The 144,179-nt window shown below is 35.4% G+C and overlaps 2 protein-coding genes across 2 annotated transcripts; one reads left to right on the top strand and one right to left on the bottom strand.

The window, feature by feature from the left end:
- Positions 1-8,456: 8,456 nt before the first annotated feature.
- On the bottom strand, positions 8,457-117,386 carry CEP85L (centrosomal protein 85 like). The gene is made up of 13 exons (XM_069488392.1): positions 117,183-117,386; positions 103,600-103,758; positions 89,153-89,940; positions 54,289-54,410; positions 49,835-49,952; positions 36,460-36,639; positions 32,125-32,277; positions 29,640-29,794; positions 26,273-26,390; positions 25,753-25,803; positions 14,533-14,640; positions 12,609-12,840; positions 8,457-8,620 (listed from the first exon to the last, which is right to left on the bottom strand). Exons 1-13 carry the CDS (start codon positions 117,253-117,255, stop codon positions 8,457-8,459), a joined length of 2,421 nt encoding a protein of 806 aa, XP_069344493.1. The 5' UTR covers positions 117,256-117,386.
- On the top strand, positions 72,755-82,976 carry PLN (phospholamban). The gene is made up of 2 exons (XM_069488628.1): positions 72,755-72,819; positions 82,719-82,976. The coding sequence occupies exon 2, from the start codon at positions 82,816-82,818 to the stop codon at positions 82,972-82,974; it is 159 nt and encodes a 52-aa protein (XP_069344729.1). The 5' UTR covers positions 72,755-72,819; positions 82,719-82,815; the 3' UTR covers positions 82,975-82,976.
- Positions 117,387-144,179: the final 26,793 nt, after the last annotated feature.

The raw sequence follows: 144,179 nt of genomic DNA on the forward strand, positions 1-144,179 counted from the left end.
TAGCGTCATCAACAATAACAAACTGTTATCATGAGCTTCTACATGAGGAATATACAACATCACCTACATGACATTTTTGTTAAAAGTGTTTAACTTAAATCAAATAATGATGAATCAGACAAATCCAGATTGTGGCATATCCTATAAGGCACTGACAAATGTCAATGATATAAAAATTCAGAAATTCTCTGTAAAAACTTAATCATTTTTTTTGAGATGTTAAATCAGTGGTCTCATGTCTTTTCTTGAGTGAAGTAAATATCTGAATCATCAATGATACAGCTTACATAGTTAGTGGCTTTCAGGCTCTAATCAAAAATTTTTAACTCAAATATGCGATATTTGTTTTATAATAGTTTGGGCCTCAGTTACATGGAGCAAGGGAGATGGAAATGAAGTACCCAAGACAAATGTGAAAGAATCAGAGAAGGCAGAATTTTCAAGATTTGACAACTAATTTGTTCAGGGCATGGTGTCAAAGTTAGAATGACAACTCCCCCAAAGATGTCCATGTTCCGATCCCTGGAACCTGTAAATACATTAATTTACATGGCAAAGAGGAATTAAGAGTGCAGATGGAATTATAGGGAAAATATTCTGCATTATCTGGTGGGCCCAATGTAATGCAATTGTAGCTATTAATACACTTTCCCATTTTTCCCTATGTATGGTGACTTTGGGGACACCCTGTATATAGAGGAATAAATGGGATAATGTATGCAAAGTCTGCTTACTAGGCATGTATTCAAATATTGGTTAATAAAGAATTAATAATAATGATGATATAGAAGATATACTTCCTGTGCATTGTGGTTTAGTCACCATGGGCCATTAAACGACTTTAACCACTTGTTTCATGACTAAATGATCAATATAAGAATGAAAAATGTAAACTACCTTGTTTCCTTGTTTATAAGGGTTGCCAGCTGTATGTTCTATTTAAAATATAAAATAGGCCGGGCGCGGTGGTTCACGCCTGTAATCCTAGCACTCTGGGAGGCCGAGGCGGGTGGATCGCTCAAGGTCAGGAGTTCGAGACCAGCCTGAGCAAGAGCGAGATCCCATCTCTACTAAAAATAGAAAGAAATTATATGGACAACTAAAAATATATATAGAAAAAATTAGCCGGGCATGGTGGCGCAGGCCTGTAGTCCCAGCTACTCGGGAGGCTGAGGCAGTAGGATCGCTTAAGCCCAGGAGTTTGAGGTTGCTGTGAGCTAGGCTGACGCCATGGCACTCACTCTAGCCAGGGCAACAAAGTGACACTCTGTCTCAAAAAAAAAAAAAGAAAGAAAAAAAGAAAAAAATATATATAAAATATATATGCATTCTCAACTTAAAGTTAGATGCAACTGCATTCATTTCTTAAATTACTATTTTTTTTCTCAGTTAAGTCAGATCTTAGATTTGACGTTATAAAACCTATGCAACATGAGAATGCTATGCACCAGGAAATAACTGTGTCCAATCCTGTGGTCCGGACCCACAGAAGGGCAGAAAGAGTATAGCTGTGGTAGAGATTAACAGGAGATCCAAGAGATGGAAGATAATTCAACTTGCTTAAGTAGGATCTATGATGACTATATACCTTTCCATTTTACGGGGCATATTCTCCTAGGGCTATGCTTTTAAAGATCACATTTTCTCCTTAAAAATAGAACTCTTCCATCTTAGAGTTAAGGGCAGATACTTGCACATCTCTGGAAGTTAGCATATCCTAAGTGTTCATTAAACACAAAGTTTAGAAAGAGGAAGTGCTTGCTCTAAAAAAGCTAAAAGTCTGGTGGGAGACTGGCAGCCAATGAATTAACAATGTTATACATATGTACAAACAAAAAAACATAGTAAGTTTCTTTGTTTCAGGAAGGATGAGACCAAGTGCTTCACATGAATTGTGGAGATCATGGAACAGGGGTAGCCAATGTGACAAAGTACAATATTCCAGAAGGAAGTTCAAACAAAAGTGAAGTGTCTCTGGTAGATCGGAGGCCTTTTCCCCAACTCTAACTCTCTAAAATATATAGGATATACGTAACTCTCAATCAATTAGAAGCCAAGGTTGTTTTCAAGTCTGGGTGGAGAAAGCCGACTGACCCCTGGGCTGTTTCCAGTCTGCTTATTATGGATGGATAAAGCTGCTGTGAACCATGCATTGACAAGTTTCTCTACCGGCATATTTTTAAATTTATCTCAAGTAAGTATCTAAGAGTGAAATGTCCTGGTCACAAGGTAGGTATATGTTTAGTTTAAAACTTTAAAACTTAGGAGGGAATCAATAGAGATGAAGAGAGACTATGTTTAAGTAAAAATAGGTTGGCCAAAATGGAAAGATTTTTCTTTTTGTGATCATAACCAACTTTCTGTTCAGGATAGCAGTTTTATTTAAACATTTTATTTTTAATAAATAGATTTTCATAAAAAGAAATCTTTTATCATAATTTCATTCCTCAAACTGGAATCGCCTCTAAATCAAGGAGATTGCCTTAACTGACACGATGTTAGAGTGCTATTCATTTGCAGACTGTCTGCTCTACTGGATCCACACGCTGCCATTTTGGGGCATTACTAACAATGTATTCACACCTCTTTTTAACTGAGTCTTCTGCTTTCTGACACAGAATGTCAGATTCTGTTTGGTTGGTGAAAGCTGTGATCAAAAGAAGCTCAAAGTTATTAGCAAAATCACTAGGATGTGCCCTTTCAAAAGCTTTGTATTAACCCTCCCAACAAAACACTTTTTTTTTTTTTACTAGAAAAAGTAGCCAGGTGCGGTGGTGCACACCTGTAGTCTCAGGTACTCGGAAAGCTGAGGAAGGAGGATTGCTTGAGCCCAGGAGTTTGAGGTTGCAGTGAGCTACAATGATGCCACTGTACTCTGGCCGGGAGGACAGAGTGAAACTCAGTCTCAAAACAAACCAAAATTTAAAAAAAAAAAACAAAAAAAAACCCCCATTTTTTTCACCAAATCAAAAATGATCCTATATTTCATCTTAAAGAGAAACTTCTTTACCAATCACCTTAGAAATATTCTAAGATTTTATCCATTCTGTTCTTATGTCTAACACATCTGCTTGCAACCTAAGTAGCCTGTGATACAGGATTTCAAAAGTGATTCTTTTCCTGTTAACTGAATTAGATGCCTCATTAAAGACTCTGACAGAACAATGCCAAGTTAGCAGAACTGGAAACAGATACTACCAATCAAAATATTAACCAACTTCCTGCAGAGATTGGGGCTATAGCCCATATATGCTAGGACAAGGACTTAGGATGCCATCCGCAGGGCATCTCTGGGACTAGACTGGCAAATTATCAAAGCTGAGATGTCAAGACCCTTTGCATAGCAACCTTTTAACAAGGCTTTACCTGTACATGTTTCAGTAAGTTTTCAACCTTTGATCAGAAGGGGTAAAATAAAAAAGATTTGACTTACCAGCACAACCTTTCAGCAATGTAGAAAACTGAAGTCAGATTTTGTCTGCTGGAAAACCAGAAAGAAGACTCCTGATTTAAACAGAGATTTTAGAAATTCAGAAGAGTGACACAATGCTATCAGGTGACATGGACATAGGCATGACTTTGAATTTATAGCACCTGGCATCAGAAAATCTCACTGTCCTTCATGGAAGACCCTGAGAAAAAGCTTTTTAGTAACTGAAATTGTAAGACAGACTTAGAAGGCAGAAGTCTCCATGTTTTCAGTCAAGCATTCTCCAATGTATTTATAGAAAGCTTTTACCTAAAAGTTAAGTCAGCATATTCTTGTCATTGAGAATTCAGAATACAGAATATAAAATTTCCAATACATTCTTAATGTTACATTAGGCACTTGGAAGACATAAATCTTTTTATAAAAAATTTATTTCTCTGTAAATAAAAATTCCAACATCAACAAATAATAGTCCAGTGGAAAAATACTAGCCATTAACATTGAAAACTTTTTTCTTAATTTAATAAATAGAACTTTGGCATTCAAAATTCTAGCTGTAAACCCTATTAAAAAACAAAAACAAAAACAACCCCTTTACAAAAAAAGAGGCAAAATGATAGATCAGAAGGCATAAGCCAACCAGTGGCTTCACATTCTTTTTACAATAACTGTATTTCAATTAAGTCATGAACACTATATTTACACATGAGGTATTCTGGGTGGTTCAAAAACTGAACCTAGTTTATAAAACCACCAGTCACAATGACTGATTATACACTCTGCTGTGCTTTTAATGTAACCACCTAGCACCTTACTACTTCTTGTCATCACACCAATGTGATGTTGAATTTTGTGTTTGTGTATTTAAATAACTATTTATACATATATATGTACACAGATATACTCACAAATGAATACATTCTAAAGGAGTTTCCCACTCACTATACAGGGAAGGCTGGATTCCAAAGACATATATCTGATACCTCCTCTCATATTTTACCGCCTAAAAATGAAAACCAACTCCTTTAAAAAAAATCCTTAATCAAGTCTATTTACAGAAGAACAAGGTGCAATAATCATCAACGTTCTTATAGCTCATGTAAAACAGAAATGAATGCTTACTGCAGGCAAAAAGGCACAGAAGGTTCTCTCTATGCAGCTGCAATAGTGTTGTTAATGACTTATTGATTTGAAACTACATTCTTATTATATTTAATATTTCTTTTAAATAAGAAAAAAAATCCAAAATCTTTCCCCTTCATGATTAAATGTATGATATAATCATATGGAAATATACCACTCATGGCATTTTTGGGCAAAGTTGGAAATTTTACTCTTTATACCAAATAGGAAATCGTTTTTCTTGTTTTGTGAACACTTAAAAGAATTGTCAAAAATGGAAACAAAATGAATTAACTTTGGCTCTGAGAGCCACAGCTACTGGCAGTTTCAAATTATATAGTCTAAGTGGGCATGGTTATGAAAATTGCTTATTACTGTAATTACATATCTACAATGATAGAAATCTACATAAAAGAATGCCAATAATCAAAACTAAAGGTGTGTCTGAGCTGAACTATGTTACATAAAAATATAGTCTAGGTTCTCAGCTACTATGTTACTCAATGAACTATTACTGATATTTAAAGAACATTTTCCCAATAAAGTAACTCCTTTAAAAAATATCCTCTAAGAGATTCATATTAATACATCTTGCACTATGACAGAATTAATTTGTAAGCTCATTAATGTCAGAAATGTACACTACTCATCTTAACAACACATTCCAGCCCTTGAGATTGTCTCTATAATCAGCTATTGAAAGAAGTCTAATTCAGTTTAATAAATTGTCACCATGAAAATAAATTTCACTAAAATATAATACTGTTAACATTAAATATTGAATCCTAGTTCAAATATAAAAAAGGGGCCAACCTTATTTTAAAATAAATTCAGGAATACCTTACCTAGTCAATACTTATTTTTTTTTTAATTAGAGGCCATTGAAAATTTAGTAACAGTTTAACTAAAGTCATCCTATTTTTCTGACATCAAATGAAAAGATAGCTATTGTGTCTTTGATTCAGTGAATTTTATCTGCACAGGTACTTTCGATTTTTCATTGAGACAACTGTTACTTTACCCCTGCTGTAATGTGACTTGAGGCAGAATAAGCTCACCTTTAAAACCCAAAGACAAATAATTAATATTAATACTGCATGAGATGCTTCCTGAAAGGACATTTAATTCACAAAATCACAATTAAAAAGAGGTTTCATTACCTAACGAAATTTTCAAATAGATGTTCTTTAAAATTTAGGTTAATTTTCATTTCAGGCATATTTGCTACCGTAACTTCCATGAACATCCTAGTTCACTATAGCGTTGATATTTGCCCATCTTACTCGGTAAAATTTCTTTTCAATATGATACCAATATTATTACTATTCTAATCCAATAGAGTGCTTTGGAAGGGGAATTTTCTGAAAAATAAAAATCAAAACTTAAATACTGACAAATTAGAATATTACTAGTTTCACTTCTCTCCAAAATTCCTTCCAAGGCTATCTACTAGAGGCCCCATTATAAACTCCAGACTCCAACAGATTCAATTTTGTAATTCAAGGTTATACTTAAACTATCACATCTTAGTTCCATTTTTTTATGGGAAATACACAATTTGCAAACTGAAATGCATCAGTAGTAATTTCCTACTAAGTTAAAATTTTTTTACCTCAAGATATGTAAACTAAGTTTAATTCTGTAAGTTTCAGAATACCAACTAAAACAAATAAAAAATTACTTTATCCCAACTAAACCAGAAAACAAAAATTAATCTATAGTAGATTAAAACAAATGACCATAAAACAACAATCATAAAACCGAAAACATATACTAAAAACCTAGGATATATTTAATAGCCTACTGATCCAAATTGGTGACTGCCAGTTAGTTCTATTATTTTAGGGTACCTCCATTTCCAAAATCATGGGGGAGTGTTGGGATTCTATTCAAAGAGAATGTAAAAATGTTGTTTGCTATACTTGTGGCTGATCTACTTTGATGTTATTATCTATTAATATTTTACTATAAAGGATCATTTCACAGATACTAATTTTTTGCGAGGCAGAATTCTTTGCATCAGATTTTTGGTACAAATTTATTATACTCTGATTGTCTTCAAACCACCAATATTAAAAAAGAAATGACCCATTAGAAAGCCAAGTTCTTACCAGTGACTAAGACCCTCCTTAGGTTAGGGACCTTGGGATGCCGAATCACTATGATGCACTGATTTCTTAGTGCCCAGACGCTAAGAAGTAAGAAGAGCAATGTGAGGACTCAGGCAATGCATGGAAGGAAATTTGATGTCTTTACAATGTATTATAACTAATTGCTGAAATATAACTATAAAACAATTTATTGAGAGCTGTATATAAGCCAAAATTCTGAACTGAGAAAAGAAGGCCTTGTCTCACTTGTTTTCACTGTTTCACTTGTTTTCTTAAAAATATTTAAGAAAAATATTTTCTAGGAGCAGCCTTTATACCACTATATAAGCCTAGCAAGAAAACGGGCATGTGATCTGCTCTGACCTAATCAGTATCGTCCTGCTTGATCCACACCCTTTGTCCTTCCACCTCTTATTAATATTTAGTCTTGCTCTAAATGAAGACTTGGTTGCATCAAGAAATCAAACCAATTGAAAAAGGACAAGGTTTTGCCACAATTAAGTAATTCAAAAGAATGTAATGAATATTCTGAAGGCAAGAAAATATATAGTTCTTCCAAAATACCAACTAAATATGGACAATACTCATTGGAAGTTTAAAGGATTGTATGCCTACTTAAAAAACAGTTTCATTTCATAGTAATACCCTGTACTCCAGATGAATAACTAACCTGGCCAAGTTCATATTCTATGAAAAACTCTGTTCTTAATGTATTTATCCGATAAAAGGAATTAAAATATCTATGTTTAAATTTTGTTTTATGCTACTGTTAGTTCAGATATAAAGAATATGTGTTGGCTTTCTCTTAAAGTAGTTTCAACTTTAAAACAGATACAAAACTGTTAAAATGTAAATGTTCAGATTTAGATAAATAAGCTATTATTCCAGAGTCACTTCATTAATCTTTCTTTTACAATAATGATCTGAAGCCTTAGAAGATCTGCATTAATTACGTATGGCTTTGTTTACATTGATACACATAAAATATAAATTAAAAATTGTAAATAGTAAGGGACATTTTAAAATTAGTTCAAATTATGTTAAACTTCCTTGTAACACATAAATTACAACGCTATTGAAAAAGATCATCACATCAAAATTTCAGCCCTCTGAGGAAATCCACAATCACTCTGGAAAAACAGCTGACCTATCTACAGTACTAAAATCAACCCAAGCCCACAACCTCATCATCTCAGCACAGTGACTGTCCAAAATACAGATGGTTTTGCCCGCTGCACTACTTTAGAACACTTGCCTGCTGTTGGAACTCTTGCTCTGCCAGCCTTTGAATATCCCAAAGTACAACATAAGCTTCAATATGAAAGAAATATGAGAATAAACAGTGTGTGCCTTTCTCAGAAACTTTGCTTTGACCCTAGAAACTCATATAATTTAGTGAATAAAGCACACATACACACAAAACACACGTACATGCACACACAAACACACAAAACTATAGGATTAATAGAAAGTCTATCCCTTTATCTGAAAGGTATTCTTCACAGCTTGGTCCTATAATCAGTAGTTTGAAAATACAGACCTTTTTTTTTTTTTCTTGTAGACTTAATCATATTTTTCAAAGTTAATTTGATTCTTTTTATCCTGATAAGCCTTTTTAAAACCTTGTCATATCCACTTTTCCCCTTAATAAAACAAATCCACAGAAAAAACAACCTATGTGCAAGTCATATGTCACTTGCAACTTTCCATTATGGCTCCTAAAGAGAAGTATGAGAACCGTAATGCAGCAGCACTTAACAATGGGTCATTATTGCTGTGGGACCAACACTTGATCACTGGGTAACGCAGTTGTCGCCCATGTCCTGAGCATAGCGGTCTGATATCGTAGTCCTTAATTCATCAATGTCCCTCCGTAACTGGCACACATCTGATAATTTTTTACTGAGTGTTTCTGGGCTGTGGTCATTCTCAGTCTCTTCAGCTGAACAGTTCATTGCTGTGTAAACAAAGCAAAGAGAGAACGTCTCACATTTTTTTGAACAAAGACATTTTAGGATTTTCATCTTAATCATCATAGAAATATAATGCTACACTCTGAATACCAGCGAGGCTCAGGTTTAACCTATGTCTCATTCAATATTAAATAGATCTTATCTATTTGTTCCTTTTAAAATTTGGCTACTTAAAATGCATTAAATCCATACAGTGATACACATAAATTCAACATTTTTAATGGATGACAATATTCCAAAAGTAAAAAAGAACATACTCTAATGTCTCTCTATAAGCTCAACTAGAGCACTCAGTTTTTCCCATTTGACAAAATCTGAAAATCATTTGTGTAGTGAGAAGTGGTATCGTAAATTTTTATGATTACAAAATGGGTTTATTGGCATAAAAATATTAATTTTCAAAATATACTATAAGTATGTGTATATATATGTATGGGGAGAGAGAGAGGGAGAGAGGGGGAGGGAGAGACAGGAGGGATGAAGGGAGAGGGATGGAGGGAGGGAAGAAAGGGAGATAGTTGGGGAGAGAAGAAGGGAGAGAGAAGGAGAAAGGGGCAGGGAGACAGAGAGAGAAGGGAGAGAGAGAGAGGGAGAAAGGAGAAAGGGAAGGGGTAGAGGGGGAGAGGGGTAGAATATTAGAGTTGGAACCCTATAATCCTAAACAATTGAACCATGGGGCAATTGATGGCTAATTGCCCAGTGGCTGAATAACTGAGAGTCCTGATTCAGCTAGGTTTTAGTTATTTATTTCAGTTCCTCTCTTTATAAGCAAGCATATCTCAACATAAAAGCAGTCAGAGCCAGTGACTGTGAAATAAACATTTCCTTGTATCTTCACTGGCCCTGATGGTTTATTGGAGGCATAAGAGTCAGATAATGTTATTTTAACAAATAGTAATTGAACATCTGCCACATTCCAGGGACTATGCTAGATGTTGAGGTCAGCAGAGTCATACACAGTGTCTCATTCTCAACGCTTTATACACAATTTCATGAACAAATGAACACAGTGACATATTGCAGGTAGTCTACCAAAACACACAAGCTGCAGTGGCACAAAAGGAAGAGAACAAACAACTAGGCTTAACAGGAGAGGCAACAGTACTTATTCACTGGGTGGGCAAAGCAAGCAGAATGAACAAAGGTGTAGAGACAGAAAACAAAATAGCCTGACGGAGTTTGAGAAACCTCATGTAAATCAGTAACTAGCTCTAAAATGGTAAAGAATAAATATGAAAAGGGAGAGTGCCAAGAAATAAGGCTGCAGAGGTGGGTAAGAGCTACCTATCTCTATCACAGAGGAGTGTAAGTATTAGGATATCAGATTCATGGTTTGGACAGACAGATCACTCTGACAACAGTGTAAAATGGACTAGGGGGAGGACGTGAGCCAGACAGTGGACAGAGAGACAAGTGCAGGTAAAGGGCTATGGAAACTTGAAGGCAACAGTGCAAAGGAGATATAATGGAAGGAATAAAAGTTAGGCATAATAGGGGATGATAGAACGGATAGAGCTCAATCACCATCAGTTTGGGTAAGGCTCAGGGATTGGTCATGAGTCCCAAATGAAGGACAAAAGAGGATGAAGGGTAAAATCTGGGTTAGGGTGACAGGTGAATGATGGTGCTATTCACTGAGAGGAGAAGCAGGTTTAGGGAAGGAAGAAAAGTGGGTTCGGTTTTGGACATGTTGAGTCTAATGCCTATGAAACAGCCAGTTCTAATATACAGGGGGATATAATCAGGAGCCCAGAAAAAACATTCTAGGCAGGGTAAGAGGTAAATATCTATATGGGTGAAAGGTATAGCAATAACAGAAAACAACAGAATGTGGGTAAGATTACTCAATAAAGAGAAACAAACAAAAACCGACAACAAAATTTTCCTGGGATACCAATAACAAGTGGCAGAGGAGTCCACAGAAGACTGAGACTGACCAGTCACAAAGGCAGAAGCGGAACCCGGAGAATGATGTCATGGAAACCAAGTAGCAGAGAGTTTTCAGAAGGGGTGTGGAGTGAACAGATGGAGTCTTGACACAAGGATTCAAAAGAATTCGTTGGTTTTCGACAAATTGGCTGGCTGGTCAAATTTTCATGATGCCAAATATAAGGTAAGGATTCTGGGGTTGAATTTTAAAGACCAGAAAGACTATACATTGGGAGGTAAAGGTGGCACAATTCTTGATCTTCCTTTTATTTATATTAGGATAGCTCTATTACCCTATAACTGAAATAGTTAACAAATTCTACCTGGATAGTGAAATATAGAATATTACAAAACAATTAAAGGGGTGAGCAGCTCTAAAATGGTAGAGAAAATGAGTTCCTTTGTGTATGAGCTTTTGTTTCTTGCTGCCAACATATCAGATTTTTTTTTTTTTAAAAGATTAGATCTTACTCTGTTGCCCAGGCTGGAGTGAAGTGGCAGGATCATAGCTCACTGCAGCCTTGAACTTCTGGGCCCAAGTGAGCCTCCTGTGTAGCTGGACTACAAACGTTCGCCACCACACCCAGCTGATTTTCTTTTCATGTTATTAGAAATGATGTATCATTATGTTGCCCAGGATGGTCTCAAACTCCTGGCCTCAAACATCCTCCCACCTCAGCCTCCTGAGTAGCTGAGATTGTAGGGGTAAGCCACGGTGCCCAGTAAGAGATCATTTCTAAATCATCACATCTTCACCTGGCAAACTTCTCTTCTTCCTTCTCTAAGACCCACACCAAACACCGGCTACTCCATGGCACCTTCACAGCCCTTCCCATGTAGATTTAGTTGGTACTTTTCCCCGTGTGCTCCCACTGTCCCTTGTCCACATCTTAGTTATAGCACCTATCACAGTTCTCTAATTATCTGGTTAATGTGTGGCAAGATACCAGCACCTAACTTTGTGCTTGGACCACAGAAGGCATCTGGTAAATGTTTACTGACTGAGTGAATATATGTAAACATTAAGTGTTTTTTATATACCCACACTCATATATACACATACACACATCTACAAGGTGAAAGGGAAAATTCTGCTGGTAATATTGAGCACAGAGAACATGTTTCACTTAACTAGTGATATACTTGGATCAAGAGCATTATTTGATTTGCCAAAATAATTATTATGCTGCAAAATGGTGGAATCTTTTTGATGAAACTGGAAACAAAACCAGTCCCTTTTCTAGTTGTATATTAACCATATTGTTAGGCAGCTAGTTAATATAAATGTTGGTTCATAAACCTATTATGTGGTCCTACTCTATTCTTATCTCCTTACTGAAGTCCATTTCTTCTCTGTTAAAAAGAGACCAATATGTCGATATTATCTAACTTGGAACCACATGCACAGACGAGTGTTCCTGCAAAAGTAGCACAGAGGGAAGGGACACTAGGATATTACTTTGGTAGCTCTCAAAATTATGTGTTCAGGGAGATAGAACTGAGGCAGAGAGTGGGTGTCATGCTGAAAAGCACAACGCCAGCAGGTATGAATGACAAGGGGAACAGATCTGTAGATCGTGAAAACTGGTTCATGCGATAGCACTGGCACTGACATTAAGCAACTGCCAAAGAACATACACTGCACTGGAAAGCAAGTGAGTATTTTCTTGCAAATATTTTACCAGTGGACATATGGCTGGGTCATTAATCTATACAACTACTACATGAATTATTACTTTTCTAAGAGTAATTGAGAAGTCAAACCTAAGTACCACTCCAGCCACTCATTTACAGATTTAGCCTAGGAAACATCTGTAGGCATTCTGCCAAGTGGTAGTCCAATCACCCCTGACCCTGCTCCCTTCTATAAGTATAATGAGGTCAGTCCTAGCAATGAGGTAGTAACAGTTGTATGTAAACCCACAGATTGATTCAGAGATTTATAAATCTAAGGAAAGGAGATAAAAATAAACATATGTTCCTCCTTCATGAATACAGGTTTCTAACTGTCAAGCCACAAAGGACAAGTCATCAGCCACTTACATCTGATTCCCAGTAATAATGAAAGATTAGGCTCCTTGCCCTGAGCACGCTGATTAAGAATACTACACAATGCTTTCAAGTCAAACAAACAATAGGACATTTCCTTGAACAGCTGATCAATCACAGTCAAATCAAATAGAGGCCATTTGGAAAGAAGTGTCTGCTGCCTAGATGGGTCTGCTTCCTGGCCCTGATCCATTACAGGGCACGTCTCTTCTGTTTGTCTTTGGTTCTAAAATGGATAGAGAAAACAAAAGTCAGGTTGTTAGAACAGAGGAAAGGTACCTGAAAACCATACAGGTTAACATTTGCCCACAAGTCTATAAACACAACAGTGGGGTCATATGCACATTAACCAAAGTCAACTGCATACACATAGTGGGGGGAAAACACATACAAAAATAATTTAAATAGTGGAAATGGTTCCTCTGTGCCATCTGACACCCTGGGGTAAACCCAAGAGAGGAAACATAAAACAAATCCAGTGTAAGACACAAAAAAATCCCACAAGTATAAAATCAAATAAGGAAAAAATCCCCAACAACTCTGAATTGTTAAATTGACTTGGAAAAGCTCACCCTCAAAATTGTCAGCTTCTCATCCTGAAAATTTCTAATTAAAGATAAGTTGAATTAACTTTCAAATTGGATCTGTATTTCAGAACAACCAAATAGCCTGGGATGATGAGGAAAAGATCATTTATAGATGAATGCCAGATAATAAATATGAAAGGAATGATGTAATTTGTGAAATCACCATTTTTCAATCATCTAACAATTCAGGCAATGATCATCGATGGGGGCTAAAACCATCAAAGGGAAAAAGTGCTGGCAAACTGCATGTAGCCTCCTAAATATCACCCCACAGATTACCCATGATTTGCAGGGGTTGTAACTTCACAAGGGAAAAGAACCAGGCAGTCACCACCCTAACCCAGTGAATTCCGTACTTGTATGTCACTTATAGTGGAATAATCAAATGTTGTATATTCTGATGATGTGAATAACACCTATAAAGTATTCACGCCAAAAAAAGGTCTGGCCTGAATCTAATGATGTCTTTAGCTCTAACTTGTAGCTTATAAGAAATACAGGGAGTAAAGAACAAGATAAATGACACTTTGAGAAAGTAATCAAATCTAGGTGTGACAATCAATAAGTTATGAGACAACAGACCCAGTTTCAAGTCACTACCATGTGGGAAGAAAGTCTCTCATAAGACCTTGTTTATAAGAAGGTCACACAACAATGAAATATAACTTATAGCCTTAATTGAATGCTGGTTTCAATAATCCCTATATAAAATACTTGATGAAGCAGGGAAATTTGAATATAGACTAGATATTATTGAATGTCAAGAAATTATTTTTATTGGGTATCATAATGGTGTTATGATTATAAAGGAAAATGTCCTTAATTTTTGGAGATACATTCTTAAGTGTTTATGGGCAAAATGTCATGATGGCAGTTAAAAGAAACCCCTAAGATATTTATTTATTCATTTATTTTGTTTAACATGTACTTAAACACAAGTCAAGTGCTTCATCTCATACTTAAATGAAAAAGCGTGATCTGTTTTAATAAGGAAGTACCAACATTGCACTGACTTTAAGGATTTTCACGGGTAACTTTATTTATATTCAATTTGTCTTATTTGCTGACTTTGGAATCTAATCTCTATACTGGATAACATTTGACTGTGCTGTAGTTAAGTCTGTGGAATTATATTCTAAGACATAAGAAAAATAAAGTTTGGTCTTTTATTATAATTTTGGTAAGAAATCTAATGGATTTAATTAAGTGGCACATCAAAATCAAGTCTTCAATTTAAAAATGTTCAATTAATATGTATAAATTAGCATTTGCTTAAACTTAAATAGGTAGTGAATCATCCTTTCAAAGTAATTCAGATTTTTTCTACTCACTTCAAGCAATGCTTTTGTTAATCTCTGCAGGTTTCTTTCTTTCTTTTCCAGCTCTTCCATCATCTTTTGAGTGTTCGATTTCTCTTTAGAAAGTTTCCCTTGCATAGACTAGAATAAAAAAAAGAAATGGAAAGTAAGCATATTGCATGTAAAGGAAAATGTCAATCTCACATAAGTAACCAGGAATGTTGGCTCTGAATAGTTTAGATATTCTTTTCTCCCCAGCCCCTTGGAAGATGAAGCCTTCACCTTTAAGTCAACCTGTCTTAGTTGTAGAGTGGCTGACTCCAAAAAAGGAAAAAATAGCATCTTTACCTAGAAAGTTTTTAATCTGGATAAAATATGTCAAGTATTAATATAAAGCTGCTGTGTAATGCTGTATTACACATAGTTCCTATTTTATTAATTTTTTATATTTTGGGAGTGTGTTAAATTTATACCTTTGCTTTTACATTTTTTTTATGGTTATTAAGATACAAGATGAGATCATAATAACAACTCTATTTTCCATGATTTGAAACATAGCTAAACTTCCTTCTTTCAGTGAATAGTATTCCAAGCAGTGAATATGATGCTGAACTCAGGGCAAAGGTCTATTATGGGACTCTGACAAACTAATCTCCTTCCTACTCCATTATAAAATTACAGATTATCTAGACATGATACTATTGTAAGAAAATCCTGATTACACCAAAGTATAGAGGACATTTTAAGAGTACTTGGGTCATTTCAGATGATTAGTCTGCTTTTCAGCTACACACCAAAGAGAAACATGCCACAAACCCATAAACTAAAAGCTATTAATGAATTCTAGGTGTTTCTATCAACGTTTTTCCTTTTGTTAGACCACAAAAATCAATAAACATATGACCAGAGGTACATCACTTTTTTTCAGGTCTGTATTTAGTTTCAACTCTGAAAATATTTCAGTATGCTTGACCACCTAAATAGCACACAATCTACCACAAAAGTTTTTTTCCTCACATTATCTCTGGATGGAATAAGAGATACCATGGCTTGAGATAAGTCACTATAAATATAAAGCCATTTTTTCAGTAACAGATATTCAAACTTGTTGCTTTTAAATTTCATTTGCCTGCTAAACTCTGAAAAAATATTACATTTAATAACTCAAAAGTTGGAGACAAATGAATCAAACTCTATAACAACCACATTTCCTTTCAGGGAAAACGTGTTTTAAAGTCTACAAAAATGAATCTCACAGCACAAAGTCAATTTGGGGCTCTCTAAATATGTATATTTTTAACACAGATTCCTTTGTAACTTCATTAGATTGAATCAAAACCTTATTTATGCAATAAATGGATATTTATTTACCTCGCTGAAGATCTATGCTTTCTGGCCTGACAAGATTATTTGTCTGGAATTCAGGGTTCAACCTAAATTTTCTTAAGATCTGTGACTGTTAGAATTACAGAAAAAAGGTATCACAGATAAATTACTCTAAAACTCATATTTTAACAATGAAAACTGAACCCAAGAGGGGTGTTTTCATAATTAATATAATATATAACAGAATAATTACAATAATATACTATATATAATACAATATAATTGATATAATTCTTTAAAAGATTACAGTGTTTTATATTTTTACCAATTCAGAGTCATGTTGGATGTAACTAATAATTAGCTAATAAATCTAATGTGTTCCTATATAAGACTCAATTTACATGAGTGAAGAAACAGGCAACCTTCACCATCAGAATAAATCGAAAATGTTTGGCAATAGTGCCTTTTATCACAAGAAGGAAATCAAATTTGGGAAATAACATCAAGCTTAACCTGTCATATGTTGGTTAAGTTCAAGGGCAGTTATCAAGAAGCCCTTTAATACAGATAAGAGCTCACAGATATGTTTATCCTAAAAGGACCAACTGCTATATAATTTCTAGGATAATACTAAGTATAAATGGTTTAGCTTCCTGATAGTAACATTTCACCTAAAACATTAATTACGTCTCTATCCTAAATTGTATGAAGAAGTGTAGCTTTAAGGGTTAAGGGAAAAAAGGAGAGAAAGGAAAGTTTCTACTAAGCTTAGAATGGTCTTACCAGATACAAATGAAAATAAAACAAAACCTAATTATTAAGCTAGGTCTCCAAAATGAAGCATAGTTCAGGCAGTACAACGATGCTATTTCTCATTTTTAAATCACTCTGACCTTTAACAGAAGATGGTTTTGTTAAGTAGTTCCTTTTTGGCATTTTACCTAAAATTCATATGAGCTTCAGAAATATGTATTAGCATTTATAAATGCAAATGTATAATGTACTTATTTTGGCATATGAATCCGTAACACCAAGTTATTAGTTATTTTCTGCATGTATAAGATAGAAAAATTGATAGAAGTTCCAGTTTTTAATTTGTTCTATTAAGAATGAATAGTATATGTTATTTCACAAGGTATTTTTTGCAAAGTATTTTTTGAAATCTCTAAGATCTTAAAAACATAATTGCTCAAACTGATAGTAGTACTCTACTATGCATAAGTGAAATGACCCATATTCTTTTTTAAAATAAGTGTTTGGCTTTGTGAAATTCACAATGACAATCTGTTTATGATTCGCTAAACATGTCAAGGATTACTAAAATTAAAAATTTGAATTAATTTTCAAATGCCTCTCTCTTAATTTACCAGTTTAATAATAATATAGTTTTTAGTTCTGCTAAGTTACTAACCTACAGATAACTTATCATGACCATTTTTGAAGTGGAAAAGTGGTTTTAAGTACATTTGTTATTTTGACATAAGCATCCAGAAATACTTAATACACAAATAGCTCAAATGAAGGACAGCCAGATGTGCCTTAGCTAACAGACTCTATATAATACACTAATGCAATTTAACACGAAATATTTTGAAAGAAAAGTTATGTTAGCAGTTTTACTGCATATATACATATACACAAATACACACACGTGCCATAAAGGAGTTTCACAAATACATTTCTTCCTGCAATTATTCATTCAGCGAAAGTCATTGCCAAACACTGTTCTATGCATTGGGTGATACAACAGTGAACAAAACAGTCAAAACCCTTGACCCTTGTGGAACTTTGACTAGGAGGAAAAAGACCAAAGGAAATAAACAAAATAAATATATAAGTAGCACAGTATTTCATATTAGAATTTGACTAGTACTATGGAGAACAAATAGAGCATGGTAAGGGTCAGGGGTTTGAAATCTCAAGTGGGGGAGAGCAAGGGCTCAAGAAGAAGGAGGCAAAGGCTTGAAGGAAGTGAGAGATTGTGTCCCACAGATAATATAGAGAAAGAGATTCAGTCAGTGCAAACGTTCTGGGACAGATGGTTCCTTCTGTGTTTGGGAAAATGCAAGAGAGCCAGGGTGGCTAAGAGTAGTAGAGATGGAATCAAAGAGTGGGCAGTGGGAGGAATCAACTGTATGGGGTCTCACAAGCCAGTGTAAGAACTTCGACTTTACTCTGGAATAGATGAGGAACTATTGAAGAGTATTAAGCAGAGACATGATATAATCTGATTTTTGCTCAATAGGATCACTTAAACTGATGAGAATATATCATGGGCAGTCAAGGGTGGATGCAGGAAAACATAATCCAGAGGAGAAAGGAAGATAGCTCAGACCAGGGTGGCAATGGAGGAGCTGGGTAGAAGGGGCCAGATTCTAGATATGCTTTGAAGGTAACAGAAATTTGCTGACAAATGTGAGGTCAGTGCAGAGTCAAGGATTGAGTCTTAGATTTCTGGACTAAGCAAATGTTAGGGCATATTTGCCTTAATGGGAAGTCTGGAAGGTATAGCAGCAGGGTTTGTTTATTTTTTGATGGTGGTGGGGATAAGAAATTCAGTTTGGGACAGGTTATGTCTGATAAGTGAAGTGGTGATATTGAATAGGCCAGCAGTCCCGAACCTTTTTGGCACCAGGGACTGGTTTCATGGAAGACAGTTTTTCCCTGGACTGAGGTAGGGTTTGAGGCCAGGGAGGGGATAGGTTTTGGGATCATTCAAGCACATTACATTGATTCTGCAGTCAAACCTCTCTGCTAATGATAATCTGTATTTGCAGCCACTTGCCAGCACTAGCATCACCACCTCAGCTCCACCTCAGATCATCAGGCATTACATTCTCATGAAGAGTGTGCAACCTAGATCCCTTGTATGTGCAGTTTGCAGTAGGGTTTGCACTCCTATGAGAATCTAATGCGGCTGCTGATCTGACAGGAGGTGGGGCTCAGTCGGTGATGTGAGCAATGGGAAGTGGCAGTAAATACAAATGAAGCTTCATTCTCTTGCCTGCTGCTCACCTCCTGCTGTGTGGCCTGGTTCCTAAGAGGCCATAGACCAGTACTGGTCCGCAGCTGGGCGATTGGGGACCACAGGAATAGGCAACTGGATACACAAGTTAGGAGCTCAGGGGAGAATTCTGAGCTGAAGACAAAAATTACGAAGTGGTGAGCACACACATTATATTTAAAGCCATGAGACTGGGTAAGATCACCAAGAGAAAAAGTATAAAGAATTCTAGGAAGAAAACCAAATTCTCTTTTGTGAAATATGATACAATATTATTGAAAATAATTTATATGTCTTCAAAATAAACTTCATCATTAACATCACAAATGAAACTAAACTTATTCATAAATTAGAAACTGGAAAAGTTTCTATCTAATAAGGTATTATTGTCCAATTTATATATACTAAGCTACTAACCTGTCTATATCTTTATTATAATAAGATTTATACTACAAGTCTTCAGTTTATTGTGCCTAGTTAAATAAATCAAATGAAATAACAAAACCTAAAAAGTTCTTGTGAGATTTATTTTTGTTGAAATTTCATTAATACTATACACATTTCAATTATCTAGAAACAAGGTACAAAATCATTTTAAATTTATTACTAAGAACAGCTGCATGGTCTCATACTAATTGTTATGATTCTATTAATATAGCACACTATTTTTGCAACAGCTTATGTAACTATACATGAAAGGAAAGATAATGCTAGTATCAAAAGAAATAGCAATTAATAAAGAGCATGCATACTTAACAATGTAAGATAACGCCATCTATTACAGAAAGCATTAAAAGGGGAATGCATTTTTGAATGAAATTTAATATTTTCTCTCAATGTATTTTAAAAACTACTTAAGAGAAAGTATAGAGTAATGGTAACAGCATAAGATTCTGGAGTCAGATAAAACTAGGTTCTGAGTCCAGAGCTTATGTGCTGGGCAACCATGGGTAAGTTATGCTTGCATAGCCCCAAATTCATCAGAATGAATTTCCAAGCTTATAAGGTATTGTGAAAATTCAATGTGTATCTATACAATAGGGTGTCTGCCTATTCACAAATCCCACGAGTCACAGTAGTCATGTTTGTGCTGAGATTCTGTACTGTTGGGCCACAGCTCACTGGATCAAGATGAGTGAACACTTTACCAAGCCTCAGGAATTGGGATGTAAAGTCTAAAAGTTAGTCTCCACGGGTGGCTGGAAATAAACTATGTAACTTATAGTTCTATAAGTTCTGTGGGGCAGCCATATTTGGCCATGTGTCCTAAAAAAGAAAGGAAGCCAGGCTGCAGAGAAAGAAAAGAATGAAACACGCTGCAATGAGAGAAGCAACAAAGTCCTTTCCTTCCTGAAGCCCAGCTTTCATTCTTACCTATGGCTTCCACAGATAGCACTGCATTTCTATAACATGTAGATTCTATTTTTGCTTAAGCTAAATTCAATTGGTTCTGTTGCTTACAACCAAAAAGCCTAAAATAACTTTTACCTGGTACAAAATATTTATGTAAAAAACACTAATTCCTTATTACTAATTCCTAGAATATAGATCAGAAGCTAGAAGAAAAGGAACCCAGGCAGGTTGCTTTGTCTCTATATTGTGATAATTTTTTTTTAATGTCAGCATATTATGGGGGTACAAAAGTTTAGGTTACATATATTGCCCTTGCCCACCCCTCCTAGTCAGAGCTTCAAGCATGTCCATCCCCCAGACGGTGCACATCACACTCATTGTGTATGTATACACCCATCCCCTCTCCCCCACATCTGCCTGACACCCAATTAATGTTATTCCTAAATGTGCTCTTAGGTGATGATCCGTGAAACCAATTTGATGGTGAGTACATTGTGATAATTTTTTAGTAACAGTTTTATTGAGATATAATTCATATAACATATAATTCACTCATTTAAAGTGTACAATTCAATAGTTTTAAATATAACCACAGATATGTAGAACCAAGACCACAGTCAATTTTATCACCTCAAATAGAAGACTCATTCCTTTTATGTGTTACTCCTTTAAGTCCTCATCTGCTCCCCCAGCCAAAATAAGCACTAATTTAACTTCTAGTCTCTATAGATTGCTCTTCTGGACATTTCATATAAATGTATATGTGGTCTTTGTGACTCTTTCTATGATCACACACAACTGTTAAGCTCCACTAATTGCCAGCTGATCATTCTGTTGTTTTCAAAAATACCCTGTAGAATAAATTGTTTCACAGATTGATCTATTGTTTCTCCTCCAGTTCATATTTGAGATTTGTTCTGACTCCTGGAATGCTCTTCTCATTGACCTCACTGTTTCTCTCTGGGAGAGTAGTCAGCCTACAGTATAGCCTACCTATAGCATCAGTGGATCTAACAGTATCCTGCCAACTGCCTTTTACCGCAACCCCCAGTGTTTTTGAGAGTTCCCTTAGGCTTGAACTTCTCCACACTGTTGGAAATGAAGTCAATTCCTTATAAAGAGATATTTGGAGCTTACTGTTTTATGGACTACTTTTCCTCAGACAAAATCTCTGGGGGTGGAGACCATGACAAGCTTCTGAGTGACACCCCTACTCTAGGAGCTGAGCACTCAGTGGAGGGAGTGGGGCAGCAGCTCTACATCTCCTTGGCTTGCCTCTCCCAGTGTGGAACACCTGTCCCACAAGCTGGGGCAGGGCATGCAGGGCCCCAGTATTCTCAGTGGTGCTGCACTCACGGTAGAGCCTTCATCCTATGACAGGATCTAGGTGGAAGAGGGGAGCCCCCACCTCTTAGCTGTACTTGCATGAAACCTAACCTCAGCTACATGTTGCTAAAGGCAGTATGATAAATGTTGATGTCTTGTCTCTTCTGGGAAGACAGCTCTCTAACTGGGAGCTGGTGGGAAAGGGAGCCCTGTGTTATTGGCTGCATTAGCTATATTAGTTTCATGAATATAAAGAAAGACAACATTTCTAAAAGATCAATGAATAAACAAGGTATTCATGCCAATTAACAAAATCATCTTAAGTGAAAAAAATAGTAGATAATTCCGTATTTTTATAGCACTCAACTCAGTTTCAAAAATTAGCATATACTTTTACATGAAGTACTACTTTTTCTATATTCAACAACAACACTATAAGTAGTTGAAGGCTGATTTCTCCACAACTTCCAAATCTGTGAATCAGTAAAAACTTGCCAATAAAACGAACACAGTATTTTTACTATGAAACAATGCCTTATTCTTATCTTCTATAAATTGGAAGTAAAAGGTACATAGTATGGGATTTTATTTTTCCCTTTTGGGATTAAATTTAAACTGTAAGAATATCTTGCTTGTTTCCAAGGCAATGTAGTACTCCAAATCAGCCAAATGAACTTCAAACAAATTTGGTCTTCTTGATAGTTTACAGGGACATAAAGAAGCAGTGAGATAGGAAATTCTAGTGATACTAGGTTATCTTTGTCTACCAAATACTTTAATATGGAACAACATCCCAGCACTGTGGAGGAACAAAGAATACCCAACTACAATGGCAGTGAAATTTTATAAATTTAATATTATGGTGATAGTCAAAATGCACAATTTATGTTAAAAATAATTGGGAGGCTCTCTGCTATCCTGAATTATATATAGTGCTTTGTGTTATTTTGGCTATGTTAAGGAATTTAAAGAAATTAAACAGAGCTACAGCATATGGGAAAGAAAACATACTCTACATAGGTATAAAGTTGGCCATCCTTTATGTAAGCACAAGAGGAAAAACTAGGCTGCTTTAAAGAATTAGTACTTGAAATGAAATGCTCTACTAGGCTTATCAACTTGATAATATGCACATTAATTATGCCCATTAACTGCAGTGCAAAGCAATAAGAATACTTTTTCAACCCAAAGTATTCTTAAGGATTTCCAATGCAAGGGAAATAATTAGTGTTCTTTTTTCAGAATAGGCAAAATTTTCAGGTTTTTACAGGGAACACAACTTTTACAAAAAGGACATCACAGTCCACCAAATGCAAACAAAAAGAAAACCTAGCTTCTTCAACTTTAAGGGGCCAAAAAAGGACCTGAGTTTAAAGAAGAGTTAAGGAAAGAATTTTCTCAGTATGTGAATCATATTTGTCTCCATCTGTACTTTGCCATTCAAATAACATCTTGATAAATATAGCTAAATTGGCCAGCTATCAACATATATTGTCTGTCTCTGTGATCTATACCTACAGATCTCTGTGTCTCTAGATCTATAGACCTAGATGGTCAGAATGGGTAAAAGAGATGCAAAGATCAAAAAAGAAAAAAAAAATGATAGCCATGCTTCAAAAGATAAGACAACAGAATTAACAAGTATACTGTCTGGGCCCAAATATTTGAAAATAAATGCATCCCATTAATTTTATTTCAATTCTCTTAAGTTGTTTGAGAGATAAAAGAATCACATTTGCTCAAGCATTTTAGGATCAAGGAACAGATGGCATAATTACATATTCTTCTACATATTCATTTATATATGGTCATGACATATTTACATGTGACTAAAGACTTGGTTAATGTGTAGGAGTAAATTGTATTAATATGCAAACACAAATGGGAAAAATGTGCATTTCAATTAATACAAATATATATTGAACACCTATAATGTGAGAGATAGTATGTGATAAAATCTTATCAACAAAGTTTCAATGCCAAAGTTCATGTGATGATTGTCCTTAATTTAGATTAAAATAAATTTTATTAGATTTATTTCTTGGAAAATGTTACCAAGTGGAATAGAAATTCCTTTCATTATGGTCTATGAGAGGAAGTCAGATAACAGTGGCTGAGGGAATCTAACAATCTTGGGATTTTAATGGCTGATGGAACAACTGAAGTTATGTTTGTAGGAATACACAATAGAGATTATAAACTCTGTGAATCAATCCATCAGGCTCCTACATTTGTTAAATCAGATTGGTGTTTACTTAAATTGATAAATCACTTAATACAGTAAAAATACAATCAAAGCAGACTATTCATAATTCTGACACACAAACCATTTACGATAATTTTTACTTCTTTTTTAAGAAGTAATATTAGAATTAGTAAGTATAGAACTAAAAATTTTTCAGCAAAATTTGTCCAATGGCTCCATCACACTTAGAATAAAATACAAAGACATATGCCCCTTCGTGATCTGGTCCCAGGCTACTTTCCACCATCACTTCTCCCCTCTCTGCCTCACAATCCCTGCACTCTGGGTTAACAGACTTCTTGCTGGTCTTAGAGTACAGCAGGCGCATTCAGGGCATTTGATGCTCCCTTTGCCTGGAATGCTCTTCCCCTACATACTTTCATTCAAATCTCTGTTCATATATTATCTCCTCAGGAAAAATGTCATGACCACTCTATCAAATGCAGCACTCTCTGTCACCACCCTCTATCCTACTTAATTTTTTAACAGTATTTTTTATTAATTATAGCAATTTTTTCTTCACAGCACCTGGCATCATATTGGTTTTCCATTTTCTCCAACTCACCCCACCAGAATGGCCAGGGGCTTGTTTTGTTCACTGATGAATCCCCAGTGCCAAGAACTGTGCCTGGCATATAGGCAGGGGATCAGTAATTATCTGACAAATAAATAAAAGAATGAAAATCCATTTAATTCCCAAATTTGGGGTTGTGTTTTATGAGTCAGGCACTCTGTAAAGATCTAGATCTGCAGATGAGATATCATAGCCTCTACTCTCAAGAAACTCAGAAGGTAAAGATATGAATATAAAAATAAAGTGTTATAGTTTGATAATACAGAAAGAGTAATATACACAGTTATTAGGAGGTGGAGTAAAGTTAATAGGGGTGAGGGTCAATTCTCCCTAAAAGGTAGAGAAGATATTTCCAGGTTTTATAGAAAAGTTTCTGCAGAATCCTGAAAGCTGAGTCAATACTTGTCAAATGAGCATTCAGAAGAATATAGGTACTTTTTGGTAAACTACAAGCTCTGAAATTTACTGAGGCACCATATGTGTATGCACATGTACAGTATGTATGTACTTGCATAAGCATGGTATGTATGTCTTGAGGGTAGGGAGGTGGAAAGGGAGTATAAAAGCAAATTATGGGAATGCCATGCTTAAAATTTAGGAATTTTTCCCACAGATAATAGGGAGGCACAGGATTACTTCTACACTTGAGAAGCATCACCTAAACAGCATTATACGGGGTGTCCCAAAAGTCTCCATACAAAGGAAAAATTTTGTAATGAATATTTTTTAAATAAAGGTACATTTAGCTACAATTTCCCATTTTCCCTATGTATGGTGACTTTGGGGACACCCTGTAGAACTGAGACAATGGGGGGTGGGGTGGAAGCATCATTAGAAGATAAAGAAAACCAGTTAGGAGAAAACAGAGTGATAATAGGGATCTTAATGTTAGGCAGTTATCAATCAGGATACAAGGGAGGGGACAGAGATATGCTTGCAGGATATCAATATTTAAGGGGTAGGGCAGAAAAATAGAACTCATTATAAAACTGAAGAGAATCTGATAGAGGGAAGGGATCTTATGATGAACAGAGTGGAGCTGTGGATATGTTTCCAGATGAGAACTGTATAAAGACCAAATAATATGTGGATTAAAAACAGTCCACCTTCTCTTATTATTATATCACTCATGACCTTAACCAAATGTGTTCTCAGTAGTGGAGACAGGCTACCCCCAATAAAAAAGAGAGGGAGAGACAAGGAATAGAGAACAATCTTCACAAGTTTTTGAAGAATTAATTTACCAAATAGCATTTTCTTTATAAAAAAAATTAGAAGATTTAATATTAAAGAATTTGCAACTTTACCTCAAGTGCTATTATTATCTTTTGATACAAATATATATCTTAATATTTTTAGGTGATGTAACCATTAAGAGTAAATCTGCATATAGCTAACTTAAAATAAGTGCAAAATATTCCTTACCTGAATTTCTAAAATCATTCTGTCAATCTCATCCTGTTGACTGTCTATTATCTAAAACACAGGAAATAAATTAGTCTGAATAATTTTTTTCCATTGCTTTTTAAAAGTACCAATATTCTAAGAAAACAAAGCACAGAGAATGATGAATTTATTTTTGAAAAGGGTCTTTTACTTTTAAGAAAGTATTCATACAAAGGAGCCTTATGATTTACATCACACACATATAAAACTGTTCTTGGTAAAACTTTTCTCTACGCAATTTATAATAACTTTGAGATAGACTTTGAGTAATTTAAGGAGGAACAAGATATCCTTTTATTTTGGCTTTTATCTAAATTTAAATTATTTAAATTTGTTTAAATTGCTATTTTCTTTCCAAATAAAAACATTCAAATTAAAATTCCATAAGCTATTAAATAATAAAAATATAAATCACATAAATTAACTATAAATTATATATCTACACACACATATCCACACAGTATAGATTTCCTGTTTATTATCAGGGGTAACTACTGACCTTATTAGCAGTCTCATTTTGTTCTCTGAGATTATCATTTTCATTCTGAAGCTGTTTTGCATCTAACATGGGAAGGCGGATTCCATCTTCAAGACATCTTTCTACTTTTTGTTGCAAACTTTTCAAAAGACACAATCAAATGAAGAAAATAAGCTCTATTTGCTGATTTTGATAGATCACTTCAACATAAATGATGTCCATTTTTAGGGTCTGTAATATTTTTAATCAAGCAATAATCAAAAGCAACAGAGTAGTATATGAATATGTGTCTATATTTTATACAAGAAGGGTCCATAATTATGTAGATGCTGATCATCTTTTCAGAAATGGCAAATTTGAGACCAGAGTCCAGAGTTCCTTAGCATGTGGCATACTTAGGCCCCAATGAAGCTGTGCAATCTAACTCCTGTTCTTTCTCTTTCCCCTGAAAGAAGAGAGTTCCTTGATTAAGATAATTGTGGTAGGGAGCCTTAAAATATGGATACACGTCTTTTGTCCATTTTCTACACTCAGGAAAAATTTACTTACAAGGATAGTTGTTGCGTAAATAAGCATAATTACATTTCTCTTTCATTAATAAGAGCAACAATCCACTCTATTTATAACTTTACCCAATAGTTTCTCATGCTATCCATGGAACAGAGTTGCATTTTACAAGAGGAAACAACAAAAGGAAGCTCCTCTTTTAGATTAAAATAAAGAATAATGGGGCTTTGAGAAAGGAAGTATAGTAATGTTTGGGTTAAAAGGAAACATATTTTTAATGTAATGACCAAACCAAAACCAAAACAATAGCAGCAAGAAACCTAGGAATAGTTTTACGTTAGCTTGTAATCATACTCAAGAGTTGCAAAGTACTAAAAGAAACTTCTCATAATTTGGGTTTTGGTATTTTCATTATTTTTCTCCTTTCAAGTATTATGGCTAAACTGTGCCTTCTCTCTCTTCCAAAAAAAAGAAGAAATGCCAAATCTAGACCATGGACAGAGAACTGACAATCCTAGATGATACAATGAGGGCCTCAGATGTGCTTATTAATAATGGCACCAGAGACATTTTTATGTATTACCAATGTATTGTATTGCTACTTGTCATAAGTATTTACTTTTTCAGTTTAAAGGGAAAGACAAATTATTTTGATTTCAGTTTAAGTTTTATTAATCAATTCAGTGTCAAGATACTACTTCCATGCATTTATAACACTTCAAGACAAATAAAATAAATTAAAAATATTAAAGTCTTTCAAATAAAAAAAAATGAGCCAGCTATGAAGAGGGGAAAATGTACTCTGTCACGTCAAAATATCAAACAGTTATTTTCATGTATACATTTTCAGGTTATGTAGTATGCTCACTTCAAAAAGTAGTAACTCTCTTGAACAGCAGAGGTTACCTACTATTGCATTATTAAGGATCCCACCCACATATTTAACTTTAATTCTCACTTCTAGTGGAAAGCCTTTCTTATTATATTTATAAATTATAAAAGTTAAATATTCATAAAGCAGGAAGCTTAGAAATATTATATAAAACAGATAAACGTAATGATACAATTCATAGTCACATATACATCTGACGTTCTTTTGGAAATTAAGGAATATTATTTTATAAAGCTGAGGAGACTGAGATATCATCCCTATCCTATCCCCAAAATCAAATGACACCACAGCTATACAAGTATTGAAGAATTACAGAACTCCTTTGGTTCTTTATATCTATTTGAAAGAGAAATTCTCTGGAATGATACCATCTCAGAGACCATCAAGATGAAGTTTAAAAATGGAAAATGTTTTCTAAAATACACTATACTAAATCATTCAAAATCAAGAATAATAAGTGTTCTCCAAAAACCTAATAAAAGAGAAAGTCTTTAAAAAATTTATAGTCCTATAAATATGTAAAAGCACATAATGGAACAAAACAACATTCAAATTATTCTCAGGTGTTGCCAATACTGTTCTTAAAATAACACAGCTTAATTTATGATCATAATGCTCTATAAGACAGAACAGATACATTATCTATTTTCATTTTATCAATAAAGATGAAGAAAAAGTTGTATGGCTGAATTAGTGGAGATCGGGAGACTCTTTTGAGACTAGAGAATAGGGTATGAGATGTAGAGTTATAAAAAGGGAAATTCAAGAGCAACAAAGCGAAAATAGGAGAAAAAGACAGAATCAAAAGTATATGATATATTTTTTTGGAGCTGAGATCAGGAACACTGAAGATTCAATTGTCCCACACATCAGAGATTTTCTGCATTGAAATCCAAGGGAAAAAAGTAGACCAGGCATACTTAAGACGTTGAAAGCAGTGGTAAAGCAATATTAATATGGAATTAACATGCAATCAGATGAATTTTGATTTAAAAGCTGAGAATACACAGAGTTGCACAATAGACATAAGCATGAAGTATGTATTTCTTATATTTAGTTTTTTGTTGTTTGTTGTCTTATTCTTCAGGATAGTTTTATCTATTTATAGTTGATAATATTAAGGTTTGTTTTACAAAAGAGAAAATCCACGTTGATGCATATAAAATAATTTTCTAGGTTTTTTAGGAATCCATTTCCATGGTTAAATACGGAAACTGAATATAAAAAATGATATTCACTGTAATTTTAACTGTATTAATTTAAAACAGAGTAATCCCATGAGGCAAGATACGTGAGTAAATCTAGAAGGTATATAGCAAATCTGCCATACCTGTTACTCTACTCGCAGTAAGGTGAATGGGAGCCAATTACTTCACTTGGACATACCCTATTAAGGAGTGCAGTTTGAGTATTTTGCTAGCCCTTTTTTTGTTACTTAGAACTTTTACTTATTTTTTTGACAAGCCATTGGATAAAGGGTTTGTATTAATATTTTCAGTCTCCATCTATATGTGTGTTTTTTTTATGTTCTCATCTAGAATCTTTGGCAAGACGTTGGTATGTTGCCTTGAAATGTTAAATTACAACTGAGATGAGACAAATTGTTTCAATGAAATTATAGCTCTGGTTCTTAATACAGATTGAGCAATCTAATCTGAAAATCCAAACCTGAAATGCTCCAAAATCTGAAACTTTTTAGCATGGATGTGATGCTCAAAATAAATGACCACTGGAGCATTTTGGACTGTCTGATTAGGGATGCCCAGTAGGTAAGTATTCTGCAAATATTCTGAAATCCAAAGAAATATGAAATCCAAAACACTTCTGGTCACAAGCATTCTGAATAAAGGATACTCAACTTATAGTACATCTTTAAGAAAAGGGAATAATAAAGTAATAACTATAAATTAACGTATTTTAAGTGAAATGCTTTATGAAAGACATGAATAACTTTAAAATAACATAAAAGGATTCTGAAAGTTTTCTTACCTCTGAACGGTAGTTACTAACTCCTTTTCTTTCTTTTTCTGGCATATTAACTGCGCCTCTTTATCTTGATACTGTTTTTTTATCTCTTCAAGCTGTTTTTCTGTAGCTATCAAAGTCTCTTGCAAATTCTTATTTTTTTCTTCTAGAACCTGCAACTAAGAAGAAATTTTTTACAGTTCATAACACATGGGATGTTAAAATATGTTTCTATCAGAAATTGTTACTGTGTTTTCAAGGATTAATAGACATAGCTGAATACTGCACTATCTTCATTTTAGCTAGAGTACTTAACATCATCTCCTTTGTGTGGAAGGCAGTTGGGAGAATAGGACTATGAAAAAGAGACTGGAGTTAGACATTTCTAGAAGACCGAGAAAGGTTTATCTTGTTTTTTTATTTCTTTAAATTTCATTTTTAATTTTGGTGCGCGTGTGTGTATACATAACATAAAATTTACCATCGTAACCATTTCAAGTGTACAGTTTAGTAATGTTAAGTACTTCCACGTTGTCGTGCAACTACTCTCCGGAACTCTTCATCTTGCCTAATTGAAACTCCACGCCCATTAAACAACTCCCCACCCATCCCTCTCTCCATCCCATGGCAACCACCCTTCTATTTTCTGTCTCTATGATTTGACTACCAGTACCTCATATAAATGGAATCACAGTAATTTGTCTTTTTCAGACAGGCTTATTTTGCTTAGCAAAATGTCCTCCAGCTTAATCCATATTATAGCATGTGTTAGAACTTCTTTCCTTTTTAAGCCTAAATAATATTCCATTGTATGTATATACCATGTTTTGTTTATCCATTCATACATCCATGAACAATTTGGACTCCTTTCCCCTTTTGGCTATTGTTAATAATGCTGTTATAAACATGGGTATACAAACATCTGTTCAAGATCCTTAATTAGCCATCCTTATGGGTGTAAGGTGGTATGATCTCATGTTTTTTAATCTATATTGCTCTCTGTTCCTGTTCATGCAACCTCCTGTGGTCCTTAAGTTCCTTCTTGACTAACCTCTCTTGGTTTTACAACTTTAATATAATTAATTTACAACTTTAAATTAATATAAACAGAGAATGCTATACATGTCTTAAATTATGCAGAATAATGACACTCCATGGATTAGACTAATGATTCTCAACTTGGGGTGATTTTGCCCTCAGGGGACATTTTTGGTTTGGGACAGAGGGGAAGGAACACCACTGTTGGCATCTAGTAGGCAGAGGTCAGAAATGCTAACACAGAAATGTGCATCCTTCAATGCATACAGCAAATCCCTATAACAAAAAATTATCTTTCCCCAAATGTCAATAGTGTCAAGGCTAAGAACCACTGAATTAGGAAGACTTTGGGAAGAGACTGAAGAATAGATTTAATGTATTTATAAATAAAGGTTTCAAGAAAGTAGGCCTCACCAGAGTTAGTAGAAAGACTTTGGATGAGGTATTATAAAGAAAGGAAAATAGTCAGAAGAGAAGTCAGAGCAGTGAACAGGAGGTCACATATCAAGGTATAAGAAAGAATTTATGGAAAGAAAGGTTAAGAAGAATGAAGAAAATAAATATCTAGAAAGACAGTCAACAAAAGGTCTTGTTGAGCTTTGGTAAATCCCAGAGAATACTGGGAAAAGTCAGACCTGGGGTGCATGCATGTGTGTGTATGAGGCAGGGGTTGTCAGACTGGTTTAGAAACTATCTTTTATAGTAGAATGTGAAGCTAAAGAGTTACCACACAGGATCATTAGGAGGGCAATTACATATTAATCGACAATAAGAAAGATCTATTTATTTATTCATGCTTAGATAAAGTTTCTGACTAAAGTTAAATCCTACAAACATCAAGTAAACACATAGATTTAATTTACAACAAGCCAAATTTCTTTTTTTTTTAAATTTCAACATATTATGGGGGTACAAAAGTTTAGGTTACATATATTGTCCTTGTCCCCCTCAAATCAGAGCTTCAAGCGTGCCCATCCCCTAGACGGTGCGCATTGCATTCATTATGTATGTATACACCCATCCCCTCCCCTCCCCACATCTGCCCGACACCCGATTAATGTTATTCCTAAATGTGCTCTTAGGTGATGATCAGTGAAACCAATTTGATGGTGAGTACATGTGGTGCTTCTTTTTCCATTCTTGGGATACTTCACTTAGTAGAGTGGGTTCTAGCTCTATCCAGCAAAATACAAGAGGCGCTATATCACCACTATTTCTTATAGCTGAGTAGTACTCCATGGTATACATATACCACATTTTATTAATCCACTCATGTATTGATGGGCACTTGGGTTGTTTCCACATCTTTGCAATTGTGAATTATGCTGCTATAAACATTCAAGTGCAGATGTCTTTTTTATAAAATGTCTTTTGTACTTTTGGGTAGATGCCCCATAACAAGCCAAATTTCTAAAGAGTCAACTTAAAATCACATGTTTTCACTTAAAGATGAGCTTTTATTTCATGTTACCTGTAGACTCTGACTCTGTACATCATCTAGAGTTGGAAGATCAGCCAGATACTTTTCCAAGGTCTCAATTCTTCTCTGCTTTTCTTTGTTTTGTTCAGATTCCTTCTGGCATTTCTTTTTCAGGCTACTGATGTATCTATCTCTGGTTTTAAGCTAAAGAAGGCAATTATGAATCTTCAGTAGTTTTGACTCATTAAACAAAATAAGAAAACCAACATTCCAATCTTAGGCATCATTGAATTCACCAACAGTTCTAGATTACAGTGAAGACCACCAGCAACTCAATTAAGACTTATCTTATTTCATTCTAAGATTCACATCTTTTTCAAATTTTCATTATCACTGAAATCAAGAGTTTTGGAACTATTTGTTTACTTTTACAACTGATGGCATACTATAAGTTGCAGTCAGCCAGGAGGCAGTAATGATGTAGTTTTTCTTGCCTGTACATATGCAAATTTGGTCAAGGCTGTTCATATCTTTGTCATTTAAATATTGTTCTGTACATGTTGAACCTATGTGTTAAGTTTAAATTATGTTTAAAATGCTTCAAAAATGTTACATTATAATTTGGTACTGAAAAAGTTATTGGGTACCAAGAAAGGCACAGAAATAAAGCTTCAGGGTATAATTTTGAAATCAGTGAAGCAAGTATTCATCTCTGAAGAAATGACTCCAATAACTTATTTTTTGTACAGCTATATCCAAATGCTTTATGTGAACTAAGAAAGTAAGATACCTACAAGTAACTACAACTATTTTTTTAATAACAGACTTGCAAAGGAATTGCTTGCAACTATATCCAGGAGAATGCACCAAATATTTAGGGACAGATAAAGGACTAGTGAGACCAACTTATACCTCAAGCAAGACTACTGTTAAGGCACTGGGTCATAATTGAATTTGCAGCATATTTTCTTTCTAAAAACCATAAAATAAAGATGGCTTACCATTGATGTCATTTTAGGATTGATGAAATATGCTAATTGAACACCTACTATAGAACATAAATGCTACAGGATTCTAGTAGATCCCAATTTATACAGGCTGAACATCAGACTTTTATGCACTAATTTTTTTCACCTTACCACCTGAAATATACCATATTTAACTTTCACATCTCATACACTTAAGATCAATTAAAAACAAAATGTGTACAAAAATAGTTGTCTAAAAAGTAAACTCCACACTCACATTTACTTTAAATTCCCACCCTTCCAAATGTTTAATGCTCTTAAAATATTTTACAGCCTTTTCCCATGTTCACCTGGGAAATAACTAATGGTAATTAATATTATAATAGATAACTTCTTCAAATTTTATTAAAGCTAACACTTGTCCACAGTCTAGTTTCTTGCATACCTCATCTAATTTCTTTCAGTTCAAATGTATAATAACTTTTATTAAAACAACTTCATTTGGAAAAATTATCACATCTCATTTCAGGTATTCATTTCATCAATGACATTAGGATCTATTTATTACCTTGAGTAAGGAGTAATACTGATAAGACAAATAAATCCTATTATTTATTGGGGCTTTCTTAGGATTAAAGGTGAGTGTGCTAGTGTTACAGTTTAACCTGTGATCAAAACGAAGAAATGAAAAAACACAATGTTGGCACTGGTGGTGACCATATAACACAATTCCATTTTAAAATCTGAGGCCCAGAGATCTTTAGTTTCTTAATGACAGGTCAGACAGTCAGAGTTGGAATTTAAATCTAGATGGTCAGACTGAAAGTCAGTGTTCCTTCACTTCGTCCATACAACTCGTTGGCAGGTTCTCATAAATTCTCCAGCAACCGGCTATGCTTGGATTCCCAATCAACCAAGCCTGCTCTTGCCTTAGCAAATGACCCTATAAGTTACAAGAGTAAACAGGATTAACTAGCCTATTTTTACTAAATACTCTCTAATTTACACTCAATTGTTTAAATATGGCACAATGGTGCCTCAAAAAGCAGCAACTGGAATAGACTGGCCATGCTGTCTGCATGCAAAGATATCCTAGCTTTCCTCTTTTTCTTTTGGTTGGTCAACTGTCTTCTTTGATGTCACATATTAAGCTTGCTGCCCTTGATCACCAATTCCTGTCAACATTCTCTTACTGGACACCAACTCAGTTATTTGTTGATCACATATAATTATTGCGGTCCTGGGTTTTTTCAGCTCTGCTCACCATGAGAAGTTCTTTGTGTTTCTCTTTTTTTGGTAACTGCCAAGTTTTGTGTTGTTTCAGACTGACAGAGATTACTAACGTCTAAACTACATGAATTTCCTTCAGGTAAATGAGGCATCACTGATAAATCTTCTCTATTTTGTATGTAAATGATTAATTTTTGCCTTTCAAAGAAGTATGATGTAATATTGATACCAATCCTAGAAGGTAATAGGAGGGCCATGTTTCAGAACAGATTTACAAACAGTTATTTTTCTTCATTTTAAATACAATGATTAGAACAAAATAAGTTAGTGAGAAAATGTTTCCCTCTAAATTTTTTTATAAGTCATTATTATTAGAACCAAAGCATAAGCTGTAGAGTTAAATTACCTTGAACTTTACCTTTTTTTTACTTGTCCCATATTTTTTCTTATTTTTTTAAAAGGGGGGGTTCAGTATATACTCACAGGGTCTTTGTGAAGATTAGAATTAAATGAGAAAATGCACTTAATGTACATTAACATGTCTGGCTCCTAAAAGAAAGAGGTCATCAAAGGGTAACTTCCACTATTATTGTTACCACATTAAATGTTTTTCTGTCACAGAATCAGTCATAATTACGATTTTGGAGAGTAAATGCAGAAGGAAACAATGCAATCCAGTCTCATGTGGGCCCAAAGTGCTATATAGTTAATAGTTGATCTGTTATCAATGAGCCTACTTTCTAGTCTATGCACTTCCTTCAGGAACACAAGCCATCTCATGTGATCTGACACAAACTCTATCCTTTACATTCATCCCCTCTCCTCAAGTTTCCCTGGTATATATCTTTCTATTCTTAATTGCTTCACTCACAGAGAAGCTATTCCTCTTCTTTTCCAAAAATAACTCTGCCACACTGGTATCTGTTATCAACCTTTCCCTATGTCTGTTAGGGAAAGACATGCATGCTCCACCATGCACCCACTCTGACATCTTTTATCTTTCTCTCTCTCTCTATGCATGCTCCACCATTCACCCGTTCTGACATCTTTGCTCTCTCTCTCTGCAACTGCTGTTTCCTTAGCCCTTTATTTGTGGCTATCTCATTGTTTTCCCCTCCTTTACAAAAATTACTCAAAAGAATTTATATATTTATTCAATATGTCAGGCACCATGGATGATGCTGCATATGCCACAGTGACACATTCAGATATTCCTCCCACATGTGTCTGACCAATGAGTACATAATCTCCTTGCTCCCTCAGATTCTGGTACTGTATGAAGACCCCAAAATAAAGAAAAGAAATAAGAAATAAATATTTAAGTTCTTTCAAGTTAACCAAGATAAAAGATATCAGGTGGCTGAGATAGATCATGTAAAATTTTTGCCAGTTTTAGAAAATAAAAATTTCAACTCATGTGCATATACGTACACACACAAAGATGTCAAGTTCTCTATTTATAGTGCCAAACCTGCCTGAAGAAATCATGGTGACCTGATCCAAGACCACTTGAATGGAAGGCTCACTTAATAGAATAATAAGCTGGGTATATCAAAAGAGAAGTCTAAAACCAATTCTGCCACTAAGTAGCAGCTCACAGATCTGTGTCTCTTCAATAAATTAGGGCTAGCACAGGTTTTACTTGTTCTTTAAAGACACTATAATGGAATGAGATGAAATATGTGAAAATACTTTTAATAAAAGCAGAAAGATCAAATAAATTTTGTATATATATGTGTACGTGTATATATATGTGATGTACATATATATATGTGTATTCGGCTTTTAGCTACTTATTTTGAATCAGGGGCTTTAGCTTAATAACTTGAAGTCACATCACTATGAAAGGTAGACCAGCTTCATTTAATTTACTAACACTTTATGTCAAACATGACAGAAAAATGTAATGATAGACTCCATTCCATTTTCTCCACGATAAAAAGGAGAACAGTTATTGGTATAGGCAACTATTAGTTAGAAAGACATAATATATAGGAGTATTTTTATCCCTCAAAGAAATCCTTGGATTTTTGCAGATAGCACAGGGTTTCTCAAAAGTTACTAAAAAATTAATCACTTCCATATAGTTGTGTAAGCTGGTATGACACCTGGCACAGGGTAAATGACAGACAAACAATATGTTGAAGAAATATTCTTGACCTAATACAACTTTATTAAAAATACCTACCTTTTCCTCCAATTTCTTCTTCTCTTCACTAAATTGGCCTATTCTTTGTCTGAGAAACCCATTGAGCTGTAAAACTTCTTTCTCAGTAGATGCAAGTTTTTGCTCAAGTTCCTCTTGCTGGGAATGGGACACTGATTCCTCTGAAAATGGAGACTGGAGTGAAGTGTTCTCATACTGTGGCTATTGGAAAAGGAAAACAAAGCAAGTAAGACTTTAAAAGATTACTTGTCTTGAACAAATGGAAAGAAATTGGAAATGAGACATAGTACAAAGGGTACTAGAGGCTTTCGCAACAGACAGACCTTGACTTAAATCCCAGGTCTTTTGTTTCCTAATTAAGTACTATGATTAAAGCAAATTACTTACCATGTCCACTCCTTGTTTTTCTAATCAATAAAACAGAAATAATAAAGCCTACTTTGTAGGATATTTTAAAGAATAAGGTATTTAGGTTCTTAGCACATAGCAGAAGCTTAATGAAAGGCAGTTATTATTTGGTTTTAAAGTATACCTAGAAATGTAAATAGTACATCATATGCCTTCATTATATAGAAGTAAAAGTTCTATGGAAATAAATAAAAACTAAAGAAAAATTCCTTCACAGGCAATCATTTCCAGCTAATATTAAATTCAATAAGCATTAGTAGAATGTTTCCCTAACTAGAAAGTAAGGTCCACAAAATTATGGATTTTTGTGCATCTTAAGGTGCTCGATATTCCTATTGCCAAGAGCAATGTCTGGCACAAAATAAGTGCTCAAAAAATAATTGCTGAATGAATAAATGTATTATTGCTTCTATGAGAAAGGCTTTGATGAAAATTCTTTTGAAGGGAAAGATCTTCTCCCTCCCATTTGCCTTGCAGGATTAAAACCTAGAAGGGAGGACAGGAAATACAAATACTCCCTCAAACAAATCAGAATGTGATAGTGCTATAAGCAATATAAACAAAGCATTGTGGGGAAAAAAAAGGAAAGATATTATTTTTCTATTTATTCAACAGATTATTTACTACATGCATGTGGTAGGCATTGTGCCAGGTCCTAAGGATTCTACATTTAATAAAACAAGATCCCACCTTGGACCTTGGAAGTACCACAGACACAAAAAAGACCCCCCTCCAAAAAAAAAAAGAAAGAAAAATAAAAGAAAGAAGAACTAAGTGCTAAGCTAGCTGTAGTGTGTAGTAGCTATGGGAAAGTGTTACAGAAGTGAACTTGAACTAAGCCTTGAATAACTGATACTTTCCCAAAAGGTGGGAATGCAATTTAATAATTACATAAATAGCATTTATCACATGCAGGGTATTTCAAAGATGGCAGACTCAGGCCCTGCCCTTTATGAACTCAAATTTTAATCACAGGCATAAGGGAACCCTTTAGATAATTATAACATAGGACACAATATTGTATGGTAGCCAAATAAAAACCATGTGAAGTACAAAGTATTGGGAGAGGGGAGGATAAATGAAGACATTGAGCGAATGAGGAAAAAGGCTTTACTGGGGAGGTGGCTTTTGAGACAGATTATGAAAAACGGGATTCTGACAAGAATGGAGAAAGGAAGAAAAGCAGTCTAGAAAGAGCATTAAATAAACATAAAAGACAATATATGCAGAAAGTATTCATTTCTGTTTATGCAGAGAGTATCATGGTATGTTTATAAGCTACTAAAGGGGAAATTTAAAAACCCAAGTCGGGACCTTACTGTAGAATCCCAACGTTCAGAGTTCAACCTTAATTTGTAGGCAATGGGAAGACAGTGATGGTTTTAGAGGAAAAGAGTAACATGACTTAAGAGGAGTGTGAACTCTAATTTGTAAATCTCTGTACTCCCTGGCATTTAGCCTACTGCCTAGACTCTCAGTAAGTTTTGATGAAAGGGAAGAGAAGAGAGGTAAAGGGACAAGAGAGTGCAAGAATAAAAGTGACAAAACTGGAGGCAGTAGACAAGATAAACTAGAGGACACTGAGAATGGATATGGATGTACCAATTGAAGAAATTATTCTAACCAATTTAGTTGAAAAGACATAAGGAGCTGAAATAAAGCACTGAGAACAGAACAAAGAAACTCTGGAAGCAGAGAGAATTTAGAGAAAATTGAAAAAAATGTGAATGTACAATAAATGTTAAAGATAACCATAGTTTGAGATTTTGAGCCTAAGTAATATGAAAGATTATATTTTGAGCAGAGGTTAACTAGATTATATGGAAGAAGAGGTTTAAGCAGATATACTTACTTTTAATTAGAGCCTATTGATATTGTGATTCCAGTTGAACATGCATGTAGAGATGAACAACGTGCAGTTAGAGAGGTAGATCTAGAACTCAGGACAATGGCTAGGCTAGGAAACTGTAAAAAGTTAATACAGACTTCCAGTTTCCAGTCCAGCCTGTAAGGAGATTAGAAGTGGCCAATCTATTCTAAAAAGAATAAAAAGCTGAACAAACTAAAATATCAACATCTCTTATAGAACCTGTCAGAGCAGTGAAGGCACAGGGCAAACTGCTGCCTCCAAAATTGGAGAAAGAGACAGGTGGATCCAGAGAATCATCTACAAGCAGAAGACTCCATGTAAACCAACGAGGTAGGAAAACCTTAACTGTAATTGATGTATTGCTAGGGTATCAGAGTGGACAAATATCAAAGTTAAAAATTCCATGGGGACCCAGTCAAAGGGGGACCCCCACACTTTGAGTTTTACCTTTAGGAGTTCTACAAAATCCTTGTAATAACAATCAGAGAAAAATCCCCTCCAGTTTCTGGTAGGAGAACAGGAAAAGAAATCATTTAAAAATATTCCAGAGCATTTTGTTGTTCTTAAAAATGACTACTTAAGGAGAAACTATTTTACCAGAGTCAAAACTGCTGGGATTTTATCAGAGCTAAACCTAGCTGGGGAAAGGAAATACCCAACTCTAGCCAACTCTAGCCTTCCACATAGAGGAGGGAAATACACAAATCAAGCTCCCTCTAGCTTTCCATGTGGAGTAAGGGAAATACCAACTCTAGCCTCTTCCAGCCATCCTGTCCGACCTAAAGGTGATGAACAAAAAAATCTGAGAAAACTGTGAAGTTCACAATCCAGGGTTGCTCACCAAAAGATGGAGAACTAATCATAGGATTATAGAATATTTGCCCCTCCCCGACACTTTACTACTACATTACTAAAGGCCTATTTACCACACTTACTAAATCCAGGACCATCACGTCCACTTTCAACAAAATATTAGAAGACACTTTATAAAAAAGCAAAACACAGTTTGAAGAGAATGAACAAGCCTAAGGTATAGAGTCAGATATTGCAAAAATGTCAGAATTATCAAACCAGGAATTTATTTTAATTTCAGAATATTACAGGGGTACAAATGTTTTGGTTACATGGGTTGCTTTTGTATTGCTTGAGTCAAAGTTATAAGTATTCCCATCACCCAGATAGTGTACCTTGTACCTGATAGGTATTATTTCACCCAACCCCTCCTCCGCCCTCCCACCTGCATGATTTCTGTTGAGTTTTACTTCCATCTGTGTGCATGAGTGCTGATCAGTTAGTTCCAATTTAATAGTGAGTACATGTGGTATTTGCTTTTCCATTCTTGCAGTACTTCACTTATGAGGATGGTCTCCAGTTCCATCCAGATTGTTGCAAAAGGTATTAATTCATTTTTTATGGCTGAATAGTACTCCATGGCATACATATACCACATTTTATTAATCTACTCATGAATTTATGGGCACTTGGGTTGATTCCACATCTTTGTGATTATGAACTGTGCTGCAACAAATATTCAAGTGCAATTGTCTTTTTGATAAAATGACTTTTTTTCCTCTGGGTAAATACCCAGTAGTGCGATTGCTGGATCAAATGGTAGGCCTACTTTTAGGTCTTTGAGGAATCTCCATACTATTTTCCATAGAGGTTGCACTAGTTTGCAATCCCACCAACAGTGTGTAAGTGTTCCTTTCTCTCCACATCCATGCCAGTATCTATTGTTTTGGGACTTTTTGATAAAAGCCATTCTCACTGGCATTAGGTGATAGTTTATTGTGGTTTTGATTTGCATTTCTCTGATGATTAGTGATGTTGAGCATTTCTTCACATGTTTATTGGCCATTAGTATATCTTCTTTTGAAAAGCTTCTGTTCATGTTTTTGCCCACTTTTTCATGAGATTGTTTGATTTTTTCTTGCTGATTTGCTTGAGTTCTTTGTAGATTCTGGTAATAATTACCCCTTTATTGGATGTATAGCATGTGAATATTTTCTCCCATTCTGTAGGTTATTTGCTCTGTTGATTGTTTCCTTGGCTGTGTAGAAGCTTTTTACTTTAATTAAGTCCCATTTATTTATTTTTGTTGTTGCTGTGACTGCCCTTGGGGTCTTCTTGATAAATTCTTTACCTAGGCAAACCAGGAATTTTTTAAAACTGTAACTAATATGATAAAGGCTTTAATAGTAAATATAGACAACATGGTAAGAACAGACAGATAACGTAAGTACAGAGATAGAAATTTTAGGAAAGAATAAAAAAGAAGTGCAAAAGATCAAAAACACTAACAGAAATGAAGAATGCCTTTGATGGGCTCATTAGTAGACTGACCCCAGCTGAGGAAAGAATCTCTGAGTTTGAGGATGTGACAACAGAAACTTCCAAAACTGAAAAATAAAGAGAAAAAAGACTTAAAAAAAAATAACAGAACATCCAAGAACTGTGGACCAACTACAAAAAGTATAACTGTGAGTATTGGTAATACCATTAGGAGAAAAAGAGAGAAAGAAAAATAAGCTCTATTTGAAGCAATGATGACTGAGAATTTCCCCAAATTAATGTCAGACACCATACCACAGATCAGGAAGGTCAGAAAACACCAAACAAGACAAATGCCAAAAAAACCATACCCAGGCATATCATATATAAATATCAGAAAATCAAAGATAAAGAAAAAAATCCTGAAAGAAACCAGAGGGGGAAAAACTTACTTATAGAGGAACAAAGATCAGAATTATATCCAACTTCTCCTCAGAAACCATACAAACAAGATGAGAGTGGAGTGAAATATTTTCTCTGTTGAGAAAATAAAACCACAAATCTGTATCCTGCAAAATTATCCTTTAAAAGTGAAGGAGAAATAAAGGCAAACAGAAATTGAAGGATTTTGTTGTTAGTAGATCTACCTTGCAAGAAATGTTAAAAGAAGTTCTTCAGAGAGAAGGGAAATGATATAGGTCAGAAACTCAGGTCTACATAAAGAAAGGAAGAGCATCAGAGAAGGAATAAGTGAAGATAAAATTAAAACCTTTATTTTTCTTATTCTTAATTTATCTAAGTAAGTTTGTTGGAAATAGCAGCAACAATGTATGCGTGCGTGTGTGTGTGTGTGTGTGCGTGTGTGTGTACACAGATGCTTACGTATGCTTATTGTATAAGTAAAATGAATGACAATGATACAATGGATGAGAAGGAAGATGGAAGATTTAGGAGCATTTTGTTATGATAAGGTACTTGCACTACCTGTGAAGTGGTATAAGGTTATTTGACAGTAGACTTGATAAGTTGTAATGTATATGCAAATTCTAGGCTAATCACTAAATAAAGTAAAAAGAGAAATATAAATGCTATGATAAAAAGAGGCTCATGCCTGTAATCCCAGCACTTTGGGAGGCCAAGGCAAGAGGATCACTTGAGGCCAGGAGTTTAAGACCAACCTGGGCAACATAGCGAGGCTCTGTCTCTACTAAAAATAAAAATAAACATAAAAATAAAAATATATCAGGTAGGCATGGCGGTGCACACCTGCAGTCCTATCTGCTCAGGAGGCTGAGATAGGACAATTGCTTGAGGACAGGAGTTTCAGGCTGTAGTGAGACTATGATCATGCCACTGTCATCCAGCCCGGGTGACAGAGCAAGACATTATCACTACAAAACAAACAAACAAAATAAAAAGAGAAAAATGGATTCACATAAAATGTTCAATTAAAATTACAAAAGACAGAAAAAGTATGGAAGACAAAGGAAAAAGAACAAATAAAAAACATTAACAACTATAGTAGATATTAATCCAACTATATCCATAATCACTGAACATCAATAGTCTAAATGCACCAATTAAAAGATAAAGATTGTGAGAGGGGATCAAAAACAAAACCCAACTATACATTCTCTACAAGAAATATAGATTAAATATAAAGACACATATGGATACAAAGTAAAAGAATAAAGAAGATATAAGATATTAGCACTACTCAGAAGAAAGTGGAAGTAGCTATATATTAATTTCAGAGAAAGCAGACTTCAGAGCAAGGAAAGTTGTCAGGGATAAAGAGGGACATTACATAATGACAAAGGGGTCAATATTCTAAGAAGGTGTATTTTTAACAATACTTAGGGTGTATTATTTAACAACAAAGCATCAAAATATATGAGACAAAAACTGACAGAACAAGGGGAAATAGATAAATCCAATATAATAGTTGGAGATTTTAACAGTCCTCTGTCAAAAATGGGCAGATCCAGCAGGCAGAAAGTCAGTAAGGACATAGTTGATCTCAACAGCTTCATCAATCAATTAGATTTAATTGACATCTATAGACTACTCATCCAAAAGCAGTATTACACATTCTCTTCAAGCTCACTTGGAACATTCACCAAGGCAGAGAACATTCTGGGTCACAAAACACACCTTAAAAAATTTAAAAGATAAGAAATCATCTAATGTCTGCTTTCAGACCATAATGGAAGTAAACTAGAAATCAAAAACAGGAAGATAGCCAAAAAATCCCCTAAATACTTAGAGATTAAACAACATACTGCTAAATAATACATGGGTTAACGAGGACATCTCAAGAGAAATTCAAGAATATTGTCTACTAAAGGAACAGGAAAATGTAATTTATCAAAATTTGTGGTATCCAGTGAAGGAAGTGTTAGAAATTTATGGCATTCAATGCATATATTGGCATGAAAGATCTAAAATCAATCATCTAAGCCTCCACCCTAGGAAACTAGAAAAAGTAGAGAAAACTAGAAAAATTAGACATAATTGAATTTAAAGCAAGCAGAACAAAAGAAATAATAAAAATTAGACTAGAAATTCATGAAATTGAAAAAAATGAACAGAAAAAAAATCAACAAAACCAAAAGATGTTTCTTTGAAACAATCAATAAAACCAATAAGCCTCTAACCAGGCTAAGAAAAAAGAGAGAAGATACAAATTATTAATATCAGAAATGAAAGAGAGAACACCACTAGATACCATGGACATTAAAAGGATAATAAAGGAATATTATGAACTCTTCTATGCCCACAAAATTTGATAACATCAACAAAATGGAATAATTCCTTGAAAAACACAATCTGCCAAAACTCACATAAAGAAGAGACAATATGAATAGGCTTATGTCTGTTAAAGAAATTAAATCAATAATTAATAACCTTCCAAAACAGAAAGCACCAGGCTCAAATGGGTTCACTGGTGAATTCAAACATTTAAGGAAGAAATTATATCCATTCTTTACAATCTCATCTAGAACACAGAAGCAGAGATAATACTTTCTTACTCATTCTATGAGGACAGCATTACCTTAAAACCAAAATGAGACAAAAACACTACAAGCAAACTATAGACCATTATTTCTAATAAACATAGATGCAAAAATCCTCAACAAAATATCAGCAAATCAAATCCCATAATGTATAAATAGAACTAATCATCACAACCAAGTGGACTATATCCCAGGTATACAAGCCTGGTTCAACATTTGAAAATCAATGTACACCATCACATCAACAAGCTAAAGGAAAAAAATATCACATGATCGTGTCAACATATGCAGAAAATGCATTTGTGAAAATCCAACACCTATTCATGATTAAAAACTCAGAGCAAACTGGGAATAGAAGGTAGTTTCCTCAACTTGATAAAGAACATCTATAAAAAATCTATAGCTAATATCATATTTAATGCTAAGCAAGTCAAAGCTTTCCCACTAAGATCAGGAAGAAGGCAAGGATGTTTCTCTTACTAATAATGCTTTTCAACATTGTCGTGGAATGCTGGTGTCATTTTAATTAGAGCAGGTCTGGTGAGTATTGGGATGATAGAGGTAGAACGCTATGATACAGGGACTGCCATGCAGGTGGGTGGAAGCAACATAACCTGCTATGAAGTGAAAGTCACTAAAGTAGGAAGGACACCTCTCAAGGAAAAGCGCCCATGTGGAGGTATTCTTTTACAATTTTCTTATGATGAAGCTTGAAAGGGCTTCTGCTGCCAATGTCGTAGGTGACTCTAAACATTTTTCCTTGCTGGCCAAAGATTCTAATTTTATTCACACTATTCTTCTAACATGCTTTGCCTTTACCAAAAAAAATAAATAAATAAAAAGCAAAGCACATATGAACCAATGAGACTTGAAAACTATAGTGACATCATTCTTCTATTTACTAATTGTGTATGAACAAATTTGCATCACAGAAATGTGTTTTGAAGCAAAACAAGTTGCAGTTGAAGCTCTGTGAAATTAAGCACACAGAAAGAGAAAAGTCTAAGGCCACAATGTTTTTAATTTCTACATTTAATAACATCTTTTCAGTCTTTATCTGCTTTCTCTGAGTTTCATACACGTATTCCCTCTCTGTGGAAGAATCCTTTTTTCCCTTCATTTCTATTACAACGCTCCCCATGCTCCTTCACAAGTTGTGCTCTTCTACCACCTTCTAAGATACTGCTGTTCCCCATCTTTAATTCTGGATCTCATTTTCCTCTCATTGCACGAACATTCCCTAGAACATCTGGGCATGCCCAAGGCTTCAACAACCACAGAGTTAACACCTAATTGTCTTATCCCAGGCACCTAGACCTGCATCATTCTTCATCTCAACCACAAATTTACAATTGATAAGTTTAATTCATTATTTTTCTCCTCTAAATCTATTCCTAATGTAGCCTCTCTCACGGTCACTAACACTATAAATCAATCAATTGTCTCCATCAATAGCTGAATGAAACCAGGCAATCATTCTCCTACTCATCACATTAAATAAGTCACTAAATCTGGCCCATTTGCCATGCTTGATTGCACAGGTGTCTAAGGGTCACTTTTTCTCACCCTGACCACCACTGTTTTAAAATTAAAGGTTTAAATAAAGGTGTTAATTTAACTTTTGGACTATTGAGATAGCTTCCTGACTGGTTTTCCTGCCTCAGTCTACCTTAAATCCAGTGTCTATTATACCATTGGAGTAAACAAACTAGCATACTTTGGAAAGTGACAGGGGGTGCTATTAATAATTATTTTAGTATAACAGGCACAAACTGGGGCAATCCTAAGCAAACCTGGAACAGATGGATACCTCTGATGGCCCCTGCTTACCTCTTCACCCACATCTCTTACAACTACCCCACTCTCATGTTATGCTTCATCTATACAGAATAATTTGTAGTTTTCCAAATGCATTAGTTCCCTTCATTCCTTTGGGTCTCTTTGCATGCTGCACATTATGCCTCAAGCGCTATTCCTACCCCTTTCACCTGACTAAATTAATTTAGTTTCTCAGGTTCTCAGATTAGATATCCCTTGCTATAGGAAGCCTGATCTGACCTTTGAGACTAATTTATATGTTTGTAGAAGGGGTTCCCAAAACACTTCATATATAACATTTCGGGCACCTCTAACATTCTGCAATTATCTGCTGTTTGTCTGTGTTCACCATTAGACTACACATTCTTTGAGGGCAAAACCAACTTTATTCACATTTATATTACTAGAGCCTAAATGACCTAATCCATAGTGAAGAAAAATAATTTTTAAGGAAATGGATAAACTTGTTTTTGATATAGTCTCCCTCTGTGGACTTTGAGATCCATCACAAAAGCAGAAACTGTTCTTCACTTATGCAGCCCCAGTATTTAATACATTAGATGTTTAATGTTTTATTGAACAGGCTCATTTGTAAAGGTGGGACTCATTTATTAAATGTTCATTAGAACCAAAGGAGTTGGTGGCAGAAAAAATAGATGAAGGAAAAATAGGGGAAAAAATGATATAAATGAGGATAAAAGGATAAAATGGAAAGAAAAAAAAAACAAATGATGCATCAGTAAAGCTTAGAAAGTTTCATATTACTCAATATTACTTGGTTGGTCTTTCCAAAGCACACGTATATACAGAAAGAAGAAACCTCTTTCTTCTTTACTTAACAAAATGAAAAAGTGTCCTTCACATTTTGTTTTTTCCATGGAGACCTATTAACCACAGATGGAAATTTTGGTGTACTATAAATATAAACCACTCTTTGGTTCTACCAATTCTACCACTAAAACTATTTAGGAAATTTTGGGTTTTAGGATAAAGACATGGTTCTCACTCTCTACCTATAAGACTAAGTGACATTTACCTCTTAGGTCAAATAATTGTAAGGATAGTACAAGTTTTTAACAGGCAAATGGAAGTACTTTCTCAAGAATATGCCTTTCATGTATAAATTCATAGAAGAATGTTATTTTTATTTTACTAATTGACTTTACTCTAGAATATAAAGAATATTAAAAGCCTAATTTTCTTTGTCTAATGTGCTATAGAATTAGGAAGAACAAACTATGGACCAGAAAAATATGCATAAACAAAATGCTGGGCACAAAAAATAAAGTTGTTCATGGATCCAAGGTAAAAATTTTGTTGCTAAAGAAATATTTCACCTTATCTGTTGTTTTTTCTAATCCTTGACATTTTATTAGTTCTCTCTATATATCTACCTACTGATAAAAGTTTATCTTATATATCTATCATACCCATATAGTATTTAGGATTTTCCTTGTTATTTCCTTTTATGAATATCCCTTAACTTTTAAAATCAAATTTCTCAATAACACTTCTGCGCATAATTCAAAATCCTTCTAAATATTTTTTACAACCCTTTTTCCATATCCTTCCAGATCTTTTTATCTGTCCTTGCAGACTGACTTGGAGAGCCCTCTACTGGCCTGATGCTGTGTCAAAAAAAATTTGCTTCATCATTCAGATACCTATTTTTACATACTTTCAGTAATACAATAATAAGTGCATAATTAAAGTAAAACTTTTATTCCAAATGACAAAATTATAAAGATAGAATGAATGGTTCTACTAAAAGACTTATCAAAGCAAATTATTCTATTTACATAGCATAGAAAAACCAATTTTAAATAAATGTACACTATTAATCTCAGTACAGCACCATAAAGCCTTGCTATCATGTGACAGAAGTCATAGATGAGATCACATTATAATGTATTTTTATATACTAGTAACTAAAGAATGAAAAACAAACTGGAATCTCTGTGTTAAATGCCTATGCCTCATATAAATCTGATAGTTATTTGGTATTCAATATTTCATGATTTTAACATACTAAATGCCTTCAGTATTTATAAACATGTTTGAAGATACAATGAAGAGGGAAAAGTCCACTTAAAATGATGTTTTTTAAATCTAAGAATAAAGACCTTAATGAAGAAGACAAAAAAAAATTTTTACAAAAAGAAAGTTATCGGGCCTCAATTAGATCCCAATAAAAATGCCAACATTTTTTTTTTCTTTTGGAAATAAGCCAATTATAAAGTTTATATAAGAAAACATACAAACAAGTTTTTTGAGACAGAGTCTCGCTCTGTCGCCCAGGCTAGAGTGCCATGGTGTCGGCCTAGCTCACTGCAACCTCAAACACCTGGGCTTAAGCAATCCGCCTGCTTCAGCCTCTTGAGTAGCTGTAACTACAGGCATGGCACACATGGCTAATTTTTTCTATTTTTAGTAGAGATGGGGTATCACTCTTGTTCAGGGCTCAGGCTGCTCTTGAACTCCTGAGCTCAAGAGATCCTCCTCGCTTCTGTCTCCCAGAATGCTAGGATTACAGACGTGAGCTACTGCACCAGGCCTAAGAAAAACTCTTAAAAAGAAGAGTAACAACTGGGGAAAGTAGTGCTTCCAGTCACATAAATTTTGTTATAAAGCCTCACAAACTCTGTGTTCCCATTAGACTGTACTCTCCTTATAGGCAAAACTAACCTTATTCATACTTTTTTTCCTAGGGCCTAGACACTACCTTACCCCTTCTAAAACAAATAAAATAGACAAGAAACAGATAAACATGTTTCCCTAAATGGTCTCTACACCTGTAAGTTTTGAGATCAATAAGCGCAGGAACTATTCTTCACTTTTATGACATCAGAATTTAGCACAGTTGATGTTTAATCATTGTTTTGTTAAAGGGGCTCATTTGTAAAGGTGAGACTCATTTATAAAATACTCATTAAAATTAGACTTCATGGTAGAAAAAATTACATACAGGAGAAAGGAATAACAATATAAATAGAAATTATGATAAATTTGGAAAAAGTACATTCAAATCAAATTACAGGTAAAAAGTTGATTTCTTTTATATATAAATGGCTCCTAAAACAATAAGCAAAAACCTAAAATCTAACACAAAAAATAAGCAAAAGGATATGAAAAAACAATCACAGAAAAAGAAATGTGAATTGGTCCTAAATATATAAAAAGATGCTCAACATTGCTCCTAAGAGAAATATATATAAAACTGTATGGCAATACCTACCCCCTTGCCTTTTATATAAACCTAGTAGAAAGGCAAAAATCCCTAAGTTTGAGAACATATTCTGTTAGCATGGTTGACAGCTAGGGAGTGAAAGAGGGAGGAGTCTTACATAGTGTTCTCCCGGATGGCAATTTGACAATATCAATAAAAATCGCAAAGTCATACAACCTAGAAATTTCACTTCTCAGAATTTAACCTACAAAAATATTTGCACATGAGCAAAATAATATTTATAAAAGGCTATTCTTCACAGCATTATTATTCCTCAAACTGGAAACAACCCAAATTTTGACGAGTATGGGATAAAGTGAATAAATTATGCTAACACCATAAAATGGAAAATCATGTAGCTGTAAAAGCAAAGGAAAAGGGTGCTATCTATGTAAAGATATGAAAATAATCATTGTAGTTTATATAATTTTATGTATTAATAATATAAAGGAAAAAGGCAAGGTGCTAGGTAAGTATATATTCTGATACTTTTTGTAAATGTAGAAGGATAAAATACATTTATATCTGCTTGTGATATGCCTCAACTCTGAAGGATACACTAGAAACCGATTACATAGTTCTTTTGTTTGTGTGTGTGTGTGTGTGTGTATGTGTGGAGCAGGTGTGAACTGGACAGATGGAAGACAGTATCTTTGACCACACATAAATATGAACCATGTGAATACACTATTGATTCAAAAATTGACTTAAAATGTACTTAAAACAAGTATATTTTTAACACAAGCTTTACTACTAAAACAACTGCAAAATCCTCTGTAGCCTTACCTGCAAATTAGCCACATAAGAATCCTCACAATTTACATAATGTCCTAACATGGCATGTTGTGCCCGTAATTCATTATCTCTTATCCTCTCATGTAGGTGGGTAATTTGTTGCTTCTGCCTGAAAAACATAAATTGAGGTCACATTATGAAGAATATACTTTTCTAAAAGGTAGTTAAAATCAGAACGTTTAGTATTCTAACAATTTTACATAAGAGTTTAAAAGTATTATCAATTTTAAAAATCATAATAGGGAATTATTTTAAACTACAGTACCTTATGTGGAATTAAAGTAAAAGTTTATTTATACTGTAAAGTACTCCCAGCATTCTGTAGAATGCAATCTGTTGTAGAATAATTCTCTTAGATTCTAACTAAGTCATGCTTTGCTTTCTTTCTTCTTGTTACTTAACCTAATAAATGTTTCGTTCTCAGTCTGGAATGCCATTACCCTAAAAATCATTATTTAAATTCATACAAATTCTGTTCAATACTCATACGTTTTGAGAATCTCATTGTCAGGGGTGAAAGTAGTTTTATAAAGACCATCTAGCCCAATTGCCGTTCTATGCCTGCATCTTATTTAAAACATCCCAGGTTACACGGTTTACACATAAATATCACCAGTGATGAAGAACTCACTCAGTGACAGATCTCCATCTTTGTATAGCTCTGACATTTCATTTAGTAATATAACCTCATGTTAGAACCAGACACACTGAAGTTCAAATCTGTCTTCAGCAGCTCATGGCCTACTTTAACCACGTTATTTAACTTGTGTGAATACGTATCCTTAAAAATTTTAAAACTATTAAGTGTCAGGCATGATGCTGAGAGCTTTGTATGCAGTATCTCTCATCTTCAAAAACTTAATAACAAGTTTCATAATGAACTTATGAGGGAGACAGAGCTTTCAAGAAATCATATAATGTGAGTAAACAAATAGCTTTATGTTTTCCAATACTACTTACAAAGTAACTTTTGGAACTAGCTAGAGTATATGTTTCAGACTGCATCAAAGACCTTTTTCTGCTTGGAGTCATTTTTATTTTTTAAGAAATGTGCCAACCTCTAAGAAAATCCACATAGAAAACATTAAATAGGAAATAGGTAAGTTAGGAGAGATTAGTCATATAACACTTTTCAAATAATTTAAAGGTTTACCCAAAAAAAAAAAAAATTTCCTTTGTCAAACAAGATGGAGTAGCAGGGACTGGTTTTGCCCTCCTGCCTGAAAAACGTTTTTTTTAAAAAAGACAAAATACAGGAAACAAAGATTCTCAAGACACTGGACACCAGGCAATTACGAACAGTGATCTCTGAGAGATGGGTAACTAATGAAGTAAGCCCCATAACTGCCCCAGTTTACTGCTCAGAGAGTTGTCAAGCCCTAGAACAGAGTGGGTGGTCTCCCTGAGACAGAAGAACAATAAAATGGCACAAGGCTAGGAACCTGGAGAAACCAATGCAGCTATAGTTCACAGTGCTGAGTGACCCTTGAGAATTCAGATGAATATTAATTCATAAATGCATGAGGAAACCACTGAAGGTACGTGTGGAGGGAGAGAGCCAAACAAAAAGATCAGAGGGAATAGTGCTTGAAGCTCACACAGGGCCTGGAATACCGCCTATTGCCAACTGCCAGAGTGAGAAACTTCATGATTCACAGCACATCATCAACTCATCTCATGATATGATATATACATGATAGCATATACATCATCTCAAGGCTTTATCATTTCTTTGTGTTGGTAACATTCAAATTTCTCTCTTCTAGCTATTTTAAAAAAAATACCATAAATTATTGCTTACTATAGTTACCCTACAGTGTTACATAACACTAGAACTTATTCCTATCTAGCTGTAATTTTGTATCCATTATCCAACTTCTCTCTATTCTCTACTCTCCACAACCCATCCCAAACTCTATTAACCACTCTTCTCTTTATTTCTATGAGATCAATTTTCAAAAAACTTCATTCTTGTTTAACTGGTGAAACTCCTTTACCCAGGCAGATAAGTAGATTAAAATGCAGAAGGTTAAGCACTTTACTCAGGAAACACCTAAATGGCTATGGTGGCAGATAAAAAGAATGAGAAACTAGGTTTCCCGTTTTCCTGAATTGTTCCTGAAATTAATCTGTAATATATGCTTTTTCTCGTGAGATGGGGAAAATTTAGAGAGACAGTTTAGAGAGCAGTCATTTTTCCCAAACACATGCTTTTCTTTGATCTAATTATCTAGTCGTCTACTACAAAAGCTACATGCAGTTTCTCATGCAATTATTGTGGATAACTTGATATTTGCAGAAATAATATCCAACATGTAATTTTTGTTAAGTGACTTGAAAGGTATCATCAACACACAAGATCCCAAAGTAGGAAGCTTAGCTTCCTCACTCTCAGTTCCATTCAATTGGACACCAAATCTTGTCAATTCTATCTCTGAAATAGCCTCTGCATGTGTCATCAACATTTTAAAGGCCATTAGTCTAATCTACTTCCTCAAAAAACAGAAATGTTATATATTTGGTTCTAATTTTAAGTAATATATATGTTATAGAGATTTTTATATATAAATATTTTTTACTTTTAAATACTGGTTATGCTGCTTTTGAAACAAAAGCTGCTAGTTTCTCTTCTGTTTTATACAATATCAAATACATTGATTACCAAAAAAATTTACAATAAATTTGTAAAGAAACCAAAGATTATTTAAGATACTGGGTGTGGTAGATTTTTTACCAAAATACCTCAATTATTTCCCTCCCTGTATTATTAATGCCCCATTTACAAAGTGACTTTGCTGCTCCTGGTGTCTAAAGGCAAGGTCTACTGGCCTTGTGACCAACAGAATGTAACAAAAGTGACATTGGGCCAGTTCTGAACCTAAGGCCTCAAGAGACCTTGTTTGCTTCATTCACTCTTAGAATCCCACTCAGTCACCACATGAACAAACCCAGACTAGCCTGCTGCAGAATGACAGACCACATGGAGTAAAGACAAGCCATATAGCTGTGGCCATCATTTTAGGCCACCAGCCCCCAGCCAACATGCCACTACCAGAGATGAACAAATGATCCTAGCTGAAGAATTGGCCAACTGAGCAACTTGAATTACTTTAAATTCTTCCTTAGTCTCCTTCTACAACATACACAATTAAAAAATATATATTTCATTAGAATATGTCAATAATTTTCTACATTTCCTATTGGTTTACACCCAGTGGAATGGTATTCAAAAAATAATAAAAGCTAATTGATTCTGTCTGAGGGAGAGCAGATCCATATTAATAAAATTCTGCAATGGTCTGTTTAAAAAAACTATTAATTTCAAGTATATATAATGAATTAAATTAGAAGTGTTAAAAATACATATACAGCTGGGCATGTACCTATTTGTATATAAGATTTACTTGTATTAGAAACAGCTTATATTTTTAAGTAGCTTTTTTCTAAAATCAATTCAAATTATTTTCTACAATCCTCATTCATTTATCAACAAGAGAAGTATCAAGTTCTAAGTACATACTGCATGCCAGACTCTCTTCAAAATGTTGGGGACATAGTGGAGAACAAGAAAGTACGTATGTCTATGGTCTAGTTCATATTCCAGTAGATCTTCCTTTAATACTGCTAAGTTTCCAAGAAAAACCTTTTGAAATTTCAACTATTAAATTCATTTAACATTTGAATTAGAATTTTAAAGATAAAATGCCTACTATTTTATCCCATGCAAGCACACAAAAATAAGCAATGGTTAGCATTAAGAAGAAACGCGCCTGAGAACTATTTTCCAATTACCATGATATACAACATGTTTAATTATCCCAAAAGCATACATAAATGATGTAGAACCAATCTACATCAAAGATAATATGATTAAGTAACATTAAGGTTTACTGCTCTGAATAATCAGGGAACTGTATTAAGTTCAAATGCATTTCTTTTTCAAAGCTTAGGTGTGCAAACATTCAAAAACTTTGGAATGTCCTATAAAACTCCCATAATTCTTAACTATATAAGTCATTATCTTCATAGTTTGTGGCATCACACCTAACATACTTAAAGGAGATTACTATTATACTTTATAGTACTTTTCCAATTTGATAGTTCCCAAGCGTAAAACACGAAGACACTATCTTGTAGCTGTGATAGTTCATTAGCACTGCAGACAACCTGCTATGTATACAAAACAGAGAGGAGATTTCAAATAATGAAATATTAATAATTCACTAAGTGAATGAGGAAGGTCACAGAAATAAGACATACAAGCCCTCAGTTAAGACAGTAGTTCTTGGAAAGATTGGGAGTGGGGAGGGGAAAACATGCACCATCAATGTATTTGTAAGGTTCTAGTTCTTAAAACTCTAAGTAGTGGATACAGAAGTAATTGTTTCATTAATCTACATTTCTGTGTGCCTGAAATATTTAGTAATTTAAAAAAACAGACTCACCGATCAATTACAATTTCTTTCTGTCTTAGAAGTCCTTCTTTTATTTTCAACATTGATTCCCACTTACTGAAATCCTGATAGCCAGAAGGTGAATAACTTTGACGAGATGATCCGGTCAAAACCTGCACAAACATGTTTACACTATTAGTATGCTAAAGGTATCCAAAGGAATATTTATATACCATCTAATATATTCCCAATGATTTTCTTTAAAGAATACAGAAATTGCTTCAACTTTTCAAAGACTATCTGAAATCACACTTATAACCTGAAGAATTTCAAGGAAGTTCCAAAGTAAATGTACAAGTCTAATGAAGAATTGATGACAACAGGACATTTAACCTGGCTAATTATAATATTATATATAAGATCTTATTTTCATTATCTTGTGGTGTAGAAGCTTTCTGGAAATAAGAGCTTAATCACTGCCTAAGGAAGCAGTATAATAAAGGAATGTACCACAGCCTAACTAAACAAACATTACCAGGATGGTTTCCACAAGGAAATAAAAGCAATATCTGTAGTAATTCAGACTTCAAATTGTCATGCATCATATCATCATTTAACTACATTAAAATTTCAAGATGACAAATGTTTTCAGCAAGTAGTAAATATATCCATAGAAAATATGACTAACCATTAAGCAGGTAATTTGTATGATTACTGTTCTCCAGTATAAATTATACCATTTAGAAAAAATCTGCTTAGACTTTAAGAAAACTTTCAGATACTTAAAATGAATCAACAAGAATAAAAACCAATGTGGCAAATATCCTCAAATTTCTACCATTGAAATAACAACAAACATTTTTTTTAACATTGGCATCATGGGTTCAATTGTGTCCCCTCAAAAAGATAAGTTGAAGTCCTAACTCCTACTACCTCAGAAAGTGATCTTATTTGGAAATAGGGTCTTTGCAGATGTAGTCAAGTTAAGATGAGGTCCTTAGGGTGATCCCTAATCCAATAGGGATTGGTGTCCTTATTAGAAAGGGAAAAATTTGAACATGCACACAAGGAAGACCATGTGAAGAGACACAGAGGTAATCCCACATGAATATGAAAGCAGAGACTGGAGTGATACATCTACAAGCCAGTAAAACACCAGAAGCTAGGAGAGAGGTATGGGACAGATTCTGCTACATAGCCCTCAGAAGGAACCAACTCTGCTGACACCTTAATTTCCAACTTTTAGCTTCCACAACTGTGAGACAATAAATTTCTGTTTTTAGGCTATCCCATTTGTGGTACGGTACTTTGTTAAGGTGGCTCTAGGAACCTGATTTCAAATAGAAACATAAATTCCTTGGCAGGCTAGAAGATGCTGTATAAACACCACAAAGCAAAATTAGGAGAATTCAAATGTGCAGTACTATTTTTATCCTTTATTTTCAAAAGATGCTACTAACAAGGACTACTTCTGAGTAAACTACTAATTGTGTGACATCAAGCAGTCCTAGATTAACTCTTTAAACAACCTCTATAGAAAACAGTGTGGAGATTTCCCAAAGGACTAAAAATAGAACTACCATTTGATCCAGCAGGAAGAAATCATTATATCAAAAAGATATCTGCACTGGTATGTTTATCACAGCACTATCCACAATAGCAATGATATGGAATCAACCTAAATTTCCAAGTGTCCGTCAAGTGATGACTGGATAAAGAAAATGTTCTGTGTATGTATATACATATATGTATACATACACATGCACACACCATGGACTACTACTCAGTCGTAAAAAAGAATAAAATTGTGTCCTTTGCAGCAACATGGATAGAACTGAGGCCATTATCTTAAGAGAAATGACTCAGAAACAGAAAGTCAAATACCACATGTTCACACTCGTAAGTGGGAGCTAAATAATGTATAGACATGGACATAGAAAGTGGAATAATAGACATTGGAGACTCATGAGGGCAGAAAGGAGCTATGGAATGAGAAATTACCTAATGGGTACTATGTACATTAATAAAGTGAGGGTTACACAAAAAGCTCAGACTTCACCATGATGCAATATGTCCATGTATCAAAACTGTACTTGTACATCCTAAATCTATAAAAATAATTTTAAAATAACATTATCAAAAAAAAAAAAAAAAAAACACCAAAATACTGGCTGGTTGTGGTGGCCCACACCTGTAATCCTAGCACTTTGGGAGGCTGAGGCAGAAAGATCACTTAAGGTCAGGCATTTAAGACCAGCCTGAGCAACACAGTGAGAACTTATCTCTACAAAAAAATACAAAAATTAGCCAGGCATGGTGGCATGTGCCTGTAGTCCCAGCTACTCAGGAGTCTGAGGCAGGAGCATGGCTTGAGCCTAGGAGTTTGAGGTTACAGTGAGCTCTGATCATGCCACTGCACTCCAACCTGAGCAACAGAGACCCTGCAGCAAATAAACAAACAAAATAAATTAAGATGATAGTCAAGTAATATTAGGACTAGATGTTTCATAAGGAAGATAGGGTGAGTAGACTAAGGATAGAAATCAGTTGATATTAATAACAGGGTACATATCTTCTCAGATAAAGAGGTATTTTGAGTATAAATGACACATGGTGTCATAGAGCAGGTTAGTCAGAGATCCTGCCTCTGAATTTCTTTCTTTCCCTTGCCTAATATACAACAAAGGCTAATAATCAGCCAGCATGAGCAGTACAGATGTTAGTCATTACAATACTGAAGTACTTTCACTGTGGTTGGTCAACTAACCGCTATTCAAACCCTCTTAACTGTCCTTTCCACAGCCCAGGCCACTCCTCACACTGCTCCATGATCCAACAAATAAAATGTTACTCCCCAGGGGGTGTGGGAGGTAGGGAGAGATGGCTGACTAAAGACATTGGTTGCTAGATTGTCCCAAATAGAAGAAAAAGTTTCAGGTGAGAAAGCATAGCTCAGGTGAAATGCTGAAGGAACGATGACAGAATCTACCCTTACCAGAGATCCCATGGGAAGAAGATGTGGAGCAGAATGATAAGGAACAAAATTTTGGCACAGACTGACTCCTGAAGGATTTGGAATCAAGCAGAAATGGTAGGTCAGAGTGTTTGCTTCTCCTCTTCTCAATCCTGTAGCAGTCTGCCAGATCCCAATGTGCTGGAGAGTCCTTCTACTGTGACGAACCTAGGCACTGCTATCATCGGCAAACTGAGAGCTTCCTGGGAGCAGATCACTGGCCTGTGGCATAGGATCATTCCCCTTGACACAGACCTGAGCTGAGACAGCAGATGCCATACTGCCTGCACACATGCCAGGTGTCTCTACCGGACTTACAAAAACAGGTACCTATCCTACTGAAACTGGCACATAACATCAAGAAGGAGGGAATCCTCCCTAACTAACTCTATGAAGCCAGTATCACCCTGATACCAAAGCCAGCAAAGGATGCAACAAAAAGAGAAAACTACAGACCAATGTACCTCATGAACACAGATGCAAAAGTCCTCAACAAAATCCTAGCAAACTGAATCCAATAGTACATCAAAAAAATAATTCACCATGATCAAGTGGGTTTCATCCCAGGGATGCAAGGATGACTCAACATACACAAATCAATAAGTGTGATTCACCACATAAACAAAACTAAAAACAAAAACCATATGATCATCTCAGTAGATGCAGAAAAAGCATTTGATAAAATCCAGCACTGCTTTAGGATAAAAACTCTTAGCAAACTAGGCATAAAAGGGACATAGCTCAAAATAATAAAACCATATATGACAAACCCACAGCCAACATCATACTGAATGAGGTAAAGTTGAAAACATTCCCCCTAAGAATTGGAACAAAACAAGGGTACCCATTTTCACCACTTCTAATCAACATAGTACTGGAACCCCTAGCCAGAGCAATTGAACAAAAGCAAGAAATAAAGAGTATCCAAATTAGGAATGAGGAAGTCAAACTATCCTTGTTTGCCAATGATATGATCTTATATCTAGAAAATACTAACGACTCCTCCAAAAGACTCCTAGAATTGATAAATAGATTCAGTAAAGTTTCAGGTCAAAAAATTAATGTGCAAAAATCAGTTGCATTTCCATATAGCATGAACAGTGAAGCTGAGAATCAAGAACTCAATATTATTTACAATAGATGCAAAAAAATAAAATAAAATACCTAGGAATATACTTAAGCAAGGAGGTGAAAGATCTCTACAACGAGAATTACAAAACACTGACGAAAGAAATCATGGATGACATAAAGGAATGGAAAAATATCCAATGCTAATGGATTGGAAGAATATTGTTATAATGTCCTTACTGCCCAAAATGATTTACAGATTCAATACAATTTCCATCCAGATACCAATGTCATTTTACACAGAATTAGAAAAAAAGTCCTAAATTTCATATGGAATAAAAAAAGACCTTGAATTACCAAAGCAATCCTAAGGAGAAAGAACAAATCTGAAGCATCACATTACTTGACTTTATACTAGAAGGCCACAGTAACCAAAATATTAATAGCACAGCACTAGTACAGAAGTAGATACATGGATAAATGGAACAAAATAGACAACCCAGAAATAAAACATCAACAACCAACTGATCTTCAACAAACCAGACAAAAACATACACTGGGAAAGGACCCACTATTCAATAAACGGTGCTGGGAAAATTGGAGAGCCACATGCAGAAGAATGAAACTGGATCCCTATCTCTCACCATATATAAAAATAAACTCAAGATGGATTAAAGACTTAAATGTAAACCCTGATGCCATAAAAATTCTAGAAGAAAATGTAGGAAAAACTCTTCTGGACATTGGCCTAGGCAAAGAATTTATGACCAAGACCCCAAAAGCAAATACAACAAAAACAAAACAAACAGATGTGACTTAATTGAACTAAAAAGTTTCTACACAGTAAAAGAAATAATCAACAGAGCAAATAGGCAACCTACAGAATGGGAGAAAATACTCACAAACTGTACAGCTGACAAAGGACTAATATCCAGAATCTACAAGGAATACAAATAAATTAGCAACAAAAAAAACAACCCCATTAAAAGGTGGCAAAAGACATGAAGATTTTTCAGAAGATGAGACACAAATGACAAACATATGAAAAAATGTTCAACATCACTAATCATCAGGTAAATGTAAATTAAAACCACAATGAGATACCACATTACCCCTGTCAGAATGGCCATTTTAAAATGTCAATAAACAATAGATGTCAGCATGGATGGTGTGAAAAGAAAATACATATTCACTGCTGGTGGGAATGTAAATTAGTATAACCTCTACGGAACATAGCATGGAGATTCCTCAAGGAACTAAAAGTTGACCTACCATTCGATCCAGCAATCCCACTACTGGGTATCCACCCAAAGAAAAAGAAATTATTATATCAGAAAGACATATGATCTCCTATGTTAATCACAGCACAATTAACAATTGCAAAGATACGCCCATCAACTGATGAATGGATAAAGAAAATGTGTTGTGTGTATATATAATACACACACACACACACACACACACACACCATGGAACACTATTCAGCCATAAAAAGAATGAAATAATGGCTTTCACAGCAATTTGGATGGAACTGGAAGCCATTATACTAAGTGAAGTATCTCAAGAAAGGAAAAACAAAAACCACATGTACTCACTTATATGTGGGAGCTGAATGATGGGTATACATGGTCACACAAATTGGTATAAGGGACTTTGGAGACTCTGAAGGGGGTATGGTGGGAGAAGGGTGAGGGATCAAAAACTACCTATCAGGTACAATGTATACTATTTGGGTGATGGGTACACTGAAAGCCCTGACTTCACCACTACATAATCCATGTAACACAAAACCACTTGTAACTCCCCTAAATCTACTGAAATAACAATAATAATAATAATAATAAAACAGGTTAGTTAAATTGATGATCTGAAATTCCACCTGAGGCATTAACTTCAGTTATTTATTGAAGTTACTACTAGTTTTGAAACAGTATTTGCTTTAAATCTCAAATAATGTAAAATCTCACAGGTAGGAAGAGTCCCTCAGCAGCCATTCAAGCTCCAGTGAGCTTTCTGAGATAGAAAGATCAAGTAGAGCAGGGATTGAAAAGTCCAGTTCACTGTCTGTTTTTTCATGGCATGCAAACTAAAAATGGATTTAATATTTTTAAACAGTTGAAAACAATCAAAAGAAAAACATTTTGTGACACATAAAGTTTTATTGGAATACCTCCACACTTATTCTTTTACATATTGCCTGACTGCTTTCACAACAAAGTTGAATAGCTGCAAGACACTATACATGTCTGTAGGTACAGATATACATTTCTTAAGAGACTATGTACTTAAAACTAGTTATTCAAAGAACACTTTAAAGTTGTATTGCAATATATATCAATAAATCTAAAAATTTAGATGAAATGAACAACTTTCTAAGAAAATATCAATTACCAAAATTAACTCTTGAGACAGACTATCTGAATAATCATTGGAAAACTGGGGGGAAAAAAGGTGTACTTCTAAAATGAGGTATTGATTTTACAGGTAGTTTTTTCCTAAATCTAAAGAAAAAATAAAGCAGTAAAACGAGAAAAATTTTGAGATAGCTAATGAAGTAGGGCTTGAATAATGAAGCATGTTATAAATTGACCATATTTAAAATAATGCATCTTAATCCAGATACAGAAATTCAAATTAAAATACCACCATTTTTTGGTATTACTGAAATTAAATAACACACTTCTAAATAATACATCAGTTGAACTGAAAGAAAATGAAAATATCATAATTTGTGGGATGCAGCTAACGCAGTACTGAGAGGAAAAATTAAAGTCCTAAGTAATTAAATTAGAAAAAGCAAATGGTCTCAATCTAAGCTCCCATCTTTAGAAGCTAGAACATACACCCAAAGCAACACCACTGTTGTCATAACACAACTATACAGTAGTTTCCCCTTATCCGCAGTTTCACTTTCCACGGTTTCAGTTACATGGTCTATCGTGGCCAAAAAATATTAAATGGAAAATTCCAAAATAAACAATTCATAAATTTTAAATTGCATGCCATTCTGTGCAGCATGATGAGTCCTGCACCATCCTGCTCTGTCACATCCCAGACATAAATCATCCCTTTGTCTAGCATATCCACACTGCGTAAGCTACTGGCCCATTATCCATTTAGTAGCCACCTTGAATATCAGATCAACTGTCTTGGTGTCTCAGTGTTCATGTTCCAGTAACCTTTATTTTACTCAATAATGGCCCAAAATGCAAGAGTAGCAATGCTTACATATTGTCATAATTGTTCTATTTTATTATTAATTATTGCTAATTTCTGGCTGTGCTTACTTTATAAATTAAGCTTTATCATAGGTATATATGTATAGGAACAAACAGTATATAGAGAGTTTGGTACTATCCCCAGTTTCAGGCATCCACTGGGGATCTTGGAACATATCTCCCACAGATAATAGGCAACTACTATATACATTTTTCAAAAACTCTATCACATTTTATGTAAATTTAATCTTTCATATTTTTAAAGGTTAAATTCCACTATATGTAAATCATACCTCAAAGATCCTATTGAAAATGAGTGTGTATTGTTTGTAAATAGTATCAATAACATTGATTTTTCTAAAAGTAATTCCAGGTAAATATTTACACATATCCCATTCAACACTGTAGATGACAGAATGCACTGTCCTGGCTATAAGTTCTTATCTCTTCATCACTTTGGTACTAACCCACATCTGCAAGTAGTCATGAGATAAGAGAAAATGCCGGATAAAGTAAATACCCTACACCAAGAGTACAAGAACAGAGTTGATAACAACCTACAAGCCGGCTCTTAAGAGCTGTCAATACTCTAGCAGAACAAAGAAACCTTATATTACAGCAGAGGACAATCTTGCTTCCTAATATGGAAAAGACAAAAGTATTTTCTATTCAAATAACTGCTCTGCTATATCCCATTAGTAGCACATTTTATCCCAAGTAGTTAGAAAACAATTAAGAATTTCTATTCAATAAAATTATAATGAGCCACGAGATGCATACCATTGTGTGGCAGTTATATATTGGCGGTAAAAAACACATTTTGACCTTATCTTAGAAAACCTAGATATTTGTTTCAATAGAAAAATATGTATCAAAGTTCACATATTGATAAAAGATAAAATTACTTTTGTTGCTATTTTACTTAGAATTTCAAGTAGTCATGTTTCTACTTGACTGTATCCAATATAAGTAATCAAGGAGAACATGATAATTTAAGCTTATGAATATATAATTTATATTTATAGCTTATGAATAATAAAACTTTAACTAGATATGAACATGAAATGTAAAAGGTAATTATAAAGGCTTGTAGCTGTGTGAATTAATCTGAAGTAAGAAACAGAAAGTATGTCATCAAAGTAACATTTCAAAATCTGTCAAGGTGAAACAAAGACTTTCACAAGTAAAAACTGTTCATATATATTTGGTCAGGAAGGGAATACCTCCTTTAGATGTTTTATCTAAAAATGTACAACACACACTGTTGTCTGGTGGTTAGAGAAGAAAATAGTAGTTTAGTAGCCAAGGAAGAATAACTCTTCTGCATATAAAACATAACCATATAAAGGTATAGACCCAGAAGACACACATAGGTACCTCTTAATGGGAATGGCAAATTCCACACTCAAAACTGAATATGGATAGTGGGCATCTACAACAATCCCAAATACATACTACTTAGATGAGACCCAGATGCTATGAAAAGTTGCCAAAATATGTCAGTTAATGCCAAACATGCTTCTAATAAAAGTTTACTATAGTGCAGCTGAAAATAGCTCAAAATTCTTTGGCTTGGACAAATACTGTTAAATTTAGATAATCCAGTGCTACCACACTTAACTGGAATACAACCTCTGCAGTTCTTCAAGTTTGTTATCTCTCCTTCATTTGCCTTTGTCCCTGAGCTCATTCATCACTCACAACATGTCAAATAACACAGCAAATCTTCCTCTGTTTCCTGGAATAGTCTATCTGAAAAGATACTCTACAAGTGCTTTTAGGTAAAAGAATCAAGATACTGCATCCAAACGTAAAAAATTCACAAAGCTCAACAGTGAAGATGAAAATAAACTACAAATAACACAGAATTTAAAAAGCTTTTATTAACCAAGAGAAGGAAAAAATATGGATTACATTATTACTAAAAGAACTGTGCATTTAATATAAGATCTATATTTTAACTAAGCCCACGTAATTCTTTTAGAGTACATTACTACATATTAATTTTCTCCAACCAAAAAACCTAACAAAAAAAACACATAAAATTCTATCAGTAACCCCTGCTTCCTCAGAGTGATCCATTATAAATTAAACTCTGCATCTTGACCCTTGAAATTTAAATTATATTAATAGAAGTAACTGTGTTTTGTAATAATCTCATTATTGCTTCAATTTGTTTTTATTACTAACTTTATAATGTTCTCCTTGCCATCCTAATATGCTTTACTGAAATAACAATTCAGTATATTGAGTGACTTCAAGGGTAAAAAACCCTAGGAAAAAAATGATAAAAAGAAACTGATAGGAATATATGTCTGTATTTTACATCTTAAAAATACACATGCATGAAGATAAAGAGAACACTAAAAGTATTTCTGATTTCCACCATCCTAAACAACTAAATTACTATTCTTTTCTTTTAGAAGAAAGAACATCTTTCTTCTCAAAAAACAACATGGTTCATGTCTATGTTAGCATTATCATGTTTAAAAAAAATGTACATATGAGCCATGCATGAAATGTAATCTCATTACAGTCATAACATAAAAGTGAAGGGCAGAAATGGTATATCCAATATTGAGAAGTAAATCACTTTCTTTAAGCAAGTCAATTAGAAGGTTAAGTAAAACAAATGAAGCTCAAGTCTTCAAATTAAACTTAATCATGAATTTTACTTATAAAACAAACAGATTGTAGCTTTTTCCAAACCTTGTATTGCTATAATTTACTTTTTTAAACTTAAGATACACATATTAACAGTAAGACCAGGCATGGTGGCTCACACCTATAATCCTAGTACTTTGGGAGGCCAAGGCGAGAGGAGTTTGAGAACAGCCTCAGCAACAAAGTTAGGCCTCTACAAAAATTATTTTAAATTAAATACACACACACACACACACACACACAGAGTAAAATTTAATGAATCAATCCTTTGTAATTAACAAATTAGATAGCTACTACTAGCAACCAAACTGGAAAAAAATTAAGGGTATAACTGACAATTCACAAAATATATAACTATGAAATGGAAATAAAGAGAAGCTTACCAAAATGAAGTATTTAATAAAATGTGGCTCTATTTTGGATCCTGCTCAAGATTATGAATAACAAATGTACCAGACTATAAAACAAGCTTCTGCTAAAACAGAGCTACAGCACAAATGCTAACATATTTCATTTATTTTTAAAATCAGATTACCAAAATATGTTTTATCAAGTATTTTACCATATTTTACTATCAAGAGATAAAATGAAAATATATAATAATGGTTACATACTGCATAACAATGTTTTGGTCAACAATGGATGGCACATACAACTGTGGTCCCACAGGATTATATTATAATACCATATTTTTGTGCCTTTGCTATGTTTAAATATATTTGGATACACAAATGCAATTGCATTACAACTGCCTATTCAGTACACTAGCATGTTGTATAGGTTTGTAACCTAGAAGCAAATACTACATAGCCTAGGTGTGTAGTAGGGTATACCATCTAGGTTTGCATAAGTATGTTCTATGATGTTCATACAATGACAAAATTGCCTAAAAAGACATTTCTCAGAACATATCCCCATTGATAAGTGATACATGACTGCAAATAAGTTCTGGGACAAAAGTACTACCTACATTATTTAAAAATTTATCTAAGAATTTTTCTAAAAGGATATAAAAGAAATTATTAATATTAATGGTGGTTATCTTGAGGGGATAGAGGGAGTAGGTGTTTACTTGCTATCAGTTGGGGTTATCTGACTTTGCTTACATCTACATTCTCCTTTTTTCTTTTCTATCAGTGCAGTTATGCATAGGTCATCAAAGTTTTCTTCTATTATATGTTAAAAATACCACTTAAAAAATGTCTAAAGAGTCAAAAATGGAAAATCTTCTCAGGGTGAAATTGTTGAGTGAAGTTTAGAGAGCTCCCTACATATGTTTAGGACATAAAACAGGAGCAAGTTGATTGCTGACACTAATTTTTTTTTTTAATTCCACAGTCTAGTTCATCGCCTGGCCCAGGGCACACAATCAGCAAAAAGAAGATGAATAGCTAGAATCCCCTAGGTATGTTTCTCAGCCTTCAAAAAAAAAATCCAAAAATATTTCCAACAGCACAGATGGGCATTGTAATTAGCATACTGTAATAGTAATTATGGCAGTGGTTTCTTTCCCAGCTTAGTCTGTATCATGATAAATTGGGTCTTATTATTCTATACCCCTTGATACTCAGCACAGCACCTGACAACGTTTATTAAATACCAACTGACTTGAAAATTTGGAGATTTCTACAGAAGGTTATACTCCCACAAATTGTCAGTACTTAAAATCTCTATTACCATTTTCATAGCAATGACACAAGTAACAGCAGAAAATATCTACACTTTAAAAATTATAGTTCAAAGAACAGTACACAAACTTAGGTTTGAATAAAAATCAGGCTTTCAGGCCCTTAAGGTCTGGCCTCATTTTTGTCAGATCCAAGGAAACTGACTAGTCTGCAGGTGAGCTATGATCATGCCACTGCATGCTAGCCAGGGCAACAGAGCAAGACTCTGTCTCAAAAAAAAAAAAAAAAAAAAAAAAAAAAGGAAGGGAAAGGGAAAGGGGAAAGGGGAAGATCAGTCTCTATTCATGAAGTTTATGGCAAAGAAAATAAATCCACATTTAAAAATACATAAAGTCCCCCTCCAACTTCTGATTTATCTGATTTTTCTGAGTTATAAGAGATCCTCATTACCTATATAATTAAAAACTAAGAACAAATAAAACATAGCTCCCTACCTATTTCTGAATAATGAAAGAGTTCCAGAAGAACAAGAAAGTGGAAAAGATTTCAGATAGAAGAAATAAAACATAATGGCAGAGTTGTCAAACTGTTACAGTTGGAATAGATGACAATGGCCAGATCAGGAAAGAGCTTTCATGTAATGTTGTAAAAGTATGAGTTTTAATCTTGAAGGAGAATGAAAAGTTCTCAGCATATGAGTGACAATAAAATTTGCACTTGAGAAAGCCAACTTGGATTGCAAGGTGAGACTGAGTAGGAAAGCATCACAGCAAAAGATAGAAAAACTAGTTAATACATACACTTCTATAAAAGTTCAGACCTGATGAGTCTATGAGAACAAAGATTTATATTTGGTAACCTGCATTTGATTTCTTAGTGTACAGGAAATCTGGCAGAAGACTGATAAAGGATGAGCCTCAAATTTCCATTTTGTATCAAAGTAAATAATAGTGCCACAACAAAGGCTGGGAATGCAAGGGGCTCAAGGGCTGAGGTGTCAAGCCCAAGGATAATGAATTTAATATATGCAGGGTAACACTACAATTACTACACAACAATCACTGAACTTCAGTTCAATGGAACCATCTTAACGGAACAGGATCATAGTCTATAGAAATTAAAGCAAGTATCTAGAGGCCTGAAGGATGGTTTTTGTTGCTGTTAAGTTTATTGTGTGGTGTTTCCTTTTCTTATTTTAGCATTTGTTCTATCAGCTTCCTTTGTATAAAATATGTAGTTTTCTTAGAAGTCACACTGCTTCTTACTATATGTGTTCATTTGACTTTCAATTCTGAATTTCCTTGTTCTGGTGTTATCTTGTACTCGTTCTGAACTTCCAAATGTTAAATATTTCATTTCCATATTACTTATATACCAATAGACAACAAATTCCTTGAAGCCACATGGCATGCTATAGCATTTCTATCACTTAGAATGTGTTTCATAAAATTTCCAAAAATTGTGCAAATCCACATGAGCCCTTTTCTTTAGCTGTCTGGTCTCTCGATGTCAATATTCTTCCCCATCTCTAATTGGGCTATTTAATAAGGAAAGAGATTCTATCCAGAATTCAGACATTTATGAAAAAATATTTGAGCCTTAAGGTAACTGGAAAATCAGCTCTAAAAGTGAACCTGTCTCCCTGCAAAAGAACTTAAGGTTTACAGGTTACTTTAGTATTGATGAATAACTCCTATTTTCTCTTCCTGATTGCCCTAGAGGGGGAATTCCCAACCTCTCAGTCTCAGATCACTATTCTCATTCTCATTTTTGCTTAGATGTTTATTCAACTAATCAATCGTTCCTTAGGTAGCTTTAAAATTTAAGGCAGTAATTCTCAAACCCTCAACTACTTTCAAGACTTAGGTAAAATGAATGTTTCTCCTGGGTGTCTAGAAGGGCTAACCTTTAAAAAAAAAAAAAAAAAAAAAACCCTCCCTATCTTTGAAATATTATATCACAAAAATTAATTCAAGGCCAGGTGCAATGACTCACACCTGTAACCCTAGCACTCTGGGAGGCCAAGGTGGGAGGATTGCTGGAGCTCAGAGGATCAAGACCAGCCTGAGTAAGAGCAAGACTCCACCTCTACTATAATAAAATAGAAAATTTAGCCAAGTGTGGTGCCACATGTTTGTAGTCCCACCTACTCGGGAGGCTGAGGCAGGAGGATTGCTTGAGCCCAGGAGTTTCAGGTTGCAGTGAGCTATGATGATGCCACTGCACTCTACCCAGGACAACAGAGAGAGACTCTGTCTCAAAAAAAAAAAGAAAAATTCAAAGCTTACATTTTACTATATATCTGTCTAAATATTAAAATACTTTAATTTAGTCACCACTTAAATTAACTTTTTGTCAAAAAAAAGTTTCCAGAAAATCTTTGCCCCTGACATACCACTAAAAACTGGAGTTTAAATACTCTATGGAAAAGATTACATACCTCATGATATCCTTTACATAAAGTTAATAAAAAATACTTTTGAGGAACACATTTTAAAATGCCACAAAATTATAAAAAGAAAAACAAAGAAACAAATCCCAAATTCAGTCAAAACTGAAGAAATATTAAATTTCATTTAGAACTTAGTAAAAATAAAGATGTAATTGCTTTCCTACCCAAGTTCAAAGACCCTTGAACTTTACCCACGGATGGCAGGTTAAGAATCCATCTTCTGGCCGGGCGCGGTGGCTCACGCCTGTAATCCTAGCACTCTGGGAGGCCGAGGTGGGTGGATCGTTTGAGCTCAGGAGTTCGAGACCAGCCTGAGCAAGAGCGAGACCCCATCTCTACTAAAAATAGAAAGAAATTATATGGACAGCTAAAAAAAATATATAGAGAAAAAATTAGCCGGGCATGGTGGTGCATGCCTGTAGTCCCAGCTACTCAGGAGGCTGAGACAGGAGGATCGCTTGAGCTCAGGAGTTTGAGGTTGCTGTGAGCTAGGCTAACGCCACGGCACTCACTCTAGCCTGGGCAACAGAGTGAGACTCTGTCTCAAAAAAAAAAAAAGACTTATGAAAAAAAAAAAAGAATCCATCTTCTAAAGGAAAAGAGAAAATAAGTACTAACACTTAATGGACTTATGATCCTGGATGGAGCTACAGCCCATTTTACTAAGTGAAGTATCACAAGAATAGAAAAACAAGCACCACATGTACTCACCATCACATTGGTACTAATTGATCAACATTTATGTGCAAATATGGTAGTAACATTCACTGGGTGTCAGGCAGGTGGGGGGGGGAAGAGGGGATGGGTATATTCATACCTAATCGGTGTGGTGCACACTATTTGGGGGATGGACACACTTGTAGCTCTGACTCAGGCAGGGCAAAGGCAATATATGTAACCTAAACATTTGTGCTCCTGTAATATTCTGAAATAAAAAAAATGTAAAAAATCAATAAATATCAGTTAAAAAAACACTAAATGGACACTGTGTTGCAACATCCCTGATAATCACTACACACACTTCATGTCATTAAACCCTCACAATACCATTCCACAGATTAGGTAGTTTAGGGAAGTTATTTGTATAAGGTCACATGGTCAAAAATGGATTCAAACTATAGCATGACTCCAAATAAGATTCTGACAAAGCACCTCTAAAAATTTTTCCAGCTTCTAGCTGAGGAATTGTTTAGGAACACTCTACTAACTATATTGTAACTCATGAATGTTCTTACTAAACAACTTTTTGTTTCAACAATCAGGTTAAAACTATAATAAAATGCAACACTTCCTGGAGTTTCATATGGAATAATCATTAGTATAATAGCAGCAGCAGCTACCTCAAAGGAAAAGAGTGAACATAGAAAGGTCCCCAACCCTTGTACAAATCCAAAAGGTAAATTTCTGACTTCATTTTCCAACTATGTCACAGCTGTTTGTATCCTTCTGAGGTGTGTATATGCCTATGCATGCTTTTTTCCCCCATTCATAAAAATTTTATTCCACTTACATAAATTCAATACATGTTCTTAACAATTATGCTTGGATTGTTCATAAAATTTTCCTAAGACAATAAACAGAGCTAGCCATCATTGCAAGTTATTTCCCTGATAACGATTTTCACATTACATGCATATTAGGCAAGTATCAAAAAAAAATCACAAAAGCAAAAAACCTAAAAAAAAGTTAAATATGTGGGGTTCTTTATTTTTGTTTTACTGATCTGCTTGATATATCTATACTTGATATGTAGATATCAAGTAATTCATTTGTACTGCATCTTTACTTTTAGGATCCTTAAAATATTTAAATACAAATAAAATGAGTGTAGCAAAAAAAAAAAAAATGAAAGAAAACCATAACTTTACAAATAATGGATTGTGAACCATGTCTGCCTTTATCCAGAGTAAACTAGGTCACAACTTTGTCTAAAGGAACTCTTCTGCAATTGTAGTCAAATGTTAAGCACCTTGAGATTGAGTATTCCACAGAAATACATGGTTTAACACGTGGTATCTAGGAAATATTTGTTTCTGCCACAGCCTTGTAAGTACCCACAGTAACTACATCTATGACTAGAACCAACTATCCCTTTTACTCCCCACCAGCACAAACTGATATGTAGGCAGTATTTCGTTCTTAGACATGGAAGCAGTTTTAACGCCAGCCCTTGTGAAGCCACAATATAAAAAAAGTACTGTGCCAAACATTTGTAATGTGTATAAAAATTCCACATCTCCATACTCGCCACCTCAAGATGAAAACAGGTAACTCCCTAAATGTTAACTGGCTCTACTCCCCTAATATTAAACAGAAAAACCACATGGGAAATATAGAAATACAAACAGAAGTAACATAAATCTATTTGTGGGACAGCATGGAGGACAAAGGGTATACTATGTAAATTTTAGAATGTGGCAGACAAAAGTTGGAAGGCCAGCTTTTCAAGTAAACTTGTAAACATATTAGATAACTAGGGAATCTTTTCTTCTATATATTTTAAACTATAGCAGTTTCTGAGTTTATCCAACTAAGTATCATTAATTCTATTTTCTTAGAACAAAAAGTTCTTAGAACAATGACCTATATTCCCAAAATTCATTTTCATGAATGTGTAACTGGCAGACAAAATTAACACAGACTTTCTAAAAATAGTTAAGTCTTCAATAATTCTTCTATTTCCATCTTTAAAATCTCTTAGTTAATACATGCTATTCTATGAAAGGTATATTCAAATTATGATTTTTTCCCCCACAATAGGCCAATATATCAGAAATTATAACTAAACAGATCTGGAATTGAAGTCTCAGTCTGTCCTTTAGCAGCTGTGTTCTTTGACAAATGACTGTAAACCTCTTTAGATTTTTAGGTCTCGTATTGTTAGTCATCATCGGCAACTGAGAATCCTAAGAGATTCTCATTATGTAAGGATTGAAAGAAAAATGGTTGTAGAGAACTGAGCAAAGTATAAAACATTATTCATGCAATTTCCTTAATTTGGGGTTTACTTTTAAGTTATAAATTTTCCCTTAGCAATGTTCACAGAGGGTCTTTGCTGAAATACTCTTTTTCAGTTAGTTTTAGCTGATTCTTTAAATAACAAAAGATTTGCTTGAGAGAAGGATTTTATCTTTCTTTGGAAGGAGCCAAGATCATCTCCATTTAAGGACACGTAAGCAGCTGCTGCTACACATTTTAGTTACCCATAAGAAAGTGAAGTGGGCCTAGTTCACTCTTAGATAAGCATTTAAAAAACTGAAACTTACAAATAGCTCCTCCAAAATTAAAGATTTAAGAATTAAAATTTGCAACGGTGGTGATTTAAGTAGATCTAAAACATAAAACAACAAATTAGAAAAATAGAAAACAGGAGAATGATGACTGGCTTTTCAAAATGATTCTTTTTCCAGTTCTACTGTAAGATAAATTGGTCTAAGAAGTTGAAAATATCATCCTACTTGCTTAAATATCATTTATATAGTAATTTTCAGGAAAGCATCTGCTGGATTAAATGAAGCACATCCCTTTAGGAACACCATACAATTTAAATTTCAATACATGCGAACCTATGTCAATAAAGCCTCATTAACTAAGATGCACCTGATTAGTAATCTACAATTATTTCTTTTTTGCTAGAAAGTTGTCCTTGATACTGTGCCAGCTTATTAAATAATTAGTAAGATTTCATGATAACTTAATGTGGCTGTTAAATCTTAAAATTTACATATTGCTATTTTTCTTGCAGTGATACATATCAGTTTAAATATGGGAATTACAATTCACAAATATATTGTTAAACTGTTAATTGAAGAAAACATAAATGAATTAAATACATTCATTAGTTCATACTTTATAAGATAAAGCTGATTTTTTAAAACCAAATGCAGTTATTAGCCTGGTTTTCTCATACACACTCCCTCCCCCCCACACACATAGATATGAGAAACAAGGACAAAATAAGAAGGGAAAAAGTATAAAATTTGATTCTATGAAAATGTTTAATTATTGTCTTGCTAGAAACCAACATGAAGAAGCTGCACAGTATTAAAGCAACATCAGCAACATTCAATGAAAGGTGTTTCACTTACACCAGTATTAATATTCTCATTCTATTAAAATTCCTAATTATTTTAGCTCTTAATCACCATAATATACAATTATCTTTAAGCCTGAAGATGCATGAATCTTTAATGAGTGCTTTCTACCAACACATAATTACTTTTTTCATTTATCTGCCATATACTTTTTAAAATTAAAAACAAAAAATGAAGCACAAAGTGTTAATGACCTTTCCATACCAAAAGTAAGATAAATGACGTTCTAAAGTTTGGTTGTGATAAAACTAAGACTATGACTAACCAATCATAACATCTGAATTCCTGTGTGACATCATAAGACCTCCCTAGAACACTTTTTCTCCTCCACCTACTGCAACTGTTCCCATAAACCTGGTAACAAGAGTCAGAAAACTTCCCAGCTAAACGCCCATAGACTTCATACAACACAATACTCTATATTGTGATGATCACAGCAGCTAAGGTAAGAAATAGATTTCTCTGATTTTGGTAATTCTTACTTTCTATAATTCAAATTTATGAAACTTTTAAAAGAGTTAATTATACTTTGTAAATTTCAGTTCAAAGTTAGTAAAATGTTTAATATGACAAAATGCTTAATTTTTACATAAATGCTTAATCTGGTTAATGACAGTAAGAATAAGACTTAACATTGAAATGAAAAGGGTCACATTCATCTTTGATCCTGGTTATTGGTTTGTCATTTTAATTTAACTTTCACTTTTATTCTGCTTTTCAAATATGAATTTCTGTCAATTAAAAAAATTTTCTAATTATGTTACCATATTTGGTAGTAGTGGTGGTTTAATTTTTCCATGCAAAACAATGACAATTTTGTCATTTTTTACTCTGCTAAGAAAGAGTGCAGGAGTGGGCTATATATTTACATATGGAATAACATGAATAGTCGTGTGACTACATCATGTATATTATCAGCATACCTATTCCAACATTATCACTATGATTCCTTACACTGAATATTAATAAAATGGAATTTAAGAATATATAATACAAGCTACTTTTTAAATGCTCTTGAGGATTTTTCCTGTTTATAAAATCCAGTCAACTTTTAACAAACACTTCTAAAAATTCTATGCTTTTAATAAATTTAGTTGCTTATATTAAGTTGAATGCTATATCATAAAGAAGTTTGGAAATATTAAAACACTTGTCATAAATACATATAAAAGTCTTTCTAATGTTACAGAATAATAATTTGACACTTTAAAAAAGAGACATTATTTTGGCACATAAACATTTCTAAATGTCTTTTGAGCAAATTTAATAAAATGAATGTTTATTCTGCCTATTAATGAATATACCTATGGAAAGTTATTATCCTCTGGTATACTCAGTTTCTTCTCCTGAATTTAGAATGAAAAAAAAAAAAAAGAAAGAAAGAAAAGGGAAAAAAATGCCCAGGAATGGAGATGTGGCAATAAATTTAATGATTTCTATGTGAATTCTACTATATTCTTTATGTTACAATCCTCAATTTAATACATGAAATATTTCTTCATTCTTAAATCTCTGTCAAGGCATAAAGAAAATTACATAGATTTTATTTCCTTATTTTAATTTTCGTATTTTATATATATGCTAAAATAAAATTTACCTCTAAAATTCTCAATTGCTAGAGCAGATGTTAACTCTACTGCTCACTATAAATAAGAACTTTGTAATTCCATAAGCAGCTTTCCTTAAAACATATGAAAACATTTCTAATTTTTATCTAGCACTGAAGTACTCTCCCTCTCAACATCTTTATACTCATAAAATATTTTTTCTTTTACTGTTGCATAAGTCATGCAGTACAGGTGTTTTATATGCATAATTGTGCATTTTTATTGAAATACCTATCCAATTACATTCTCACACTTCAAATGGAGTGTTCATGAGTTGTTTCTTTGTACCAGAATTTCACCACATCACCTAGTGCTCCAAAAAGTATACAACTTCTAAAAAGAGCAGAAATTCTGCTATTTAAGTTATCCTTCACTAACTAGTATATCCAGATTAATAGAAATTACATAACTACAGTGACTGTTGTTCAAATTTCAAAAAAATGCCATAGTGCCAGATGGCATGTATCAACTAGTTCATCTCTCCCTTAAAGTGACATTTAAATATTGTCTTTCTTTATAAAGACATGGTTTAAAAACTAAGTGCTCAAAAAAGTGTTAGATGAAGTCAAATGGAAGAAATGTGAAAGACGTTTAAATCATGAAATATTAAGTTTTAAAAACATGTGAAAGAGCTAGAGTACTTGCTTCACTAAGAGGAGTCACATCACTATCATTTCCTAAAATTCAAACATCAAAACTATTTTAATAGTACTTTAGTAAACATAAGGAAAATAATTGCATCTGGGCTATATATTAAAACATATTATTTCTTAATCTCACTAATTAAGACAGGAGAATTTTGCATAAATAAAATAGGTCAAAAAAAAGAATAAAATTTTAATGCATTTAAAATATATTATGGAATGCATAAATTATGTAATATATTAAAATTTTAATGGAAAAATTATAAATTACCTCTCTAAATTAGATAGTATATTTATTTCCAATCCTAGAAATCAGAAGGGTAAATTAAAACTGCATTCTTTATTTTTGAAGAACAATTTTCTAAATGTACTGTATAAACATATTTCATTTGATCCTCTTAATCCCCTATATGTTTCATACTGCATCTGTATTTCACAATTTGGGAAACAGATACAAAAAGGTCAAATACTGCCCAAGGTCACAGAGCTAGAAAATAGGGAAACCTTGGCAAGAGCCTAGGTTTTATGGCTCTAAACCACACGAACATCCTATATACTGATCAATATGGCTTAAAAATAAATCAGGACATTGGAAAACCAAAATAAATTAAAAATCCTCACATACTGTAAATGGCACTCCACAAGGCAAATTTAGAAAATACAAACTTCTATTTTAATTTAAAACCATGCCATTTCATTTGAAGTTAATTGATACATCAAGCATTATATCCTTAATAGCCCAAGTGATACTCTGATCACTTTCAATACCAAGAATATAAGTTATAGATGTCCTTATTAAGCAATACATTCTGAAAGGCAAAATTCAAAGTAATCATACAGACTTTAAAAAACAATAACATACCACAACCAATAAAATTGAAGTTTCCTTTTATTTGTTTCATTGTTAAAATACTCATACCTTCACTCCATTTAGCCTTGACACCCAAAATCCAGGTTAAATATCCCCTCAAAACTTTTCACAAAAACCCCACTTCGTTACTTTATTCCAGTTCCATATTAAATCCTTAGAATTCCTCAATTTCATTTCTCTCTCCCTTGTCCTACCCTTTAAATATCCAACCCCATTTGTTTTGAGGTACTTGAATGTAGGAATCTTGCACTACTATTCATGCTATGAAAATCACTAACTTTCATCTAAACTGTGAATTAACTCAGTGCTGATCACACTGGCAAAGGAATAAACCTGAAGGTTGGGAATCAAGAAAATAATCCTTCTAAATTACAGTAGCAGAAATCAGATAAGATGTAGTTTCTTTGTATATTTCCAGAAACAGTGTATCAATGTTCTTATCCTACCTAATTTTGAAGCATGTTTTAGCAAATGAACACATAAAAATGAAGTCTGGATGTATAACAACGCCTCAGTACACTCACAGTCAACTGAGGACCTCTAGTGGTTTTGAAAAGGTACTTCATCTTTAGGGCTTTCAAACAAACGAACAATTCACTCACATTGTATATTTATTAAAAGCACACATTTTTCCTTAAGAGTTTACCAACACTCCCTTCCTACATCCTCTTCCAATAAAAAAAAAGGAATATGAAGTTCCAACTCCTATAGGGTTAAAAAGAGTATTTTAATTGCAAATAAATTTTAAAGCATTGTTTCAACATTTAAAATACTAAACAGTAATGAAAACAAACCTACAGAAAAAATAGCAACAGCAACGTGTCAAATTCAGAGAGAAAATCTCTTTATGCTGTTGTTTAATGAATTCTCCTAAAGGCAAAGCTTTAAAGTGAGGGAAACATTTCATTATAGAGTCAATTTAGGAGTGAGAATACATTGATTTTTATGTGTATACAATTCTTTCCATAACCAGGAAGAAGCAGCTTGAAGATTCTTTCAAACAGCCAGTCTGGACCAACAAAGCTCTGGAATGTTGCTGCCACAAAGTAACTTCAAATAGAACTTCCAAGTTTAGTATTAGGCAATCTCAAAAGAAAATGATTCTACCAGAGTGAATTTTTGTAAGCCAACAGAGATTGATCATAAATCTAATGATGAACTGTCCTAATTTATTACAAGTCAAAAAAAGATGCATACACAACCACTTCTGGCTTATATGTGGTAATGGCAGCAAGTAGTAGGAAAAAAAATAAAACATCAAACAATCCTAATGCAGACAAGTCCTGTTTATTCAAACTCAATTTATAGAGAATTCTAATCTTCTGAACCAATTAAATGGAAAAAAAATTCTAAAATATGTCAATAGTCTTCGATGTTTATTACTTGAATTTGCTAGCAAAATATTCCCACGTTCACTGAAAGAACAAATTTTGTAGACAAAAATAAAGGGAGGGAAGCAAAATTCTATATTCCACAATTATGGATAAAGAATCTCTGGTATTTATTACTTCAGCAGAAGGAATAGCCCCCAAAAATTAAAGTTTGACAAGTTTTTCAAGGCATATTAAATTATAGGTGGTGATTCGTGTTCAGCATATACAACATCATTAAAGTATCAACTGTCTAGCAAGTCATAAAGCAGGCCACTGAAAGTTCTCAAGTCTATTATGGTTCATTTTGAACATGAATGCATCTGATATTATGATGCTAAAATAGGATGCACTGCAGACAAAGTAAGGATTCCTGAAGGAGTTGATATTTAGTACCTTCCACCCAACATGTTGCCTAACCGAGTACATGTTTTGGAGTTGCCTATGGTTCTTCTCTTTCCTTCTTCCATCTGAAAAAAAAAATGCTATCTTTAATTTGATTTTTTTTTTTTTGTAATTTCCAGTGTTACCTTCTTTGAGGAAAAGAGAACAACCAAAAAGCTTTATAAATTCCAAAAAGAACAGTAAAGAGTTCTTTGCTCTTTATTTTTCTCATCCCTCTAAAAAATAGAGTAATCATGGATTCCACAGACATACAAGATACTTTGTGAGTACTTTTCTGCCTCTTACCTGCAACTCAAGAGACAGGGATCTGGCATTTCCACAACCAAACTCCTATCAAGAAACTTTCATATTTTCAACATTTTGATTCTAGGGCCTGGATGATGATTTAACTTTTAAATTCATCTGTAAATGTATACTCCCCCTCTGCCAAAACAAGCAATTTATACATATTGTCATCTTTTTAATAAGAGGGGCTGGTGGGGAGTTAACTTCAGTCTCTGTGGCTGTTTAGGCCAGATTCAAGTTCAGAGCATGCCAACACAACATATTTCTGATTGGACTAAAAGAATGCTCTAGTCTGGGCACAGTGCCTCACACCTGTAATCCTAGCACTTTGGGAGGTCAAGAGACCAGCCTGAGTAACACAGTGAGACCCTGTCTCTACAACAGAAAAAGTAGCTGGGCTTGGTGGCGCACACCTGTAGTCCCAGCTACTGGGGACGCTGAGACAGTAGGATCGTTTGAGCCCTGGTGTTTGAGGTTGCAGTGAACTATGATGACGCCACTGCACTCTACCCCAAGCCACAGAGCAAGACCCCACTGCACCCTCAAAAAAAAGAATGTTCTAAAAAGATAAGATAACATGAAAATAAAATTAAACTATTTTTCTGTGCTCTCCATTAGATTTACTCTATTAAACAGCTTGGCAATAAGAAATTTATAAAAAGAAAAAAAGACTGCAGGACTTCTGAATTCATAGGGTGGTTGTCAGTGGAGACAGAGAAAAGAATGATAAACACCTGACAACCATGCCCTAAATTATAATGTAGTAAAGGTCGGTCATAGGCAACTCCAAAAATAGGATTATGCTATTCTCACACAAAGCTTTTCAATTCTCAACATATGACAGGAAGCCCCATATTTTATGGATGAAATCTGGCTTAATTATTATGATAGAGAGTTTTGAAGTTCAGCAGAATTAGGACTCAACACATTTCAGATCATACCACTGTAAAATAAATTGAGCCCAATAAATTAAATGCATACCACTAACACTTCAGCATGTAAAGCAGATTTGTTTTCAGTTTTAGCGTAAGACTAAAAAGTAACCACAAATCACTTTATGATTATGACATATTTCTAAGTTTGACAAGAAACAGGACACTATCTTTGGTCATCTCCTTTACACTCTATTTAAAATAGTTTCCAAGAACAAACTCTCCTTTTTTAATTACAGTTAGCTGTTGCAGTTTTACGAGATCACCTTTAAAGTACATTAATTATACTTTCAGCAGGAGAGACCTCATCTCTTTTGGGCATGCCTCTTTGTATTTCGCAAACACCAAATACTCATTTGTACAAAGCCTAGTTCAGATTAATGTTGTGTTAATCAGAAGACCATGAATTCAGGTAAATCTTCTAAGCCTCATTTTCCTCATCTGTGATAGGAAGAGACTTGAGGAGAATATTAGAGCTTACGTGTTCAACATCAAACTCTGTTATTCTAACCAGTTCACCTGTTAATCACAGTACTATCTTTGATCATTAACAATTTTCTAAAATTTTCACTCATAAAATTCCCTTATTCAACTTTGTTGATTTATTCAAATGGTACCAATTATGCCCTAAGTACTAGGATACAAAATGAACACGTTTCTTTACTCATACTAGAAGTCTCACTGGAGACACAGACACGTAAATTGAAATGATAACACCATCTGATAGATATCCTGATATAAGTAGCACTAAAGCCCTACTAAAAACCAGCAGAGGTGATAACCAATTCTGCCTAAATGACTAATGAGAGGTTTTATTGGAAATGATATTTAAACTGGGCCTTAAGGATCAACTGAAATTTGCTTGGCAGGGAATCAAAAGGTGGAGGCGGGTGGAGCGGGGCGTTCCAGGCAGAGACAGAACAACATGTGCAAAGGACAAAATCATAAAAGGGAATGGAGTATTTATGGAAAGGTGACATGTTTCATGTGACTGAAGCACCATTCATCAGTGTCAGGGAGGAGGATGAGTCCTATATATGCTTCATGATAAACTCCTGGCCAGCTCCCTCCTTTTCCATGTTCTATCTCAAAATAATGTTTAAAATTCAGACCTTTTAAGACCATTTAAGCCCTGAAACCTCTACAAAAATGTAAGTTCAAGTGGAAATTACCAATGTTAATGCTTATTCCTTTCTTAATTGTTATATATCCTCATATTAATACAAAGCAACTAGGCAAATACATAAAAGAATAAAGAAAATCTTCCCATAATTTTCCAATAGTATAAATTAACTAGATCTAAAAGCAAATATAAGCAAAAGCAACTTAAAGGATGCATCTTCTTAAAGAACAAGAGAAAAATCTGTTATTTCTATAGTATCTTATCTGAAGAATTAAAAGAAAAGTAATTAAATTAAATATATACCAGCCAGGTGCAGTGGCTCATGCCTGTAATCCCAGCACTTTGTGAGATGGAGGCAGAGACAGGAGAGGATCACCTGACCCTGGGAGTTCGAGGTTACAGTAAGCTACGATCATGCTACTGCACTCCAGCCTGGGCAATAGAGTGAGACCCTGTCTCTTAAAATAACAAACAAACAAACAAACACATACATATACCAAGTTTAAGCTGCCATTTTCTAAGTAAGGAATGTTATAGATAAATGAAATAACCTTTAGCCACCTGTTTGGACAATAAAGAATATACACTAGAGAAATGTAAGTTGCTGCCAATTTTTTAAGAAAATGAGGTTTGACGTAAGTTAGCTGTTTGGAACTCCTTGCTGTAGGCCAATATTATGAAAGAGGACAGAGTCTCAAGTCATATGAAAGCCCAGTCTATCATACACTTCAAAATATAACAGAACTAAGTTGAACTACTGAAAACTACTGAATCTAAACACCATTTACCACATGGTTTCTTTGTAAAGTAAACATCAAGCTCTAACTGGTCCTGCCTGACACATATCTTCCTCTTTTTTATTTTTTCAGTATTCTCCTCTTCTCTCTTCTTTACTTGTCTCTCTCAGGAATGGGCTGACAGGTTGAGACAGGCTTTTAAGGGATGTATAAAGACTAGGTAGAAAATGGAATTTGGCAGCTGGGGTAAGATAGCAATATCTTGATTAATAATAATATATCCACAAATGATAACAGTCATTATCTCTGGGCAGTTAAAATGAGATTTTTTACTCTATTTTTATTTTTCTTATTTCAAAATTCATACAGAAGTGTTCTGATTTAAAATGAAATATCTCCAAGTGTTAATAGCCATTATCTCTGGACAGCCAATATATGGTTAATTTTTAATCTATAACTAATTTTTCTATAATGATATTTGTTATGTTTTTATTTTGTTTTGTTTATTAGTTATCAAAGCTTAGGCTCCACAGGCAACAATAGCTTGTGGGAACTCTGAAAGAAGGCAAGATGGAAACCACTGCTCTTGAGTACAGGTCATCTGTAAATAGGAACTGCCTGAAATACATAGTGCAATAAGATAACAATTACTATGCCTTCCAAGCTTAAAGTCTTCAACACTTAGTATCAAAGATTGTTAAATGTTATTTAAAATAATATTCTACAAAGCTATAAAATCATAATAAGGCAATGACAAACAATTTGAATTTACATTTCTGGTAAAATATTTTTCATTTAACTATTTTATTTTGGACCAAAATTAAGATCCAGGAAATAATTTGTTATATGTATTTCTTTTTTATGAGATTGGCTCTGGAGCTGTTAATACACTAAATGTTCGCACCAATTATGTCTAGAGAGGAATAGACTTAAAGAAACTATATGTAAGAACTTTGCCAAAAACAAGGTGCACCCTAAAGCAAATATCGCAGGTCCTTGAATAACATCTTTCCTTTAACGTCGTTTCACTATAACAGTGTAACTGTCTGTGTGGAGTTTGCACGTTCTCCCTACCTCTGTATGGGTTTTCTCTGGGTACTCCAATTTCCTCCCACATCACAAAGATGTGCATGTCGGGTGAACTGGTGTGTTTAAAGTATCCCAGTGCGAGTGAGTGTGGGTGTGTGTGCGTGCACCCTGCGATAGGATGGCAGCCTGTCCAAGGCTGGTTCCTGACTTGGCACACTGAGCTGCCAGGAAAGGCTCCAGCCATCTGCGACCCTGAGCCAAAATAAGTGGGTTGGGAAATGAACAAATGAATAAAAATTATTGTCAAATAAAAATTTGTGAAGTCTATGATAATCATACAAATACACAACAATAAATGAGGCAGCACGAAAGCCCTCAGTGAGCCAGCCATTTCTGTTGTTTTTGAACTGCATGGAGGCACTCCTGACAATTTTCACCTTGCAAACATTTATTCCTTGAATTAACCAACCACCACACTGACTGCCATGACTCACTGATTCACCAAAAATTGGGTAAATATCTTGTTTTTATTAATATTTCTTAAACACATATATATAGCTCCCATTTATTTTAATGTTTAGTATTAGAAGCATGTAGCCAGATGCAGTGGCTCATGCTTGCAATATTAGCAGTTTGGGGGGGCCAAGGTGGGAGGATTGCTTGAGGCCAGGAGTTTGAAATCAGCCCAGGCAACACAGCGAGACTCTTGTCTCTACAAATTTTTCTTTAAATTAGCCAGGCATGGTGGTGCTCACCTGTACTCCTATCTACAGGAGAAGCTGAGGCAGGAGAACTGCCTGAGCCCAGGACTTCGAGGCTGCAGTAAGCTATGACTGTTCTACTGCACTCCAGACTAGGCAGCAGAGCAAGATCCTGTCTCAAAAAGGAGAAGGAAAAAAAAAATACATATGGATCTTTATTTGCAAGTTTGGTGATGTTTTTGTGACCAAATATATGCCATAGGAACTTAATTCTCATTTACATCAATTAGCCTAGGGTAAAATTGGTTTTACTTAAAGTCACAATTTCCAAGAACCTATCAATGACATTAAATGAGGACTTCTATAATACTTCTAGTCATTTTGGGAGCAGATGACAAAGACTGAAGTTATAACATCCCAAACACAAGACAAATGACACTGTCATGGTGTGCCCCACAAAAAAGGACAGAAAAAGAGACACACATAGAAACATGCACATACACAAACACACACACATACACACACACACAGACTATAAAGACATTGAAGAAGATGAATTCATGCAAAATTTCTCTGAATACCTGTTCAGAGAATAGGATACACATATGATTCTAATCCATTTACTATTTTTACATTCCAGGCCACCTAAAAGAAGACAGTTATCTCAAGTTTGGCTGCCAGCTTTTTATCTCTCTCTTGACCATTTAAAACTTCAGACTTCCTGCCTTCCTGGTGTCATGGAGAAAGTCCAATACCTCACTCGCTCTGCTATAAGAAGAGCCTCAAACATTGAAATGCCTCAACAAGCACGTCAAAATTTCCAGAACCTATTTATCAATTTCTGTCTCATTTTAATATGCCTCTTGCTGATCTGCATCATCGTGATGCTTCTCTGAAGTTCTGCTGCAACCTCCAGATCTGCAATTTACCACATCAGCTTAAAATCTGTCATCCCATGAAGAGGGGAAAACAATACTGTGTAACAGGACACTTCCAGAGTAGAAGAATTTCTTTGTGAAAAGGTCAAGATTAAGAGTAAAACAAATTGTTAGCAAATGTATTCATCTGTTGGATCTTGTAAACATGAAAAGGGCTTTATTTTCAAAAATTAATAACTTTAAAATGACTATAAGTATGTAAAATGTAACTGTTGATTTATTTCCTCAACATGACTTATAAATTTCTATCCCAAATCTCTTCTAAAGATGAAATAGGAGTTTAGTTTTAAAACTGTACTGGTAACAAGTTCACTTTATCTCTAAAGCATTAGCTTCACTATTTGAGGAAAACATAATTTATATTACACTGTAAAAGCTTCTTTGAAACAGTATTTTTCAAGTCTTCAACAAGTATCAAAATAATAATTCAAATGAAGTATCACTATTCAAAATAGCACACTGACTCCTCACATGTGTTATCTTTAGTATTATAATTATACAAAACTCTTTGTAGTAACTCTTTATCAGAACCTACATTCTAAAATAGAAATTGGTATCGTTTTTCTACACCATATTAACATTTTAAAAGTTTACGAGAATCAGGGAGGGAAAAGGCCATCCTCTTACATAATAAAATTTCTCTTAAGTAATGGTTTCAAAGAATTATAGAATTCTAGTACATGTAAGTAAAGCATAAATCTGTTCTCTCTAGGACATTACGATTAACAGATGAGAGCTGGTGGTTAATTTAATATCTGACAGTGTGATTAGCCATAATTACTAATATACTAACAGAAGAGATCTAACCTTCATTTAAGGCACTGTAGTGGATTATCTGAGCTAGAATACCTAACTTGTCATACTATACTTTTGGAATCATGAAATCTTAAAACTTCAGTATGATTTTATAGGTTGTCTTCTATTCCAACTTCATAATCAACGTAGGCCAGAAAAAGAATAAAAGATTTCCAATTACTGAAAAATATACTATTTCAAGCATTTTAAAAATAAAAATGTGAATTCTCTCTCCAAATATTATCTAATTCTCAGATTTTATTTTGAAATGAACTTTTTGTACTATTATTTATACAGTTGACCCTTGAACAACATGGGGGTTAAGGGGCATTGACAATCCACGTATAACTTGACTGACTCCCTAAAGACTTAACTACCAATAGCCTGGTATTGACCAGAAGCCTTACCAATAACATACACAGTCAATTAACAAATATTTTGCATGTTATATGCATTATGTACTGTATTCTTACAATAAAGTAAGCCAGAGAAAGGAAAATGTTACTAAGAAGATCATAAGGAAAAGAAAGTATATTTACTATTCATTAAGTGGAAGTGGATCATCATAAAAGTCTTCATCCTCATCGTCTTCACATTGAGTAGGCTGAGGAGGAGGAAGATAAGAGGTTGGTCTTGCTACCTCAGGGATGGCAGAGGAAGGAAAAAATCCACATGTAAGTGGACCCTAACAGTTCATGCCTGTTGCAAGAGTCAACTGTAATAGAATATAGCTATTTTCCTTTATCTATCAACTGGATGATAAACGCTTATTTTGTAGGCTGCTCTACCAAACTAGATTATACATCTGGCAATCCTAATCTATAATTATTTTCTTGCTGAATACATTTTCAATTTTCCCTCTGATCATTTTAAAATATCTTCCAATAACTCATAAAATGATAAAAGTAAAAATTAGTGCTAGAAAATATATTCACCAAACTTTAATAATTTAAGTTGACCCAAATTTAAAATTAAATCTAAAATAGTTTATACCTATACTGCATAATCCAACAATTTTAACTTCAGTTCAAGACATGTAACTAATATTGCAATTATTAAAGGAGTAGAGAATGTGTAATTAACCATATCTTCTAAAATATGATTACTAAAAGAATATGAAATGGTCAATATTGACCTTGGTTTCTATAACACAAGTATTGCTAACTGAATAGTGAAGGAGACACTGCTTTTAAGTATTTTGAATCCCTGAAAGGTACTAGAAATGGAGAGGGGAAGAGAGTTTGGTTCATGGATAGCTGAAGAACAGAGGCACAGAGATTTCTTAAGTGAAGCCTCACCTACAGATGAGATCCTTAATAACAACCAGAAAGCTTATAAATAACAAATGATACACTCACTCCACTGGTCTCAGTAAATTAACCAATGCAATAAGCATTCATATACTATAATTAGCTACACCAATATTAAAAACTGAAAATTTTGAACTATTAAGTCTTACTCGTTTCATCACATTGTTCATTACAACATTAACTCCAAACTATTAACTGTGATGTTGTGGGCTTTTCCTCGGTAAAACAGAAATAAAGAATTTTTTTTGTTCTTCATTATGTCCTTGATAGAAACTAAAATCTTAACACTGTGAGGATTATAGAATATTATGACTCAGATTATGATATAGAACAAAAACCTATTCTTTAAATGAAACTTATTTATTCTATCATCATGTGTAAAGAATAAGACATATGAAAACAATGTATTTAAAAAATTTTAAATACTAAATGTTCAAATACTTTCTACTATGGAATGAATTCTAATCTTAATGTATAGGGTACTAAAAAACAACTAATTTTTAAATATTTAATGTTGCCTTTCATATTTTAATTGGTTAAAATGTTTATTTAATACAAATAATCAAAATTACCTACATTAAAATGAATGTTCTTGAACTCAGTGAAATTACTCTATAATATACTCATTGACATTGACTATAAAATAATCTAATTATAAATAGTTTTGATTTTGTGGGTTTTTTTGATGACTTTTTCCAAATAAAATAAAATCAAAATTTCCTAGTCCAGACACAAGAGGGCAGACCTATATAAAGTAATGAATTTGCTACTACCTAGACATTACTTATCCTTTGATTATTTTTGAGTCTTCCAGCAAAGTGGGAATATCATAAATTTTCTAAAAAGATCTGCTCTTCTGCTAAGTAACAGCACACTTTAAAATGTTTAGAAACTATATGCTAATATTATATAGAAAAGTGACAGATGAAAAAAGTAAAACACATTACTAATTTTTATTAAAACAAATATACGAAAATCATTTATATACTTTACATACTTTTTAACTACCAAATGAATGTATCATATCCTATCTAGGAGAGAGCGTCATAGTGTCCACATCTTTGATACTATTATCTCAAATAGTAAAAAAATCAAAGACAAAACAGGTGACATTTTAAAATTAGAAAGAATAAAAATATTAAAACTGTTTCTTTTCAGAGGATGTAATAGAATACATAAAACACTCCCAAAGTTAGATATAAAATTTTCATTTACTTCATGTTAGACAAAAACAAAGTTATTTAATTTTAAGTCATTTTATCAAATTTTTTATTTATGTAAGAGAAGATCTTTAGTAAAATATGCTGAAATCATTAGGTGCCCTAACTTGATTAAAATACTTTTATAATTTAAATAGGCTCAAAATTTCATCTCCCTCTTTTTAATGACTGGAACCCAGAGTTTAGAAACACTCGAAGGAATGTAAGAGAAAAAAGGATAAACAACTTTGTCAATAAAGAGACCACTACTTCACTACTGTCTGGAAGATCCACTGTGGGCTTATAGGAATCTAATGGACATTGCTGTTAGGTGTATTAGTACACATCCTCCATCCATTCCACCCCCTCCAAAAAAGGCAGGCAAGGGGGACATGGAAAGGGAAGCATTCTTCCCAAAGAGAAGATAAGACTTTGTTTTTCTCTTCTGTCACAGTCTATAGAATCAGAAGGCTGGTGGGGGTGGGGGCACGGGGGGGGGGGGGGGGTAGAGGTATGATAGATTACAGAGGAAAAAAACAAAGACTAGTGGTGGACAGTGCACATGGAGCCCTATATCCTAAACCATCTGAGGGCATAATTCACAAAGTAAAATGCTTCAATCACAAAGTAAAATGCTTCAGAGTACTACACTACCAGCACTCCAGATGATATAGCAGGAAACCACAGAAATCAAGGAACACCACGCACAAAGACTATGTGGCTGGCTCAATATAATTATTCTGGACTGAGTCGTAAAAAGAGCAAAACTTCCATATTACAAATTAACTTTGGGGAGGAGAGGGGAAGGAGGTTATAAGGATCAAATGAAATAAACCATTCTAAGAGCTACAAAGTTCTATATAAATCTATGTATTAGATCATGACTTTCAGCCAAATTCCTTTCCTAAGTTGTTAAAAAAAAAAAAAAAAAGTTTTTCTCATGGTTAGAGTTTAGCAGTTGTGCTTAAAAATCACAATTTATCAGATGAGCTCATCCATATTAAGGTTCTTCTCTTTATGTAAAAATTATAACAGGAAGTCAAGGTTTCAAAGAGACTTTTAATAAACAACTATGATGACAGCTTTTAAAATAGAGTACTTGGTGGCTCCAAGGAGAAGGTGTTTAAGAATTTTTTTCTGCAGTAGTCCAAGAAGGAAATTAGAAAGGAAGCAGTCATTGAATGATTACAACTGAGGTGTCTAGTTTTCTTCACCTGGCTACATCATTCCAAAATTTAAAAGCAGTATAAAGAGACCATTCCCAATATGATTAATCAAGAAGTAAGGCTTTCCAGGGTACATGCAGACTTTGTCCATTAGTAGCCTTCTCCCTTACCACACACTAGGAAGAAGATTTAAAAATAAAATTTTCTCTGTAATGTACTTCCAACCCCCTATCCTCTCTGCTTCAACGTTAGAGAAAATCTTGTTTAAAGGTACATCAAAGCAAAATGAAAGGAGTGAATTGGTGCTTACTTCTTCAAATTTGCCCGATTTTCTCAGTTATCTTTCTCACACACCGGCTTTACCTTGGAATAAGTATACTCAGCCCTCCTGGACAGCTCCAATTCTGTATAAAGACATTAGCTAGAGAAACAACTGTCTGATCCCTGTTCTCATATAAATCACAAGCATTTGAAAACTAAAATGTGATAGTATTTGAAAAATTAGGTTTCCTATCTTTCAATCACTTGAACTGATAAATCACAAATAAATTTGTAATCCAATCATAATGATCTTCATTTTGGTGATGTGGTTTAAAAATATATAATCAAGATTATAAGAACTGTGTCCAAAGTAAGAATAAAGAAGGCACGTGGGCTATGTTAAGGGTTCTCCTATGAATGTAGCACATTAGGTTGTATGTATGTTTTGAGACTATACTCGAGATTTGTGAGGTTTCTGGATAAGTGATCTCCTTATTCTTTCATATATTATATTCCCTTATTCTTTATTATTTTTTATTAGTAGCAGTAATGAATAGCAATTTAACATTTTTTACTCTACAAAAATTCTACCATTTTTGTTCAAATTAATTTGTTTCAGAAAATCCTGACAATAAAAAATGAATGATAGGATTTATGTCAGAAAATTGGTTTTCTTGTTAAAATGAGCTGTAGAAAATTATCTTGGAATAGAAACATTTCCAGATTAAGAAATTCATACATTTACATGTTATTCCCTAGAGCCATTAGGGGCTATATTCTATTTTTCTTTATATATGGTATCATCATAAAGTACTTACTTTAAACTGTTTAACAAACAAATCTTGATACCCAATTTAATTTTTTAAATAAGCACATCTGATTTATAAACCTAAATACATTTTCAACAATTATCAAAACTTTACAAATGACTACAGTTCCCCCTTCTCATTTTATAGATGAAGAAACTGAGGCCCAGAGAAAGTAATGACAAGTTAAGACTAATTCAGCTTCTAAATCTTACAGAACCAGAAACAAAATCCAAGACCTTGTACCCCCAAGTTAATGCTATATCATACCATGTGAGCTTTTTTGGTTTTGTTTACAAGTTTCTTTAGATTAAATAAGTTTTGCTTTGTTTATTTTTATGCCCATTTAACAAATGAAAAGGAAAGACCAAGTTAGATACAAAGTTTTAAGTTTTTCATGGTAATTAGTCTCGAATGCTTTGAAAATTTTGTTTATCAACACAACACTTTAAGTTTATAACATTTCTGCTTATTAACTTACAGGGGAAAGGAAAAGCAAAACAATGTGATTGTGGACATTGTCATGTGCTTACTGCAAGTGTGCGACTGTACTCAAAACATCCACTGGAGGGAAGCAAAGATTAGATTTTGAGCTTTACCTGCACTGGTGTTTCACTTCCTGGCCGAAACTCTTCAATTTGCTGCTGTTGCCAAGGAGCTAAACTGTAAGAGTCCTCTGTAGTTCTACCTTCCAAAGGGTTTGTCCGCAACTGTTCTGTAAGCCACATCTGAGTCCTCACAGAAGGCTGAATGGGAACTCCATCTACTGCCTGTTGACCGAGCATTAAATATTTTGGAGGTTCAAAACCCTCTGAGCTCGCCATAATGGGCTTGCTTTCAGGTAAGGCACTATATGTCATGTCTAAGGTTTGTCTCCTAAGAGTAGAGGAAGAGGTTCTAAAGTCCTCTTTGCTGCAGCTCTCAAATTTATACTTGCAGTCCAAAGTTGATGACCGTTTTTTATTTATTTCCTTGTCCTCTAACTTAAGCATCTCCATACTATCATGTAAACAGCTAGGCCCAACTGTCCTTAGTTGTGACATTAAAGCCTTGCCCCTCCCTGTTTTTTCCAAACCATTCCTCGACTCCTCTGTGTGTGCAGTGCCACCCTGGCTGCAGTTATCTGGGGCAATGAGTTTGGATAAAGATGACCATTTCCGAAGGGGTCGGAAGTCCTTCATGTCTAGTGACGAGTCCTGCTCCCCCCTACTGTGGCTTCCCAATGTCTGCACGAGGCTTGTACTCCATGGTGAGCCATTTGATGTCAAGGATTCCCTGTGTTTGGAAATTGAAGCGCTGGAATTAGACGGCATCACATGAGCAGTAGGAAGAGTAATCAGCGATCGACTAGGCTTAAAAGATAATGTGCCACTTGAAGTTGAATGATCTGTAAAGAGAAAAGATTGCCAAATTAGTTACAATTAAAAGACCAAAGAGAATGAGGGAAAATGTGAAATGCGGCACAAATTTTTCAGAGGTACTTCCTCAAAATGAGAAAATTATTATTATTATTCCTTTAGGTTTATCTGAAAAAGGCAAATATGCTTTCGAACATTATTTTCTAAATATGAATACATAATAAACATATGTCCTTTTACTATCTATTATACTTATAGATGAAAAATGATTAGAAAACAGGTTTATATTTACCAGATTTAATCAAAGTATTGTGCCTTTAAAAGAAAAGAAAATCCATCTCCCTATTGAGAGGTCTTAGTCATAGTCCAGCACTGAAGTCTCAGAAATAACTCTATCAGAAAATGGTATTTTTCAATGTCTTTCCTGAACTATGGAAATCTATACCAAACCTGAACATTTCAGTGCCTTCACAAAATCTTATTCAAATTAGAAATATTAGTAAGAAAAAAAAAAGAGCTCCTGCAATAATAGGAAATAATCAGAAAGAGTTTTAGAAATATATTTGCAGAAAAAGAGAAGTTCCTAAGCTTCTAGTCCCACTTAATGGCATCATCAATGATATATACCCTAAGCTAGAATTTTAGAGTCTACTTTGATTCCTATCTTCTTCTTTACATTTATTAAATCCCAAAGTTGTAAATTTTTACTTCCAAAATGGCTGAAAATCTATTATCTTAGGTCAGGCCTTCACATCATACTAGTCTATACACAGAAATAGTTTTAGTAGACTCTATGAAAGACCAAAAGATAAATAAGGGCCTCCATATTCAATGAGCTTACCATCAAATGCCAAATTACCACCACATTTGCCAAATTAAAATCAAAGATTATAATTTTGTAATCAGAGTGTTCAGAGTAGGAGATTAGGAAACATGGCTGACACAAGATGCAGGGGCTTCAAGATTGGGTGCAGGTGTTAAAGTAAATAACCTTAAACAAAAGGGGCTGATGACCACAGGCAAGAACGAGCTTCAACCAGCTGGTTGGCTAGCTCCGTCACCTTACAGGAACTCTGGCTAATTACAGTATAATTTACATTGTGGTTTTAAAATTTCTCCACCCTTGAAATCACCATGACATCAACCATGCCATGGTTATTCTGAGACAACTATATAAAGTAAGAAAATGGGAGGAAACCCAATTCTAGGAATTAATACCCAAATTCTTAGTAAAATCCAACTCCTTGGCCTTGAACATTCTCCCTTCAATTACTAAGACTACAAAAGATATAAAACCGCTGCCCCCCAATGCAGCTGCTCTCTTTTGAGCCTGCCCACTCTCCTCCCTGAGAGTGTACTTTTGTTTTCAATAAAAGGCTGTCACTTGTTTGGTTTGCATGGTGAGTCCTGAAATTCTTTTCCCTATGAACACCAAGAACTCGGAAAAACCTCCACTCATAAGCTGGTAACATCTTTGTGGCCAGCCAACCAGGAAACATTGCATAAGCCTTGATTGTCATACCATACTTTGAGGGAAGTACATTCTTGTGTGTCACCGCTTTTGCAGTTTCTCAGTGAGTTACAGGTGCTTAACCTTGCTCCTCCGGCTGACTGTGGCTCCCCTTAACCAAGGTGGCAGAGGGTCTCTCCTCAGGCCATGCAGATTCAAACTGTCACCAGACACTGGGTGACAACAGCCTAGGAAACTGGCAGGGGACTTTCCCTGGGGCATGCAGGAGTCCAAATACTCACTCTCTAAGCTGTGGCAATTCCATGCCTCACTTCTTCTGCTAGACCTCATTCTTACTTCTCTGTACTGCTTCCCCATTTTGGGGAGTAAGATGCATGTAATTTAATATTCCACCTTGCAAGGCCTGGATGTCCCTACGCTGCTTGCCCTTATAATGTTAGCCAATCTCCCCGTTCGCTGTGTTTGTACTAGGTTTTTGTGGAAGGATTATAAGGATAGACAGGATGACTAAAGGGAAAGGAAACTTGGACTATGGTCTTGCTTGATCAGACACTTGATTGAATGCCACAGAGTAGAAGTACTTTGGGATAAAAGAACCCCTAATGGAGGTCAGCTCCACATTTACAGGAACAAAACTTGATGACATCAAATGTTACGTGAAGAATAAAAGAAGAGCCTTCAAGATTCAGAAAGCTCTATTCCCTTTAATCACCCTGTTGGGGCTAAAAATGTTCCATCAGACCTAGAAGAAAAGATAATGGAATTATCAGAAGTCTTGGAACCTAAGAGATGCCAGTTCTAGAGCAATACATCCCAGCATAGGAACACGAATAATTGGACATGGTCCACACCTCAAGCCTCTAGATGATTCCTGACCCCAGCCTCCAGGTCCGCAGATGCTGGGAAGGGGGAGGTCTCCCTTGGGCCGTGACCACCAGCGTGAGGAGGAGCGTCTGGCAATACATGTGACCATGGACACCACTGCAACAAGTAAAAGGCAGGGGAGGGGACAGGGACGCCCATAGCCTCCCCCCCACCTGTGGGCCCCCTATGGCTCTATTATTACCCCTAGGAGCTTCTGGGAGACTCCATTACAACCCCTTCCTTTTTCTTCCTTTCTTTCAGGTCTTGTCCAGAGAGCCAGAGAAATAGGCAACACCCCTTCCATCCTGAGGGATTCCCCCCTGTCAGCTGTATACTCCAAAATAGGGCTTCCTTTAAATAAGATAGCATAAAAAAGAAAAAACTCTTACTCCTATGTAACACTACCTGGCCTAATATAAGCTGAGTGACAGGGAGGTCTGGCCAGTCAATGGGAATCTAAACTATAATACTATCCTCCAATTAGACCTCTTTTGCAAACAACAGAAGAAATAGTCCAAAATTGCTTATGTTCAGATTTATGGCCTTATAGGAAAACCCAGAGGAACGAGAAGCTTACCCTAGCGAAATGCCATGTAAAACTGGATGTTCCTAGGTCCCTTTATGTAAACCTTGCACCTTCCTTTAACCCCAGTTCAGAAAACTCTGAAGCCTCCTCAGAACCTCCCAAGCAGGGAGACCCCTTGAAGGAATTCCAGCCTCTGCCCCCGAACCCCTACCCTACCCAGTGATACATCCTCAACAACCTGACCCTGGACTCCTATGTCCTCATGGAGGTAGCCATGAGCCAAGGGGCCACCACTAGAGTACACATTCCTTTTTCTATGTCAGACCTTACACAGTGCCAGACAAGCCTTAGCCAGTTTTCTGAGGACCCAGGAAAGTTTACTGAGGAGCTTCAGCGCCTAGCTTTCTTCTGGTCTCACATGGAGAGACCTTAATGTAATTCTCTCTCACTGTTGCACCTCAGAGGAGAAAATGTGCACATGGGCCCAGGTGCAAGCTTTTGCAGATGCCTTAAATGCTGTACAATCTCTCCAGTACCCTGTGGGAATGACAGCTGTCCCCCTTCAGGATCCCAACTGGAACTACCAACAGAGTCGGGGCCAGCAGGGAGTAAACTCCAAGATCACGTAGTCATGTGTCTCACAGAAGGAATGAAAAGGCACATCATTAAGCCTGTACACTATGATAAGGTGAGAGAGGTAACACAAAGACCTGATGAAAATCTAGCCCTTTTTGACGATTGACTGGTTAATGCCATTTGCAAATATACTAATGGAGACCCGAAAATCCCTGAGAGAGGGGTAGTATTGGGAACTCACTTCATCAGTCAGTTGGCCCCAGACATTAGAAGATAACTCCAAAAATTGGCCTTGGGGCCCCACACTCCTCACAACACTCTCCTAGATGTTGCTTTCAGTGTGTTCAACAACCAATATAAAACAAGAGACACAGGAACAGCACAATCGATGATGAGACCAGAGACAAGACAATCTTTTGGCACCAGTCATAGGCAAGGTCCAGCCACCTCAGGGCCACCTGAACCATCCTGGAAGAGGATATATAGAAAGGAGACTGCAATCTAAACTTGTGGGGAGTTGGAGGTAAATGGTGAAAGGCAACTTTCACAATTTATTCTATATCTTCCCATATTGTTTGACTATTATGCCAGAACATATTTTAATTACTGTGTGCTTTGATGATGTTTTTTTAAAAAATAGAGTAATAAGAAAAGATGTGTTGATTAAATCGTTAGAAAATTCACATGGGAATGAGCCAGGCAGACTAAAACAGAATTCCAGTTGATCTTTGTACAGAATTTGTTTACCTGGAGCTGAAAAAGGAAAGATATTACAGGTGTAGGAATATGAGCAAAGGTATTATAGTGGATATTTATTAATATCATAGTCAAGGCTGCCTATCAGCTTCTGAAGAACCTTTCTGTATTTAGGAAAATTCTCACACTATTGAATACAACCCTCCCAAAATAAATTTCAGACCTCAGATTCCCAACATACCCTGCAACAATGATGCAGACATTCAAAAGCACCAGCATAAGATTTCAGTTTGGAAGTGAGTCTTATGAGAGAAAGTGGGCTCTATGTGGAGCTACCATTTTTTGGCTGGTACAGGCAACAGCAGAAGCATTACTTTTCCACAACAGTAGTGCCAAAGGAAGATCCACAGTAGCTGCAGAATCAAATTCCTAGCTCAGAAGTGGCAGTAGTTAGGCAGGTTGGTGGGCAAAAGAGTAAGAGTTCTCAGATGTGATTTGAGGTATATTGCCTGGAAGCTTAACCTTAAGCCTGGCTCTCCAGCCTTCCCAAAAATTCTGTGAAGTACCAAATATCCTTAAATAAATTCACCATCTGCTCAATCAGCCAGTCAGCTTCTTCTGCTGATTAGAAACATTGAATAATCCAAGTATGAAACTAGGAGAATATGGATGTACAAGAAGAAAAACAAATTATTCCATTTGTCTATAGTATGGAGTTAAGTGCCAAGAAAAGCTGCTCAAGGTAATTCTTGAAAGGTAAAGGTGAAATAGAGTTGTACAAATCTTCACATACTCTGCTAAAAAAAGAGCCTGGCCTTCGTTCAGCATGAAATGTGATATCACTGAGTTTCCAAATAAAGGAATGAGTGGCATGATCAAAGCTGTACTTAAGATGATTATTCCAGTAGCAGAGTTGTAGATGGATTAAAGCAAAATAACTGGCAACCAGACTGATTAACAGACTATATCAGTAATCAATAGAACAAGAAAATAGAGGGAAATATGCTACTGAGGGTTGGTTCTAAATATAATAGAAATGGAAATGTCCCCAAAAGTTTATGGAATATTTGCATTAATATATTACACAGATATTTTTACATATATATTTATATTAATATTTCTAAAGGAATTTTTGTGTGAAAATTATCATAGCCCCTAAAAATATCTTTACATTTAAAAAAAAATAAAAACAAGCTTTATATCAAATTTGAAATTTCCAATCTTTTACATTTAAAAATTGCAGTTAAACCAAGGCAGGAGGCTCACTTGAGCCCAGGAGTTCGAGACCAGCCTGGGCAATAGCAAGACCCCATCTCTACATAAAATAATAAAAAGAACTTAGCCAGGTGTGGTGGTAGTATGCCTATAGTCCCAGCTACTCAGGAAGCTGAGGCAGGAGGATCACTTGAGCCTAGGACTTTCAGGTTGCTGTGAGCTATGATAAGGCCACTGCACTCTAGCCCAGGCAACATGGTGAGATCCTGTCTCAAAAAAAAAAAAAAAATTGCAAGTAAGGATATAGTGGAAAGTGGAAAGGTTAAGTATGATAGTTTTGAAATCAGCCTTTATAGATTCAAATCCTGGCTCTACCACTTAGTTGTTATGTGTGCTCAAACAAGTTATTTAATCTGCTTGCATCATAAAGTGTAGATGACAACACTGAGAATTCAATGAAATAATACACATAAAGTACTCAGAAGAATTCTTGGTGCAAAGAAAAATGTCATTATTATGCTACCAAAAAAGCCAAAAGTAAATATTATATTTGATTTAACAGGGCTAAATATCCATATATATAAAGAGCTCCAAGAAAGCAATACAAAAACTTAGCAATGCAATTTTAAAACAGGCAAAAAAAAAAAAAAAAATCTATAAGCAAACCACCAAACAAGAAATGCAACTAGAGAATACATGTTAAAAAAAAAAAAAGATGCTCAACCTCACTAATAGTAAAACTGCATTCCTATCATATTCATAAAATTCTGAAAGGCTCCTAACATACTATGATAATAACATAAACTGTTTTAATCTTTGGAAGAAGGGCAATTTGTATATATCAATATTTAAAATATGCATACATGTGTGAATATACATAAAAATATATATGTAAATACATATATATTTATGAGCAGAAGAAAAGTATGGAAGAATACACCTAAAACTTAATAAACAAAGGTAATCTCTGCATAGTGGAAAGAGAGCAAAAGGAGAAAGACGCCTTCACATTTTCCTTTATACAATGTCTTCTTTTAATTTCTTTTCAAGGAATATAGCTTTATCATTTTGTCAAACTTCTGCAAATATATTTTGTTGTTTTGTGACTTCAAAAAATTTGAAATACTTCAAATAAAGAACATTGTTACTAAAATATGAATAATATATAGGTTATTATCTCACTTCCCATGTCACAGCTGAAACCTCTGAGACTGTATCCCCAGTCTTAGCTGCTACTTATATCTGATAATGTGCTACTTTCCTGCTTGCTTTTACTAAGTCAATATTTTCCAAACACATAGAAAATAGACAATTGGTGATAAAAAAAAAAAACAATTCCACATCAGACTAGTGTTCATTCCTATAAATCTGAAAGCAGAAATTGATAATATGCAGTTCATAGAATATTACATTGAACATATCATTTACTCCTAAAAGTTTCTTATTAAAAATGCTTAGGCTGGATGCTGTGGCAACATAGCAAGACTTCGTCTTTTAAAAAAAATTCTTTTTTAAATTAGCTGGGTGTAGGGGCACACTTCTATAGTCCCAACTACTCAGGAGGATGAGGCAGGAAGATCACTTGAACTCAGGAGTTTGAGGCTGCAGTGACCCTATGATCATACCACTGCACTCCAGCTTGGGTGACAGAGCAAGACCTTGTCTCAAAAAAAAAAATTCTCAAACCTTAGCATACAAAAAAGTTGGCTGGGATCTGGTACTCTACTCTAAGAGATTCTGATTCTGAAAGAGTAGAGAAAGGCCCAGGAAATACCACTTTTAAATAAGTGATTCAGCTATTCCATTCACTATAACATCATTCTATCTGGGTCTGATTCTAGTTCTGAAGTCTTCAAACTTAAATATATCAAGTTCAAACATGACCAATATCTGAGTTTTAGTGTAAAATCTGATTTACTGTGACATTCAGAACTCATTACTTTCAAAACTAAGGATCAAAGCTTAGTCTACTCGCCCACATATGCACATAGATACACATGTACACACATGAATAAATGAACAAGGAACTAAATATTTGACTGTATGAATGTCTGGGGGGAAAGACCATTATATCTTTAACCAATGAGTACAGAAAAATGTTAATTTTAACAATTCTAACACTTTAAAAAATGTTATTTTGCCCTAAGGAAACACAGTTAATTGAAGGTAGATATAATGCAATTCCTAATATGCTATATTAAGCCACCTAATTGTAGCCACAAATCCCAAATGCAAGTTATTACAATGGCATATAGCCCACTTCTAAGTTACAACAGTGAAATCTGAAAGTAGCACAGGATAGTCCTTTTAAAAACAAGAAAACAGGGGATACGGCATTCATAGGGGACGTAGAAGAGCTAATGGTTTCAGACAGATTTAAACTTGTAAGGGCAGAATATCAGCAAAGGACATCACTGTAACTTGATAATGCAAGTAAATTATATTTAAGATAACATATTTCTGAATTCCAAACAAAATCCCAATCTTCTGTTTCACTGTCATGTCATTCTTACCTGGCAATAGGTGAATGAATACATTGATTCTATTAATAATATCTTCTTTTCTACATAGGGAAAGTATCTCTCTCTCTCTTTCTCTCTCTCCCTCTCTCTCTTCCCCCTCTATCCTTCTGATAGTAAAAAGGAATTAAATGGGAAAAAAAGATGACACCCTCCAGCACTCTAGATCTATCTTATAACAATAAATCACGAGTCTTCACAGTTTAAAAAAAGTACTCAGGAGACTATATAACCCTGTATTGAAATATTTCTGGTTTAAAATGTAACATCTTAATATATTTACCAGTAAATAGGAAATATAATAATGAATATTTTATTATTTTAAATAAAAATGTTATGTTAACCCTAACCACAAAGACAATAATTAAGTTTTATATAACACAATAACTTTTTTTTCTCTTCCTGGTAATACCATGATCATATCATATCATAGACAAACACAAAAAAACATTTTATGCCACATGTAACCTTTCCCTTTTATTTTAAACAAATGAACACTTCAAAGTATTCTCTATATTTTTAGGTAAATATTTTTAAATCTTATAAATCATACTTTAGTAGGAAAGGAACTATATACAGTAATTCAACAGTAATTCAACTGAAGAATCTCCTAAGAATGTATTATATACAAAGCACTGTGCTAGGCAGAAAAGACAATAAAAATATATTATTCAGAATAAAAGTATGAACTACAGGCCTTCCCCTCAAGGCTTACAATTTCACTGTTACACAGCTACAGAGCTGGACTAAAGCTTATCATAAAGAAACCACAAAATACCAGACAATGAGAAGTGAGCCACAGAGAAAGAGCAGACTATTCATAAAACAGTGTCACTGTCTCAGAATGATAGCCAACTTCTCAACAGCAATAAAGGAATCCAGAACACGGTAGACTAGTATCTTCAAAAGGTTGAGAGTAAATACCTGACATCCAAGAACTGTTCTTTCAGGGAAACTATCTTTCAAGATTAAGGGCAAAATATATTTTCAGCTAAGCAAAATTAGAGTTTACCACCAAAAGACTCACTAAAACAACTGTTTCAGTTCCTTTAGTTTCTTTCAGGATGAAGAATAATGATTCCTGAGTTTCAAAAAGGAGTAGTGAGGCAGAAAAATATAAAGTGATGATTAAATCTTAAAAAATGACTACATAAAATAAAAACAATATCTAATTTGTGGGTAAAAAAGAGGGGGAAAGATAAAACCAAAATATTTGGCAACTATGGCATATAACTCAAAACAGAGGTAACTGTCATTCCAAAGTTCTAAGGTCCTTATATTTCTCAGAGGAGGATAAAGATTCTGATTACCATTACAGATAGTCAACTTAGGGATACATATTATGATTTCTATATTAACATCTAAAAGAATACATAGAGATAATATAACTGGATAGCCACAGGCAAAAGAATAAAGCTGTACCCCTACCTTATACCATCCATAAATATTTATTCAAATGAATCATAGGCCTAATGTAACAGTTAAAACAGTAAGACTCCTCTTCGAGGAAACCATATGTTTAAATCTCCATGACCTTAAGTTGGGCAACAATTTCTAAGGTACAACACCAAAAGCCCAAGCAACAAAAAATATAAAGATAAGTTGGACTTCATTAAAATTTAAAAATTTTTTGATGCAAATGATACCGTCAAGAAAGTAAAAAGATAACTCACAGAATTAGGAGAAAATTTCTGAAAATCATGTATCTGATAGAGACTTTTATACAGATTATATGAATAACTCTTTATGTAATAAACTCAATAATAAACTCCTGAAAATGGCAGACTAGAAACGGCCTGCACACACTGCTCTCAAAGGAGATGATCAAAAGTTGCAAGGAGATGTTCACCTACAGATCACTGTATTAGAGAGAGCACTGCGAATTATCAAAGAAGCAATGGGAGACACACAAAGTGAAGGAGAGGGAAGCTGGGTAAACTGTTTGGCAGGTTTGGAAGGTACCTGGGGGAAGGCACCCACAAGTGAGGAAGGGTCCAAGGAGAGAGCCCAGGGGCCACACTCTCCCTGCAGACACAGCAACCCCAGCTGCAAGGGGTTGGCAGCACCAACACCACCACCACCACGGCAGGTACCAGACTGATCAGGGAGCTGCTTGGAGACTGCTCTGAACCAGAGAGCAGGCACGGCAGGATCCCACTGGCTTCTGATCCTGGGTTACTACAATTGATGCCATTCTGAGCTCTCAGCCCTAGAGTGCCTGGTAAACACAGGGGTCAGTTCCACTGCAGCCACCTCTCCCATTGCACCTGCCAGGCCAGGGAGGGAGTGGGCAGAGCAACATGCCCCTGTGACTGGGTGCCGACCATCCCCCCACCCCAGGGCACTAGAGGATCCTAGAAGAGAAGGTACCCAAGGCCCCCAACATCCACTGCTACCATCTGGATAGCACCACTACTGCTGCTGCTGCTGTCACTTGAGAAGCACCACGGCAACTATCACTACCAGTCCTGGGAGGAAAGAAAGCCACAGCCACAGCAACTTGCCCACAGCACACCTGCCCTCTTCATGATGCCAGGACAATGCACACTGCATATTTCAGCAGCCCTGCCAACCATGTCCTGAGCAGCGACCATTGCCCCACCCTGTCACGCCCTGCCTGGCTACCATGGCCCCAACCACCACCTGCCACCCAGCTCCAACTGCCCCACTCCCCAGATGCCATCACAGTCCTGCCCCTTGCACATTGCCCCAGCCTGGACCATGGCATACCACCCACCATCCACCACCATGGACCCACTCCCCTCAGCTGCCCCCCCTACATATCACCACTGTACCTGGACCTCTGTGGAGCCAACTCCCACAGCCCTCTCACTGTGGCCACCATCTAAATAGCCTCACCCAGCCGCCACTGCCACCACCACAGGGAGACCCAGGAAGAGCAAACTCCCATACCACCTGCCTCCGTGGAGAAGGACACACCCAGCCCCCTGCCTGACCTTCCAACAGGGGTCTAGAGACCAACCCATCACTCTGCACTATGCCCCGGCACTGGCTTTGACTGTGACAACCACAGGGGAATGGGACAATACTGGAGAACAGATGCGTCTCAATGCATCCACTTCTGTCCTGCTGGGTCAATCTGGAGTAGGACACAAGTGTGCAATCAGGGACCTGTCTTTCCTTCCACCAAGTAGGAGAGCTCCCAGCAGAGAAGAGCAAGTACACCACGAATTTATCTGTCTTGAGCTGAGAGGAGAGGTTTCAGATGAGAAGGAACCGGCATTGCACTGGGTATTTTAAGTAACCTAGAGATGATTTAAAGTATACAAGAAGATGTGTATTAGGTTATATGCTAATACTACACCATTTTACCCAAGGGACTTGAGCATCCTTGGATCTTGGTATCAGGGGTTCTGGAACTAATTACCCACAAATACTAACAGACAGCTGTATTTGCAGAAGATAGGACCGTTACCTAAAACAAAAAACTCTTAAAACTCAACAAGAAAACAAACCACCCAATTAAAAAACAGGCTAAAGACCTTAACAGAGACCTCAACAAACAAGATATACAGATGGCAAATAAATATATGAAAAGATATTCCACATCACATATCCAAAGGGAAATGCAAATCAAAACAACAAAATACCATTACATACCTATTAAAATAGCAAAATTCAGAACACTGACAATACCAAATGCTGAGTAGGATGTGAAGCAACAGAACTCTCATTCATTACTGGTGGAAATGCAAAATGGTACAGCCACTTTGGAAGGCAATTTCTTACAAAACTAAACATACTCTTATCTTTTAAACCAGCAATCGTGCTCCTTGGTACTTATTCAAAGGAGCTGAAAATTGACAACCACTCAAAACCTACATATGGATGTTCATAGCAGCTTTACTCACAATTGCCAAAACATGGAAGCAACTAAGATGCCCTTCAATAGGTGAATGGATTAAAAAACTGTGGTATATCCTGACAATGGAATATTATTCAGTGCTAAAAACAAATGAGCCAGCAAGCCATGAAAAGGCATGGAGGAACCCTAAATGCATATTACTTAGTAAATGAAGCTAATCTGAAAAGGCAATATACTGTATGATTCCAACTATATGACCTTATGCAAAAGGCAAAACTATAGAGACAGTAAAAAGACCAGTGGTTTCTAGGAGATGCGGGGAGGAAGGGATGAATAGGCAGAGCACAGAGGTTTCTTAAGGCAGTGAAACTATTCTGTATGATACATGATGATGGATACATGTCATTATAAATTTGTCCAAACTCATACAATACACAACATCGAGGCTGAACCCTAATGTAAACTATGGACACTCGGTGATAATAATGTGTCAGTGCAGGTTCATCAATTTTAACATATGCACTACAGTGGTGGGTGATGATGATAATGGGGGAGGCTGTACATGCGTGGGGACAGGGGGATCTGAGAAATCTCTATACCATCCAAAGAATTTTTCTGCTGCTCTAAAAAAGAAAGTCTATTTAAAAAGTGTTATCACTACCACAAGGAGATGTCACTAGACTATCAGAATAGCTAAAATTTTAAAAACACCAAATGCTAGCAAAGATAAAGAGAAAACTGGATCACTTATACATACACAGATGATGAAAACGGTACAGCCACTCTGGAAACAGTGTGACGATTTCTTTAAAACCTAAACATGCAATTATATTACACAACTCGACAACTGCACTCCTGGGCTTCTAACCACCCCAGAAAAAATGAAGATATATGCTCACATGATAATCTGTACACACATATTTATTCATAACAGTCAAAAAGTGGAAACAACCCAGATGTTTTTCAACAGAGTGAATGGTTAAACAAACCGTTGTCTCTCCAATACCACTATTGTTGAATACTACTCATCAATAAAAAGGAATTAACTGTTGATACAACACAACAACCTGGATGGATCTCCAGAGGTAAAAGCCAATTCCAAAAGGTTAAGTATTGTATCTATTTATATAGCATTGTTGAAATGACAAAATTATAGAAATGAAGCATAGATTAGTGGTTTCTAGGAGTTAGGGGAGGGGGTAAAGAGAGAAGTGGGAGTGGGCAACATGAGGTATATGGAATTGTTCTGTATCTTGACTATATCAATGTCAATACCCTGGTTGTGATACTGTACTATAGTTTTGCAAGATATTACTATGGGGGAAAATGCATAAAAGGTCTCTGATAAATGAAATGATAAATGATAAATAAAATCTCTCTGTATTATTTCTTAAAACTGCATGTGAATCTATACTTATCTCAACATAAAAAGTTTAGTTAAAAAAAAAAAGAAGGGAGGCCAAGCGCGGTGGCTCATGCCTGTAATCCTAGCACTCTAGAAGGCTGAGGCGGGTGGATTGTTTGAGCTCAGGAGTTCGAGACCAGCCTGAGCAAGAGCGAGACCCCATCTCTACTTAAAAATAGAAAGAAATTATATGGACAACTAAAAATATATGTAGAAAAAATTAGCCGGGCATGGTGGCGCATGCCTGTAGTCCCAGCTACTCAGGAGGCTAAGGCAGGAGAATCGCTTGAGCCCAGGAGTTTGAGGTTGCTGTGAGCTAGGCGGATGCCACGGCACTCTAGCCCGGGCAACAGAGCGAGACTCTGTCTCAAAAAAAAAAAAAAAAAAAAAAAAAGGTGGGGGGGGGGAACTGTAATATAATCAAAGGGACAATTTCTTTTGATATGTAGCAATATTGAACATTATTATTCAAACACTACTTTATAATTTTTAGTTTGGAACAATAAAACATATCCCTTGAATATTCTCATATCACAACCATTCTCATGAATCTGAAGATTCATATCTAAACACTAAGAATTTTAGCTCACCTTCCACACTGTCAGAACAGGAAGTTCCAATGCCGGTGTCTCCACTGTCAGAAGCTATACTATGTCTCCTGATATGGCTATTTCGATGGTTAGATGTAACAGTTGTGGCCTGCCACAATGATTCACTACCAGGTAACCATGCTGATGAATAATCTGGGCCTACAAAGGAAAATACACAAAAGTTAACACATATATGATACCTGAGTAGGCAGAAGAGTTTTTTTTTACCTTGTGAAAAATACATATAGGGTATTAAAACGTTATTTTCCACCCAAAATAATTTAAAATGATCGATAAAATTCACCAAATAAACTTATATGTCTCATGCATATCAATTCAATTCTGATCTCAGAGCTTCCTCTGGCTGAAGAACTCTGTTTTTTGCTTATGGGTATTGAACTTTCAAACATGTACTGTTGTCTTATTAAAAATTTTAAATCTACCTATTTATCTTCAAATGTCAGTACTCTGGAATAATTGTTAAGAAGGAGTCTGTGATTCTACATACAGGCAGTAGTTGAGAATTGGAGCTCAGGGAAAGTCTAATTCAATCATATTGCATGACAATATAAATTCAGTATGCATATGGAAGATCAAAAAAATCTAATTTTCTGCTACATCCTAATGGCATCAAATGAAAAATTATTTTACATTATTTTAATTGAATTTGTTTTATTTCTTTAACTTTTGATAAAAGTTTAACAGCATAGCACTTTCCTACTCTTAGCTTGATTTGCCCTTTCGAGTTATAATAAATCTTTATTTTTTAGCTAACTTAAGGCTTTTCAATGTTCTCTAAAAGTTTATTTTCACTTATCTTGCCCATATTTAATTTTTATTTGCCTTTTTCTGATTTACCCATCACTTTACTTAACTTCATTCTTTACTGTCAAGTATAACACTACTCAAAGGATATCCATGGACCAGTGCCAATCTGAACTATGTGTTACAAGTTAGGTGCAGAAATAAAGAATAAGTATTTGGAAATTGTTATAGTACTGTAATTAGAAAGAGCAATTTTAAATCTGCTGAATTTAATATAAAAGCTGTAGAACAAATCTTTATTGATGCCTAACACCATGATCCTCAAATTGGGGCCTACAGACACAGTCATGAAAGTTAAGTTCTCTACATGAATATTAGCTTTTCATTTCAATTACAATCCTTTAAAAATTAATAAGCATATTACAGATTATCTGAATAGCTACCTTAAAATATTATTTCTACATAATTTTAATGTTATTATCTGTATAGCTACCTTAAAACAGGTTTATCCCATAATTCCAATGCCCCCCATTTATGTTTGCAATTGCAATTGCTTCTAAGTAAGAGCAAATGACATCACTGGGCACTTACCATGATTTGAAACAAGATAGCTTTACAGAATTATCAAGTGACACCCTATTGAAATTGGTATGCAAGGAATGCCTTCTGGCAGTTTAAACATAGGATCACAAAATAACAAACATGTGCATAAAATTACACCATTTCTTACCACACTTTTAGGAACAGTCATTCTCTACATTAATATTAAAATGAAAACACATAAATAAATAATAAAACCAGATCTGAGGCTACTTGTCATAGTAATCCCAACATTAATGATTCAGTTTTAATAAAACATTATGCCATGTAAACATTATTTTAAAAATTTAAATATAATTTATAAATTAAATTTGGGCTCTATATATGTATGAAGTATATAAGCAGCTTTAAAAGCCACATACATTCAAATTAACAACCCCAAATTGAAAAATATTAGCCAAAGAGACACTTCTATCACTTGGAGGTCCAGAATAGCTACTTAATACTTTGCAGATTCTAGACCTCTCTCAGAATGGGACTTATTTTAATTCATGTGATTAAATACTCTTACATTAAAGCACTAGATGAAGGTATTCTGTCACCAGATCTGTTCTAACTCTGATATGTGGTCTATAATCTATAGAAAAATGTTTTCTTCCATCAGGTAATAAGCTATCTAAATGAACTCAAAGTCCTATCTAAATCATCATCAAAACAGCAACCAGCCCACTACTTTCTCTCATAAGTATCAACAGGTCCTATCACATTAAAGCAATTGGATGACTGTAAAATTGTTCTCTCTAAAACAAAGACAGAAGCATTACTGTAAGAACAAAGTTCCTAAGACACCCTACATTGGAACTTCTCTTTGGAAGACAGTATGTTACATTTTTCAGTACTAATTTTAACTCCTTTAAATAGAATACTGAATACCCAGGGATAACTTATAAAGACTTAGGAACATTTCTCACACTGGAAGATTAGCATCAAATGAACAAGCAACCTATTTTATTTTATTTCTGAAGCTTTTTTATTGGAAGCAAGAATGCATACAGTCCCAGGTCTTCCATAATATATAATTATATCTGTAACTGCACTTAGAATAACAACTTATCTTCTTATTGGATATTTTAATGACAACTCTAAGCCAGAAGAAAATAAAAATAATACCACTGACAAAGCAGATTTATACTTTCACATAAAAAGCTAAAACTATAAAACAATCACAAATACAAATGTTTTTCAAAATGCAGATTATCTATTACCCATTATTGGTCTTAAAAATCAACTTAAAGACCAACTTTTTTAAATAAAACAGACCAAAATAGAAAATATTAAAGTGTGTTTACCTTTATATTATGTAAGTTACACGTATTTCATATTTTAACATCTCTGAAATATTAACATACTTGTTATATTAACATACTTGTTAATATAAAGTACTTTTGCACAAAGAATCTATTCTCTTTCTGGAGTAACTCCACTTAAGTCAACCTCTACCCTACTGTCAGAAAGAATTATCTTAGAATCAAGTATAATATGTTTATCATTCCCCTGATTATATAGGTCTGTGGGGTAAAACTCAAACTCATTAAGTTTGGCAAAGTTCTTCACCAGTTGTTAGCCTCATTTTCTAACACTTTCCAACTTCTACCTCTCCCACACTAGCTCCCCTGCAAATACACTTACCTAATCCTAATCGCTTCCTCCAAACATATCAGGCTCTTTCATGACTCCAAGCTGTTTCCCTTTTGCACCTTCTTTAAGAGTCCCAGTTCAGACTTAATTTGCTCTGTCTTCCCTAATTCCTCCACGTGGCATTAAATAACTATTACTTTGTTCACTTCCAACATATTCAAAATTCCATCACAGTATTTACGAAATTTTATTAACCCCTATATATATGACTTTCTTCTCCCTCACCACACTAGGAAAAGTGAAAAATAAAAATTTTTTTTTAGTGTCCAGCACCTAGCACAGAGCTGCATTCTTAGGCAGGGTCTCAATAAATGTAGTCATTATAACCACTGGGTATCCAATAAATGTTCACAGAATAAAATTAGAATTTTGGAAGCCTTACAATTAGAGCTACAAAAATACACTTCCCTTTAGAAGGATTAAAACAAGGGTTTTGTTTAGTGGTTGTTGTCTGTTTATTTTAAAATCCAGGATATTTTAAACTATCCCTTGAGTCAGTTTGCATTTAAGTATCTATTTAAAGATCAGTAAATATTTATCAAAGAAGCTTTTTTAAAAAATAATTTTAAAGATTTGAAGAACTAATGACCAAAACTCCAAAGAAAAAATAGGAGAACAGTCTCCAATAGGTCAAAAAGACACACAAAAGTCACAAAAAATAAATAAAACATTAAACCATACAAAAATAATATTAATGGTCACTAGAAAGAATAAAAAAACAAAATCATGTACTGCAATGGAGAATAACTAAGATGGCAGAAACATAATATATTGAGATATATAATCTTCATTCTAATCCTTCATTCCATTTTAGTACTGTACCTCTAGGGTAAATGACTCCAATAGTCTTCATTTGTTTCTTTTATTATAAAATTAACAGTATAGCTTAATGGAAAAGGATGTGGACTGTGAAACCAGACTACCTGAGTTCAAGTTTTTATCACTTCTTATTAGCACAGTGAGATCTCAAAGTAAATCACTTAACCTCTCTGTGCTTCAGTTTCTTCATATGTAAAAGGCATAAAAATTATATATATTACCTATGTTATAGGATTGTTGTGATAAATATTTAAAAACATTTTAAAAAGTGCCAGGTATATTAAGATTTCAATAAATGTTAGTCATATTTTTATTATTGTACATGCACAGAAATCTTCCAGAAGGATAATGAAAAACTATTAAAAATGGAAGACTGGCATGAAAGAAAAATGAAGAGGCTTACCTTCATTTTAAACCTTTCTGTACTGAGTCAATATTTTATGAGCATATGTATAACTTTAATAATTAGAGAAGAAAAACATCATCTGACAAATACTACATAATAATTCTTCTGTTCTTCATGAGATACAGTGCCCTACTCTCTTACAAGTTTTTAACCTTGTTCTTTTCCTTTCCTGTTCAATCAAGGACAACTACACTATCACCAGCTTCTCTGACTAATATTAATAATTATTTCTCATTAGCATGTTTACAACTACTCCTTCAAACACATACCCAATACCCATCTCTCTGATACCCGCCATTTTTTTAACATCTATATTCCAGTAGATTAGGCATACAATAGCTTTCTACTTCTATGATCTCCAAAGTGGATACATTCATGCCACGGAGTACATGAGTAAATCCACCAGATGACTGCTGGAAGAAAATGTTAGAAGTTCTGTATACATTTAGAATTATCTTTAGGAAGAAGTAATGCATTAAGTTTTACTAATATTTAACATGCAGATTAACATTGGTGCTCTTACTTGGATTATTAGAGCATCATTTTACATATATGTAAGGTAAACTGAGGAAAGGGGGGAGTTTTTTTTTTTTCACTTTTTAACATAGGTAAAAGCCAAAAAGGGGAGTTCTATACAGAGAGCTTGACAGTGACATTCTCCTTCATTCAATTTCTTTGTATTGCAACGCACTGCAGTTTGTGCCTGATTAAGCAGATTTACGTTATCACATGTAGTTTTATCTAAACTGACACTCACAAAATGGATCAGTAGCTTAAAAATATTACTGCAAAGAAACCTGAAAATTGAAAAGCCTGAAGATAATACTGAAAATATAAGTACAAACAAACAAGAAAATAGCCAAGCTGTGCCTCCCATGAGCACTCTTCATCACTTCTTTTGCAAGAGAAAAAAAAAAAGACAATCAAATCAGATCTGACAGTAACATGTCACTTAGGATTTCAGTTTGAAAAAATAACAACTGGTCCCTTTAAGGCTAAAGATGATGCTTTACAAATGAAGCTCCCAATATGAAGAGGGCATATTGGGGGTCAAAATGACTCACATACCCTCAAACTTTACAAGTTGGAAAAATAATTTTAACATATATCATTTTTATGCACAACTAAAAGGGTGCCAATTAAACAACACCATGAATTACAAGACTATGCATGCAGATATCAGAAATATTAAAACATTTTTAAAGTACATCTTAAAATTGATGAACTATGATAAATATCGCCTACATATAATAGGAGCATTAGGTGGAATTTTCACTGTTAGGCATGTCCAAAACATAAGGAATCCATTGGTTCTCTACAGTCTCTTTTCAAAAATATTTGCTAAACACCTACCCTTTTCATGAAGGTTCAGTCATAATGTATCAAGAAAAATAAACGGGTAGCAAAAGGGGAGGAGTTTTGAGAGGCTGTGCTCCTCCAGTTCTAAAAGAGATCTAAAGATCAGCTCCAATATGAAATGTTAGGTTCTAACCAGAGGTAAAATTCTATGTCAGAAGAAAGTAAGTACCAGGAATAAAATAAAACCAGGTTCCAAGATTGAGAATTAAATAGTCATTGAGGATGATTTCACTCAGCTAAAATAAGGTTAGCAGCATCAAGTTAGTAAGTATACTTGTTCACATAAACACACTAACTAGTTAAAAAATAATGACATTAAAATCTAACTCAACCAAAGCTAATTGGCTTTCTTGCATTTAAAGAGTTAAATCAAATTTTTAAGTAATCAGTAGCTATTATTTGTTACTTGCTAAATATAAAAGGGGGGATGAATGGGGAAAGGGGAGATGTTGATCAAAGGGTACAAAGTTTTAGTTAGAGTAGAGGAATAAGTTTTAGTGACCTATTGTACAGCATGGTGACCACAGTTAATAATAATATATATTTCAGAACTGCTAAAACAATACATTTTTAACAGTCTAACTCCAAAAGAATAAGTTGGTAAGGATGTTAACTAGCTTGATTTAATCTTTTTATAATATATGCATAGATCAAAACATGACATTGTATCCCATAAATGTATACAATTATTATTTGTCAATTAATAAAATGAAGTATAAAATCTTGAAGTTCGCTCATTAACCACTGCAAATAATTTTAAAAACATGACCACAAAAGGTATAAAAATAGATTCTTCAGATATGATTCCGAATTCCCTTATTTTCAATTCTACTACTGTAAGGGCCTTAAACTAGGTTGGTTCAGGCTATGGCTAAAATTACCTCAATTAAGAGCAAAGATCAGATGGATAAAAAAGTAGTTCACCTTTCACAGAAAAAGTATGAATTCTTACCAATAAATATTCACCAAGTACTTCTTAAATGAAAGAAGGAACTAGAGAAGGTTAAGGTAGCAACCAAGATAGATAAGACTATCTCTCCTCCTATGAAAAAATTACAAGTCTGTTGATTTCAGTGTATGGACAGCCAGAGAGTACTATCTTCTGGTTACATGCAACACTGTATTCAAAAAAGCATTCTGGTAGCTATTCAGAATGATAGCCGCATATTTAATTTAGTTTTTCGTGAGCCTTTCTTCCAGGTTAGAAATTGGAAAAAAGAAGTACAGTTAAAAACTAATGAGAGTTGTTAATAAAACCATTAGAAAGGTGAGGGAGTATATCAAGTGGTATTTCAGGAGGTTTACCTTTGTCTTAGACTAAAACTATTTCATATTATCACCTAACAGAGAAAATATTCTACATGGTAGGAAATTATGCCAAAACTAAGAAAGAGCATCAGCACTCAGGAGAAAATAAACTCCTTGATCAAAATAAATTTTCCTAAATAAGAAGTTGTCAGATCTAATGAATACTAAATTTTTAATGTAGCCATTGACTTCTAAAAGAAGCACAGTAGACTAATTATTCCTCAATAGCCCTTCAATTTTTCTGATACTAGGGAATATAAGAACCATACATAATACATCTAAATGCCAAAATTAAAACAAAATTTTAGTCCTAAAACATTCCAAAATAAAGTTTTGAGAAACTTTATATCTGGAATTTTTGTCCCCCAAATTAAAGCACTTAATTTCTAGCCAAACTTTTTAGTATATCATTCCTAAAATGAGAAAGAATGCTGAGTATTAATGAGAAAGCTTCAGAAAAGCTTCAGAAATGTCATGGCAAAGTCATATCTATACATAATATCTTATGGTTAATAGGCATACAAACTCTGCCTCTATAAAAGCAAGGTAACCAACTGGTAGAAAACGTTCAACCACAGGAAATGTTGTCCCAATCTTTCATCCCATTCTCCTCCAGAGGAGCATAACTAAAAACTATAGTTCATTTCAGAACTCTGAACTGTAATATTAAAAATTATCTTAAAAAGTAATATCAATAAAGCAATCAAGTTTTCTTCACTAGACATCAACTATATAAAGTGGGCATGTTCACTCTCTTTAAAGTAACTTAAATTTCTATCAACCACTTGAATTAATTTAGCACTACCTAATGAAGTCTTAAAACAATTTATCACAAGACAGGAAAAGCAAAAACAGGGGCAGAAACTAGGTGTGGTCACTCACTCCTGCACTCTGGAGGATGAGGGGAGAGGATCACTTGAGTCCAGCAGTTCAAGACCAGCCTGGGCAACATAGTGAGACCCTGTCTCTAAAAATATTTTTTAAAAATTAGGTGGGTGTGGTGCCTGGTGCCTACAGTCCCAGCTACTCAGGAGGCTGAGGTGGGAGGATCACTTGAGCCCAGCAGTTCAAGACCAGCCTGGGTGACAGAACAAGACCCTGTCTCTAAAAAAAAAAAAAAAAAAATAGAGGCAGAGTTATTTTTCTGAGGTAGATTGTCAGACCAGAGGAAGGTTAATAAGAGCATGAAATAAAACTAGATACAGACACAATACTAAAGTCTGATCCCTGTTGACAGAATCTTTCATCTGATGGAAAGGGAACACTGTTAACACCAGTTCAGATGCCCTGGGCAGAGAACTCTGGGCTGAGGCTCCACCACTGTTTGATGTAAGGCATCCCAGGAAACCCTTCAGCCCTGGGCAAACCCAGGACATTTCCCCTAGTTTTAAAACTGAAAGTCCCAGACACCCAGACTGTTAGGTCACCCTAGCTTGAGAATTGCTAAAGAGAAAGCAATTCAAACGTTTATTAAGCCCCTATGTATCAATCCTTATGCAATAAAATGAGTTTAATAGATTAATCTCTAATTCTGCCATCTTTAAGTTTTAAATCTCTCACTAAAACTGGCCAATGGCATTGATCCATTTTCTTCTGACTCATCTTACATGCCTCTTCGAAGCATGAGACTTTGATGATCACTTCTGCCTTCGGTCTCCTCTCTTCTGGAACACCACATTCTCCTGGATTTACTCCTACCTCCCTGGCTGCTCCTCTCAGTCTCTCTGGATGGCTCATCTTCCTCTACCTGAACAGAAAATGTTTGTGACCCAGGGCTTGGTCCTCTGCTGTCTTCTCTATAATCTCTCCATGTGATCTGTCCAGCTCCATGACCTTTAAACACCATTTATACCCAGGTAACTCTCAAATTCCTATCTCCCCCCTCCCCAGTGGTCTCCCCACTAAGCTCCAGACTTGTATACCCAACTACCTACTCAACATCTCACCTGAACCTCTCAAAAAAATCCCAAACTTCACATGGCCAAACCAGAACTCCTTACACTCTTCCTCTACCCCTTCCCCATCTCAGGAAATAGCATCACCATCCACTATAATTACTGAAGCCAAAACTAAAATGTCATCTTTGATTCTTCTTTCCCTCACTTGCAACCTCCAAACCATCAGTAAATCCTATCAGCTTTATTTCTCAGGTATATGCCAAATCCATCCCCTTCTCTCTAAATTCCAATCCAACCACTCTAATCTGAGCCATGGTCTCTTACCTAATAACTGCAATGGCCTATTAACTGGCTTCCCTACTGCTATTCTTGTCCCTATCCCTCCACGATTTCTTCCCCCACACAATAGCCAGGAGTGATTGTAAACACAAAGGATAAAGAATGTCTGTTCCCTGTCCCCAGTACATAGAACAGTATCTGCCTCATAGTAGGCACTTGATGCACTACTGAGTGAAATGGTAATCTCTCCTGCCATTTCACAGCTAAGCTGCCTCTCACGTACAGAATAGAATCCAAACTCCTGACAGTTCCTAACATTATTGTCAGGTCTTTCTCACTTCACATTCCTGCTCACTAAGCTCTGGATTCACTGGCTTCTCATATTCTTCAAACTCCCCAAAGTCATTTCCACCCTGGAGATTTTGCTGTTTCTGTTCCCTCCACCTGAACACCCCTGCCTTCATGCCCGGCTCCTTTTCATCATTCAGGTCTCAGAGTAATGTTACGTCCTCAGAGAGGCATTCCCTGACCAGCCTACCCAAAGTAACTCTGCCCATCCTCTTCCACCGCACAGAGTTTTCTTTTCTTTGTAGTACTTAACACTAGCTGAATGATCTCGTTGTCTGTTTACCTATTGACTGTATCCTCTCCACTAAAATGTAGGCTCCCTTAGAGCAGGAACTTTATCTTTCTTGTTCAATGTTCCCCAGAGCCTAGCACAATGCCTGGCACACAATATAAACTGAAAGAATAATTTAAGCACTATGCTAGGTAACAATTTTTTTAAAGAAAAACAGAAAGCAAAATAATTGGCATGAAAAGCAATTTGATGTTCTTTTTTATGTTGATTATTCCCACTCTTAAAATAAGTGACCTTACACAATAAATTGCTCTTTTTAGAATATTATTTTTCTAGTATAAAATATGAAAATCCTTACAGTAGTAATAATATCATGTGCCTTAAAAATTACATGGGTGATCACATTCTTCATTTTTTCATGCAAAATTTATGGGAACTAGTTAAACTACAACTCACCAAAATACTAGAGACTTTAACACTTCATCATCTTCTCAGAGTACACATATACACATTTTATCCCGTCAGAAAAATCATGACTCTCTAAAATCATTCTGATCACAACATACATAAATATTCACAACATGAGATTATCAACTCACCATTTATTGCTTGGCCTCAGATTAATTTACCAGCTTCATTCAAGCCAAGAAGTGATCAAATTCCAATTATTAATCAAGTTCATTTCACAAAAGTCATCACTAAAGTTGAGATTCACCCCTCAACCCCAATGTCTATTATGAAAAAACATGTCCAGTTGAGCTTAGGCTAAAGAGTTGTTTCACTGTTACCATAGTACTCTTGGGTCCATCTAATTCAGAACCATAGCAGAAAACATTATTTGTTGTAATCACGCCAGTTATTACCACTATCATTATGACATCACTGAACACTAAACACTATGGCAATACATCAACTAAGAAGAGGTAGATGTAAAGTGCAAAGCAATGAACAAATGACATTTTTTCATGTCAAATGTGTCCTATAACATTTTCTTTTTAGCACACTTTAAAAGTGTAATACTCTACCTCAAAATGTTTTAAGGGTTGATTATTTTTAAAATATTACTTATAAAAATGAAGAGACTCAGTATAACTAGGCATTAGTAAGGACTCAAAATATCACTATATCATACTAGATTTCAAAAGCCTAAGGGAAATACATCCTTCCTTCACCAAACTTTCAAACTAATATACGTTATGAATAATGTAATTTCAAATGCACTCAACCAAATGCATAAAAGACATACCATCACTTGTCCTATTTAAAATTAGCCTTCTAACCACACTTGCCAATACAAGGTGAGGGGAGCTTTTATTTGTCCTTTATATGGAAGTATAAGGAAATATTTATTTTGTTTTGGTTTATAACACAATTACTCAGGAAAGCTGAAAACCTGTAGGTAAATCCAAACAAAATTAAATCTTAAATCAAAGGCCAAAAGTTCAGTATTTTTCAAACCACATTTACTGTTCTTATTTTTTACTACCATTTTCTTAAGAAGAAAGTTTCCTCTGAATTTTTAGAAATCTGGTTCTACATTACCTTTGGTTTTCCCTTTAGTCCAGCCACATATTTGTATAAACAAACCAACCAGGACATCGGACATATTGAGATAAACTCATTTTAATACTAGAAATAATTTATTTATCCCTGCCTTCACACTGGCCTTCAGGACAAAAAAGATTGCTGATAAACTCAATCAGAAGATAGGTTCCCTTTGTTTCAGACAAACCCTAAAATAGCTCAAATTAGTCAAAAGATATATTGGACAATATTTCAAAGATATAAATTTTCTTCCAATTCCCAGAACGGAAAAAAGATCCCTACATGAATCAACTCAGAGGTCATAATCTTGACCTCCACCATCTGCTCATTTGCTAAAGAAACCACACAAGTTTTCCACCTAAGGTACAACTTTTTAAAACTTTAAATTATTTAAAATGACTTTAAATATTTATTAATATATTTGTTTGAGAATAAAGAAACATAACAAAGATTACATATTCTTAGCATGTAGCTGAAAAATTTTTATTGGAAAGCCAAGCCCTGATTTACCAATGGTTTATCATGGTCAAAGCTGAGATAAAATACATGCTTCTGTAAAGATATACCATCCAAAATCCTTAAACTTGGATCTGAGGATATAAAATATCATTTTCTACTATATTCTATGCCATAGCAAATGTCCAGATGTTGCAATAAAACATCAAAGTCTTTCAGGTACTAAACTTTAAACACTAAGATGATTTCTTCTTCATAGAAAACAATGCAAAAATGGATACATCGCTTCCAGTGATATGCCTCCAAACAAGCTGCCATTATCACAAGTAAATTTTAAGAGGTTGGGTTACAAAGACATTACAGATGGCTTTTGACATGTACAGATAAATTGAAACTACTCCCTCCAGTCCCTGGGGATACTGAAATATCTTCTCAATCACCGAAGTTACTTAGATGGCAGGATTTGTGAAAACCGGTAAGCTCAGAAACCTCTGAACTGCTGTCTCCTTCACAGGACAAATAGTATACAATTTAGAAAAAATAATTTTCTACCTTTTTTTTTTTTTCTAAATTCACTCCTACATTAAATTCAATTATTTCTTACAGTGATGCAGGACTAAACATCAGTGCATGATTTCAAAACTAACTCTGGATTTTTAAAATGTATATATGTCTTTTCTAAGAAAACCACATCACAAATGCCTAAACCATCATGGAACTGCATCATTTGAAATTTCAATAGCAATCTGGGTTAGTGCCAGATAAACAGCAGAAAATATTACCATCAAAAGACCACTTCCAAATGCTGCTTCTGCCTTTTTGTTTTGTAAATAACTTTGAAAACATATACAAAAATATCTAAGTTACACAAGTCTAGCGCAAACACTTTGTGGAGCAAGGTTACAAGGTTACAGGAGCTCGTTGTAGGAAAATTTTTGAGTACGTACATATGGCTTTTTTTCTGGATAAAAGGTCTATATAACTTTCAGCTTTCTCGAAGGAGTTCAAAACTCAACTAAGATTAAAGTGCCTGGAAGGACAGTCATCGTTAGGTAATTTGTCACAGGCAACCCAAGCCTTATTTTTTATCCCAAATTAAAAGAATATTTATCCTCATTTGGTGGCTCTTACACAACTTCTGAGCAATGCAGGCATGAAATGGCTGTCCTATACAAACTGCCCCCTTCACACAGGGAACACGGCAAACCCCTAATTTTCCTTGAGGAGGCCAGAGAAAGGCAAACGAATTAACACACCCATTGCTCAAAGGTCGATTGGCTCTCGCAGGACGTGCCCTCCCCTTACGCCAGAGGGGGCTACGGGGCGGCGTCGGGGTTCCTGTAAGGGGCTGAAGTTCCCTCGGGGCTCAATTACAGCGACCGCATCACCGGCAGCTTCCTCCCGCCCCAAAACGTGCCCTAAAGTAGCGGCTGCGGGTGCAGGCACGGGAGACCAGGGCCCGCGCCCCACAGAGGTGGGGCGGGCGCGGAACCGCGGTCCCTCTGAACCGCCGCAGCACGGTCGCAGCGACCTTCCCACCCGGGTCCCCACGAGCGGCAAGCAAGTCCCGTTATCACGCCGGTCACACACCCCACGAGGGAAAAGGAGGAGGAGGACAGGAAGACGGACAACAAAGCTCGAGCCGAGGGGGCCCAGGCGAGCTGGATAGCTGCGGGCACCGGGGCTGCGGCCGGCGGGACGCGGAGCCGTGGCGGGGCCGGTGCGCCGGGATGCGGGGCGGACGCGCCGGGGACGGGGACGCGGCCCGCCAGATGTCAGCCTGCGGGGAGGAAACGGGGTGCGCGGCGGCGGCGGGGAGACGGCCAGGGGGAAGACAGGCCTGAGGAGGGAGAGGAGCGGCGGCGGGGTCCCGAGGCGCCGCGATCTGCCACGACCCCCACCCTAGCCTGGAAGCTGTCCTGTTCCTTACCGGCCGGGAAGCTGCGGGCTCCGCCGGGGCTGTCCCGGCCGCCGGTCTCGGGGACCAGGAAGCGCCCCCACATCGCCGTCGGGAGAGCTGGGTGGGCCGGGGGCGCCCGATTCCCCACGTCCGTCCTCCCTCGCCTTCGCCTCGGGCTGCTTCGGCGGCGGAAACTTGAGCGGAGCCTGGGCCTCGGCGGCGCGGGCAGGGGGAAAAGCGGGCGGAGAGGCTGGCTGGTTAACGGCTGCTCAGCGACGGGCGGGGAGCGCAGGGGCCAGATTCGCCGCAAAGGCGGCGGCTGCCATGGCCAAGCCGCTTGGGCTAAGGCCCGGGCCGGGGAAGCGGCGGCTCGGCGGTGACGGCAGCTCGATCCCCGGCTGAGCCCAGGCTTTTCAAAGGCTCTAGGCGAAGTTGCAGCTGCGGGTTCTCTCCGCCCCTCCGCCAGCGGAGCCAGAGCCCCGTCTGGGGCCGAGGAGGGGCGGGGCCGGGGCTGCCGGGGCGGGGCCTCGGGCGCTTACTTAAGACGTGCGCGGCGCGGCGCGGGGCGGAGGTTGCGGCTTGGTGGGCTGGCTGATTTTTCTCTGCTTCACTCTCTTGGCGGCGAACAGGCACTCAGGCCCCCGGCCGCCTCTCAACCTCTCTACCCTGAGGCCCTGCGAGTTGAGAGAAGGGCGAGGCCCAGGGCCCTAGCCCGTCCTCTTCCCTTGGGTAATCCGTCACCGCCGCGGAGCATCTCCCTGAAGGAGACAGGGAAGAGCTGCAGCCGCATCACCAGTGCCAACCCAGGAGAGGCTGAGGGGCTCCTGGTCTCGCTTGTAATTGGGATTGGGATTAAAATTATCATGCATTCCAGAAACAGCGTTTGTAGATAACTGTTGGGGATAGAAAAGAGGTTGTTTTCCTTAACTACTTTAATGAGGGCGGGGGTATGACAGGCACCAAAATACCCACGACACCGAGATGTATGCAGGAGAAGGTAGAAAAGATGAAAAAGGCCCGATGGTAATTAGGACCAGAGGGTTTAGAGAGGGGCCCGGTGTTTTAGGTGACCAGCCAGAAAGCAGTCAAAATGGCACCAAAGTATATAATGGGACAGTCTTCCGCTTTGCCTCTTGACCTTAACATTCCTCCTCCTCCTGGTCAGTGTCCAGCCTTCACCTGAACCCCTACTGCAGGAGCAAACACCCTGAGGAAGAATAAAAAGGTGCAGCATCCTTTTATTTTTAAATCTTACTTCTCATTGGCAATGTGATGATCCTTCTAACATTTAGTTACCAAATAGTTCATTTAATAAATACTGGGCGAGCACTGTAGTAAGAGCCAGGCTCTGCGCTAGGCCAGTCAGTCAGAGGTAAACCAGAAAGCAAGTCCCTGACGTAGAGAGGCTTTGAGTCCAGCCATGTTTTTTCTTGTTCAAGAAGTTTGCTAACAAAGGCCTCATATTTGTATTTTTTTCCTTAAAGACGCTGTAATTGAGAAATATTGCTTAAAACTTTTAGAGGTTAAATTACATTTAGGTGTATATTGTATCACTTAAATCTGTGTTGTAATTTAGATGATTGCAGTTTTACATTTACTCTCCCTCCGATAGACTCGCAATTATTTCTTCAAATCATGAGATATTAGTTAGGGAGCAACTGTTTTTGATGATAAAAAGTGACAGAAACATGAAAGAAGAGTGTGATTAGTCCCTTTTTCTGATTTAAATATGCATTAGTTCATTTAATAGGATAGGTTTAAAATGAAAAAAATAAAAAGAATTCTCAGAAGCTGTAGTACTATATCAAAATATTCATATTTTCATGATTTATAGATACCATATTCTCATATTAGGTACAGCATTTATAAACATGAAACTTTTTGATGCAGTTTTAAGAAATGTATGACATATTACAGAAATATCTTGGTCCTGTGAGTTTAAAATACACTTGTTATTTCAAAACTGTCAATTTCCACTCCATTCTAAACATTGTTTAAAGAAAATCATTTCCTTAGATTTTCTACATGCTATTATCAATGTGAAGGGCATGCCAGCACACATAAAAAAAGTACACATGAATCTGAGGCTATGTAAAATATTTCAATACCTATTACAGAGTAAAAACAAAAACAGTAAAAACATGTTGTTCTTTTGGCAGTTGGCACCAAAGATAAAATTTTTATGTTCCTAGTAACTAAACTTAGGAGAATAAAGGGCTAATGCAATTAAAATAATCAAAATACTAAGTGAGAATAATTTGTAGATAAAGTAATCTGTAACTATCATTTCTTTTAATCATATGAATTCTGAGTATATACCGAACTGACATTTCCCTGCACATCCATGATACATGGATGATATATAAATGGGTTGATACATCCAGTATCCATGGTTCTCAGAATGACTAAAATTTATCATAACACAAGATGGAAAACCTAAGGACTACCACCTACCCGTTACTAAACCTGATGTTGTAAACTGACATATTTTTGTTTTGTTGTGATAGTATATCAACACCACAAGGAGAATCTTACAAGCAAAGACAGTTATTGTTGAACCTCAGTAAACCTCAATCTTGGTAATTGTTCTGCTGAGCAGAGAGAATATAATAAAGTAATGAAAATAGTGACTGTGTATGTTCATGTGTGTGGATATGTAAATATAGGTGATTAGATGAAATTTAGATATTTAATACTTTAAGAGGAGACTTTTAAAAAATATAAATAAATGCGGCCAGAGCACCCTGAAGGCGCCCGATCTCGTCTAAAAAATAAAAATTAAGTCACAAAAGAGGAAAATATTACTAAAAACATCATATTTAATACCAGACTGTATTAACTCTTCATTTAAAATGTTGCATTCCAAAAAGACGACATTATTTTAAAAGTGAAAAATAAATGTTGCATTCATAATTCTTAAATTTGGATCTAAATCTCTGGACTGATTCAAGTGGCGCTATCTTAAATGTATTTTTGTGAGTCAAATTTATCAAATTGGGCAGACATCAACTAGAGAAATGAAGAGGGATACGACAATGGATAAAAGTGATATTTCAAAATTAAAAGAAAATCTCAGGCATAATATGGGGAAAGCTCGAGAGCTTTATATTTAAAAAAATATAATGTATAAAAAAATACAATATGTCTTGCTGCATGCCTCAAGAAAAAAAAAAAGAGGCCGGGCGCGGTGGCTCACGCCTGTAATCCTAGCACTCTGGGAGGCCGAGGTGGGCGGATCGTTTGAGCTCAGGAGTTCGAGACCAGCCTGAGCAAGAGCGAGACCCCACCTCTACTAAAAATAGAAAGAAATTATATGGACAGCTAAAAATATATATAGAAAAAATTAGCCGGGCATGGTGGCGCATGCCTGTAGTCCCAGCTACTCGGGAGGCTGAGACAGGAGGATCGCTTGAGCTCAGGAGTTTGAGGTTGCTGTGAGCTAGGCTGACGCCATGGCACTCACTCTAGCCTGGGCAACAGAGTGAGACTCTGTCTCAAAAAAAAAAAAAAAGAAAAAAAATACAATATGTAGGAAAATTAAACCAACCAATAACAATTGAAATAGTTCCTAAAGAATGATTGCCACTAGGTAGATAATGATTTATGGATGAATTCTAAAAAATTCCAAGGACTAGATAATTCTGGTATATCAAGGGTATATCAAGGATCATGATAGATAACCTCTTCCAGATCACAAAAATAAGTTATCCAGTTTTTGATAGGTTGTAGTATTAAAAATCATTTATAACAAAGAAAAATATAAAATTAAGAACACTCTTTCTTCCTTTTGAAGATGGATTTGAAGATCTTAATTGGATTCCTAGAAGGAATAATTCAACTATATAACAGTGAATAAAAAATAATTAAGATGCTTAAACTATCTGTGCCTTAATTCCCTCATCTGTAATTTGGGGATTATAATTGTAACTACCTCATATGACTGCTGTGGGGATTAAATGAGTTAATATTTGCAAAATACTTAGAACAGTGCATGTGTGCACCTATATTGGTGACACAGACAAGCATACAATCTAGAAATGGAACTCTGTAATATCTCACTGAGAAAAAATAACATTCATTGGTGTAAGCCAGACCAGTTGTAGAAGATAATTTATATACATGTATCAGAATGGAGTAAAGTATTGATTGATATCTTTTCCTTACCCTTTAAGGTTATTAATTTGTCTAGGAATTATGGTGAAATAGTACACTGTTGAGAAATATTTACCAAATTCTTTGGGGCCAAGCCTTCATTCTAGGCTGTGATTCCCCACCCAGTGCTACCAATATAATGGAAGGAAAATTAAGGAGAAGTGGCTGGGTGGTCTGACCAGGCCAAGAGGGCAAAGACAACTCATCTTAAGTCCCTGATTCCTATGAGGTACAAAAAGTGACAAATCTTACCTATCCCTTTGGCTCCAGAGTTAGGTTGCAGCGGCCAGTGAGAAAGTACGTAAGATATGGACCACTGAAGCAGTCCTTGGGCTAGGGAGTGGGGGTGGAAGGGATGGAATTCAGCCAAGAGATAAAGTCTTCCAAGGCACCATTGACGTTCACTGGAACTGCTCAGGAGTGGCGTCTTTGTCAGCGGAACTTATTGTGGTCGCCACCTGGTCATACTGAGCCTATGAAAAGAAGCAAGATCATTTACAGTGAAAGGTGGGGTAGAAACCTTGACAGTGTATAAGGAGACAAATTCTTCCCTGCCTGCCTGCCTTTTCAGACACTGGAGGGGTAAGTGGAAGGATGGAATTGTGGAGGTCAGGAAAGCAGATTATGCCTTCACTACACATACAAACACACCCACACAGCCTCCTCTCTGACCTGCACAAGTGGAGGACTGTTGAATAACTGAAAATGTCCAAAATGCTATGGAATTGGACTGAGATGTACTCAGTGGAAAAGGGGGGTTTTTCATAAAGTACAGGAGTTACTGGGGGAAGAAACTCTCAAGTATATGCTTCCAATGATTTAAATCTTCTTATTAAACCAATTACATATTTTATGCAATCCTCAAAACAATCTGTCATGAACAATTAGTATTAACTCCATTTTACAGATTGGGGAAGAAGACACAGAAAAGTTAGGTAAGGCCATATAGGAAGTAACGAGCTAGAATTCGAATCTGATCCACATGACTCCAAAGCCCATGCTTTTCCATCATGCTCGTTAATATGTTGTAAAATAAAAATTATAAGATTTTTCTTCAGATTCTATGTGCAAAGGAATTAACTAATTATAGGATTTCTGCATAGTGTTTAGGGGTCAGCTAAGATTGGTAACTGTGTGACATTAATCTGTGGTGCTATGTGATTTTCTTTAGCTGGAACCAGCAGTTTGAGCGTAGGAATAAAGGCAGATAGACAGAGTTTTGCAGTGTGAGCACTTAGGAAGAGGGGCAAAGAATTTAAGGATATTCGCTGGAGAATAAAAGAAGTGGTGAGAAACCGGATCTAACCTGTCTGCAGAAAGCTGTGAAATGAAGAGAGAACTGAAATGTTGAGAGAAGATTGAACAAATGAAGGAATGGAAGTTTTACAATCGAAGAGCAAATGTAATGAAAGTAAAGGAGTGAAAGTTGGAAAGATAAGACGTTAGGGTGAGAGAGCAGGATGGTGTTTAAGATTTCAGAGGTGTTGCAGTGGAGGAGTTAATCTGTGAGGCAACATTGGAGGTGTGTCCCTCTGATCTTCTTTCAAGAAAGACCTTAATGTTCAACCACAAGGAGCGCAGTTGGCTGACAGTCTCCAGCTATTAGCGCCTGCACGATCTGCCTCAGCCATCATTTTTATTTTATTTTATTGATATGTAATAGATGTATATATTTGGGGGGTACATGTTAATAGCTTAATACATTCATATAATTTGTAAAGATCAAACCAGTGTAATTGGGATACCCATCAACTTAAATATTTGTTTTTATGCTAGAAACATTTGAATTATTCTCTTCTACCTATTTTGAAATATACAATAGATTATTGTAAACTATAGTCACCCTACTCCTGGATATCCCCAGCCAATGACTGAGCTTATCAAAGGTACTGGGGCCTGGCCATTCTTTCCAGTACATCCAATATATCATCAGTCTTTGCTCTCTAGCTCTCCTTTGGGTTGACTGAGATCTTAACCGACATGCACTGTGTTCTGAGCTTTTCCTTTCCATTCCTGCTTCCTGCCCCTTTCATCTTTCACGAGTGTTGCCTTCCAAGAAATTTCTTACACTCCTAATTCCATTTTAGTGTCTGCTTCCCAGAGAACTCAAGTGGTATAATCTGTGAGGAAGATAAAGATAGAAAGAAGTTGGGTTTTTTGTCTATTTGTTTGTTTTAAACGGGAAAATGGGAGTTCTATAGAGCATGATGATGTTTCCAAGAGAGGACAGTATACCAAGGATGAGGTACCAAGAAGGCAACATATGGCAACATAGACTGAGACTGTCCAAAGTATAGATAAATAAGTGCCTATGTTTTGAACAGCAGGGTAAGGCAGGATTGAGGGGGATGACAGGTTTAAATGGACTCAGAATACTGCTTAGGCACATGAAACTCCTGGGGAGAAGGTCCCCAATGCTCCTGACTGAGCTGGGCTTGGCCACTGCTGCCCCAATTAGAAAAGTTTGCCACTGTTCAAAGTACTTGCAGGAGCAAATTATAAACTTGTGAAACTTACGGAGGTCAACAGGATTTTAATTAGTTAATTTAGAGTAATTCGTTGGTTACAACCTCACTACTCAAATAATTTTAAATCATTAAGATAATATTATAGTTTTCATAGTAGCTTCCTTACTTCCAGGTAGAAGAAAATTCAATTCAATACATTCTGTTAACATTGGTAATGTTCTTTCCAAAGAATTTTCAGCATATTGCTGACACAGTGGAAGAATGTAGGGATCTTTGGAACTGTAAATAGAGTTAGCATCACTAAAACAATCCCTAGAGGAATCTGAGCTAATTTAAGGAGTGGACCCTTTGCTAAGATTTCAGTGGTGGTCTGGAATTTTAACAAGTATTATAATATATTCAGTAAACCAAACACAAGTCTAGCTACAATTTTCAGATTAATGGGGGAACTGATTTTTTTATTTTTAGGATTTTTTTCTGGTTGTAAAAATAATACATATAAAAAACAGAAAGATAATATATGAAATATTCATTATTCATTTGGCAATAATTTGTTGAGTACCTAAGTAGGGCAGGAAAATTAAAACTAGAGATAAGTGTGAAAAATTAGCTATTTCACTATATCCCTTTATAGCTTTTTAATTTTCTACTGTGTCAACATACATATATAGCTATGATGTGAAGTTTGTTTTTTTGTTTGTTTTCACCCAGATTATCTCTCAGAAAAGACAGAGTCACTTTGTACTGTAGTCCTTATAGTCGCTCATATTATGGGCCACTCTTTTAATTACTTTACTGTGATCAACAATATGCTTATTGGAGAAGTCACTTAACCTAACACAAATTCAATGTGTAAAATGTAGAATCTGTATTTTAAAAAATAAATAAATAAACTTTTAAAATGGAATGCAGTAATTATGACATTATAATGATTATAAACATATGTTAAATATGAAAATGGGAAAAAGCAAAATACTAAATCAGTGTATTTAATATGTTATAAGTTAATAAATATTATAAGTTGACCTTTATTTCACTTATGTCTCAAAAATTTAACATATCAGCTTGTCCCAAACACACTTTTGAAAATGTGTTTTAGTTTTAGAAAAAAATGTGGATCACCTTATATTTTAACATATCTAGACTAAATTACAATTAATTAAAATTAGTCTGTTCTCTACTTTGAGGCATAGAAAATGTATTTCTTGAGCCTCTCTAATATTCTGTAATGTTATGTTTGGAGAATCTGTTTTAAACATACTACCTAAAACTGAATTCAGAAAGAATAACATCTTACAGCCTTTTTTTAAAATAAGCAAGTAAGTCTTAAAAGTTTTTTAAAACCTAGTGAAATAACCAATCTATACTTTCATTATAGTAATTGAGACTAGTTTTTTTTTAATGTTCTATGCACCTTGAATCATCAATTACTGAACTACAAAATGAAAACACAAACAGCCAGCTGAATATCAAATATATTCATTATCATAAGTGTTCACAGAGAATATGAGATGAATTAACAATGAACAAAGCATCTAAAATTAATTCACACTCCTCATACATATACTGTGGCTAATGACTAGATAAAAGAAATTACAAAAGATATGTATATAAGATACACACGAATCTATATAACATTTCCCTGAGACAGTATACAAATCTTTATGTTAATTAGTCTTTATATTAATTAGGTACTTTTGTTTGTCCATTACAGATAATGTCTTAATGAAGATATAGAGCAAACTTTAGTCTTAGTAAAATCGGGCAAGTTATTTATACTGTGAAAGATAGCTGAAGAATAACTGTTTTCAACTGAGTCCAAAAGACATAGTGGTTAGCATTTATTTTCGAAATCTTAAAAAAATATACAATTTCAGCAGGAGAGAGCTAAAGTGACACTAAAGGGGGGAGGGGGCTTAAGATTGGGAGCATTTAATCAGCATTGTGAAGAAATGCTGGAGTGAAAAGACAATATCAAGAAAATTCACCACCGCAGTTGTCTGGATGTTGTTGTCTTCCTTGCTTACCCTTGAAGGTCAGTCTGATTCTGGCCCGGGCCCAAGATCTAAGTTTCAGATCATGGCAGGCTTAGGAGAACAGTGCAGACTGGAACATCTAATCCCACCCTGGCTTGCCCTAAAATGGCCCCTGAATTTGTTCAGCTCCTGATCCTGCTTTGGTCCTAACTGCCTGAAACTGTTTTTCAGAAAATTAGAGCATAGAAGAGCAATGCCGCGTTTGCTTCAGTTTTGATTTCATGTGTTACCACATAATTTTTTTTAAAAGAATTTTCATCTTCCCACATACCAACTTTTAGAACAGATGGCTTAAAATGTCTTAGAGGAAATGAGTTGTAGTCAGCAGATGAGAGTGTGCCTCTCCATGTTTCCGTGGCATAGTTAGCTATCACCCCACACGTACCTACCTGCTACATGTAAGGCTGGCACCAGGTACTGCAGTTTTTCTGTTGCCTTTTCATCCAGGGGGTTATAATGAATTTCCTTTAAATGGTTTGGTATACGTGTGGGCATTTGCCTGCAAGTATAACCTCTGTTAAGAGGTAAACTTTCTAGGCTGCAAGGTGGCTGTCTGGGGAGGTGACTGCCAGCCTCCCTGGAAAAGGTGTCCACTGAAGGAGACCTGAGGTAAAAGCCACAGTGAAGCTCATATGCCTTGATCCCTTTTCAGATACTGGCAAAAGGCCAGACCCAGAGTATTGCTACAGTGAGTAGCTTGTTGAATTGGCTAATGCCAGGTAAGAGGCCACACTGTCATTTATAAGGTGATGATGTTCATAGACTCCTAGTAACCCGTTCTGCCACCTACCTGAAATCTTATGATTTCTGGAGGAGGGAAAGAGCCAGATTACTCTCCTATTGAAATAAAACCAAAACAAACAGTAGATTTGGGTTTGTAGGATCTATATTGAATGTCTTTTCAAAGCACTTCATATTTATTTCAGTAACTATCCTTTGCGTGATCATGTGTCCCTAACTCACACTTTTCTTGAGTCTTGAGATGTTCCTTGCTCCTCTAGTTGCACCCTGGAGAGTCCCTCATCCCACCTGGCTGGGGACAAGGTACTATTGTCTGTAATGCCTTGTTAACTCCTACCTTGGATTCTCTGAATCTTGTTTTCTTAAATATAATAAGGAAAATGTCACTTAATGTAATATGTGTCAAATATTCAAAGAAAAAAATGAATGATAAAGTGAGTAAAATATGATTACCATATAATGTCATCTTAAAATTTTCTTGTAGGGCCAGGCATGGTGGTTCACACCTGTAATCCTAGCACTTTGGGAGGCCAAGGTGAGAGAATTGCTTGAGGCCAGGAGTTGCAGACAAGTCTGGGCAATAGAGATCCCATCTCTACAAAAAAAAATAAATAAAATAAAATAAAATAAAAAATTCTTGTAATTTAAAACTTGTATAAACAAAAGTGTATATAGAGATGTGTTCTATTAATGCAGGGAAGAGTAGATTATAATCTACATCCAGAGTACTTTTCTCTTGTGCCTTGAAAAACCAATAAAAATATAAGGTTTTGTGACATATGGTGTATAAATACATTTTGATAAGGTTTATTCTTTTTCTTTTAAAATTAAATTTTATAAAGCATAAAATTTTAATTCTATTCCAGTTAACTATTAATAAATATCCAGAATCATTATGGGTTATTTTAGTTAGAATGTTTAGGATTAATACATTAATGAATGAAATTTGGATGCAAAAATTGCTTAAGATCTTGACTTTGTCTTACTAAAAAAATCAGAAAAAGCAATACTCTATGAGATTTTAAATCTCTAATAATGTCAATATACTTATATTATTAATGCAAATATTATCTGTTGAGTTTAAAGTATATTTAGTTTTATAGAACAATAAAATCTTTTTATATAGAATATTCAGAAAAACTAGAGAAGGAAGACAATCACAAGAAAAAGAGAAACTGGAATCTATCTGTAATGACTGTGTTAAAGAACAGGACTAAAATGACTTCAAAGACCAATGATATTGTATCATGAAATGACTTGTTAAGAGGTGATGGAACCTAAGGCAAATAAGTGCTAAGTGGGCCAATACCAGAGACTCAAGTTTGGACACAGCTCTGCTCCCTACTGACTTATAGTTGGCGTCAAATGGGATCATTGCAGTATTAGCTCATGAAGCCATTGTGAGGAATAATATGATCATATTGGAAAAGTTCTTCACAAGTTTTGTGTAATCTAATTATGCTAAGAAGGACAAGGGGCTAATAACTCAGGAGGGAAACAAGAGTAATAATAAAAGATATTAGTGAGTGCTGTGCACTGTGCCAAGAGTTTCACGTGCACTGTCTCATTTAATCTTCATAAGAAGATGATAAATAATAGTAGGAATTATTATTATCTCCATTTCATAGATGAGGCAACAGAGGCACAGAGAAGCCCGAGGAGACGTGGTTATCAAGTGGCAGAGCAGGAACTCAAGAACAATTCTACCTGACTCTAGAACCTGAGCACTTTACTATTAGCTATGATATATAAAAAAGTTCAACTTCATTAGTAATTAAAGATTTAAGAGTTAGAATATATGGAAATGGGAATGTAGAGTAAGAAGACACATCAAAGTCCAGTTGTCTCAATAGAGAGAAGGAGGAAAGGAGCAGAGTGGATTTGGGAAGAGGGGACACAAAGCCTTCAATGATAGAGGTAGTATTTTATTTTTATAAGAACTAATGGAAATATGGAAGTGCATTAAGATTTGATAAACCAGGACCATAGGGTTATATTTTTTCTGCATACTTTTCTGTATGCTTAAAATATTTCAAAATAAAAAAGCAAGGAACTAAAGTCATCCTATTTTATCCATATAAAGAATAATTAAGGAAATAATTCTGATGAAGCTTTGGAGACACTTATGTTCTCGTACACTTTTTTATTGATATAAATTGGTCCAACTCTTTTGTAAAGTAGTTTGGCAATATATGCCATAAAAATAATTATACTCTTTGGTTCAGTAATTTTCCTTTTGGGACACTCTCCTAAGGGAAAAAATCAAAATATACATACACATACACACAGAAACACACACTGAAAAAACTGTATGCATGAAAATGTTAACTGCATTATTGTTTATAATAATACAATAAACAATCTAAAATTTTAACAGTAGGTCAATAATCAATATTTTTCAGCTTTTAAAGAAATATATATGAAGGCTATATAGCAATTTGAATAATGGTTATGATATAACATTAATTGAAGAAAGTTAGGTATGAAATTGCATATCCACTAGAATTAAATCAATGAAAAAATAAGCACAGAAAAAACTTTAGAAACACCCTAAAGTAATGAGTACAGAATTTGTGTCAAGATGATGAGATTATGAATATTTCTTTCCTCTCTCTCTTCCAGATTTTTGACAATATTGATCTGACATATTGTTTTTGTAATGTAAAATTACGGTTGTCCCTTGGTATCCAGGGGAATTCGTTCCAGGACCCCCCTTGGATACCAAAATTCAGGGACACTCAAGTCCCTTGTTTAAAATGGCATAGTATTTGCATATAACCTACCCTCATCCTCCCCCATACTTTAAATCCTCTCTAGATAATTTATAACACCTAATACAATGTCAATGCTATGTAAATAGTTGTTATAATGTGCTGGGTTTATTTGTATTGTTTTTCTTTTTTATGGTTTTTGGGGTTTTTTTCAAATATTTTCTGTCAGCGTTTGGTTGAATTTGCAGTTGGTTGAATCTGCGGATGTGGAATCTGTGGATCGGAAGGGCTGACTGTATTACACAGTACAAACCCATCTTTGTAAATAGTGAGATACATATGAAAATAAACTAGAATTCAAGGGGAAAGATGAGTTTAAGAAAGGTTGTAGACAATACACAGTCAATATAGGAGATCCACCAGGCTGGGTTCTTCAGGGATGCTTCATGAGGGAGGGGCGGCCATCGTGGGCTTTAATAATTGGCAGAGCAGGGTAAGAGCCAGGGACTGGGAGAGGAGCTAGGAAAGGGGCACGCAAGCTGCCAAGGAGAGATGGGACATGTTCTCAGGAAACAGCACTGTGTGTCATGGAATATTTCACTTTCAGTTTTTAATCTTATGATTTTTCTCAGAAAAGATGGTGACTTAAAAGTTTTCACAGTTGAATTAATTCCACAGAACAACTGGTTGCAGAATCACATCAACATAATTATGAGCTGTGCTTCTGGCTCCAAATCTTGCATCTAAAAATAATCGCAATGACTGCATCTTGGGAAAACAAAACCATTACCTATTCTCGTACCCCAGCTATCTTGGTAGTCGCTTACTGGAAGAGGAATCGTGGGTAAAATAACTGCATGTTTTTAGAACACTGCTTGTCACTTTTACCTTAAGTGAGTTGATTAATGAAATAACTTTAAAACTTTCAGTCTCCAGGCATTCTCTGAGGCGTGAACATGACTTGGAAAAAAAATCCTTTACCATCACACAAGCCTGCCTGTGCTCCACAAGGGGTACAGCCCTGGCACTCCTGGAAGCACATATTGTTCCCTCAGGGAATGTGTTTTCTTCTTGTGCAGAAAGGAAAGGTGGGGCCGGTGCAGAGACGTGCGGAGCAAGAGGAGGGCTTTTAGGTAAGTCTTGGCCATAGGTAAGGTGAAGTGGAACCTGTATGCTCCACTGCCCCCATGTTCACCAGCTGCTCTTTGCCCAGCTTCCTTGGGTTAGATAAATATTCACTAAATAATATATGAACCAACAGGGTGAATGATGACAGTTATCATTTACCAAATGATTACATTGTGCTAGGAGTTTACATCCATTAACTTTAATTGTCATAAGAATCCTGCTGAGTCTATCACTCAAATGGCAGGGTACTCAGGTTCTTCAACTGACTCAGACTTTTCTATCCTTTAAGATCAGTGTAAAATAAAAGTGCTCAACTGCCTGCTCACACACGGGTGAGAAATCTGCTGTTCTTCCCCACATCTCCAGGTTTCTCTTCCTTACTGCCAAGGTTTCTCTTCCTTGCTGCGCATTCCGTTTTCCTGCACAAGCCAAATTCTCCACATCTCCCCATTGCATTGGCTTTCCCTTTGTTCTATTGCCTCACCTAATACTTAACACATCACCCCAATTTCTTCTCTCCTCACAGTATCACCCACATATGACTGCTTGGGTAAGCATCTATTTAACTTTTGGTAAAAATGTAAGGAATGTTCCACTCCAGTGCCAAGTAACAATTTAATATTGGATAGTAAGGCTATTTCCCCAAATAGAGCCCCAGATTCTTGGACTATTTTGCTGGACTTCTTGCCTTCCTAGGGTTGGTGTTTTCATCTCAAGCTCTGGGATGCTAAAAATTCTTGTTTTATTATATAAAACAATTTAGTTCTCTGCCTGGGACTTCCCCCTTCATATCCGAAGTAGGCCCATAAAGGTGTTTTCCTAAGCTTAAGAGTCCTAGGAATCAGAAGACTATAGTCTGCTATAGTTTTAAACAGCATTTTTCCCCACTATGTTATTATCCACATTTTACACAAGATGAAACAAGTTTTCTGGAATGAAATGATTGCCCAAGAAAAAAAGGGACCAGAGCCTGAATTAAAAGCCTGACTTTCCTAACGCAAAACTTATGCTCATTCCACTATAGGGATGAATACATGAGAGTCAATATTTACTGAATGTTTACAGCATGTCTGGCTCTGTTCTAAAAGCTTTGGGGGCATGAACTCATTAAATCTTCACATTGGCTAATACCAATTTTACAGATACAGAGAGAGTAACTTGCCCAAAGTCACATAGCTAACCAGTGAAAAGGTCAGGATTAGAGCCCAGGTCAGTCAGTCTCTGTGGTTTTCATCATTATCTCCTGTCTTCCACCAGCCCCAAGCTGTAGCTCCCTGCAATTCTCACAGTGGCTGGAAATAAGGGCAACTACTGGATGACAGTTCAGTCTACGTGCTGAAAATGACCCCAGCATGGTTTGGGATTTTCCAAAAGCCCTGAGAGTAAAGAGAATCATTGGAGTCTGAAGGTATAGACTAGATTTGCTCAGTGACAAACTGAATTATAAACTTTGTCATAGCTGCTTTCAAAAACTATCATGTAATTCAGTCTTTCTTTGCTTAAGGAGTTGCTCAATTCATTTAGTGAGTCAGTCAGTCAAGACTTAACGAGTGTCCTCTATATGTCAGATACTGTTAGGCACTGAACGAACAAAGATGAATCCTTCAAATCCAAGCTCAGTCCTGGAGTGGCTCCAACCCTTGTGGGAAGCATGCAGTCCAGAGCATGCTGCTATAGGATTCACTTATCAGATAGTTATATGTTTGATGACATTTGATTCTAAAGGAAATTGTATTTTACATCAGTGTATGGAAGAAATGTCTAAGAATTACTCTTTTGAGGAAAGAGAAATGGTTTCATCTCCAGTGGTAGCAAACCCTCTGACATGGAAAGGGGACGAGCAGAGTCTGGGTGACCACCTGGCTAGGAGTCTGTAAAGAGCATTCAAACATCTGGTGACCTGAAAAGTTCTCATCCTGAGAGTCTGAGATCCATATCCTGAGTGCTCAGAGAATAGTCATGTCAGTGAGAGTGTGGAGATCCACGTGGAGGCATAAAAAGGCAAGTTAAAGGATAAGATTATGGTGTATCTTCCAATACTGGTCTATGGGGGATGGTGTTGGGATTCTAGATTTCCTGGCCCAGTTCTTTAAGGAAAAAAAATTACTAGTATGAGGAAGGGCATTAAATTGGGTTACCGTTGCTTGGTGGAACTATTCCTTGGGAATATAGAACTTGCTTTGATTTCTTTTATGCTCAAAGTTCTGCTCTAACGTTTGATTCCCTGAGTGAACATGACCATCAGGGCAAGATGCTCCTTGTAGATGACAGCTAGAAATAGTTGAGCAGGAACATCTCTCACTTTAAGTTAGTAAATGGGCATCTTAATGTAGATGTAAATCAGTGGTTTTCAAGCCGTACTTGTGGGGCCTCATATGCAAACAATGAACATTTTAAACTGCCTGTGAAAACTGCATTTTTTGGTATCTGATTTATATATTGAAATTTTGCAGTTCAATTTCATTTAGGAAAAAAAAATAAAGAACCCTGTGGCAAAAAGTCAAACTTCTGAGATTTTGGCCCATTTCTCTATTCACAAAGGACTAAGGCCCAGAAAGGTTAAATGATTCACCAAAATGGCAGAGGTAAATCTTAAACCTAGATCACTACTCCTAGCCCAGTCTACTTCAAACCTTCACTTTCCTATCTGCAGCCCACTGCAAGTCTGAGAGCATGGTGGTCACCCAGGCCAGTGTAAGTCTGAGTGAACTGTACCCTTCCAGCACTGCAACAGCTGAGAATTAGACACCAAGTAGGAAGATTCTGCAAAAACACTGACTGTCCAGCCACCATTTATTGTTTATATGATTAAGTGCTACATAATCTAGTATGTTCCTCACAATAATCTGTTGAATTGGGCTGAGCAAGTATCTTCCCAGCCTCATCCTTAATTTTTAAAAGGTATAACGCCCCCCATAATGAGCTGAAAAACAAACAAAAAATAAAAAAAATAAAAAAGTATAACAGTCTCAAGGATGCTGAGTTCCTTGAAGAAATATATTAGTAGATAGTAACAACAACAACAAATTCCAATCTTCTGACTTTTAGAAAGACAGGGTTCTGGCCATTATGTTATATACTGTTTGAGCCAACTAGTGAGATTATGCAGTGTCTGTGTAGACAGGAAAGCAATGATGTCATTAAATAAGATAGCTCCCAAACTGATGGGCATAGAGGATAAAAGGCAAAGTTTAGATATCAGCCTATGGGCCATGGACCTCTGCAGAGCTTTAAAATTATTACAAGGAGACCCACAGTCCCACAAGATCTGCTTACCTGTACCTTGAATAAGGTGGCTTGTATTGATATGTACACCCAGTTTTCAAAATAATATAGATGCTCTTTTGTCCAATAAAGTATGACTTTAATTAAAAGCATTACTAGTCCTAGCTACTCAGGAGACTGAGGTGGGAAGATTCCTTGAGCCCAGGACTTGGAGTCCAGCCTGGGCAACAAAGAGAGACCTGGCCTCTAAAAAAAAAAAAAAAAATTACTGAATTCATTTCATAGCAATGTATTTAGTCCTTATGTATTTTCTTGGTCAACTTCTACTAAAAAGTACAACTACTATTATGTGGGGCTCTGAAATTTTTTTATGTTAAAAATGGAATCATAGTTTAAAATTTTGGGATTTTCAAAACATCTGTTTGAGGCTAAAATAAAGGGGACAGAACAATATTAAGATAGGAAATAATTTTTTAAAACGTATTTTGTATCTTTTCCTATGTTTCTATATTAAAGTTGTATATCTGAATTATTGCTCTATATTTTTCATGTCGAATGGCTGCTTCTTATCTGGCTTTGTTTATTATGTGTGGTCAGATCATTAATTCTCAGAAAAACTACCCCGTAGCCCAGCCCTACATTCCTACAAGATAATATCATCTGCAGGAGTCAAGTTTCTTGCCAGGAGAGCTGATTTGCAGAAGTAAATAAACTGGAAGTAAAACCGTGAAATGTTAAAGAAATGGTCAAACTTGGACAGGCCCTTAATAACAAATACTATCTTAGCTATTAAGGGTCTCTAAAAAAATAGAATATCTGGTCAAACCGACCTACAGAATTGGAACAGTAAACAGAACACAAAAAGAGCTGTAAGCAACACCATCTAGGAACACTGAGGTAACAGACAGGCACCATGTCTGCCGGGGACTCCAGGAGGAACAGCTGTTCCCTTCTCTCAAAACAAACCGTCCGCTGGTATGCTCCAATTTGCTTACCAGCTCCGATCTGCTTTTGAGGAGTAAGCCAAACACGTAGCCCCTGGTGATTTACTTTAGAGAGTGCATTAGGGAAACTTAAAAAACAAACATCAACTTGAAAAGGCCCTATTTTATGTCTTTCCTCCATTTCTGGCAATCTTCCATTCTCCTTCCACCTACCCACCCCCTCACCCTTCCTTGCATTTGATTCTTTGTTAGATGAAACATGGAGACAATGGAAAGCAACTGGAGAACAAACTTAACATTTCCTTCTGGAAGTATTACCTAATTTTAAATAACAACTCAGAGTCTATAAATGTTTTCATTAGAAATGCACCCTCCCCACACACACACAGCAGTCACTGTCAAAAACCAATTTCTCCAAGCCAGTGCCTAGAATTTAAGGTTTCCCCTCAGTGTACTAAAACCCTTCACATGCACAGTGAATCTAGGCTTTAACCTCTGGAGATTGAAGTTCAAGGTCTTACTCATATGTTTATCTCATAGACTAAATTCCTATACTTCCATGTAGAGTTGGAGTTTGGAGGTAGACCTAGAGAGGAAAGTTAGTGTTACAACATTTAGTTCAGTGTGGTAGAGCTTTGAATTGACTGTATGATCTTAGGCAAGTCCCATAATCTGCCTGGACCCCAGATAACTAATCTGTAAAATGAAAAGATCATACTAGACAACCCCCAACTTCGTACAATTCTTAGTGGTACTAAATAGAAAATGAAGAGCAAAGAGGAACAGCAAATCAAATTATGGATGTGGTAATTGGATTATTCCCAGTTCTTCACTCTCCCCCTGATATAGAATTATACAGCATTTGTCATGTGGCTTGGCAGTACCTTCCACCAGAGTAGACAGAATATATGGTATTTCCCCACCTACTTCATATCAGGCTTGCCCATGTGACTGGATTTGGCCAAGTGAAGTGAGTAGATGTGATGCAAGCAGAGGCTTTAAAAGTGGCTTTACTTTATTTGCTTCTGTAATCTACTGCCTAGCTGCTGGCTCAAGAATGAGGAAAGAAGATGTGGAGCTGGCCAAAACCTTGAATAAGAAAAATAAACATCTGTCATTTTAACCCTCTAAAATTTGTGGTTGGTTATTATACAGCATTATTGCAGCAGAAATCTGACTGATACAATACACCCCTGCTCTTTTACCTTTTTTCATGCATTTTATCCAACAATATGCCCACTGACCTGAAAATTTTATCAAGGCTATTGAGCTGCATTGAAACCATCTAGGCGTCTTAGGTTGACTGTGGAAATGTTCTCATTAGCACCATCAGTAGAACTATTGTTGGTGCTGAGAATACTGCACAACTAGAAATTATTGTACTAAACTTTTCTGTGTAAAAAATGGTGTGTTCTTAGCTTGTGTTGAGAAATCACTTATATGAAATTGTGCTGTGTTGGCTGTAAGGATGGTGGTCACTGTTTTGGAGAAATTTCGATCTGGTTTCAGGAACTAGGGAAATTATGGTCATCCTGAGCAATTGATTGGTTTGAATCTTCTGTGTACTGGCTCTCTAACTGGTTGTGAGCCCTTTTGAAATTGCTTGGAAAAGTCAGAGCCCTCCACAAGCAACTGCATGTAGGTGACTTGTAGCTTGCATTGTGTTTATCAGCTTCCCCTCCTGGTTTCATTTTATTTTTCTTACACTCATATTCTCTTTTTCTGTTTTCCCCATAATTTGTTATTGTTATTACATTAAGTATTGTTATATCATATTTACTTATGTCAGCCACCTTAAGTTCTTTTAGGAACAGAGTTGAGAATATATAAAACACTACAGTTAATAAGAAAAATGTTAGTTTCAATTAGTACAATGGAGACAAAAGTACAATTTCATTACTGATCCATCAACTCTTTTATTGTTAAAACTTACTGAGGATCTGCTATTCCTTTAGTCTGAATTTTCTGCAAGTAGGTATTATACATAAATCACTGATACCCATTGGCACCATTTCAAATCCATCATCAAAATAAATATAAGGACAAAAAACTGTCTTTCGTCAAGCTGTTCGAAATAGGGAGGAAGGTTTTTTCTTCACTAAGAATTTGATATATTATTCTTTTAATTATTCAAGATAATTCTTTCCTTCAATATTTGTTGAATACGTACTATGTGTTTAGATGGCACTAGTTGCTATGGAAAACATAAAGATGAATAAGGTGCTTGAATATTTTTAAGAAGCTCCTATGTGTGCATTATGCGCTTCTACATTACAAAGACTTGCTTACTTTAGGTGTAATTGAAGTTCTTTATAAGAATGAAGAAAGGTGAGGCAGTGTGGAAGGACTAGGGACCTCCAGCAGAAGCATAATCTGGCCTCCTGATTCCAGTGTAGGGCTCTAATACATCAAAGAATCGGTCACTTAGGTTGGGGGCAGGAGACTTAGGGCAGGACAAGTATAGGGAATCCAGCATAAAGACAAAATAAGAGTTCAGGAAAACAGAAACCTGAACTAACTTGGGTCACTAGATGGAAGCCAAGAATAATCAGTAATGAAAAGAGCCAAATCAGAAGCTGCAAGAAGGGTTCTGATTTAAGATATTGATCTAGTTTACATGTTTTGACTACCATTAAATGTCCAAAGGAATATGGAAATAGGAGAAATATGAATTGGCACTTGCTGTGAACTTTAGAGGCTTTCTAGTAAAGTATTCTATGTTTAGAGGCAAATGTGAGCTATAGGGCAGTCAGGGAGGGGTAAATACCAATCCTACCATCATCTATAGAAAGTTCATTAAAGCTAAGGTCGAGGCTGGGTATGGTGGCTCCCACCTGTAATCCTAGCACTCTGGGAGGCCGAGGCAGGAGGATCGCTGAAGTCAAAAGTTCGAGACCAGCCTAAGCAAGAGCAAGACCCCATCTCTACGAAAAATAGAAAAAGAAATAGCCGGGCATGGTGGCACTTGCCTGCAGTCCCAGCTACTCAGGAGGCTGAGGCAGGAGGATCACCTGAGCCCAGGAGTTTGAGGTTGCTGTGAGCTAAGCTGATGCCATGGCAATCTAGCCCCGGCAACAGAGTGAGACTCTGTCTCAATGGTAATAATAGTAATAATAAAATAAAGCTAGAATCTGCACAGAGTAATATCCCATGGCATCCCAGCTTGCTCTTCATATAGATGGCATACTGTATTAAGAGAGAAATTCTTTGGCCCAATGGTGAAGTCTATGGCCCTACCACCTCTGGCTTTTAACTCTTTTCCTAATCCCACAGACACCTGGAATCCCAATTTGTGAAAGTAACTGTGGTAAAGTTTGAAATTTTCCCTTCTCCTATTGTCTGTACTTAATATTTGAACAAAACTCTCACAAAATTCTTAAATTAACTGTGAACTCCAAACATGGACATGAAAACAATCATAAGCATAAACAAACAAATGAACCATCTTCTAAATGAAAAGACCAAGTTTTAATCTATAAAAGAGGAATAACCAGAAGAATAAACTTAAATGATCCCACCCATGAAACAATTAATAATAAAAATAAAACAAAATAAAACAAACAGAAAAAACTTTAGAAAAATCTCCAAATGCCAGATATTTGGAAAGATGCTATCAACAAGATTCAAAAGAACTTTACACCATATATATACCATATGCAAAATTTAACACAAAATGGGTCACAGACCTAATTGTAAGAGCTAAAACTATAAAGCTCTTAAAAGGAGATATGGGCATAAATATTTGTGACCTTGGATTAGGCAGTGGTTTCTTAGATATGATACCAGAAGCACAAGTAATAAAAAAAAATAGATAAACTGGACTTACAAGCTTTTGTGCTTCAAAGGAAACCTTGAGAAAGTGAAGAGACAATATTTTCCCTCACTGAATGAGAGAAAATATTTGCAAAACATATATTAATAACTGATAAAAGATTTATATCCAGGACTTTTATAACTCCATAACAAAAAGACAATCCAATTTTTAAATGATAAACATTGCACTAAAGATATACACAGGGCCAATGAGCATTTGAAAAGATGCTCAACATTGTTAGTCATTAGGGAAATGCAAATTTAAACCATAATTAGATGCCACTTTACACCCAGCAGAATGGCTATAATAAAAAAAGCATACAGTAAAAAGTATTTGTGAGGACATGGAGAAATTGGAATCCTCATCCATTGCTAGTGGGAATGTAAAATGGTGCAGTCACTTTGGAAAAATAATTTGGCAGTTTCTCAAAAAGTTAAACATGTAGTTACCGTATGACCCAGCAATTCTACTCCTAGATATTTACCCAAGAGAAATGAAAACATGTTTACACAATAATCTATACACAAATGTTCTTAGCAGCTTCATCCATCAACTCAAAAATGGATAAACAAAATATTATATACACACAGACACACAGGTATATTATTTGGCAATAAAAAGGAATGGGGTACGGATACATGCTACAACATGGATGAACTTCGAAAGCATTATACTCAGTGAAAGAAGCCAGACACAAAAGATCACATATTTTATGATTCTACATATATACGAAGTGTCATATACATATGCAAATCCATAAAAATTGTAGATTAGTGATTGCCACAAGCTGAGAGCAGGGAAAATAGGGAGTAATTGCTAATAATTATGGGGTTTCCTTTGGGATGATGAAAATATTCTGAAATTGGATAGTGGTGATGTTTGCAAAACTCCGAAAACCACTGATGATGTACTTTAAAAGGGTGGATTTTATGGTATGTTAATTTTATCTCAGTAAAGCTATCATTTAAAAAATAACATTATATTTTTAAATCAGAACAATTTGACATTAGAAAAGATTGAAATAAGAATAAGATTGCTAAAAGTTAAAAAAAGAGAATGAAATGGAAGAAGTAAAGAGCACAATTGGAAAATGCTGAAAATCAAATCAATGAATTTGAAATCAAGCTCTAAAAACCTTTCAGAATTCAGAGGAAAATGATAAAGGAATGGATAAGATGGGAGAAAAGGTAATGTATAAAGAACAGATCTAGGATATCCAACAAAGGATTTCAAAAAGAAAGGACAGAATAATAATCAAAGAAATAATTTTTTTAAAATTTCTCTGAGTAGAAAACCAAGCCAAGTTAAGATCCAGAGAATTAAGTGAAAAGAATTATTTCTTATTCTATTTTATTACCATTGTTATTGTTGTTAATACTTTTTCAGTCAGCTTGAAACTTTAAATTTTTGGGGGGGGGAGGCAAAAAAAAAACTTTATATTTTTAATTGACAAAAAATTATATATGTTTATGGGGTACAATGTGATATTTCTATCTATGTATACATGGTGGAATGAAGGTAATTAACATAGCCATCGCCTCACCTATTTTTTTTTTTTTTGTGGTGAGAACATTTAAAATCTACTCTTTTAGCAATTTGAAATATACATTATTATTAAGTATAGTCACCATGCTATGCAATAGATCACTAAAACTTATTCCTCCCAAGCGAAACTTTGTATCCTTTGGCCAACATCCCCCTTTCCCCATACCCACCTTCCCAGCCCCAGCCTCTGATAACCACTCTTCTACTCTGTGTTTCTGTGAGTTTGACTTTTTCTAGATTCCATATATAAATGAGTTCATGCAATATTTATCTTTCTGTGCTTGGCTTATTTCACATAGCATAATGCACTTCGGGTTTATCCATGTTGTCACTAACAACAGAATTTCCTTCTTTTTAAAGGCTGTATAGTATTCCATTGTGCATATATATATATATATATATATATATACCATATGTTCTTTATTCATTCATCCATTGACAAACACCTAGGTTGCTTCCATATCTTGGCTATTGTGAGTAATTCTGCTATGAACATAAGAGTGCAGATATCTCTCTGACATACAGATTTCAACTCCTTTGGATATATACCCAGAAGGGAGATTGTTGGATCATATGGTAATTCCATTTTGAGTTTTTCAAGGGACCTCCATACTGTTTTCCATAATGGCTGTGATAATTTAAATTTCCATCAGCAGTGTATCAGGGTTCCCTTTTCTGACATCCTCGCCAACACCTCTTATCTGTCGTCTTTTTTGTAATACCCATTCTGACAGGGGTAAGGTGATATCTCTTTGTGATTTTAATTTACATTTCCCTGAGGATTAGAGATGTTAAGTATTTTTTCATTTATCTATTGACCCTTTGTATGTCTTCTTTTGAGAAATGTCTGTCAGCTTCAAACTTGCTTGGAAAATTGTGAAGCCTACTCCATGCTGTAGTGCAGTAGAACATTAAACCATGATCCTGTAAATCTGGGCCTCAGCTCTGTTACCAGGAATGTGGCTTTGAACAAATCATTTAGCCTCTTTGAGGCTCAAGTTCCTCCTCTGATAAAGAAAAAAAGAAAAAGAAAGAAAATCTTGAACTAGGTTGGGCTCTGTGGCTCATGCCTGTAATCCTAACACTCTCGGAGGCTGAGGCGGGAGGATTGCTTGAGCTCAGGAGTTCAAGACTAGCCTGAGCCAGAGTGAGACCCCATCTCTACTAAAAATAGAAAAATTAGCTGGACATCATGGCACGCACCTGTAGTCCCAGCTACTTGGGAGGCTGAGACAGGAAGTTTGCTTGAACCCAGGAGTTTGAGGTTGCAGTGAGCTATGATGACACCACTGCACTCTACCCACAGTGACAGACTGTCTCAAAAAAAAAAAAAAAAAAAGAAAGAAAGAAAAGAAAAGAAAGAAAGAAAAAAGCTTGAACTAGATGACTTTAACTCTTATGCCTTAAGCAGATATGGGCCAAAGGAGAGGCAGGAAGTAAGACAAGAGAGCTAGACAGGGAAGATAATGAACTCTTTTTCTAACAGAACTAAAATATTGCGGGTGGGGTGAGGAGGGGGCGGGATGTACAAGCAATCCTGACACTGTCCATAGTGCTGAAGCATCATTGTTTTGTCTGAATGCCAGTTGGAGGAGTTAGGAATTGCTTTGGTAAGCAATATGGAGATCTGACCAGTTTAGAGCAGAACAATGACACTCTGAGCTCATTCACTTCTATGTATTTAACTACCACATCTATGCTGATGGTTCCAAAACCTATATCTCTAGCACTGACCTTCCTCCTGATCTCTCAGTGCATCTTTTCAACCATCTGCCAAGTATCGCCTGCATTTTACTGTATTGAATTTACTTCAAATGTAATAGATCCCAAAGAGAATTTGTTATATTCATTGATGATCCTGCTTCTCCTCCTGCACTTTCTAGAATGATTAGTGATACAAAAATTTATTCTTTTTGCCAAGTCAAAGACCTAGGAGGCTTAGATGATTTTACCATGCCCACTGCCTATCATCAATCACCAAATTCTGCCAATATTGCCCATAAATACATCTTACATTTATCTCCTTCTCTCCACCCCACTGTCACTGCCTTTATTGAAGTTTTAAACATTTATTGCTTGGACTATTATAATACCTTTCTAATTAATCTCCCTGTCTTCAATATTGTACACTTCCAACTTATACCTATGATCAAGTTATTTCCCTGCTAAAATTCTTCTCTGGCTCTAGTTGATTACAGTACAAAATCCAAGTTATTAATACTTAGAATGGTACTCAAGAACACTTCATAATCTGTATGGTGAAGAAAATTCTGATACAAGACATTTGTTAGGGAGTTCCCTGTGGCTCAACATCTGTGGAAGAATAGAGAAGGAGACAGGATTAGGCAGAGGGAGAAGTTGAGCTGTGATCTAGTTCCAATAAAGGTCTCTCAGCCTACCCCATGCATTGCCCTGGAGCTGTAATGGCCATTCAGAATTGTTCCAGGTTGGATCAAATGGTCCAGAGCTTTATATAACACATTGGTCAAGCATTAGATTAAAGATGTCTCTGGAAGAAAGTATGACCTTGGCTAATGCTACAATTTGAAGGTTGCCTTCTGGCAGCACTCCCAGAAGTTGAGAGAACAAGTACTTCATTTCCAAAGGTGGATCTGGGCAGCACATCAGAAAATCCACTAGTCTACCTCTACACATCTTCCTCTGTGCTTCCTTAACCTCTTGTATTTACTGTCCTCTACTTTACTGCCTCTTTACTTCTCTGTATTCCTCATTAGACTGTAAACTCTGTGCAACAAATGCTGTGACTGTATAAATCATTGTTTATCCTGAATGCTTGCAACATAGCAAGTCATTAAACAAAATAAATCATTAAATGAATGAATGTGTATTTTCTTTCTCCCATTCTTTACTCTCTGGTATTCCAGTCAAACCAAACTACTTGCAGTTCCTTGAATTTCCCAAGCCTTTCTTTGAACCCCTGCTTTGGGTTTTCTCTTCCTTTGGTTCGAATTGCCTTTGTAAGACTTGATCATGAGCTGAATGCCTACTTTTTAAAATCAACAGTCAGCTCAGTTATCACCTTTGGAAAACTTTTTCCCAGGCTCAGTCACTATCTTCATTCTCTGTGTTTCCACAGAACTCATTCCATACCACCTATCACACTCTTTTTTTTTTTTTTTAATTTATGCTGCTCTGATCTCTTCAAGGGGGTATGTGACTTTAAGCCTCATCCATTTTTATTTCTTTAGCACCTACAGGGGCCTGGCACACAGTAAAGAAAGAACAAATGAATTAACAGTAGGTACATGATTAAAGTTAGGTTCTAGGAATATTAACCAGGAAGTAATGTGCCAAATGGATCAAAAAAGAAGGGAGTTATATGGAAGAAAATTATCAGGTTAAACAAGAGACATGCAGCTGTGGACACTGAATTAGCTGTAATTCCTTATTCCTGAAATTAGTTTTTTACGTGGTGTGCAAGATGAAGAGCAGAATGATGACTTTAGCACAGTTGTGACTTTGCCAAACATGTCTTAGATAGTGTCTCAGTCCACTTCTTACCTGATCTAGCGTAAGGGTGTCACAATCAAATGCCATGAAGGGCCAGAAAGATTACCTAAATGTGTGGGAGACCTGTGGGGTACTGAATTCATTCGAGGGGCTTTCAATTTCAATTTTTAAGTCATGTGGTCAGCAGACAGAACCATGTTTGGGCCTGACATGGCCTGCAAGCCACCAGTATGTCTCCCCTTCTCCACATTTGGAAATCACATTTTCTGAACTACGATGGAACTGAATGGAGGGAGATATAGAAGACATTTTCATCCCTGTAGAAAAAGAGGGTGTTTCTGTATTTTTAATAAGAAGTAAAATTCTTTCTGAAATGGCTTCCTACTGTGCCAGGAAATCAGATCAGAAATTTCACTGGTATTACAAAAAAAAAAAAATCCTTCCTTGTAATTGTTTTATTTTGACAGTTTATTTTCTTCTTATTTTTAAAAAAAGTAACATAAGCTCTTTGTGAAATTATTTAGAAAATATAGAAAAGAAAAAGTTAAAAAATAATCTCTCCAAATTCTACCACCAATGAGCAACCTTTACTAGCACAGTTTGTGCATCAGATACTAGGTGAGATTGTAGAATTGGCATGCATACTCAGAGCTATGTAGCAGGCAAGCAGAAAAATAAGTTACTTCTAAGCATTTGGGTTTGTATAAGAACTTATGATCCAACAGAGCTAATAAAGACATTCTGAGACAACTCTAAAGTGCCTAAGACCAGATGACCACGGCACAGGGCCTA

This window comes from Eulemur rufifrons, chromosome 15 (assembly GCF_041146395.1).
Source record: "Eulemur rufifrons isolate Redbay chromosome 15, OSU_ERuf_1, whole genome shotgun sequence".
NCBI classification, from domain to species: domain Eukaryota; kingdom Metazoa; phylum Chordata; class Mammalia; order Primates; family Lemuridae; genus Eulemur; species Eulemur rufifrons.

Bases quoted from the DNA above. Each gene is read 5' to 3' on its own strand.
- PLN (XM_069488628.1), top strand. From the start codon at position 82,816: ATGGAGAAAGTCCAATACCTCACTCGCTCTGCTATAAGAAGAGCCTCA.
- CEP85L (XM_069488392.1), bottom strand. From the start codon at position 117,255: ATGTGGGGGCGCTTCCTGGTCCCCGAGACCGGCGGCCGGGACAGCCCC. The intron at 54,411-89,152 runs GTAAAGCTCAAA...ATGTTTGTGCAG, and splicing joins GAAGTGAAACACCAGTGCAG to GTTTTGACCGGATCATCTCG. The intron at 36,640-49,834 runs GTAAGGCTACAG...CTTTTCCAATAG, and splicing joins CTTATGTGGCTAATTTGCAG to CCACAGTATGAGAACACTTC.